Source organism: Cydia splendana, chromosome 6 (assembly GCF_910591565.1).
Source record: "Cydia splendana chromosome 6, ilCydSple1.2, whole genome shotgun sequence".
Classification (NCBI taxonomy): domain Eukaryota; kingdom Metazoa; phylum Arthropoda; class Insecta; order Lepidoptera; family Tortricidae; genus Cydia; species Cydia splendana.
Window position 1 is genome coordinate 13,652,369 of NC_085965.1, and position 110,681 is coordinate 13,763,049.

The 110,681-nt window shown below is 36.9% G+C and overlaps 1 protein-coding gene across 2 annotated transcripts; it reads right to left on the bottom strand.

The window, feature by feature from the left end:
* Positions 1 to 13,222: 13,222 nt before the first annotated feature.
* Positions 13,223 to 102,694, bottom strand: LOC134791637 (cell adhesion molecule Dscam2-like). Of its 2 annotated transcripts, none has more exons than XM_063762691.1 (34): positions 102,486 to 102,694; positions 91,703 to 91,913; positions 82,312 to 82,454; positions 58,862 to 59,020; positions 58,540 to 58,665; positions 57,903 to 58,008; positions 50,981 to 51,185; positions 50,567 to 50,786; positions 50,333 to 50,480; positions 49,874 to 50,040; positions 49,492 to 49,582; positions 49,237 to 49,415; positions 49,006 to 49,151; positions 48,785 to 48,920; positions 48,556 to 48,675; positions 48,258 to 48,443; positions 47,707 to 47,851; positions 47,281 to 47,438; positions 46,764 to 46,998; positions 46,241 to 46,380; positions 35,095 to 35,165; positions 34,562 to 34,808; positions 29,331 to 29,512; positions 27,637 to 27,760; positions 26,992 to 27,121; positions 26,504 to 26,688; positions 26,056 to 26,232; positions 25,735 to 25,964; positions 25,350 to 25,662; positions 25,016 to 25,244; positions 20,203 to 20,309; positions 14,294 to 14,431; positions 13,824 to 13,895; positions 13,223 to 13,370 (listed from the first exon to the last, which is right to left on the bottom strand). In XM_063762691.1, the coding sequence occupies exons 1-34, from the start codon at positions 102,490 to 102,492 to the stop codon at positions 13,345 to 13,347; spliced, it is 5,259 nt and encodes a 1,752-aa protein (XP_063618761.1). In that variant the 5' UTR covers positions 102,493 to 102,694; the 3' UTR covers positions 13,223 to 13,344. The 2 variants fall into 2 exon arrangements, with proteins under 2 accessions (XP_063618761.1, XP_063618760.1); XM_063762690.1 differs by having other exon boundaries at positions 13,812 to 13,895; positions 102,486 to 102,693.
* Positions 102,695 to 110,681: the final 7,987 nt, after the last annotated feature.

A 110,681-nucleotide genomic window follows, 5' to 3' on the forward strand; every position in this document is an offset into this window, starting at 1 on the left:
GGGTGTTTTAGTTAAAAGGGTGATAAAAGTTGTGTCTCAATTCAATATTTAAATAGCCAAGTATAGGATAACTCATGCTAGACCGGGCCGTGCATGGGCCGAGGCATCCGAAATGTTATTTTCTACGACGGCTGATCGGTGATCACGTGGTGCTTTCCATAGAAAACGAAGCTCCGGTCCGGCTCCGGCCCGGTCTACCGTGAGTCATCCTTATTGTGCCTTTTATGATCTGTAACGTACTCTTCTACGACATACCTATTCGATAAAAAGCGACAAATGGACGGCAAATTGATCGGGACTCGAGCGCGGACGACGTCGATCTAATTACCTCGGAGGCGAACGAAACACTTTTTACAGCAAAGATTCCATTGCGGAGCTGCCGGGAAATGTTGCTATCAGTTATACCGTAAAATGGGGTGAGTAGGGATTACGAGGACAGTTGGGTTATGAATGGGGTGAGGAGGGATGGTACGGGTGGGATAGTATTTTTAGACCAGAGTTATCACATTATTACGTAAATACTTTATTCTCTTGAGAAGTCAAGCTATTGTAATATTGTGTCAATTGTGGCAATTGTCCCATCTCAATTCCTATCCCCCCCTAACCCCGACTACGGGGTGAGCTGGGATTTCCTATTATTTTGTGTTTATCGTTGAATCTATGAAATGAAACGATGATTATCATTGAAAAACCATACAACCGGAACACTTTTCAAGTATATAAATCAACGTGCCACATATAAAATTAAACTTTTATTGAGGTTTGAACTTCGGATTGGTCCCAACGTGGTCCCATCACCCTATTTTACGGTACTTCTTTTTTGCAGACACTTTGTACGTAAGTGTCTTTAAGAGGAAAATATAATTTTCATTTTATTAAAATATATGAAACAGGGGATTCAACAATAAGGTAAGTAGAGTAATTAGAGTATGGATAGACTTTAATTCGACCATAATTTAGTCAGTCAACTTCTTTCTAAAACAAAAGTCATACAAAGTAATTAAATGTATTGGTGGTAGCAAACATGGCCCTCACAAAGTACCCAAAACGGCCCCTAAACTTTTAACTCGCTATGATACCTAGTAGCGTATGCTACATGCCAATCACAACTCACAAGTTACACTGGGTTATACATTTTTGACATTCAGGATCACGACCTCAAAATCACCCAGAATAACGCTTACTTAGTAGGTTAAATCCCGCTTTGCCGTTACCTATGAGGCTCATACCTATAGACATTCAACTTGGCTCAACAGCGCGTAGAAACTGCTATTCGTATTGTTCGCCGAGCACAGGTCAGCCTTCCCCGAACACCGAAGTTCGCAAATTTCGGGCATTTTTCTCTTTACAAACTTAGATTTTCGCGGTTATAGCCCGGGCATGAAAACTATTTTAGGCATTGAACTATTAGTATACTACTTATAGAACCGGCATAGAGAACCAGTATTATGTATTGAGTTGTTGCCTGCCGACAACAAACTATGAAAGCGGAGCGTGAATCTCGCGACCCAAACGCGTAAGCGCCATGAATTTCACGACACTTAGGACGTTTTGGTCGCGTGGTTCACGCCCTGCTCCCCTCGCCTACAAGTTAGGATTGCTACAATTTTAGGTATGGCTTCTCTATATGAAGTAATAATAATTACCTAAGCCTACTTAAGATGTCAATCGAAGAGTAAAAATGTATTATTTAGAATGACAGATGGGAAGAAAAGTCGGTAGGTACTTAGTCATATACATGCAATATTTAAGTTTTGATTGCACTGAATATCCAAATGCGAACTTCTGCTAGCGCTCGGTATGCGTTGAGAATAAATCTTTAGTTCTAGTCGTCCACGATGGCGACACCTCTGCGTGCAAGAACAGCTTAACTGTCAAGCATTTCTCACTAAGATTCTCCTATTTACGCGAGTAGGAATTACGGTGGAGTTTATTAACTCGATCACCGCCCGAGCTCGATACCAGTTCTTTAACTGCATCATTGCAACTTGAGACCGAGGCTATTTAATGACTTTATAACTAATTGACTCTTAAAAGCGTTTTGTAAGATAGTCCCTTTTCACATTCCTTGGTGGTTCATATTATCGAATTAGTTAACACTTGGGATTCTAATAGAGCTAAACAAATAAATATACATATTATTTTTAAACATAAGAGACAAATAATTATTTACTTATTAAAAACTTGCATTTCAACCATGTTTTTCACTAGAGTTGAAATAAAAATGAAATAATTGGAAAAAAATACGACTTCTCTTAGTCACTACACATTTATATGCACAACTCGGCAAAAATAGTTGTTGTCGCGTTCCACACCGCAATACGGGGTCATCAAATATGGAAGTGTTCGCGCGCCGCCAAATGCTCGCCCGCCGCGGGACTACATTTCAAAACTGTCTTCAGAACCATCCACAACATTAAAATTTAATAATCGCGGAAATTGACCGTTTTATCACTGTCCCATTTAATATGGCATGAAACTGAGGAGTTCCAAAATGCAATTTGTATTTTTTACATATTTTCGTTTTTAGTTTGCTAGCTGGTGTAGATTGGCGCTTTTTATTTATAATACCGAATGTTGTTTGTTAAATTGGAATTCTGAATTGTTTAGAATGTTCAAATTCATGATTTGTTTATGACAGATCTGGTTTACTAATATGTGGCCGAAAATTGTATGGCAAATTATCACTTCCCAAACTATTTTTCCCATAGTATCATTTGGCAAAACTATTAGATGGCAAACCAATGTTTCGCAAATATAACATGTCGCAAATGATTATTTACAATATTATTGTATGGCATAATATTTAGTTGGTCATGTTTCAAAATGTCTTTTATTGTTATGTCGAATGTATTGATAGGCATAAATTCTTTTTCGCCTAATATTGTGACCTACCTATCTCTGGGAGCAGTTGTTTTACGGGTCATAAAAAAAAATAACCGTAACCTACCTATCTCTGGGGGCAGTTTCGTTTTTAGGGTCATAAAAAAAAAATAACCCTAACCTACCTATCTCTGGGAGCAGCTTTGTTTTAGGGTTATAAAAAAATAACCCTAACCTACCTATCTCTGGGAGCAGTTTCGTTTTTAGGGTCATAAAAAAAATAACCATAACCTACCTATCTCTGGGAACAGTTTCGTTTTACGGGTCTTAAAAAAATGCTAAATATAATTGTGATCAAATAAAAAGTATGCAAAGCTTCAATTTGGGCAAACATTATTTAACAATAAATAGTTAGGTATAATAAAACATTTGCTTAGTGACTATTTTTCTAAATAAATCGTGGTAAAATGATCATTTGCTAAATAAAATTGTGATCAAATAAAAATTATGCTAAATAACAATATGCTAAGCATTGGTTTGCCAACTAAAAGTACTGCAATAAGTTGGTTGGGAAGTGAAATTAGGCGAAAAATATTTCGGCGAGATGGCAGTACACCGACAGATCTACCTACACATCATATTCCTAAAGAAGATAATATGTGTTTAATATTTACTCTTATACGGTTCAACGCTGTAACTGTATTTTCGACTTATAGGTAGGTACTATCGGTCAGGGTAATTAAATAGGTAATATTTAACTGAGCGTTAAACGTGACCCGTCGAAGCTACACGGGGAACGAGGCGCTATATAACCCCCAGGCTAATTAGAAAAGTCTATTAGCACGGTCTGGGCGCAGGTAAACTTTTCTCGTTAATGCATTTTCAGTGCAGTTCGAAGATACTCGTACAACTTTGTAGCTGATGCAAAATACACTCTGGCAAGGTATACCTATTATGACTTTTTTGACTTTTCTTCTTCTAATACAATATATTCAATATTATACCTTTATGTTACGCGGGAGTAAAAAGAGCCATTGTTTCGGTTTAGGCCATTTCTGGGAGACCAGATTATCATAATTTCAGTCAAATTAGTAAGTAAATAGGTATTTAGTTTTATAGACAAATGAAAGAAAAAGTAGGGGTCGAGTCGTATCAAAAAGTCAAAGAGCTGGTGCAAGATAGGGAAAGCTGGAAGATACTCCACCGACAAGAGTATTATCTCTTAAGTTAATGATGATGATAATTTGGTATGACGTTGTAAACGGGTTGGCAATTATCTTGTTCTTCCCGCTCCTAAAACCATAGGAATCGTTTGGTTTATATTTGACTTTTAAACATTAAAGAAAAGGATCATGCCGAATTTGGCCTACGATTCGATAAGCATGCTATATATACGATAAATTTAATCATATTTCTTACAATCTCATACATATATTAGATTCCAACGGACACTTCTTATTAAAGAAAATAAATTAAAGAGTAATTAAACCAAATCAACACATTCCACGCCATTACATAGAATCAATGACATTTCATAAATGGACGTCCAGAGCCAAACAAAAAAGTATGGCAGCAAAATACTTTTCTACGATGTTCCTGTTGATGCTAATAACTAGGGATTGCAATCCGGTCCGGCGGATCCGGTAATCCGGCAATCCGGCCGGATCCGGCACATCTTAGGAGCTACCGGATCCGGTTAAAATCACCGGATCCGGACCGGATCCGGGAAAACAGAAAAAAAGACCGCACACAGCACCGACTGTGCGTTTTAGGTGAAATAAAGGCGACGGATCGAAGAAAGAAGTTAAACAGAATAAAGAATGAATGAAAAAGTCAAGATTTAGTAAAATAAGAAGATATTTATTATTTAATATGACGATTATTGAGAACAGAGGAGAATTTCCTCTTCTTTCATGTTGGTGGCACAAATCGGCACGATGCGACAGTTACTATACGATACTTAGAAGTAAAAATTAAAGGAGGGATGTAGATGTTATGGAAGGCATTTGTAACGACCGGTCTGGCCTAGTGGGTAGTGACCATTCAGTGACACTGTCTATGAAGCCGATGGTCCCGGGTTTGAATCCCGGTAAGGTCATTTATTTGTGTAATGAACACAGATATTTGTTCCTGAGTCATGGGTGTTTTCTAATTATATAAGCATGTATTTATCAATATCCTATATGTATATATATCGTCGCCTAGTAGTACTACTTAGCTAGCTAGTACCCATAGTACAAGCTTTGCTTGGTTTGGGGCTACGAGTAGGTCGATCTGTATAAGATTGTCCCCAAATATTTATTCGTGAATTATTTACTTATTTGTGAAAGCAAGATAATATTGGAGCGCAATTCATATAATTTTGGTTTATTAGAATTGATGTCAGCGTTACAAATAATTCCATCAAAGAACAGTTACGCAAACTCGTCCTTTCAAGGAGTTCTCCAATTCCCATCCCATAGTTATCCCATTAACAAGGCTTTGGAATCTAATCAAATTTATAATTTTATTGTAAATGTAAATGTGAGCAGAAATTAATAAATGACTTAGATTTCAAGTTTTATTTTTAAATTGAGATTGACATTGTGACAATTTTTAATACATAGTTTTATTTTATTGTTAAAAAGTTATTTCTTATTAACTTTAAATTGTTGTTTTATGAATACATTTGTAAAAATACCCTTTGCTTCTCATATAACGTATAAAAGTAGTAAAATATGTCATATAATTAATTTTAATATCCTTATACCTAACCGGATCCGGTCCGGCCGGATCCGGCCGGACTGGGGCCAGAATCCGGCCAGATCCGGCCGGATTGAAAATCAGTCCGGTTTGCAATCCCTACTAATAACGCTCACTTCAAAGAAAAACATTCATACCACTAACGACATACTGTTTTAAGCACTAAGTATCAAAATTGCAAAAAGAACTGCGATACAGTAAAAACTTTTTATTCCAATGACTTTAATTGTAACACCCAAATGACTTACGTCAAAAGTGAATAGCGAACGAATATGGAACGAATAGAGTCGCTATGGATTTTGTTTTCATATTAATTATTACATATTTATTTGATAGTATTGTATGAAATATAGAAGAGCACCAATTTACAATTAGCTTTAACCGGCTTTAAATATAAAGATAAGAAAATATAAGAAGATATTTATTTGCAAAAATGTAGTGGTGTTTCCCCACTGAAGTCGTTTTTTACTTCTTTAAAATTGATTAACTTTTTAAATAAAACCTTATTTGATATCAGGGTATGAATAAACTTAAAAATACATTAAAATAAAGGGAAAAATAATATATCTTTCTTTTTTTATAAATTATCTATATGATAAACCTACAAAATAGGAATTCTAACTTCTTTGAAATAAATTAAGTTTATTATTTGAAGTTTATTATTAAGTGCCTTTTAGGCAAACATTTGTTTTTGAAACATTATTTTTTGGAATGAGTTACTTATCGAATTTATTATAACAATCCTGTGATTGTTACTATATTTCTTCTCTCTCTGGAATTGAAGTAAATATGATTAGGTACTTAAGTGATTGGTTTTACATTTTATGCTATAACAATTTTTACTATAATACAGCTCTAGCTGTTATAGTCTATTCCGGTTCGCATGCTATGTCTTATTAATTTAAGAAAGTCGTATTAAATATATTATTTTATTTAAAAAAATGTATTAACCTTATACCAACTCATTCGATTTTTGTTCCTTGACAGCCTTTAAACGCCCAATATCATCGATATGTTTACACTATTTACGGCACCTTATTTCCTTGTAATAAGGCATAATAATATTTAACATGGCCCGATACAAGGCAGAATTCCTAACCTCAAAATCGTAGAGAAATTCCGCTTTTATAATGTTCTGTGAAGTGTCCGTGAATTTCTAATAACTATCGGGACTTTCATTTCATGTTTGGAGCCTAACAATATACCACGCATGTTTAGCGAGTGTTAGGCCAAACTTGTATGGGAGCGGAACATCATCCTTTGTTATAATCTAAATCACCTATATCGCCCTTCTCTGCCTTAAACTATGTAATAAATATGATTTCACGAACCAATGCATTATTCTCGCCAGTACGTAAATATTAATTCGTAAAAAGCTGGGCTTCCGTAACCGCGATTTGAGGTGACATATTTCACTTCACTGCTCGCACTTTTTAGAGTTTCGTAGTCAGTATAACAAAAAACAAAAACTTAACAAATTGTGATTTTACAGTTATTAAAATACCGATCCAGCTTTGTAATCAACTCAGTATATGTGTGTGTTTGTGTTTGTGAGGTCTTTTTGTGTAATAATTAAACAAGGACCGTGCTGCAACATTGCATTGTGATGAAAACAATAATAAACACAACACAACATTAATTGGCCTACTCGACTCGGCATCGAGCATGTTTTAAGGACTTTTGCCGTACCTACAGCTGCTGCTATTTCGTAATTACCATGGCAATTATATTCCATCTTCCTAAATGTATGTATGTAGGTATGTACTTAGTGTTTCATACCTGGGATAACTCCTGGCATCTATACGAAAGTGATGTAGCAAAATATTTTATCGATAAAAAGTATATCGATGTTACTGTCAATGTTATTCGACATAAATAAATATTACTTATTTTCTCCTCATTTTTAAATAAGAAAATAAACAAATTAAAATGTGTGTGTAATAATACGTTTTTTTTTTTTTTTTTTTTTATTAAAATCATTTATTTACGTACAATATATATACAGTGGTACTACTAAACTAAATTAATAACTAGCTTAAATCTAAAATAGGCCCTTGAGGCATTGTACCAAGGATGCTGGCGGCATTTCCTCGCTGTATCGCAATGCTGATACGTTGTGCGAGGTAGCCGCCAGCTCTTCGGTCACCAGTTACGTCAACCAGACGCTTCGCGATTTCTGCGAACAACTTATGCGCGCTGGGACCCCATGGACCTAGAGTTTCAACTCCAAATGGTACAAAATGGTACTCTCTACCGAGGCTCTTATATTTGTTACGTTTTAGAACTTCGGCGCTTTCCGCCGCTCCGCCCGCTTTTACAGTAGTCCGTTGGAGGTGGGACGGTGCCAGTGTGTCTACGCAGGTAGCATCCCACACCAACATCCGTCCCAAGCTCCAAGGAACTAAGGACACTCCATCGGGCCTCTTGCCATCATCTCTGATAATGCCAGTCGGCTCAAGAAGAGCAGGCACATTGATGGTGGCAAGAGACCGACGGATTATGTCATTAAGCGACGCATGTCTCGAAAAACGGCCTGCACTTTTTTGACAAGATAATCCGTGGTGTCCCAGTCGGTCCACGTCCGTGCCACAAGAGCATAATATGTTTACTTTAAAATAGTTTTCATAATATACAATCAATATTTCTTCCATATTCGTCGGTATTAATGATTGCCGTGTAGATGCAAATATCTACTTTAAACTGCTAAACCATTTTAAAGTAATCGAGAATGTTCAATGAGCATGTATTAATTTAATTATATCGACATCTTTTTTATCGATATCAATTCCTAGAACTTGTGTCCCCGAGTTATCCCAAGTATGCATATTAGTAACTGCTTTTAATTAATTATACATCTAACAAAACTATGGCAAAGTACTCAAAAGTTTTTGACAGGACAATATTAGTTTGTGTGATTTTTTATGCCAAATAGGTACCTATTCTATTTTCGCTCCGTTTGCTATGTCCATTGTCCAGCCAAGCACAGTAAATAGAAACCAGAAAAAGATTTATTACCGGTTTGTTCAACGTATTGATTTAGGTAGGCACATGCGTTCCCGGCGGCTAATTTATTTAAACGATGTCGGGTGGTTTCGTATGTTTTAATGTCCACTCAATTTGATTGTTTTCCATTTGACCTAAATCCCTCGTAAAAAATTTGTGAGCTCTCGCCGAATCAATTTCGAATCAAATCCCAGGAGATTTTAAATAAATAAGCTTCGTGTGGAGTCGATATTCAAATATAATTTCGTTTATATGATGGTAATCGAGACAGGCTTTAGGGACGTGTTATCAAGTCGACCCAAAAGTTTTCGAGGTCTGCGGGCTCGGATAGCTCTTGCACGGGCTCCATCAGTCCGGATTTGCCGAATAAAATTTGCATACAAACGTGTTAGGCGCGGTAATACTGCGAGATAAGCTCCCAAGATTACAAGTAGATGCGGTTGTGAAAAAGTTTTAATTTGCTTTTAATATTTTTTTAATTTTCTTGGTATTACAGATTGTTAAATATTAGAATAGCGACTTGTCATTGGCAGACTGCTTTTCCCCAAAGATGCAGTAAGTAGGTACATATGTTGGTTTTTCCATGCCAGTAGAATTTTACGCATAGATTTGGCGGTATAAAAATCCTTACGAGTATTGTATATGACCGTGCTGTGAAATGTTTTAATGAAATTATTATTATCAATTGTTACATTCTATGAACTAGAGGACTTGAGTTTGCCGTTTATCACCGGTGACATAACTACCGATGGGTTGCCAATGTCACAATAAAATTAAAATACCGTTCTACAGAACTAGAATAAGAAACTTGCTTAACCTCTGAAGGACTCACTACTAATATTGACGTCATTCGTGGAACACTCATGCGAACCGTATTTATAAACTTTAGTCAGACGTGGCCAGTCAACTGTGAAACTGGCTACTTAGGAAGGGTCTCACTCGATTCGGCGGGATTCCACTAAGCTTCTGCAAATCGATTCTTACGGGTAAATGACCTGAAGATAACACGATAGCCAAGTGTCCCGTTAACTAACGCGTGTATCAAAATCCAAATAGGTACATATGTATTTAATAAGTGCCTTTTGACAAGTAATCCCGCGTTCCTTGAGGCACCATAATTATCATCGAAGGGATTTTACACAGAACTCCGGATTGAAAGTCGGCCCTCGTTGATGAGGTGGGCAAGTCATTTTCTAGGTATATTTGCCACATTTATTAAGCATAAATATGATATGTTCATTCCATAAAAAAGATACAGTATTTGAGACTTTCCTGTCAGCCATTGAACGCACAATTGAGCTGTCCTGCAGGCGTATTAATATGGATCGCATTATCCACATTTATCCGCGTGATAAAATAACTGTCAATTTTTAACTCGGCGGGATAGAAAGTGACGGACACCGTTTTATCACGCTGTCACGTAGACAAAAATTACCATTATATCCGTACTGGGCTCACTCCAAAGAGTATATAAGTATGGCTCACTCACGCTTGACTAATGTCAGCGACTAGTGTGGATTGGGGAGTTTGCATATATGTCAAATTCTTACGTAATAAAATATATAAAAATATCAAAATGTTAATAGGGTCTGGGCGGAAAGAGAAGAGTCGTAGAATGTATGGGCTCCCCGACATTTAACGACTCTTCTCTTTCCGCACATACCTACTCTATTTTATGCCATTAACCTATTAGGCATGCACCATCCCTTTTGATTAATACAAATTACCTGCCATATTTAGGTATCAGCGTTGTTTGAATTACTTTTTAAAAGGTTGGCAAAGTGTTGCGCGGAGTCTTTGATCTCGAATTTAAAGTCTATGAATATTCTTATGAGAGAAGAGATTCAAATTATGCTTACTTAAATAATATAACTTATATAATAATCATAGATAATAATACAAAAATAAAAATGTATACCTAATGGTTTTCACACTGATAAAAACGTTCATCCTACCCGCAGGTGCCTCGCCTATTGCGAAACCTAGTGTATGTGTGTAAGTAGGTTGGTAAGTTATGTTGTTGTATGGTTGTTGTATTTGTTTTTATAGTTATGTTCTCAGATGTACTATTTACACTCTAAAACTGAATAGGTAGAAGAAGGGTTAGACCAACACGTTCAAGGAAATAAATAGGTACCTACCTAACTAAATAAATAATGCATAGTGCATCCAGCACTGCTATATTTATAAGCAGAACTGGCTTTACACCTAACGAGATTCTCTTGGGACTTAAAAATATTTCCACCAGCATAAAAATATTATTTGGTCGCGTCCACGAATAATTCGCGTTGAAATAGAATTACGACCACAGCCAGCGCTGGGGTAAGCGATAAGCGAAAGTTAGTGTTACGAGTGTTACGACGGGCCCTTGCGGGTATTGCGAGCCGCGAGGGCGTCTAGAGATAGCTCCATAGTGTGTAAATTGTAGATTTTTAGAAACACCATCACCAAAAATCAGAGCTGCAATGGCATTTTTAGTGGGTTACTAAGTGTACAAAAGCGAAATGGTAATGCCAACTACGAGTAATGCTTAGAGAAAAAAACCGGGCAAGTGCGAGTCGGACTCGCGCACGAAGGGTTCCGTACCATAATGCAAAAAAAAAAAAGCAAAAAAAAAACGGTCACCCATCCAAGTACTGACCACTCCCGACGTTGCTTAACTTTGGTCAAAAATCACGTTTGTTGTATGGGAGCCCCATTTAAATCTTTATTTTATTCTGTTTTTAGTATTTGTTGTTATAGCGGCAACAGAAATACATCATCTGTGAAAATTTCAACTGTCTAGCTATCACGGTTCGTGAGATACAGCCTGGTGACAGACGGTCGGACGGACGGACGGACGGACGGACGGACGGACGGACGGACGGACGGACGGACAGCGAAGTCTTAGTAATAGGGTCCCGTTTTACCCTTTGGGTACGGAACCCTAAAAACAACAAGAAAAAACTAATCAACATCAGGCAACCTGTGCCTAGTCTTTTAATATTATTTCTTCGAATTCATCCTCGTTTTCTTTTCAATTTAGAAAAACTGACTATACTGTCTTCATCTGGGAAGTCTCCTCTAATATTCACGGCATTCATCGGTGTACTGCCATCTCGCCGAAATATTTTTCGCCTAATTTCACTTCCCAACCAACTTATTGCAGTACTTTTAGTTGGCAAACCAATGCTTAGCATATTATTATTTAGCATAATTTTTATTTGAACACAATTTTATTTAGCAGATGTTCATATTACCACGATTTATATAGAAAAATAGTTACTAAGCAAATGTTTTATTATACCTAACTATTTATTGTTAAATAACGTTTGCCCAAAATGAAATTTCGCATACGTTTTATTGGATCACAACTATATTCAGCATTTTTTTTATGACCCGTAAAACGAAACTGCTCCCAGAGATAGGTAGGTTATGGTTATTTTTTTTAAGACCCTAAAAACGAAATTGCTCCCAGAGATAGGTAGGTTATGGTTATTTTTTTTTATGACCCGTAAAACGAAACTGCTCCCAGAGATAGGTAGGTTAGGGTTATTTTTTTTTTGATGACCCTAAATACGAAACTGCTCCCAGAGATAGGTCGGTTAGGGTTATTTTTTTTGGTGACCCTAAAAACGAATCTGCTCCCAGAGATAGGTAGGTTAGGGTTATTTTTTTTTGATGTCCCTAAAAACGAATCTGCTCCCAGAGATAGGTAGGTTAGGGTTATTTTTTTTTATGACCCGTAAAACGAGACTGCTCCCAGAGATAGGTAGGTTAGGGTTATTTTTTTTTATGACCCTAAAAACGAAACTGCTCCCAGGGATAGGTAGGTTATTCACAATATTAGGCGAAAAATAATTTATGCCTATCAATACATTCGACATAACAATAAAAGACATTTTGAAAGATGACCAACTAAATATTTTGCCATACAATAATATTGTAAATAATCATTTGCGACATGTTATATATGCGAAACATTGGTCTGCCATCTGATAGTTTTGCCAAATGATACTATGGGAAAAATAGTTTGGGTAGTGATAATTTGCCATACAATTTTCGGCCACATATTAGTAAACCGCATTCATCACTGGGTGGCTCGGAACACGAATTTCGCGGAATGTTGGTTCTGCTCGTTGAAACATATTGGATTGGTTCCGGGAATTTCTGTGATTTAAATTTAATTTTGGCTTCTGAACCTAAGTACTTATAGATTTTTAAGTAAGAACGCACTTTACCTATTTTTACTACAATTAATTTCAATTATATGAATCGCCAACCATGCTCCTTTATAGGGTTTTGTACCCAAAGGGTAAAAACAGGACCCTATTACTAAGACTCCACTGTCCGGCTGTCTGTCTGTCACCAGGATGTATCTCATGAACTGTGATATCTAGACAGTTGAATTTCACAGATAATGTATTTCTGTTGCCGCTATAAGAACAAATACTAAAAAGTACGGAACCCCTCGGTGGGCCAGTCCAACTCGTACCCTCGCCCGGGTTTTTTTTTATACTAGATACCTCAACTCAAAGTAGCTCAGGCTTCAGACTCTGTTATATGCAAATTTAGACTATTAGATACTTACAAATTATAATATCTTAAAAACGCATTTGATCACAGTAATTGCTTTTTGCGTTGGCATGGGAGCGATGAAAGAAAAACTTCATAATATAAATAGACAATATTATTGTATAAATTTTTGTATACATATCAATATGTTAATCAAATTAACTAATTACACTGACTAGATATAATTTAACTAAACCTTTTGGCAGTTGTTGGCTTCGTTTCTCAACTTCCAGAATCTTGTGAACAACCTGTAAAATAACGCACCAAAGTCATTTTTTATTGGGCAGGTAGGTAAGCCTTGAGTGGGATTATAAAGGTTCTAGTCTACGTCAATTTACTGTCCATTTTAGGACAAGTAGGTCTCCCAATAAAACTGCTTAGTACCTCAAACTCAAGTACATATATTATTTATTACACCTTAATAGGGAAACACAACGCTTAAAATAATATTCATGTCACTGATCATGATAATGGGCTTGATTTTAATACAGATCGCGGCGCATGTCATATTCAATGACATTTTCATTATATTTGCTTGTAAATGGTAATTTTTATAGGTATCACACAGGAGTACAGGGAGCAATTAGCTGATATTAATTACCTACTCCCATTTTTTAAAATTATCTTAAGTACGAAATTATGCGATACAGGAAAGTTACCGCAGTAGAATATAGATAAATAATAATTACCATTATAATTACCATGATCGGGGCAGTAATGGCGGCGGCGTCGGCGCCGTCGCTGCACGTCGCACGCGTCTACGCATGTCTCTTCTGTTAACAAAACAATGGATTATTAATACTAATAATAATAATAATAATTAGTAGGTAGATAAAAACACTTTAAAAGGAAAATTCTGTTAGTATCTTAGTCATAGAATTGTCAGCTTACAATTCACGGTCAATAATACAATACATATTATTAGCTGTTCGCCTCAATCACTCCCTCATACCTACTTATTATTAAAGCAAGTTGGGTTTAGCCAGCCATATGGGCCGTATAACATCACAACTACAGTCGAAAGTTTTAATTTATGACCCATTTTGTACCTTGTCACAGTGACAATGGTATGAGGTCTCTAGCGATTTTCGAGGTACGAAATGGGCCATAAATTAATACTTTCGACCGTAGCAAGACAAATTAGCACCAACAAAACAAAAAAGTGTCGTACCGTCGCAGCACGGAGGGCGCGCGGGCGGCGCGGCGTCGTCATCGTGGCGGGCCAGCGCTCGCAGCTGCAGCGTGTATGCGCGCGAGTCGCTCGCCGCGGGGCCCGCGAACGTTGCGTACGGACTTATCTCGTACACATCTGTTTCATAAACAATAAGTAATGACTGACCTATTTCTAAATTGGCAGCATTGGAAGCTTGACTAGGTAGGTACTTATTTTGTTTATTGATTCAGAAAGATTGTGAAATTTGTGTTATTTACCTACTTATTAACATTTTAGATGATTATTTAATTTCAAATAACGTTTATTCTACAGTTTAAGTGACGGCATTTGTCAGAATCAGAATAAAGGGAGCAAACCAAAAAGTCCGGCTCCAGACCAGCGCCGCCCCAATTCATCTGTTCGCCATCAACTAGAGGCGACAACCATACTTGGTACGTAACGGAAGCGACTAACACCTCGAAGATACGGTGTGGGTACGGCTGGGTTTGGGTGACATCGTGCACGCGGCTAAATGACAGCGCGCCAATGAATACTGAGATTACTGAGCGAGTCGGGTTGAAGCGGTACCGGTCCGGTGCCGAGCTTTTAAGTGTGCTACAGCAGCCTTTAAGCGTCAATCTTTACCTACTGGCTCATATAATTTGAAAAAGGATTTTTAAAACCACCGCAAAGCACTAAGCAAAACGTGTAAATAAAGTCTGATAAGGTCAATTTTAAACAATTATTTCGAAACGATTCTGCTACGGTAATTCATTAAGCATTTAATCGCATGAAACGCTTTCGTAGAACTGTCCCGTTCACTGCCGGTTTATCTTCGCTGCGCCGACTACAATTTAATGTACAATAGTTAATTATGCTGCAACTATTAATTGCTTTTGGAGATGTTGTTTTCTGGCTTTGCTTGTAATGGTGAATGAATATTTGCGCACATCGCGTAGCATAATGTGTTCGTTACAGGGATCGGATACCGGTATTTTTTGTATGGGAACGAAAACGATATTTTTTCGTTCTTTGTTATTTATTTCATTTCTAATTGAGCAATCTAATAATACGAAGTCGTTACCTTAACACAACTGAGCCCTACATTTGGAGTATAAAATAATTCGAAATCTATGGTTCCCTAGTAGCATTTTCGTTGGGGCCTACGGTGCCAACGGTAGGGAAAACGTTGGGATGAGGTTCGTTCCGTAGCCAACATTAATTTTGTATTGGCCCACCATCGCATTTACCAACATTCGCTGTGGCACAGATGCCCAACAATGGGCCTTTGTGTATTTTGGTACCGTTGGCTAAACAACGATAATATTCGTTGGCCCAATGATGACATATATCGCATTTACCAACATTGGCAGTGGCAGTGATGCCCAACAATGGGCCTTTGTGTATTTTGCTACCGTTCGCTAAACAACGATAACATTCGTTGGCCCAATGGTGACGAATACCGCATTTACCAACATTGGCTGTGGCACGGATGCCCAACAATGGGCCTTTGTGTATTTTGGTAACGTTGGCTAGTCAAGGATATCATCCGATGGCCCAATGATGACAAATATCGCATTTACCAACATTGGCTGTGGCGCTGATACCCAACAATGGGCCTTTGTTTATTTTGGTAACGTTGGCTAATCGACGACATCATCCGATGGCCCAATGACGACAAATATCGCATTTACCAACATTGGCTGTAGCATTGATGCCCAACAATGGGCCTTTGTGTATTTTGGTAACGTTGGCTAGTCAAGGATATCATCCGATGGCCCAATTATGACAAAAATCGCATTTACCAACATTGGCTGTGGCACTGATGCCCAACAATGGGCCTTTGTTTATTTTGGTAACGTTGGCTAATCAACGATATCATCCGATGGCCCAATGACGACAAATATCACATTTACCAACATTGGCTGTAGCATTGATGCCCAACAACGGGCCTTTGTTTATTTTGGTAACGTTGGCTAATCAACGATATCATCCGATGGCCCAATGACGACAAATATCGCATTTACCAACATTGACTGTAGCATTGATGCCCAACAATGGGCCTTTGTGTATTTTGGTAACGTTGGCTAATCAACGATATCATCCGATGGCCCAATGATGACAAATATCGCATTTACCAACATTGATTGATTGATTGATGCCAAACAATGGGCCTTTGTTTATTTTGGTAACGTTGGCTAATCAACGATATCATACGATGGCCCAATGACGACAAATATCGCATTTACCAACATTGGCTGTAGTATTGAGGCCCAACAATGGGCCTTTGTGTATTTTGCTACCGTTCGGCAAACAACGATAACATTCGTTGGCCCAATGCTGACGAATACCGCATTTACCAACATTGGCTGTGGCACGGATGCCCAACAATGGGCCTTTGTGTATTTTGGTAACGTTGGCTAGTCAAAGATATCATCCGATGGCCCAATGATGACAAATATCGTATTTACCAACATTGGCTGTGGCACTGACGCCTAACAATGGGCCTTTGTGTATTTTGGTACCGGTGGCTAAACAACGATAACATTCGTTGGCCCAGTGAGCACAAATATCGCATTTACCAACATTGGCTGTGGTACTGATGCCCAACAATACCAGATGAGTTTGCTGGTGGCGTCACTAGATGGCGTTACTGTCTCCAAACATCGAAGTTATAGTTATTTTCTCGATTATTCCGGATATAATCATAATATTTTTTTAAAGTAACTTATAAATCTAATAGCTATAACTATAAAATTTATACATAAATTTTAAAAATTGTATTTTACCAACATTTTCTCAATTTAAATCTCAAAAAACATAAATCTCGCTTACGAAGTTTCGAAGTGCGGTTAGTATATATACAAATTAGAGTGTATAGTAAGTGTACTTGCTTCGGCAGTACATATACTAAAATTGGAACGATACAGAGAAGATTAACAACAACTGCTGCCTAGCCTAGGGCCTTCATGTGGATACAACCAATGCCTACCGTAGTGTAATTGTAATATTTATCAGCAAAGGCCCAACGTCGTATTACACAACCACTTACTTAACGTAGGGTAACTGTAGGACTCGTAAACAAAAGCCCATTACATAATTAGACTGTAGGCACACTATAAATTACACAACTATTTACCTACGGTAGTATTGTAAGAATCCTACACAAGGCCCAACGTTAAAGTTACAATGTTGGCCATTTGTGGGACAAGCTGTGTTGGGCCTTCAACCTGGTGCACGACTACCTACCGACCTACCTGACTTGCCGTTGGGTAATTGTTGAATTTGCAAACAGAACTAAACAGAAACACAACGAAAAAATTGCCCTTTTTTATTTTTTTTGCAGTTGGCCCTACAGCAAGCCATACGGCCAAATGTAACAATTAACCAACCATCAAACAAATGTGTATAGGCCCAACCACGGCCCAACCAAAACCACCACCGTTGAATAATTGTATGATTTATTTAAATCGGCCCAACGAAAAAAATACTCTAATGGCCCTCTGTTGGGAATCTTCGGGAGGGCCTTTGTCGAGGGCCCTCCAGCAAATCGTACGGCCAAATGTAACAATTAACCAACCATCTAACAAATGTGTATAGGCCCAACCACGGCCCAACCAAAACCACCACCGTTGAATAATTGTATGATTTATTTAAATAGGCCCAACGAAAAAATTACTCTTATGGCCCTCTGTAGGGAATCTTCGGGAGGGCCTTTGTCGAGGGCCCTCCAGCAAATCGTACGGCCAAATATAACGGTTGCCCAACTAATACGTAAACAAAGGCCCAACAAAATCCCTACAAGAAAATGCTATTAGGGTTATTTCGAAGTTTTTGCGAAAAACCGGTTCCGATACCTACCTGGTTCGTTAACCTTATTTATTATGTTATTAGATATTGTGATTATACATATGCAATAAAATGTTAATAGGTACTCTTAGAAATCACGAAAAAGACATCCATTATACCTACCTACATACATCGCCGTATGAACAATTTTTTCTCATAGTTGGCTTCATACTAAAAGTTTTTCCCTAAGTGATAATATCACGTCATCACAAAACAAAATAACCCCGTATAATACATTAAAAAAAAATAACACCTTTAGGTCCTGCCACAGATGAAAGTTGCAAATTTGATTGTCTTTAAAAATACCTGTGTCTATAAAAAAACTTGTAACTCGCACAAATATAAGATCTAGTGTGTATATGTTACCAAATAAAAGAGTGATGCATCTACACGAACATTTACAACAACTGAGCTGCCAGCCTAACAATATGGTACGTAAATAACCCCGAGAACAAGGTTGTTAAATGAACTCCCTTGATAAAACCTCAGATTTAGGGACAGTAATTAAAATCAAGGTCTTGTAGCCCTTCATTTGCGAAATAACCCCGTATAGGACTGAGACCCCATTCATAAAGCGAGCATGTTTATAACGCGAACGGGGACAGATCATAATTGATCCCTAGATACAGCATGTAGAAAAAGACGCCGGTTCACAAAGGTACCTACTTGTATAAATAACGCAAGCTATACTTTTTTATTTGTAACCTGTATTGAAATTCATTAGTGGTCGTTTGTTCATAAAACTGACGGACGTGATTTTCTCGTTAACATTAATTAGACTTCATTATATCTAACAACTTAAATTAAAAAAATATATAGAAATGTAATAGATACGGCAGAATCAATGTCAATGGCATTCTCTTAACCATAACATAACCTTAATAAAACATGCAGTCTGGGAAATCATCTAAGAGCTTAGAAAAACAATCAGAAATGAAAGCTAGAAATTTGGTAATAGATGCTATGAGTACTGTACCTACATCGGTGGGGGTCATAGTGGTGGCTAGCAAACAAGATTGATGGTATGCAAATTGTAGAGTTTGTGTTCTAAGTTCATTTTTATCCGACTACGACAATGCCGACAGAACGAGTAAATGATATAATTTTAGCATCATTGAATTTACTTGATTTTAAGAACATCTGTAAAACCATGCTTGATTAATGACCTTAGGAGGGGCGAGTTATTCAAATGTGATTAAGCGTATTGCTTGCTGTGTAAGAAAACAGCATATGAATTTTATGCTACCTAGTGAAGTGTCAAACTAAGAAGAACGTCTATCTCTATCTCTATCATTATTCGAGGGACTGTAGGGAAGCACGGTTGAAGTAGGCGCTGGTGATGATGTAAGTCAGATGAAGGGGGTCTAGTGAAAGGTAATCCAGGCTAACGGGTCAAACGAGGCTTAGGCGCCGAGCGTATGCTAGCTTATTTATTTAACGCTCACACGAACTTCGGCGTTTGCCAAAACTAAATTTACGTTCACGGCTAGATATATAGACACGAGAGCTTAGTGTTGCTGTATTTCACAGACCTAAGTTGAGGTTTAACTTTCGTGAGCGCTTACAAATTGAAATTAGGGACCATATATTTAACAGAAATAACGATTATATAATGAGGATGTATCAACTTTTTTTGTTGTTCTTATGTCCTGTTGTTCAAAGGACAATATTGGCACAATTAGAAGAAATGATGTATCGCATTCTGCTAACATGCTTAGATGGCTCATTAATCTCATTATGGACATTTAAAAAGTTGATTAAATACACGTGGAACGACTACTCAAACAGAAAGCAAAATTTAAATATTGTGTTGACTAGCGGAAAAATCATAACCAAATCTCAGGATTAATGGATGGATGCACCATCCATTAATCCTGAGATTAGTTTAGCGGTTCCACCGTATATGTTTAAAAACAAAAAATATATATAATAGAGGTTTATTTAAGTATGAAATAATCATTTGTTGGTTACGGCCGATACGATATGAAATTTCGTCAATAATTATGTCAGTGGGAAAGCAGAATGTGGACGTCTACATCTCTACCACTCTATGAACGAAAAAGGGCCTAAGGGTTCACCTGGTGGGTCAGGCGGTAATTTCGGCGTTTGGTGCGGGGGCGCTCGGTACGTGCCGCAAGTCGGCTTTTCGGCGCTCGCAGTCACTCGCGGTACGCCGCCGTCACTTCTGTACAGAAACAAATAATATTTACTGGGTTAAGTAAATGCAGAAATGTATGGAGAAGAATGCACTTTTGTCTCAGGCGATACCGCTTGGCAGGATTGTTCCTTAGGTCAAAGTAGTTTATTCAGTTTTGTGTATGTAAATTACACTACTATACCGGGTGTGGCCTGTAACACGAGCAAAGAATTAAAACATATATTGTACTCCTCAAACGGTGACACTTTTGTTCAACAACTTTTAAAAATTATGAAGTATTTAGACTCCCTATTTTTCATACAAAATAAATATTATCTTCAATGGACGCCATCGCCACGCCATATCATTGTGATTGACGTTGCTTGTCACGCCTTAAACATAACAAAATTCGCAATACATTGCGTCTTAGAATAAACTTTAAAGTGTATTAAAAACAAACCACAAGTTATTTTTAAAAGTCGCTGAACAAATGTTGGTCAGTATGAGGAGTACAGCCTACAGTTTAATTTTTTGCTCATGTTACAGGCCACACCCGGTATAATAGTTCTATTACTTAAGAGTATGCACATAATAGTCTGTTTAATAGAAGCACATAAAGTATTAAGTAACTAATTTAGACACACTAATTCAAATCTAATTTTATTTTAACATATGTTCTTCTGTTTATTTATTAATGGGTCTCTTACGTAAATCCTTCCTCACATTCCATTCCTTACTAACAGTTTACCATATTAAGATTAATTTTATTTTATTACTAATATTACTTTATTGAATTCAACTGTCAATGGTAAAAAAGTTTACCTTCATTATTCCATACCCTAAAAGTACCTACATAATATATGTAGAATAAACACACTGCCTGTGTTAAGTTTTCGTTAAACACAAACTTAATTTAAAAAAGCACGAGTTTTAAAAAGGGTAGGTACATATGAAAACTGTTCTTATTTGATAAAGTCGTTTTCTGTGTTCTTTTTATGAAGCTTCGAGACGGGCGAAAAGAATGAATGCAAAACTTTATATTTAATTATTTCTGTTTAACTTTAATTATAAACACACTTTTGTATGTATTTGCTGTTTAATTACATTTAAATAAACAAGTATATGTATAGTTTAGTTTATAAACTTCGATCTTTCATCCTGTACCTATGTAGGAGAAAGGTCGAGTATATTTTTATTTGTTCTTTTTTTTGGTATATGGCCAAATTTTAATCTAAGATCCTTAACTGTATACATATAGGTTTGTATTGTAGGAGATCATATCACCTTACTCCTTTGTAATAAGCCGAAAATGTAAACATATCTTTGACGTCGACTGTACTACAGATTTTGATATAGGTATAAAGCAATTAACTTTACTTTCATTTCAATTGTGATTCATTTCAATAGGAAGGGTTTATTTAAAATATATGTAGCTGTTTTTCACTTTCTATTAACAAATTGCGTTTCAACATACTAATACTAGTTTAACTACTAAGTACTACTAACTAACTATCTAATACTAGTTTCATAAATCGGAAATCTACCGATTACAGTGTAATTAACAGCACACTCGTTAATGTACTTAACTGGTTTACTATGAACAATTTGCTTCTTAATGCTAAGAAAACTAAATGCATTAGATTTTCTTTGCCGAATGTTAAACCAGTCGATACTAAGATACTTATGAATAATGAATACTTACAGACGGTAGATAAAGCACTGTTTCTTGGTTTAACATTGGATAAAAATCTCCAATGGAGTCCTCATATAAGAACACTAGCAAACAAATTAAGTTCGGCCGCTTACGCTTTGAGGAGAATTAGACAATTGACTAATGTTGAAACAGCTCGCCTTGTTTATTATAGTTATTTTCATAGTGTAATGTCATATGGTATTCTGGTTTGGGGCAAAGCAGCTGACATACAGACTATATTTGTCTTACAAAAGGGAGCCATTTGTTCTATATATAATTTAAGGGTGCGTGAATCATTAAGAGAACTTTTTAAAGAAGTTAATATTTTAACTGTAGCTTCCCAATACATATATGATAGTATTATTTATGTTGTTAAGAATCTAGACTCCTTCACTAAGAATTCTGATATCCATAACTATAACACTAGAAATAAAAACAAGCTTGCTATCAGAAAGTTTCGTGTTCGTAAAGTACAGAAGTCATTCGTTGGGCAATGCATTCATTTTTATAACAAGTTACCTGAGGATGCTTTAAGATTACCCTTTCCAGCTCTTAAGAATTACTTAAAAAAGTCATTGATGTTGAAGGCTTATTACAGAGTCGAGGACTACTTGACAGACAAACATGCATGGTCCAAACCAGAAACTGTAATAACGACAAGTAGCAATTAAATGCATTGTATTATGTGTAGAGTTAAAGGTGACTCAGCTCAGGTAAGAAAGCACATCAAATTGTATGAAAGCATCTTATAACAATCAGTCAGATTCATATAATATGTATTCTCATTTCTTTTATTGGTTTTATTTTCTTTTCCTTTTGTAAGAATTTGATATGTTTTCTGAAAGAGCTACGTATTTGTATAAAGTTATGTACTCACTGAGTATAATTGCATGAATTCTATAGAAATTTAAATTGTATTTTTCTTAATTACTCGTAATGCATGTTAATTATAAGATGTAATAATGTTTTGAAAATATGTGTCCCGCCGAGTTTGTTGCCGGTCCCATATTGGGATACCCTCCTCCAATTGAGGGGGGATTTAAATCTTCTCGGGGCAGAGGTGTACGGTTGGAGCCGGTAAAGGTTTATTTGACGTTCATAAGCGCATTGTAATATGCCTACTTGAATAAACTATTTTTATCTTATCTTATCTTAAATGTAGACTCATAGAGCACCATTTAATAATTACCACTAAAGTGTAATTCTATGGAACTTGCTAACTATGCAAACAAACCGCCATATTGAAATTGTCAAAGAATGATGAATTTACTAGTGACTTTTGTTTAGTTAGTTAGCAAGTTCCATAGAATGGCACTTTACGTCCTTATTATTATAAAAAGGCCACATCATTATGTAACTAGTATTAGTATTGAAGACACGTATAGTGTATTTTAAAAACCAAACTCTCTGGTACTTTATAGAGTGTGAAACATAAAAATAAGCAAGTAGAATCTCCTCCGCGTAGTGTTCGCACTCAACCATAAATTATTTGTGATAGCGACTCGTTCCTGTAGCTCGGTTAACTTCGCTATTTTTCCACTAGGGAAAATACATTTTACATCTTACTACCCTTACGTAAGAGAAAACGGATGGGTTTTATATGACGTTGAACCTTGTTGAATGTATTTGATGAGAAAACAAAGCCACATTCGTATTTTTATTTGGAGTCATATTTAGATTTGTATATGTGCATAGTATATTTTTTATCAATTATGCTACTTAATACGTAATTTTCATTGCTATTTTAATGAAACCGGGTTTTAGTAACAAACATCAGACATAACTATATGAGAAATCTACACGTATTTAGTGTCTAGTTAGAAATCGTTTGTCAGTTATATTTCGTATAATTTATTATTTTATTGTATAAAAAACATGTTAATCAGAGACCCAGAATAAGAGAGAATCAGAGAGGTATGAATATTTTATTTATTATTATTTACACGTTATGCCATAAAATTTATTGAAACCAATATGAAATGAGATTAGTAATTTTATTTTTCCTACCGTAAAACGGGGTGAGTAGGTTTCGCGGGGAGAGGTGGGTTGTGAATGGGGACAGAAGGTTTGAGAGGGGGGTGAGAAGGGATTTTAAGGCTACTGCTACAAAAATAATGTATTCCAATTTAAAATGGAGCTATAGTAATACGCATAATAAAAAAAAATCGATCCAACAATCCAAAAATATATAAAATTCCAAAATCACCTTTGTATGAAAACCCCTCTCGCCCCAAATACGAGGCACTACGGGGTGAGGTGGGTTTTCCTCTTTATCGTCAAAGTTATGAAATGGAAGTACCCAAAATAAAATAAAAACTAAAATACAAACGTCCGGAACACTTATTATATACACCATTCAGTTTTCATATGTAAAAATAAAATGTTATCGAGGTTTGAATTTCAGTTTTGACCCTACTCACACCATTTTACGGTACCTAATAAGTAAAACATTATTTATAAACTTACTTAGATATTTTTAAACTTTATCAGCAGACAATACAGGTACAACGGCATAATAAACTAGGCAGTTGCTGCCGCTACGCAATAAATTGCACCAAAGTCAAAGAACCCTCCTTTTCCGAGGAGCAAAATCACATTTTTCTCTCAAGTCGTACATTATCCAAAAATACGGCGGGATCCATAGCGGTGGCGTTATTACTTTAATATTTTCTGCTGGAGGACAGGCGATATTAAAACTCGTGTCATACGTCGTTAGCACGACAGACGTGAAAAGGGTCGATGGGTCTACGCTTAATTGTCGACAAAGAGGCCCCGTGTCAGCAACTCGTTCACAGATCACAGACCTAACGATCCGAGGTAGGTATTTGAATATTTTTTTATGTTTCAGCTCAACCTTAATTGCAGGCGAATGCATTTCAGGATTTGGCTGACTGAAGTCTTGAATTCTATTGCGCGCGGGTCGTAAGAACACTAAGAACGAATAATCTTTTTTTTTAACCAATTTAGCTAGCACCCTAAATGGTGCAACAATCGCGGAGCGTGATGCTACATACATGGTATCGAATAAACAAAAATATAGTTTCCTATTAAAATTACGAACCTTTTCCGTCTCAAAAGAATAGCTAAAATGGTCAATGCAGCCAGCGACAGGGCCGCACAGAGAGCTAATAATAAAGCGAGTTCTCCCGCCGTGGCCGGGAAGGGCGCGTCCACCTCCTCCGCGTAGCCGCCCTCGGCCGGAGTCGTGGTGAACTCGTATACTTCCCGCGTCCAGCCCGCTTCGTTTGACGCGCGAGCTGCCACGCGGTACCTCGATCCAGGCGTCAAACCTAAGATAATAAGCCAGTGTCATATACTAAAAGTATACATATATAAATTGCGTAAAATTAATATCATCTGTAGCTACATGACAAAATTCTTAATAAAGTACTTACCGCCCAGAATAACTTCGCCTCCAACAGGCACATCCCTCGCACCAGCAACGCCTGATCCAGCCCACTCCAACTTCAACGCCACGGGCCCGCATCCCCCGTCCGTCCAACTGCTTGTGTCGAATCGTGCGTGTGTGGAGTTCACTCTAATCCACCTCGAGTCAGGAGGTGCAACCGGTGGCCCTCCGGTGGTACGAACCGCTATCTCTGTACCGGGTGGTCCGCCTGCGGACCCATAAGCCCTGTAAGCTGAGCCACAGCGAAGGTTTGGTAACGTCACCGGACCAGGGCTGGCAGCTAATATCCTCCATTCTCCCTAAAATAAAGTGACAGTTTTCATTTACTCTGATATAAGTACAAGTCAAAAGACAAATTTAAGGTTAGCTACCTCAGGAGCAGCAAGCCGCCAGTGTAAAGAATAAGATTTAGGCAGGGCATGCCCAGGAGCTCTTGGAGCTGGTCGCATATCAAGCTCAAGTTCCCTTGATCGAGCTTCAAGCAATGCTAGAGCTGGAGGTGCCGGCGGCCGTAGGACTACAACTCTCCACGTAGCTGAGTCAGAACCGTGAGGGTTTTCGGCAACGCACGTGTAGTTATCGGCGTGAGATAGTTCCAAGCCTGGACAAAAAACTAATTACTAAGTACTCAATTTAACTTGGTAACGTATTCAATACTGTCGCTGCATTTGTGACGACTCTTTATATAATACCTCTAATAAGAAGAGCATCTCCATCCAGATGGAACGGCGATCGTGGGTGCAAAGGACTGCCGCCTCTTAGCCATCGTTTAATTGGTGGTGGGGTTCCTCCAACGACGCATTTTAGTGATAAGGATCCGCCGGCAGCTCCAACCGCTACATCGCCGAAGGAAGAAATCCGGGCAGGAGCTATAGAAGAAAAACATTGTTGTTGAGTCACGTTAAGTATGTGTTTACATCGCCTTAAATTTTTAATGTGACAAAAATCTGGAAGTAAAATAGTTTTAAAATTCAGGGTTCAGTCACTTTCGTAATTAATGTAAATAGCGTTAAGACTGGGGACTATCATTCACGTCACGTCACGTCGCTTAAAGACAGTGCCCTCATCTTTGCGGGCTTTTAGCCGGAGTAGAGGCTTCGGAAAGTATAATATTTGCTCACGGTGCAAGCGTGTACTTACCTAAGGCACTGGTCTGACAGGCGACGGTGGTGGAAGGCGGTCCTTCGCCTGCGCTGGTGGCAGCGCGGACCCATGCTTCATAGGTTCGACCGGCGCGGAGACCTCGGAGGGTTCTCATGCATTCTGTGTATACACCCTCGCCCTCGGTGCAGGCGTTCACTCTCGTGGCGTTTGGCTCTTGTGATCTGTAGAAAAGTATCCTAATATACTTGTGAGATCAGAAAATAGAATGATGGTTATTAATATTGTTGCAACTAAAAGTTTATATCGCTCGTTAACGATTACTTATTCGCTTAGTGTTAACCCAAATGTGTTAACACTAAGCGAATAAGTCCGAGTAACTAGGCTCTAAATTAAAATTTACATCCAGAGGCCCATGGTCCAAATGATATGACATATATTTTATTTAAATTACAGTTCATGCACTTAATTATACTAATATCGTGGAAGAAAAGAGCCCAGTCCATAATATCAGACGTTTTACTGACCCTGACAAATCCTTCACGTACAGTATGTACTGTGTCAGTCTTCCGTTGGGCTCTGGGGGTGGAAGCCAGGATGCCCTTAGTGACCGCTCGGCCAATGCTATCAGCTTCATGCCACCAGGAGCACTTGGTACTGAAACAATTTAATTTATTTAATTTTGCATCACCAGCTCCATTCCAAAACAATTGGAATTGAATGAAAGAGATTGACAGTAAAATTGGGATAGGTCTTATTTGCCATTCGTTTGTTTGCCTCTGCCAAACCTCTGCTAAAAATCTAGTCTATATAGGTCCCACTCTGATTACTCACTTGTTTCTTGCTTTTCAGTATATGCATATGTTTTTTATTATATCGCAGTCTAATTTTATATTTATTATTATTTTTGACAGTCTTTTTTTATTTTAGGTTTTGAATAGTCTAAGCAGGGCATCGCAGGTATTTGTATTCTTACAAATCTCTTTTTTCAGAATTATTGTTGTATTTTTCTGTTAATGTTAATAATGTCTCATTCTAAATTATCCGTTATTGAACAACATAAATAGTATGTTTAATTCTTTATAAAAGTTGTTGATATTCAATATCGAATCAGGGCCATAAGGAACAAGAAATCTTTTTTACATGACAGTAGTTAAGTGTCGATTAGTTACCATCTTCGTCTGTCCTGCACACTTGCGGCGCTGACAGGGGTCCGTCGCCCGCCGCGTTGTGTGCACGCACCCTTATCTCGTACTCGGCGTATGGTGTCAATCGGGATATTGTAGCTTCTTCACCCTTTATAACAAATAAAATCCTTGTATAAATAAGGTGGGAATAAGGTATTATTCGAAATTCTAACGCAATACCAGACTTTTACGGGACAGATTGATAGTTAGTGTAGAACTGAATCCTAGAAGCTAACTATCTGAAGGTCAATTTAAACTCAACAATCATTCGACCGCGCATCTCGCTCGTGTCAATAGGTACATGTACGGACAAGCACGAGCATCATTCAGATATCAAATGTAGATCAAATGTAGATACCTACGTAACGTTCGAATTGGCCTGCAGTGCAACGCATTCCATCAAATTTAGTTTCGTCTGATCGTAAGCGGGTTCGCGTGAACCAATAAGTATACTTAGTTAATTAACAGGCACTACATATTATAGTCGGCGCAACGTAAAACATAAGAACTAATACATAACTGTTAATTATTACAATATATAACAAGCTTTTATAATACATTAATATATGGGTCAAACACATTTTAGAAAAAGGTCACTTCTGTAGACATTACAATAAAAGGTAACGACTCGGCACTGGAAAAATATTTTCACCTCAGCAGCTCGAACAAGGGTACTTTGCTTCTTAAAAACAGTGAGCAAAATGCGATTTTGCTCACCGAGTCATTTTGTCTCACTCAGTGAGCAAAATGCGATTTTGCTCACTGATTGTGTCTCACTCAGTGAGCAAAATGCGATTTTGCTCACTGAGTGAGACAAAATGACATTCAAGTGACCTTTATAGTCATTTCAACATGCGGGGTCTAATACAAGTTCGATATACTTGGGTTCTATTATCTCTGTCCCTCTAGGTATGTTCTCACTGCTTAGGGTGAAAAATTTTGTGTACTACACGAGATCAAAGTTATTTACATCTCGTGCGCTTTTGAATCCCTTACTACGCTCAAGATTCTAAATTAGATTCACTCGCTACGCTCGTGAATCTATTATAGAATCTTTCGCTTGCACGGGACTCAAAATAAGCACTCGAAGAAATATCAAACTTTGATCTCTTGTTGTACAAATAACTATTCCCATCTGCAAGAGTGCAGCGTAAAAAATAGCCTTTGCGATGTCTACAGGACGCCAACGAGTTGCGCATACTATAAAATATGTATGACCCATATTTATGTAACAGGAAGTTAAGGCTATAAGTTAAACCGTAGGGTCTTAGCTTCATAAATATAAGGGTCAATTCATAACTGTCAAATATCATAACTGTCAAATATTGGTTCTTATGTTGCGCCGACTATCAAGAGATTTTCAAAGCAAACATAGATTAACTTTCCCTAAAGTTTCCGAAGACGTGAATGCTCTAATTGCTATAAGATATTAAACCTGGTAGAGTTGGAAAAGTTGGACAGTCGTTAGCCAGTAGTTAACCACACAAAACGACGAAGGCTAAAAACTTCTGCAAAGTATTCATTCGTTTTTTAACAAAATACCTAAGTTTCCGTATACTCACCTACAGGGAAGTGAGTGCTATCACAACCGGAGCACACTCCACACTAAAAGTATACGGTATTGAAGTTAAGGATAGAGATGGTTATAAAAAATAACAAGATATTATTGCAAACCTTACCTGAACTCGTAAATACGCGTCTTGAGTCGGCAGCAAAGGATCAGAATCATATCTTGTGAATTGCAGTGTGTAGTGGGTAATAATGCCACCTCTGGAATCTACTGCAGGCGGCCGCCACGCTGCCCGTAACGATGTCGGTCCACTTGATTTACAGCTCAGCCCTTCAGGACCTCCCGTCGGAGCTAAGTATTTAAACAAAAACTTTAATAAGTTGCATATATTATTGAAATATCCATCACTGGCTAATACTTAAACTTAATATACGACTTACAGCTAATACTAGTCATTTGCAATAGCTGTAGCTCGCAGTAGGTAAATATTTTTGTCAGTCTCTATGTGACTATGGTATTTGCAAAATTGCTAAAATATTGGGCACTGACTTTAACAAAATATGGTAAATGTCCCGCGAGTAGCGTGAGGCTTTCTTTAAATTTATAAACGCTTTAATATAGTGTAGTGAATCAGAGTAACATGATAACATACATGGATAGTAACGAAAGCCCAGAAAAAAAGACGGCGTTGTATTGATTTACCTTCTTCTTCTTCTTCCTGCCCTTAATCCCAACTTCATTTGGGGTCGGGCCTTCTTGTGCGTTTGCGCCAGGCCGGTCTGTCCTGGGTTGTCAACAATGGGATATTCTGAGTTTTTAGGTCCCTTTCGACAGTGTACCATCAAGTGGCGGGCGGTCTGCCTCTGCCTCTTGATCGCTGCTGTGACCGTGTTTTTCGATTTCAGCTACCCATCCGTCTAAAACTTTTTGGAGCTCTGATGCGTTTTCCTCCACCAGCACTATGTCGTCTGCATACAATGGGCTCAGAGTCGATCCCTGATGGACTCCTACTTCGACTTTAAACGGGTGGGTTATACCAGCGGTGCTACGGATCTGGGTGGTGACATCCTGATACATGTTTCGGATCAAGTCAATGTAAACTTCAGGTACTTTCTGCGATCGGAGCGACTGCCATACCAGCTTTCTCGGTACCCCATCGAATGCCTTTTCGAGGTCAATGAAGACCATATACAGATTTTCCTTATTTATATTATATTTGTCCATAAGTATTCTTAAAGTCTGTATAGCCTCTATGGTAGATCTTCCTGCAGTAAAGCCGAACTGGTTTTCTGTGGTTTTAACAACCGCTGTTATTCGTGCTCCAATTACTCTTTCCCACAGCTTTAGGGTGTGCGATGTTAACTTTATACACCTGTAGTTGTTACAATTAGCGACGTCGCCTTTATTTTTGTATATGGGACAAAGATAGCTCCTGCGCCAAGAGTGTGGTATTTGTCGCTGTATTAAAATCCTATTGAAGAGATCTGTGAGCCAGGGTAGGGAATCCTCTCCCAATATTTTCCAGATGTCAGCCGGCACGTTATCAGGTCGAACGGATTTGTGGTACTTCATTTGGCGTAACGCGAGTTTTATTTCTGTTGGTGATATACAGTGTATATGTCCCTCAGAAGGTGGTAGCTCTGGTAGTGGCTCACTAGCATACTCTTCATTAAGGAGTGTTCCATAATATTGTTTCCATCTACGGTTTATTGATGCGTTTTCTGTCAGTAATCTACCTTGATCGTCTTTTATATATTTATTGCACTTGATATCCAGTGATGATTTGTGACGTTGTTTAGCAATTTTGGATATGGTAGTTTCATCCGGGGCGCTTTCCAATTTCTCATAGAACTTTTGGTTAGACATTGCTCTTGTTTGCGCGACTGCAGCTTTTGTTATGGTTTTCAACTTTTTGTAACCCTCTCGGTCTTCCTCTAGTTCAGATTTTTGCCATAGTTTAAACGCGTCGCGCTTAGCATTGATTAATTCTTTGATATCGCTATTCCACCATGTAGTGTCTTTTGCCATAGCAAGGCGGCCTTTAGATACGCCTAATATCTTTCTTGCGTTTTCCTGGCAATACGTTTCGAAATCTGTCCACTTTTCGTCCGCTGGCTTTTCTTTGTCATCAATATCTTGGTTTAAATAGGTTTTTATGCGGTCGATGAAATGGTTACTTACCCTTGGCACTGTGTATGTTCTTCCATTTTATTCGCTCGGTTTTGTCTACGTGGGTCCTAACCGGTTTTGGAAGTTGCATGACTGCTACTAATAGTCTGTGCTGCGCTGTTAGAGCTTCCCCTAGAATGACTTTGCAATCGCGGTACCATTTTAGCATCGATTTTGGGGAAATCATGTAATCAATTTGTGTACTAGTTATGTATTGATTTACCATAGAACACAAAATATTTAATAACACACCTTAGGTATTATTAGTCACACAAATACAGCTTTGCATTTCTTACAGATTTTCACTGCCCAGAACGCGGTTGCCACTTAAGAAGCTTCCGCTCGAACGGACTCGACAATAGATTTTTTGTACAGTCGACGCCAAAAATATGTTTACATTGAAAAATTTACGGTGTAGACTCACTTGTTTTAAGTAGTGTCCGACCGAAACATGTTTTTTTGCCGAAACCGAAACCGAAACCGAATGTTCGGCTTTGGCTCTAGTTTCGGCCGAAACCGAAACCGAAACCGAAACTTTTGTGGACTTGTAAAAACCGTTGAAAAAATGTCATAAAACCGCTTTTACACACATATTATGGAGCTGTCAACAGCTATTTTTTAAGAAAAATTACTAGAGTTAGACCAAGATAATTCTGCAACGATTTTGATGACACACGCAGTGCAAGTGTTATTTTAAACGTCAAAACTTCTATGAAATTATGACGTATAATAACATTTGTACTAGTTGCACTGCGTATGCTATCAAAATCATTGCAGAATTTTCTTGGTCTAACTCTATTCATTCACCAGTCAAGCTAATATGTATATACAGGGTCAACCAAAAAACCAAACAAAACGCGAGCGCAGCGAGCGCGAAATTTTTTGTTAACAATATCGCAAGGCCGGGTACCGATCTTCACCTGGGCCTTGCCCCAGTGAGGCGAACTTTCATGCGAAGTCACAGCCATGCTTCAGGCTTCAGGATAAGTAGCTGAGCACAGACTCCAACCAATGTCCATTGTATTAAAAAGCGAGACCGCAGGCCGAGCATGGCGCAGCGAGGCCAAAGGCTAAGCTGAAGTAGAAGACATGTGGAACACAAACCAATGGTAAATTGAGGTAAAAAGTGAGGCTAAGGTCGAGCATTCGTATGAAAAGCTGTACTGGGGACACTTTTAAGGGAATTTTCTTCGTTTTAATTAATCGTCAGCTATTCAGCCTCGCAAAATATTAACTATTGAGAAAATCAACTTTGCGACACTAGTTGAGCGTAGCCTTTAGCCTCGCTTAAAATTTGACATTAGAGGCAGATAGGAAAATGACTAAATAAGTGAGTGAATAAGAGCGAAAAAGACATCGTTCGACTCGGGCCGAGCTGATACTCGGCCAACGGGTACTTGCGACAGTGCTATCTCATTCACTCCGATACAATTAGACAGTGTGCGCGTTATAGGTATTGACAGCCTCTTAAGACTGCGTCGTCCGTCCAGTGGCGCCCTCATTAGTGGAATTGTGTTTTATAATAAACTAATTAATTTCTGTACATATACATGAATCAGTATATGTAAGTATTAGATAATATTGTTGTCCTACTTATTCCCCAACTTTTGCTCTTTGTCCGAAGTACCATTTTGTAAGTTTCGGCCCGGCCGAAAGGTTCGGCCATTTTTGGCCGAAACCGAAACTACAGCCGAAACTGGCCGAAACCGAAACCGAAACCGAACCTTCGGTCGGACACTAGTTTTAAGTCACTCACAAGTCACTAGTTAAAACAAGTGAGTCTAAACCGTAAAATTATTCACTGTTGTTAGTATGTCTCACAACAGTTTAAATTCGAATATGTTTACACTTTTGCACCTTACTCCCTTGTAATAAGGCGAAAAATGTTAACTTATTTTTGACGTCGACTAAACCATAGCGATCGTTGGTACTATGATTGTATAAAATATATTTGTACTTGAAACTCTTAATTCTCGTGGTCCAGACAGCGGTAAATTTGCTAACAAAAGTCGCAATCTGTATTCCTAATGAATAAATGTTAAATTAGTTTTTCATACAATTTAGTTTACAAGAAGCAATTTAACAATGGAAAACGAAGGGACTGTCGTTGATTAATAATTTAGATTTTACATTACATTGTTTTAACATCTGTGTCGATCGGTAAAGAAAATTGAAATTGTTTGTCAAAATTTACAAAGTATCTTACCTACTTTCCCAGTCTCGTTTAATATTGTCTTCCGTAATATTTTCACTTTGATGTTCTTCTTCATTGCGCAAACAATATTGTCCACTTAGAACTTATTTAACTTTATTATCAAAAAGTTAGTGTACGCGCTGACGAGAGCAATGCTATCTCTACAACTTTACAACTCTCGAACCGTATTTTCGGTGGCTTAGAATATCGACAATTCCTTTTGAGCTTCAAAAATGCTAACAAAGTCAGCTTTCCAAGTGCCATCAATTTGTGCTGAACCGTTTGACCTATATAGGGGCCACGGTCCAATTAAACCATTTTGCATTTTGATGTGAAAATTTACGATGGCCGCTTCCTGTCGATAGCGCAATGCGGATTTATTCACGAGTGCAATGACAAAAGTTGAAAACAAAACTTGAAAAGCGAAGCGGTTATGCCTCGCCGCTGTTAAAATAGTGTAATTTGGATTCTATAAATTGACTGCGCAATTTTGTAACAAGAGACTTTTCGTTCTTAATCGAGCTTAACCAAATGTTAGGTATTCATTGTAGATATCACCTTAAATACACCGTACCTACTCGAAGAATCTTTGTGTACGCGTTACTAAAAATCATAATTTGTACTAGGTATTTTATAAATTACATTACAGGTATTTATTAAAGATCTATGGTAGAATTAATATTAGAAGTATTAGAACAAATCAAATTATTTTCAGAAAATATTTTAATTTGTTTTTATTTCAAGTAGAGACACTTATAATTAATAAAATTATAAACTGAAATAGATGTCATATATTTATTTCAGTCTATGGTAGTATTGCCATATACCTAAAGCGTATGAAAAGGGGTGATGGATGTAAGACAGATATTGTTACAATTTAATACGAAGAAGTCCGTTATTAGCGCCAAAATAAATATGTATCAAAACCATAGTCGGTAGGTAATCATAAACATCAAGTAAAGAATATACTAGTAATAGATAATAGAGTAAGAAGAGAAAAAAATAGGGACTAATATTTAAAGAAGTATTATACTTACGCGATTCTAACGTATGTCGATAGTGCGGTGGCGATACAGGCCCAGTGCCTGCCGCATTATAGGCCCTCACTGTGACCCCATAACGAGTAGCGGCCTTCAGTCCTCGCAGAGTCGTACTAGTTGCGTCCGCGCTCGCGCCGCTTTCGGAACCCGGGCTGTCATTCAACGTTCCTTTGCCTTCTTCGGAAACCCACCAGCGGATCGTGTAGCCCAGTAGCGTGCCATGCCACGATTCTCTAGGTGGCGGCTGGTAACAAAAAGTACTACTTATAAAGCAGCGTAGCCCCTGAGAGACTTTTGTTAGTAAATATGGAGAGGCCAAAGTGAACAAAAAGCTATAAGGACACTGCGTTAAAAAATGACACCATCTATAACATACTTTTTATTTTTCGTTTGTATACAGAAATGGAGGAGGTTAGTAATATCACTCTCAGTTGCTTTCAGCCACTGAGAGTTCTAGTAACAATTTGAAAACGCGAGCCACTAAGAGCTTTTGTAATACCTGTAAATACAGGTACGATTGTGAAGATTACCTGCCAAGTGATGTGGAGTTCCCTCGCCCGGAGTGCCCGCACGGTGATCTCTCGTGGCGCGCCGCCGGGAGCTAAACAATCAACAAAACACCCGAGTCATGTTAATGCTTTAAATACGCTTTCAGGTCGTTAGGTACATATTATATTACTTACGTACATACAAGGGTATTTTAACTAAGAGAATTCCGGGAATGTTAATTTATATTAGACATGTTAGAGGCTAATCATGCACATTATGTTTACGCACGTGTATTAATGTTATTATATAATTTAGACATGAATTCTAAGGTATTTATAGCTAGCTACAGTACAGCTTGACGAAAACTACCTAGGTTACGTCAGGCGTAATGTAAACTAAGTAGTTAATAATCCAACATAAATGTTGTCGTTACTTTTAACTGAAAACCAACCAATGCAAAATACACTTTTCACATCACCTAATCAGAAAATGGATTTTCCTTCCCTGCTAGGAGGGATCAAAGTGGCACTTTTCTGTTCAACGACATTTCATTGCCAGTATAAAATATTAATATAATTAACTATGAACATCGTATATACAGCCTGGCAAAAAAGAGTAGAAATTAAAAAGTGGCAACACTGTAGTGTCAGCGCTAACTTTTTTTTTATTTTCCTCATAGTTGATGTGAAACGCAGTATGTGCCACACGGTATCAAAATTATTTCGTCTTGGGCGTTAACACTTAAATCCCTCATTACGCTCAGCGGGCTTAGCAAGGTTGTACGACAAGGTAGTTATCACGCAATAGGTGTGGATAAAACGGCCGTTATCGTCGGTTTTATCATCCATACTATGGTTGCAGACGATATATGGAGTTATCCACATTTGACAGCGGTAGATGATAGAAGACAATTTGCATAACATGGTCGTTGGATAAGATGTGGATAATTTGACAGATTGTCCCATTTTGACAGTTCAACTTAGTTAATTTTAACTACGTGCTTCTTAGATGACGATAAGCCTTGTCGTGAAAGCAAAAGTAGTGAATAATCATATTTTAAGGTATAAATTACAGGTAAATATCAGTTTTTCTATGATTATATTGAGAGTTATTAGTTACAATGTTCCGCTGTATATAATATTGTCAATATTTTCTTCGCAGGGAAGTCAAATTTTATTATTCCTACTCGCGGCTGCTGTTGAAGAAAAATATCGTAAACAGCTTTAAGAAACACTTGCAGCCCATTTGATATGACGGACGAAGAGTTTCGGCATATTTACATGGTGCGTAAGGAGTGTGCAGTGCATTTACTTATGTGCCGAATTTAACGCCGTGCTTCAAAACGGTGATGGGTTACCTACCAAAACATCTCAAAGGTAAAGCTATAAAATTGCAGTGTTTCTTATAAAGTTAATATGTATTCTATGCATAGACCCTATTATATTTGAAATCATTGATTCTATGTAAAACAGACGTCTTAATGACAATGCTACTAAACTCTTCAATACTAGGTACCGGCCTCATTATTATATGTAAAAGTTAGTATGTTAAGATATCTGTTGTACAATCTCTTACTTATGCTACTAACCTACTAACAGAGGTTACTTAAGCTACTATTTACTTCAACATTCATATCCTAACCTCCAGGGGGAAAATCTACTTGACAAAATTAGATTTACAGTACCGGTCAATAACATATCACCTTTGTGTGTTTTTGTATGAACTTGTAGTAGGTTAGTTTGTAGATTTCATATTTTACTAGTCATTTTATATAAATATGCATGTTTTTCCAGAGATGAGACCTAGCTAGATTGATTTTTCGCCCCCGAAAACCCCCATATAGCAAATTTCATCGAAATCGTTGGAGCCGTTTCCGATATCCCCGAAATATATATACATATAAATAAATAAATATACAAGAATTGCTCGTTTAAAGGTATAATATATTATGAATACTGAAATACTGTGAACTACAATAAGAGACTCAGCATATTACTAAAAAAGCTCTTTAAAAATAATGAAGTTGACCATGCATACATTAAAACAAAAAACCTCTATGAAAAAATCATTACATAGACCAATTTTTCTCATCACTGGACAAGGAATACTACTAAACTACCTAAAGCTGTGGAAGTCACTCACAAATATAAAAAAAAGTTATACCGTAAAAGCATGGAGGTGATATATTATTGGCCGGTACTGTAATTAGGTACTTATTTGTTTTAGGTTCTAACAGTATACACCACACCAGCAGCACACCTACACCAGCAGCAGCAGCAGCTGCTGGTGTGTAACAGTTACACCTGCTAGCTGATGGCAATTAACTACCAACGTGGGACTAGTCAAGATCATGGCTTGTCCATTGGAGCACTACTGACTGGATTGGCCACACTACTGTAAGCCTGAACCTCGAGCAGTTTGTAGATGCTGTAAACAGAAGGTAAGTTCTTTTGAGCACTGAATTAAGTATTAGACATAAAAAACTGTGACTTTCCACAAGGACTGTCTTAGTAACTTTTCCTTTTTTGAATAAGTATGAGTGCGGCTGTATTATGCATTGAGATATGTACCTACCCATTGTTTGATAGTTATGTATGATAAGTTATCTCTGGGATATATAATCTGGGAATGCAATACTTATTAGGTTTAACTAAGGCACCTAGTTCTAATGTGCTGCCTTGTTTAATGGATATTATTCCTGGCGATTGTTTAGTATATATCTTGAGTGCACTAGACTGCACTCATGTGAAAATACTTACTCCATCGCTGCCACATGAACCTACTTTTACTTATTTCCTTCTTTTTCTTCCAGAAAACTTCTCGTGGATCAAGGGAAAAATTAGAGAAGACGCTCCTAAAAAAACTTCCTAAGCATGCAAGCATGCACAAAACCGGCTCTTAATAAGCTTAATAAATACATATTTCGCCTATTACTATGTTTTACTATCACACAAATACCTACCTAATTTACCTATATTTCTATACAAGTAGAGACTAGTAAACATTCAAGACGGATAATCTTCACACAGAACACCATTCCCGGGCATGCTTCAATGTAGGTGTCACTTATTCTTATTTTTCATTTTAGCCTTATGCGTACAAAATTTGTGATATTATAGCTTCTAAATGTAAAATCCGACTCATATGCAGTATAGTACAATGAAAGCATAGGTAATAAAAACATTTTAGGCACGTTCTTACTTAAGAGGAAAGGGAGATGGCCGCTTCCGCTTCTCCATACAAACGTAGTCCTCATTTTCCTCTCTGGATATTGACATTATGGAAAATATTTTTACATAATTTAATGTATATTAACCATATAGCTATGCCCCTACGTTCGAATTTTTGATTATTGTAAAAATTAGGAGCGGAAGACAGATTACATACAAATTTTTAAATGCTTCTAACTCTTATAATAATTAAAAATTAAAAAAAAAGAACAAACGTAGGGGCATGGCTGTAGTTGATGTTGATATGATATACAACAAATTGTATCAAAATATTTAATGTTATTATCCAGAGAGAAAAATGTGGACTACGTTTGTATGAAAAGACGCGTCTTAACGACGCGTCTAGTGAGTCTGGCGGTGAAAAGGTCAAATAAGAATATTCCTAAATGCTCTATTATGCTAATAAGTCTACTTTAGTGACTATAACTGCGGTCAGACTCAATACGCCAATAACTAATGTTGAATATTAAAAACTATGTTAAATTCCATTTAGGTAGATACAAGAATGACAATTCTCGTCACTTGTGGTGTTGTCAAGTCTTTTTTGTTTACTAAACTCTATAGATAAGTTAACAATTTCGGCTCTGTGCTAGAGAGAATATTATAAATGGGTAAATAAAACAACTATTGCCAAAAAATTAAACAAAGTTTATTTACACATTAAATGTAGGTGTACAAACAAATCATTGGCTGCCGTACCCGGTGTGAAAGTGCCCATCATGCCAGCAGCTTTATCGCTGGATTACTATGAAGTATGAACAGCTTTTGTACCAGGAACGTCATATGGCGCCCGGGGCAGGCACCAAATTTGCGCCTCTCCCCTCTCCGAAACGAAATGGGACCAACCCCTAAGTCGCGAAAAAAAATTTGGCTGTTTCATACATTTTGGCTGGTCCAATTTCTATGGGAGGGTAAACTATTTTTTTCGCGATTTCGAGGTTGGTCCCGTAGCAAAAGTTACTCAGTATAATCCCAAAACCTCCCTGGCAACGGGAATGTAGTTATTTTTTAGCCATCCTGTATAGTGTATAGGAAGCCTCAGTAGTCCACATATCGATGAATGTCGTCGATAGACAACATGTCACAGATATGCAGCAGCAGCTATTGAAGCAGGTTCCGTCAACTACGGCTCATATGCGCCTGCCGGACAAAGGGCTAGCGATCCACTTGCATAATAGGTAGTCTATTGGACAGTCCATAAGATGGTAACATCGACAGGAGACCCCTAACGTAAGACGCGCTAACACTGGACACAACACAACTCTGAAGCACTTGGCCCGCTCGCCTTATAAAACGAAAGCATAGCAACTCCCGCCGAATATCCCTCTGCTTGATAGAAGTTTCTGGCATAGAGTATTCACACTACGGGATGGTGGGCGGTAGGGCGCTACCGTCGTCTTTCAAGGTCGAGTTCGATGCAAAAAGAGTTCCTAAAAGATCGTCTTTCTCTTTTGCGCTGTGGGCCAGATTACCATCCGCATTTCACACTTCACAGTGGTGGTAAATACGACTGACAAAAGTTTCCCTGCTGCCTTTGGCAAGGCGGAGAGGTAGTCTTTAGCCCATTTTGGCGCCCCCCCTTGGACGGCGCCCGAGGCACGTGCCCCCAACCCCCCCCCCCCCCCCAACCCCCCCAGTTTCGCCACTGAGCGGGGGCCCTTACCATTCTGTCTGATTCGACGGCCTAACTTACGTTGTAAAACGCTTAATGATAATACTAATGAACTGAAAAGGTTGTTTGTTGTTTTATTTGTGGATAGGTATGACACATATATATATTTTTGGAATGGTCTTCTCACTAGCTTTTATTTGATATCCATATTATTGTATTATTGCTATTTCATAACTGCTCATCTATAAGTTTCGTTTCCAATATAAATAGAATGCTTAACGGCGCAGAAAAGATCAACATTCCTCTCAGACCTCCAACAAAAAGGGGCCAAACTGAAAACCACCGCTGGACGCCAGTCTAGCACATGCTGAGCTTGGTACCCACGGCCAACATGTCTTGCTAAATGTAATTACCTATGTATAGAGTAGACAATAAGTTAGTACTTAACCTAGAATAACTTAGTACATACTTAACATAGAATTTATATGTAGGTATATGGTTTGTATTCCTAATATTTTTTCTACCATCAACTTATCATGTTTTGGCAATGGAGCATTCCATGCAATTGTCTACCGTTTGTCCCGTAGAAATGCAGATTTTCTGGAGATTTGCAGGTATAAGAGTTTCCTTTTCTATGACAAATGGTCAAACTTGCACGGACAATTAATCGCTTGCTTTAAATGGCGAAAAAAAAAGTCGCAACACAGGAAATAAAATGCGTTTGTACGGGACAGCTCGTGGAATGCTCCAATAAAGTGATTTCATTTCATATCATAAACTGATGAGGGCATTCAGAGTGTAGCCTTGAGGTTGCCAAGCCAAGCAACCAAGTCAGGTGTCACGGTCTTCAGGTCCTCAACAGGCCCAGGAGTGGAGGAGGAGTGGAGTGGGCAGCGTTGGAAGATATGCTAAGTGGTCTGCATTCTGCATTCGCAAAGTGGGAAAGCCGTCTATCTCCATTTGTGTGGCTGAATTGCAGCGGCCATGTCCGGTTCTCAGGCGGCACCAGATTTTCCGAGGAAGGTCAAACCCTTTTGGTTTTTTAGTTGGGTCAGATATACAGCAACTCCGAGCTGCCGAAGCTGACCATTCCGCTATCCACCTATCCGAAATATTAAAGCTGCTCAGGCTCCCAGCTGTAGCACAGGGTCGGCGGGCAGTCGGGCGGCAGAATTCCTCGTGGACAGGCATTGTGGGGTTATTCGTGATATTCTCAGCCTCCCTCTTCAACGCCTTGAGTCGTCGGATGTGAGGAGGGGCAATGTGACTCAATGCCGGCAGCCAGTGGCGGTTGTAGATCGGATAGTGCCTGAGATGCATCGCATGGTCTCGTTGAGCTTAACGTCCAATCTATGGGTATGTGCACTTTCAAGCCTCCAATATGTTATGACTGAAACAGAAACAAATTATATTAGATGAGGTCAGGCGCAGGCTAGTACTTACAGCGGTTCATTGGCAAATTATGTGAAATTAATGTCACTTTTAGAAAGCTCTCGTTTTTAAGCCAGGGGGATTTTTTTGTTACAGTTGTCCAAATTATCGATTGAAAATAAATTGAATTTTGTTCTAGTAATTATTTATCCGTTATTAAAGTTGTATTATGTATCAAGTGTAGTTCTGTACCACTTGCGTCATAAAAACAAACCAACGAACACCTTATTTATCAAAATGTATCTCAGATATTCTATGCTAGGGTAATATACGACACAAACATACCCACACACATACATAGGCTGCTAAAATCATTCCCATAGTCAGGTATAGGTACAATAGACCACTTTACCAAACACAAAAAAAATATTCCAGCTGCCAGCAGTAAAGAAACCAGCTTCTACTCCCAAGCCCTAACAATATAAATAAGTTTTTGGCAAAAATATAATTTTTGGTACAAGCTTTTATCGCTGACTGTACTTTTCTTTCAACAGGCAACTTATACTCCATGAGTCCATTCTAACAACACCAAGCACAATTAGTTTGCGTTGTTTTATCACAGTGTTCCCATGGCCACCTCATGTCTCCATCATCAGATCAGCTCCATGTCATCATAATATTGCAATTGTCATCCGATTTACATATTGTTATGTATGCAAAATTTCAGCTCAATCGGAAATCGGGAAGTGGGTCAAACTTAGCTGTCAAATGTATATGGCCAGCTTTAGTGCTAACATAACTGTTCCTAGTATTCCTATATTACCTACATGTTATAAGTAAGAATATTGTACGAGTAGGTATTATATTATTTTATAATCTTAGTAGAATAGGTACTAATACAATTTATTTGTATTGAATAAGGCCGGCGCCCCACTGCTGCGCACGCTACATCCACGGCCCACGTTTTAATACAAACCGTGGGCAAGCCCACGAAATTTTGTATAAGAACGTGGGTCGTGTACATAGCGTGCGCAGCAGTGGGGCGCCGGCCTAACTCTTGCAGGGAATTTGTAAGTTACTTGTGGGTATGGCTACTTTATTTATTTAATTTATAAACTTTATTGCACAAAAATATAGAATTACGTAAAAATGGCGAACTTAATGCCAAAAGGCATTATCTATCACCTACTAGTCAACCATAGAAACAAATATGTGACGTTCCACGGCAAAAGGTACCTTATGGCGGCTGGCGCTTACGTCGCATAGCGCCGCAATAATATTGGAGCGGCGTTAATAGTTAATAGCGTAAGCGCCAACCGCCATAAGGTACCTTTACCCGTGGGACGTCACATATAAACACTAAAGGTTGGTGCAAAAACCAATCAAAAAGCAAATGCAGTAGGTATATCTTAGATATACATACTAACATAAACATACATATATGTTATAAAAATAAATGTACTAATATGTATATGGGATGATAGACACTAGACGAGACATTTAGCAGATAACTACCGAGCATGACTACTCAAAAAACAAATTTTCTTGGGGCTTGTCTTACAGATAGAGGGAGTGCATTCCATAGATAGGTTGCCTGAACGGCAAAACAATCATACATAAAACGGTTATGAAGAGGAAGGACTTAAAGTTTAAGTGAGCGGGACATCCGGAACGGGCATAAAAACTAAATACTTATTAATAATATTTTATCTTTATGTCTTAGATTTATGGCATAAAGTGTGTCTTTTTCTTTTTCAATAAACTTTTATTCTTGCTACAAAACCAGCTTCTAGAATATACAAACAGAGTAAAAAAATATATAAGTTTTTAAAGTGAGGTCTACGGGTTTCAAAGATTTTAATATTTGTTAGAACCCTTAAGTATGCACTTTTTATGCAGTGTGAATAAATGTATGCATAGGTAGTGTTGTAGTGTAAATTTACACATCATTATTGCCAAATCAACTTCCTGTAATTATAGTAGTGATAGAACAGGTTTTTAACAAACTTTTGTCACTTAGTAGAACATAATAGATAGAATGAGAAGAAATAGATATTAAGTGTCAATAATATTAAAAGGCACCAGAAACTTTTCATGATTTTAGTTTAAGAAAGGTGTACTTACATCTTCAATCCTTTCTTCTAGATCTTAGAACTTGTGTGCACTGTGCAGCATTGCATTTTGTATCTCTGGGTTCCGAGAGGCTCATGAATCTCCCTGTAGGTGTAGGCGAACAGGGGATGCTGAGTTATATATTTGGCTAGCATTTTCTTGTGCGCCGAAGCATCGACTGAAATTAAACATATTCATGACAAAACCAGTTAATGATCAAACGAACTATAACTTTTTCTATAAATAAATTAGAGAAACTTACATTTTGGGTGGCATTTCCTTTAGTTTACACAGCAAATCAGTATTTTTCTTCGACTTGGTTTGTATTTTCACTAAATTCACTGAATCATGCGCGTACGCGATGCTTGTCAATGTCAAGTGAATTGTCAGTAGAAAAAACACGATTATCCGTGCATGTTATAATGTAAGTCAATTTGTATAAAGCTGTCACTCATTTAAACATTTTTCAATTTGGAAGTGTAGTAATAAAACTAACTATTCGTTTTCAAACATCTTCCGACACACGTCCGACATTTTAATAAAGCCAGGCATTAAATGGATTTTTCATAAACTCTAGGCATAGACAATCGTGGTCACTTACGAATGATAGTGGATAACTTTATACGATATCGACGTGGTATTCTTATCGTAGCCCGTAACCATGTTCAGCAAAACGATAAAAATACGACTATCGTTAAAAGACGACAGTAGATTCCACGCGCAATATGATATAACCTTGCTAAGCCCGCAGGATTCTACTCTAGAATCCCTCACTATTCTATTGTAGAATCCATCGCTTTATTCAGGATTCAATGTACGCTCTTGACGGAAATATATCATTTTGATCCCTTGTAACACAAACTACTATTTCATCTGCAGAAATCCGGACTGGAAATGACATGTATCAACCAACTTTGTATAACTTTGTACGGACTACACCTCATTGGTACAGCTTTGCATTGGTATGCAGCATCCTAAAATATGTTTTATAACCGGGGATAGTCACAAAGGTCCTGTGATTTCAACCAAAATAGCTAAGGAAGGGAACACTCATGAAAAATATCATATAACTTCGCGAGCGTTGCATCTCGAAAGGGCGAACGGATGCGACGTTATGATATTTTTCGTGAGTGTTCCCTTCCTTAGCTATTTTGGTAGAAATCACAGGACCCTTGTGACCATCCCTGGTTATACGTGGCCCCCAAAGTGAATACATTTTATATTTTATTTTGAGAACTATATTCATCAAAATCGGCTTAGTATTTTAGTTTATTTTCAGGCAAAAAAAGCGCCTGTTCATGAATTTAAAAGCTGTGACGCGTTCGCCATTCATTCAAAGAAGAGCTTTTCCCCAAATTATTATAAACTTAGCGCTTTTTAGTGATTAAAGAATGTACATTTAACAAAATGCCGTGTCAAAATAATGCTTCAAGTTTACGAGCCCGTAATACAACGTGTAGCACATAAAATGGCTTAACGATTATGGTCGGTATTAACACCGGACGACCCCGTATAGTCCATTATTTTATTATAGACGTCATGACCTCGTTAAGGGGTGTAGATCATGTGTAACATAGCTGTATCTTGTAACTTATGTTTTAAGATTTAATTAGTTGTTTGTTTTCCTGTGACTTGCAGCTTCCAGTATCCCGATTAGGATGTTACAAATTGTCATGGTTTTGATCTTATTTTGATACGACCTTGAAAATTGCTCATGTTCATTAGTATGTAAAGTGTCATTCTATGGAACTTGCTAACTATGTAAACAAAAGTCACTAGTATTTCATCATTCAGAGACAATTTCAATAAGGCGGTTTGTTTACATGCGAAATTAAGTGAATGTGTTGTGTAGGATGCGTCCTAGGTCAAGGTCGTATCAAAACTATTTCAAATCTTTCCGGTGGCGAATGCACTAGTCTCAAAACGCACTATTAGTCAATACACTCTAATTTCGAAAGCCCCTCTTCTCATAACAAACTAGGCCCAAAATACCATATTTCCAAAAAGGCTCATTTTCGATTTACACGAGAACCATTGAGAACTAGTCCCAAAATACACCTTTCCCAAAATACCCCAAATTGTGTTCACCTGTGCGTGGCGTAATACTTTATTCTCTATGAGGGATCTTCACTCTTCAGTATAATGTTCAGTAGAGGATTCCTGCTCCGTCTTCGCATTCTTCAAAAGCTTCGATACGTCGTCTCGTACCTCTGACTCTTATGGAGATAGCTCTTATCACAGAAATTTGGACTTTAAGCCAGAAAATTATTTGTGAATATGCCTTTCCCCATTTATCATTCAATTTTGATGCTGTGTTCTTTAAGAAACTATTGTATTCAGTCCCTAGGGCTCCGTCGCATGAATTGACTAGTGGTGTAAAAGAGGCTCTTAAGTCCTCTGTTGCTATTTCAAAACCATAACAAGTTATTAGATATGAATCGTTATCTTTACTATTTAATCTGATAAAGGGATGATAATATATTTCGAATAAGTTTTTATACATATTTTCCTCCTGTAGAATCTGCTGTTTGACGTATTTTACCGTAAAATGTATCATTACTCATTATGAATACAATCGTCCAAACTGCGGGAGGCATATTTATGTAATCAGGTCATCAAAATCAGTTGCAATTGGGACCATACCTACTTATATTTTTATAGGTATGAGTAAAAACGATTGACATACGATCTTACCTATTGTACGAGTAAGTAGTATGAATATAAGTTGGTACCTAATATGTCCTTATTATAAGGACTAGGAAGTCTAACGTCGTGCATGTAAAGACATTGGCAAGTGTTTAGGAAAAGCGATTTACAATGTTAAATCGAGGCAATCGAGGTAGGACGGTCTCTGTCACTGACCTTCCTCTCTCGTAGTAAAGTGCAGCGGGGAGGTGTACGCGGACGCGCCGACGTCGTTGAAGGCGGCGAGTCGGAGCGCGTATCGGGTGTCCGGCGAGAGCCCCGAAACGGACGCGCCGGCACGCCCCGGCCCTTCCGACCTGCCACACGTTATCTCAAGGCAAATACATTAAATGAAAAAAAAAACATGCCAAAGTGTTGGACTTTTCTGACCAATACCGTTTTTGTTGATATTAACACAACTGAATCAGTAGCATATTAGTTTTGAAATGGTAATTTGACTTGCATGGAATTATCTTCAAGTGGTTTGCAGTTTGTGGCATTTTCGTTTCTTTACATTTGATCACAAAATTGTATGTAAAAGATTGCAAAATTTGAACAAAAATTGTGTCAACTTTTAATAAGCAACCTGTGATTAAAAATTTATACTTAAAAAAAAAAATAAACGAATGTGACGAAGAATATCCATGAAAACTAAATTAACACCCAACTCAAAACAACACGCTGATTACAGAAAACTTACGAGACGTGAAGTAAGTCTGAATTTGCCAAAGTCAGGTTAAGTACTTCGGGCGAGTCCCAGTTTTCAAGTAACCCGGTCAGGGGCGTATCCAATGACACAGTCAAGTCTCGGTTTAGCGCCCTGTACTGCAGCGAGTAGTGTGACACAAGGGCTCCGCGGGCTATCCTCCAGGTCACTCGCGCTCTTCGGGACCACACTTCTGATATCCGAACCTCTTCAGGTATATTCGGACGTTCTGCAATGAAAACGCAACTCTAAATATTTTACTGTAAATTTAAGCTTGCTTGAGGATACATAATCATAAATTTCTTTAAATCTTCAAATGAGTCACCACAGCAAAACGAGAATTGATTACACGCCAAATTATACCTCCCTCTCTTAATCGATAAAATAGTCTTGATTAGCATGTTATCAATCTGTAAAGGTACACCAATCAATAAAAGATTCTACCTATAACAAGTTTACAAAAGGTTTTTCTTTAGTAACCAAAAGAAGATAGTTTTTTTAGTAAAATTACCTTTAACATACAATCGATACACCAACTCATCATTGCCGTAGAGGTTCCTAGCAAGACAGCGATATTCTCCTGCGTGCTCGGGGCCGGCGTGGGTTATTGTTATCTCTGATATCTTCCCTCCATTACCAGTGTCTCTGGTTTCGATGCCACCGGCGCCGCTGCGAGTTGACATGACATTATAAAAGGTTATCATAACATTATCTGTTAAGTGAAATACGAGCACAGTCCTTTGAGCATTGAATAAGAAAAGGTCGTCTAATGTTATGTATTTTATATTGAAAAGGGAACCATCAAATATGGATCAATCAGTCGGTGTAGGAAAACTTTAAAAACCTATAGCAAAAAAAAAGCTTTTTTGTAACGGATTGATATTATTAATTGTACAATTAAGAAAAAATACGTGATACACAACTTCTCAAAACTTACTGTAATGCCAAAGGCCTGGAGTCATGCGTCCAATGCACGTGTATCTCGGGTTCTCCGCTAACAACACACAGCAGTCTCGCTGTTGAACCTCTGACCACCCATCGAGTTGCTCCGCCGCTGCCGCCTCTGTTAAGTTTTGGCGGTTCTAAAAATTATATCAATTGAAATGCTGTTGGTTTTAACAATGATTGAAGATCATATTAGCAGTTTATTATACATAGTAAATTTTCTAAAACAAGGATAATTTTGAATTTGAGACAATAAGTTGTTGCAAAAATATCTGAGACCACATTTTAAACGACAAAAATTTCTACATTTGGGTTTGCCGCATCAACCCCAACGCCCTTCACACACCGAAACGACCTAACAAAATGAAAGCTAAATGATATGAAATCATGAACCTTACACTTATGGGATGGCTGCAACAGCAGCAGCCCATTTATCTACAAAGAGTTTAATTGATAGACATAACCATACAGTCATCCCTCTTGATCCGTAGCAGCCTCCATCGGTCTTGCTTGCTTGCCAACCCAAGTAATAAGTCAACTAACCTCTGACGTCCAAGTAGAAAGTGTGGTGTATAGAAGCGTGCAGCGCGCGCGCCACGCACCGGTACCAGCCCTCGTGATCTGGAGTGGCAGCCTTAAGCCACACGGTCCCGTCGGACAGGATGGATCCTCCGTCAGCGTCGTTAGTCTCCGACTGACCGAACAGTACATGACGCCAGTTTTCACCATCTGCGACGAAATGCATTTAAAAATGACGTAATTTGATTTTTCATCTAAATTATTTTCATAACATAACATTACTACATAATACTAGTAATATGATTCAAGTTGTGTGTCGTACCCAAAGAGTATTCCCACGAGACTCTGGGCGCCGGTTGTCCTTTTGCAGAACAAGGCAATAAGAGAGAAGCTCCAGCTGACACTGAGGTGTTCTGTGCTCGCCACACCCACATTGGCGACTCTGTGCAATAAAACTGTTCATTATATATGTTATGTTATTAATTTCAAAACTACTTTCTTTGATTATTTCATAATGCACTATGTTGTTAAAACTACTTAATCAAAACTACCTTTTACATTAAGGGACGAAGTGTGACTAACAGCTCCAAACTCATTTGAAGCCTTACACGTGTAATCTCCACTATGGGCCGATGTGAGTTCCTGAATAATTAATATAGAAAAAAAATCCATGTTCTTTTGTTCCACCTAAAAATTCAATGGAAATTAGTCAAATTGTCGGAGTAAATTACGTACTTACTAACTAAAGCTTTCCTATAAATAGCATACCTACCTTTAATAGTGAAGGAATGGGTAAGTTGTCTTTGTGCCATGTAAATTGAATAGGTTTGTCTCCAGAAATTAAACTACATGTTGCTTGCGTACTACCACCAACTTCTAGCTCTTCAGGAAATTGAAAAGGTGCAATTTTAGGCGGTTCTGTAAATTAAGAAAGGCTTATATTATATATTATTCATGCAAAATAAAATACAGTACTTTAGTACTAAAAAATTCCAGGACTTACTATGAACCTCAACCCTTACAGTTCTTCTGGCTAGTTCCCCACTTTCAGCACGCACTTCGCAAGTATAGCTTCCTGCCGTGCTACTTCGAACAGAAGACAGTTTTAGCATTCCTTTCTCATCGTTTGAATCCATAGCAACTTCAACTATGGAACCATCTTCACGTCGCCAAACCACTTCTCTAAAAATAAATTTACCATTAAATTTACATTAATGTTTTGGCTATTACTCAACGTTAATAAAGATCTACTACTCACTTTATTGGATAACCAGAATACGGACAATGTAAAACCACATCCGTATCAGCTTTAACATGTATGGACGATAAATATCTAATATTTGGAGGACCTGAAAAGACATCGATTGCATATAATATTAGGTAATTATTTAGGTTATTGTAGGTACCTATTTAACCTTTTAAACGCCAAACGGCGCATCCATTTGCCGTGCCACTGACGCCACGGGGGTAAAATTTAGTTTTGTGAATAAATAATGCCAACCTAAAAGTGGGGTGTTTTTCAGTAGATTTTCATCAAAAAACGATCGACGTCAAATGCCGTCTTTGGCGTCGTTGTCACGATTTTGCGTAGACGTCAATTGCCGTCTGTGGCGTTCAAAAGGTTAAAAGTTAATTCGTACCAAATACATTCAGTCTTGCGTGATGAGCTTGTGAACCACGGGAGTTGGTTGCGTTACACCCATATCTGCCACCTTCATCGGCAGTTCGTATGGTCACACTCAGAGTTGATACAATATTCCCTTCTTCACCACCAGAAACACTTTCGGCTCTTGTATTTACACTATATCTAAAACATAAAAATATCACACAAAAAGTAAATAGCAAAGAAAGATAGATAAGATCTTGTGAGTATCAAAAAAATCACCTAACGATATACAAGTAGGTAAAAGTATTAGTAGTATTTAAGTATTTATATATTATATATATCGTTGTCTGAGTACCCACAACACAAGCCTTCTTGAGCTTACCGTGGGGCTTAGTCAATTTGTGTAAGAAATGTCCTATAATATTTATATTTAAAAGTCAATTAATTATAGAAATCGTGATACTTTAAATAATATAAAAACGTGAATTCTTACTTGTCTGGGGCCGATGGAAGGGGTCTATCATCTAATGTCCATAGTATTCGAGGTGGAGGAATACCAGTAGCCGCGCATCTTAATGCTACGCTTTGACCAATTCTAGTAACCGCTTCGCTGAATGTAGACACCAACCTTGGCGGTCTATCTAAAACCCAACCAATGAATTTCCACAAATTATAAATCTTTTCTAAGTTATATTATGGTGATAATTAAAAAAATATGAAAGGTTACCAGCAATTATTAGTTCAGCTCCTGCCACGGCAGAATCGGAATGATCGTGAGCAGTACATTGGTATAATCCTGCGTGATGAGAGTGAACTGGGCCAAGGGTTAGTCGAGATTGAGGGGCATGGAGAGGTCTCGCTTCGTGTTGCCAACTTAGAGTAACTCCACCACCCCGTCCACCAGTTACAGAACAGTTTAAGTGTCCGCTACCGCCTGTCCCTAACATCTGTAATATTTTGATACAGTTGGGTCTAGAATTCTAATGAAATACAATATATTAAGTTTTAGTCCAACAGAAAAAACTGGGAAGCATTATAAAAAGGACGGGGACTATTAAGCTTTCAAACAGTAATGACACTAGAGTATCCATTGAAAGTGACATTACATTTATTTATAAGATGAATAATACAGATATCTTACCAAAGGGTTAGGAGATACAGTCACAATCAGGGGATCATAAACGACGAGCCGGATCAGAATCCTAGGAGCCAAATCCGTCCCAGGGAAGCAGGCGTACCGCGAGGCGTGATGAGCGCGCGCGTTCGGCAGCACCAACGAGCCGCCCCGCACCATCCCCTCCCCTGCCACCGCCGACCACGAGCCCCCCGCGTCCTGCCGCTGCCAACTGACGAATTAATTTTGCTGTACTACGGGCAACGGCAGAGAACTAAAAGGTTTTGCTGTACAACGCATAGGAAAACCATTACGATGACCATAAACATTAAAATGTAAGAGTAGATATTAATTACTGTTAAAGCCGACAACATTTTTTAACTGTGTTTACTTAAAACATTATTTATAGATTTATTTTATTGGTAATTTGAAGGCAATATAATATACTGTACATATTTGCATTAACAGGATTCGAACCCAAGATAGATTAGAAAGTATAATCACTATCGACAATGCCACGTCATCGTGCTTACATTCATCATCTGCATCTTTAATCTTCAGATCTTTATTGCTGATCATGAAACCCTTTTTTACTCCCGCAAACAACGAACGTACCTTTATTCATTTATAACCTATATTGTGTTCCATTACTACATTCAACCATCAACCTGAATATGACCCATATCCTATACTTATATTGAATTTGTAGATGTGCAACTAGGTAACAAATCAAATTATTTTTGAAGTGAAAACTTCTTTAGCGGCGCTGTGCACTTTTTGTGATGGGGAAAAATGTTAAACTCGTAACAGGTGTCACGTGACCGTAAGACGTAAGACGGACACGTGACCTGATCGAAAAACTGTTACAATGTCATTGAGTTTTTCTTTATTGATTTAAATGCCATCTAGTGAGATTCCCTCTAACTGGTACTAATATAACTCGAGTACTAACAGTGATGTGCTTAGGGGTTACAAGTAATATGACGAAATAACGCTAGATGGCGTTAACCTCAATTATACATAGTGCTGCAGACATTTTGCACTAGTCATTGAGTTTTCACTTTTGTCGGCACTCCCGGAGTGCAACCCGTTGTTTTTTTTTTTTTTTTTTTATTAAATAATTTCGAGTTGTGTTTATAAGTAGTTGCACTAACTATGTACATATAAATTATAAACTGGAATTGATAACATATACCTACTATATATGTATTTGTAGTTTGTGATTGAGCGAATATCAGACAATCCCGAACTGACATTGTGTTGTAACCGCCAATTAAGTACCAGTGTCTTGTACTAACAGGATCGTTGTAGGGTGACTGGAGAGGGTTAGAAGTGATAGGCTCGGTGTCTAGTATAATAATTCCATAATAATAGCATTTATTCTATTACCTTATGCGTATATATACATGTATTTTATCGCTGATACAAGCAATATGCATTATGTCGCAGCAATCCATGAAGTTACCGTTAAACACTAAATGTAGTTGTTTACTACATTACACCTCCCCCGAAAGTCCGTTTCCCCCCCGGGGTGGCAGGAGAAAAAAAAAATGCATGTTACTTGCTTACATTTGTTAAAAAAAAAAAATTATGAAGTTATTTGATCTGATTGTCTTTTAGACAGGTAAAATAATTAAAAAAATTGATTCGTGGTTCAAACTTTTTGCTCTTTCTAGTGTCACTGTGAAAGGTAATGTATTAGAGATATGATAATATTGTTTTCATGGATCCTCCCATCACTGGAATTATTCTTAAACACATACAAGAAAATAATATAAAACTTTAACGGCTTTACTTGCTCTACTCTTTCTATAATACTTGTCATCTTATATCTATTGTCCATCTCATATTTTTCTCCTTATGTTGGCATGCTGCCTAACTGTCAAAACTATCGCCTTTCCCGCTCTTTTTCTAATAAACTGTACATATGTCATGTGTTGTCTGTGATGTCCATAACAATAAATGTTTTTGTTTTAGGTTCCCAGCACAATTCCTATCACCAAATCAAAATTATTCACCGAACATTCTTATCGTGCGTAGTACGTCTTAAAACGTCGTCATTGGCAAAATCCCTCCTGCCAATACACACAAGAGGGGAAAGCCATAAAAAAAAAAATATATATTGTTTTAAGAAGATTTTATTTGGAAAGAAGTATACTTGTCTAATGTTTGCACGTTTTAATGTTACAATGTTACTTTGATGCTTGGTTTTGTATTTTCATTCCGTTTTGGTATGCCTCAACGATAGCTATAATATAATGTTTTAACTAATGCCGGTCGGAGTCCAATGCTCCTAAACAATAAAATGTGGGCATGGTCACCCTACAAGTGTGGGTATGGTCACCCTACAATACCTTGTGCTACGCCTCTGTGCGTACACAAATTCATGGGAATCGTTCCCTAGGGCATGGTCACCCTTAAAAAAAAACACGGCATATCAGGCCTATCCTTTAGGGATATCCTGTACCTAGGCACATCTACATTAAGACAAAAAGGGTCTCCTACATCTTTCACGGAGGAATACGGTTGTTCTCACCATGATCAAGTATGAAGGACTTGTGCTCTAGCTGTATGAGGTCACATAACTTTGATGTGCCTCCACGTTTGCAGAAACTATTTAAGACCTCGTCTCCAAATTGTTGATTTTATCTAACAAAAAGGACTAGTTACGCAACGCTAACCTATCTGTATTCAACGATTATTAAGTGCTATACCGTTCCTAAGTGTATTTTTGGTGAAATAGTTATTTTAATTATTGTTTCCAAGCTTAATGAAATTACGTATTTATTTAGTTATTTCATATTCAATCACTGGGTAGCTAATCCAATAATTTCATAGAACATAACTTTTCATCGATAAGTTAATTGTAATAAAAAATTTGTTGCTAAGGAAATTTCTAAATGTGAGTATCATATTTCATTCAATGATTAAATAAATAATGTTAATTCGCGGCGAAGTCACGCGACCTAGTTAAATTTGGCTGCTATTTAACTGATCACCAGATTTAATAAAATTTAATACCAAAAAAATCTATTTTACCACCCTAAAATCATGAATGATCACCAAAATTATAACACCATTTTAATGTGAAATGATTACCAATTTTATTACATTTTACTATCCTTTTAAAGGAAATGACACCAAAATAATCATTATTAACCCAAAAATAGACAATGATTACCAAATTTCAATCCCCATTTTAATGTGAAATGATAACCAAATTTTTACATCTTGCTATCCTATTAAAGAAAATGACACCAAAATAATCATTGTAAACCCAAAAATAGTAAATGACCACCAAAATTAGAACTCCATTTTAATGTAAAATGATAACCAAATTTTTAAATCTTGCTATCCTATTAAAGCAAATGGCTCCAAAATAATCATTGTAAACGCAAAAATAGTAAATGATCACAAAATTGTAACCACATTTTAATTAAAAATGTGCAATCATTTAATATATCGTTATCCTATTAAATTAATTAATCCACTTCGTCACCTTTTTCTAGTAACATTTTATTTCTGTAACAGTCGCAGTTCTAACCTAACCTAACCCACTTTTCTAGTAGCATTTTGTTTCTATAAGGGTCGCAGTTCAAACCTAACCTAACCCACTTTTCTAGTAGCATTTCTTTTCTGCAAGGGTCGCAGTTCAAACCTAACCTAACCCACTTTTCTAGTAGCATTTCGTTTCTGTATGGGTCGCAGTTCAAACCTAACCTAACCCACTTTTCTAGTAGCATTTCTTTTCTGTAAGGGTCGCAGTTCAAACCTAACCTAACCCACTTTTCTAGTAGCGTTTCGTATCTGTATGGGTAGCAGTTGAAACTTAACCTAACCTACTTTTCTAGTACCATTTCGTTTCTGTAAGGGTCGCAGTGCTAACCTAACCTAACCCACTTAACTGATAGCAGTTTAACTTACTTTTCTAGTAGCATAACGAAATGCTACTAGAAAAGTAGATTAGGTTAGGTAGGTATGCGGTGCGGGCTACGGGGGGTTGAGCGGGAGGGGCTAGTAATTTTGGCATCAGTTTACTTTATTTGGTAATATGTATAAATTTCTTGGTAATCATAGTGGTTTATTTAGGTGAAAATATCGCATTAATTTGGTCTTCAAGATTTGGTGATCATTAATGATTTTTGGTGATCATTCAATATATTTGGTATTTGAATACAATTTGAAGTGCAGTCGTAATTAAAGTGGTGGTACTTTTGTATTATTAGGCCTTATTTTTTTGGTGTTCAGTAATTTTTTTTGGTAAGCATGATTTTTTTATTTAGGGTACCAAAGTATTTTTTGGTGGTCATTATATTTGTAGCCGTTAAATTTCAGCTGACGCGCGCGGTCGAACGGTGGCGCGTGCGACGGATATTGTGAAATTTATTGCGATGGACTACATTCGACACTGCAAAAATGAATGTAATCGGCTGAGAGTTTAATTATATACTTTTTTAAGTAATGAAAACGAGTTGTTATATTTTATGCATTTTACGTGTGACACTAGAATTACGCATGTTATCCGTATTTAGTCAGCGATATCCTAAGAAAAAGAGAAAAAAAAATAACATGATTTACCTCTACATTTTGATAATTAACAAACAAAAAAAACTACTATTAACCGTTACAGCTGCGTTACCGTCCGTCGCCATCCTCTTCCTCGTCCTCGAGGTGGGCTCCTTTCGTGCCGTTGCGGGATGTAGTGGGGCCGGAGTGGCTGGTACCTTGGTGGCAGCGGTTCTACGACTGCTACTGGTCTTGCGGTGGTCCCTGGTGGCTGCGACGGGCACTGTGGCTGCGATCGTGGCTGTGCTGGAGAATTGGCCAATATGCCATTACAATTGGGCAATGGGCATTGCGGCTGTGGTTGTGGTTGCGATGGGTGTTGCGGGGCATCGGGCGGCGTCGTCGCGCTTGGTGTTGGCGGTGGTGCCGGTGACGTGTCGGTTGTCTCCGTTACTCTACATGATCTGTCTGGGGCCATGGGAATGTTCACGGTGAAGGTGGCATTTAGCGTCACCTCCACTTTCCTGCTTCCATCATTATTCACAGTCACCCTTATCGACTGTTGGTACTGCACGGGGCAGGTCATCGTGATGTCGTCGCCCTCGACCGTGATGTTTATTTGTTTCGTGGCCATTTTTCTTCGTAATTGCTCTTAACAGGATAACAGGATAGAGTAGTTATGTATATGGTTTCGGTTTCTTGATTCTTGATTTCACTGAAGATTCTTCACTGGTACGCGTTGGGCAGGGTCGCCATGTACTAACAGGATCGTTGTAGGGTGACTGGAGAGGGTTAGAAGTGATAGGCTCGGTGTCTAGTATAATAATTCCATAATAATAGCATTTATTCTATTACCTTATGCGTATATATACATGTATTTTATCGCTGATACAAGCAATATGCATTATGTCGCAGCAATCCATGAAGTTACCGTTAAACACTAAATGTAGTTGTTTACTACATTACAGTCTGAGGAAAACGCAATTAGCATCAAATCGAGCGAAAATGATATTCATGCCATGTAATAGGTATACATATAGTATGCTAATCACGGTTTGTGCTATATTGGTTCTATTATGCTAGTTATATAGTATGCGAGATTTGACATAATTGACTTGGTTATGTGGTTCAAATTTCACGGATTTACTTGGCTAGCTCTTCGAAGAACAACTTACAGCCACCCCGAGTCTTACATTGGAGGTATCGAATGTAATTGAAGAATACAGTGTCGAATGGAAATCTGAACTCTAATTGCCCAAAGAGAGCCAATTTGAAGCATTAAATACTCTGGCTTAAAATTATAAGTCAATAGACTTGTTCTGGAAATCGACCTAACAGAGCCTACTTTTTAGGGTTCCGTACCCAAAGGGTAAAACGGGACCCTATTACTAAGACTTCGCTGTCCGTCCGTCCGTCCGTCCGTCTGTCACCAGGCTGTATCTCACGAACCGTGATAGCTTGACAGTTGAAATTTTCACAGATGATGTGAAAATTTCACTTCCTTCGTGCGCGAGTCCGACTCGCACTTGCCCGGTTTTTCATCGCATAATTTGAATTAGTTAGAACTCGACTAAAGAAAGATAGGTACAAAATAAATAAAAAATATATGAGTTATGATTTTGCTGGATTATTCTGATGAATGTTATTAATATTAAAAAGCCAAAGAGAAAATAAATAGCTTCATTTTAATTGGCAACGTCTGAGAGAGACCCAATTCAATAACAGATTCAGTACCAAGCTACTGCGCAAGCAATAAAAGTTTTGTTCAAAAACACATAATTATTTTACAGTTTACATTATAAATGGAAAATACGAGATCGATTTCATTTTTGTCATAGGCAGATAATGTTCAAATAGTTTTTTGGCTGAGAAAGCAATACCCGATCTCTTTTCTACAATGTAAGCTTTTAACTTAACTTAAAACATTTTTTTTAACTGTCAACTAATCAAGGTTTTGCATGGTACTAACAATAATATGGATAGTAAACATCTGAAATAAATAATATACATTCATTCTTTCAAAAGCCAATGACAACTAAACGACCTACATTTCGTTTTATAAGTATCTATTCTTCCTCACGTTATCCCGGCATTTTTGCCACGGCTCATGGGAGCCTGGGGTCCGCTTTGACAACTAATCCCATGATTTGACGTAGGCACTAGTTTTTACGAAAGCAACTGCCATCTGACCTTCCATTCCAGAGGGGAAACTAGTTCTTGTTCCATCACTCACTCACTCATTGGTACGAGCCGGGGTTTGAACCCGCGACCTCCGGATTGAAAGTCGCACGCTCTTACCGCTAGGCCACCAGCGCTTAATAAGTATCCATATATATTCAAAATTAGTATTATATCTTACACAAGCACTTCTCAACTTGGTAGCATTTTGCCGAATGAACTGTTTTATATAACTTTCGCAAATAAAACTAGATATAGGTATTACCTAATGGTGTGCCCACTCATGTGCCTGATAATGCAAGGCAAGATAGCTGTCTCGCCGGCTCGTGTCTCTATAGAGGTCAGTTCGATGTGCTCCAGCCAACTGCTATCTGTTAACACAATACGTACCAAATTATTATTGTTTCACTTTAACCTTTTAGAAAAGTGCTAAATTCAAGTTCCAGTTCAAATATACTTTATTCATGTAGGCCTAGCAACAAGCACTTATGAATGGTAAGTTGGTATTACATATATATTATTTTAAGCTAATTATCACAGCAATTTATTGATTTTAATATTATTCCATAATATTAACATTATATTGGATTATTATACAGATCAAATTGAATACTAAGAATTTTACAAAAAGATCATCAAATCAATTTTTTTTATACAAAATAAAATCTAAATGTCAAAAATACATACATTGGAATATCCATTTCCTCATCATTAATCAAATATAACTAATAAATAATGAACCATTACGAATCACAATTAATCCCACGTTGTTTAATCATTCTTGTATATAGTAATAATAATAAGCTTTAGAAATAAGGATAATACGCTTTAGAAATAAGGATGTAACGAGGGTCAACTGTTGGTCAGTTTGTATTTAACTTAAAAGAAAATAAAATACAAACCATCCGTGGTCAATTTGAGCGAAGGGCTCGCAGTGTCCAGGGCGACGCAAGAATATTCAGCTTGTAAATCTGCTTGCGTTAAATCGAGACCAAGTAGCACCCCAGCCCCGGATATCCAACGGGAGTCTGCAACAAAGAGACATATATACCTATACCTACATTTTGCAGAAATATTTGAAGCATGCGTCAATCTTATTCAATGTCAAGGTTAAATTTTTGATTTAAACTACGAGGTGGTAGGCTTTCCAACGCGCACGGTCCCAATATCATTTCGTCTTTCAGTAAATATGATGAAGGTTATACAGGTTGTAGAGAACCTTACCAGGTCCAAGGTACCCAGGGGTGAGAGGCAAGCCATCCTGGAGCCAGGAGATCTCGACGAGGCCAAGCTGAGGAGACACTTCGCAGCGCAGCACCACGGAGCCGCCAACCTTGGCTGGAGTCAGCTGCCGAGCGGTGTGGGCCAGCACATTGTCCTCCACTAAACAAAACAAAGGTTATCTTGTTAATGGAACATTCCATCGCATTTCAGTTGGTAGCTACTAATGCTAATTTTATGGTGATCTTTTACTCAACTTTAAAGAGATCGATGAGTTACCTCAAAAATTAAAAAAATGGGTATTTTTAGAAGCAAGTTTCATATTTTTAGCGTGCGTTCATTTGAAAGTGCTTTTTAGACTCATTCGTTCGTTTCTATAGAGCGAAAGTCAAAAAAACAGGATTCCAATCGATGAAATCACTACATAGAGTAAAAAATATTCAAGATTGCTAATTAATTACATTTTTGGTGGTGTACCCTTGTTTTGCCGACAAACTTTTCATCGAATATTATTTCATCGACAACGATTCATCGAAACGTTAGTACTAGTAATTTTGTTTGGCATTATTTTGTTTCATATACTATTTATTTCAATTTTTCTTACTGCGTAGAAATACTATTCAACGAATATTACTTGATCGCTAATTCGTTTCAAATTATTGTAATTGGCACAACTACTAAACATTGCAATTCATTTCTTGGACGTATTACTTTAAGACATGTTTATATGTCGTACTACACATTTATACATTTTTCTGTTGTAAGAATTTTAGATTTAGGTTAGGTTAGAACTGCGACCCCACACAGAAACGAACGGCTATCAAAGTCGGTTTAGGTTAGGTTAGAACTGCGACCCCACACAGAAACGAACGGCTATCAAAATCGGTTTAGGTTAGGTTAGAACTGCGACCCCACACAGAAACGAACGGCTTTCAAAGTAGGTTTAGGTTAGGTTAGAACTGCGACCCCACATAGAAACGAACGGCTTTTAAAGTAGGTTTAGGTTAGGTTAGAATTGCGACCCCACACAGAAACAAACTGCTTTCAAAGTAGGTTTAGGTTAGGTTAGAACTGCAACCCCACATAGAAACAAACGGCTTTCAAAGTAGGTTTCGGTTAGGTTAGAACTGCGAACCCACACAGAAACAAACGGCATTCAAAGCAGGTTTAGGTTAGGTTAGAATTGCGACCCCACACAGAAACGAACGGCTTTCAAAGTAGGTTTAGGTTAGGTTAGAACTGCAACCCCACACAGAAACAAACGGCTTTCAAAGTAGGTTTAGGTTAGGTTAGAACTGCGACCCCACACAGAAACGAACGGCTTTCAAAGTAGGTTTAGGTTAGGTTAGAACTGCGACCCTACACATAAATGAACGGCTTAAATTATTGTTACCAACCTATTTATAATTTGGCAAAATGAAAATGTCAGCCTTGTTAAATTATATCTTCAAAATTAGAGCGCAAACTTAAAATTGCCGCTTTCTCAAAATTATGTATGTCCAGATAAACAATTTTATATCTTAAACTCCCACATAGCTATAATCGCGCAGAGTGAGCCGACTGACGTGACTGCTTTTAGTTTCGATTACGAAATATTACAAATTGAAATAATTTTACGCGTAATAAATTTTATTAAATACAATCCAAAATGAAATAAGAAAACCCGTAAGGAAATACCACGATATAAACTATATACAAAATAACTCAAGTACTAATTAAAAGTCCCCCATTTAAATTTACTAGTGTCGATTCTTCGACGGAATAACTTGTCGATGAAATGAAAATACTTGAAACGTTGTCTTCGATATAACATTCGATGAAATGTTTGTCGGCAATTCAAGGGTAAACCATTTTTGGTAACCGATCTTGAAAAACGGTAGGTACGATTTCTCAAATACTCCCCTCTCTGAACCTATGGCACCTTAAGAAGATGGAAAAAGCTTAGAAATCTTTGGCATTACTGAGTCATCAAGTCCAAGGAGATGCTATTTTTACACGACTGCCCAAACAAAAAGAGTGTATTGCTTGAAGCGTTCATGTTTGTATGTATATATTTTAAAAAATATATTATCATGTTCTTTCCACGAAGTAGGTAAATACCTCAATTACTTTAAGTGCAGATCGGTAAAATGCAAAGTTATTTTTATGTTTTCCGTTAAAGATTTTATGTGAATGGCATCCTATTATTCAGTTACGACATCGCCTTTGTACAAGCAGTACCGAGTCGCGTTCATTTTAGTAATTGGTAACTGGAGACTTCTTTTATTGCTCGCTAAGAGAAATAAGAGGCGAAAAATAAAAGAATAACAGGCGTAAACAGGTATTCCAATATGATTGACCTTCCTGAAGGCTAATATAATTCGAGTCGTAATAAATATTCTTGTTTTAAGGTGGTTTTCATTTCTACTTATTGATATTTTCACTGTCTGAAACACACAGACTGAGATATTGCGTGCTTTGCTTCTTATAAAACTACATTTAGTATTATGATACAATGGACATGAATATACAATATTTTATCATGTACGTATTCACATATTATATTAAGACCAAATTAATTTCGTAACTAAATCCTGCCTTTCAGTGCTCGTGATACAGGTTCTCGCACGATTCGAGACTTATAAAACTAATTACTCGCAGTGTATCTTGTACATGCACAAATCTATTGATTTTAGCAAAATGACTTACGTCAAAATGATGTTCCCCATGACAGTTCATCTCTCTCTTTATCTCTTTTAGTTGTTTTACACGGCTGCCTAAAAAATAAGTGTATTGTTTTAAACGTATTCTTGTTAAATCAAAGTCACATTTTTAAATAAATTAATGTGCTATATTTAGAAAAAATATCTACAATCATTTTACGTGACATCTACGTACTCTATCCAATAATGTGCACTCATAGGGACCATCATTCGACGCGAGAGGTATAATGAGTATTAATCGGGGTCCCTTTGTTTTAAATAAATTTTTAAGTCATAATGGTCTAAGAGCTACGGAAATAGGTTTGCAATTTATAGAGCAACGAAATCCCTCTAGTTAGTGTGCCATACTATCATTATTATCCCGGCGCCTGGCAGCTGTTCAGCGGTGTGTGTGACAGTGGTTGGGCAACAAAGGGGTTGTAAAAACAATTGAAGGTCTGCAATTTATAGGGGACCGAAAACGGGACCTTATAGTATGTAGGTGAGGTGAGGTATGAGGTCCCGTTTTCACCCTTTGGGTAACGAAACACGATAAAATTTGACCCAGTAAATGATATGACTCGTGCATCTTGGATGTCACCTGCATGGCACTACTTTTCCTCCAATTATAACGCCTGGCAATGTTAACAGGTTTCTAAAAGGAAAATATATTTTTTAATTAGGTTATTCCTTAAAATGAGTAAATTAAAGCGAAGCCATTAAGTAGTCTAAAAAGCCCAGGTGTAGTGGGATTATTCGGTATTATCTAATACTCCCCAGCGTGTAAACTTTTTTACCTAGTGCCTATGGGCCATATGGGCCCGATTCGGATTTTGAAATAGACATCTATTAGATATCTTTTAGACATCACCAAGATACGATAACGATATGTTTAAGATCTAACCTGTCAAATTTGACATTTGCGCGATTCTGGAGATAATCTTGAACGATTTCCACAGGATATGACTTAGAGATCCAATTCACATCTAATAGATATCTTACTCTATCTAACGTTAAATTTACATTGGTTGCCCGAATTGCGCTGCAAAAGAGAACTAGTTGATATCTAAACTATAACGTATCTAGTTGATCTAGTACGTGTCGTCTCTTGTCAATATCTTGAAGTTCGAATACGGCAGTATGTCACTACATCATGAGAACCAAAATTTTAATAAATGGCAAGAACACCAATACACTTTAGGTACTTATATCATTAGGTATGGTTTTTAAACAAATTATTTGAATATTTTATGTTACGTAGGTACCTACATGTTTACGATATGTTCAATCGTGTCTGTAAGTTAAAATAGCCTTTATAAATCAAGCCATAAATTTACATATTACATTTAAATAAATCACGTGTCAGTGTGCAAATGTATGCACGTACGCTTGAACAACATTGTAGGTAACTATAGCGATATGAAAATTATAATTATTCATTATATTATAATTACATATATATTGAGATTTTTTATATGATTAATACGGGTCTCTATTGTTTCCCAAAAAGTTTTAGTCATAATTTATTGTTTGTCCGCATTTTCGTTAGTCATAATTTGTTTGGTTCAGAAACGCGTCGTAGAAACAAACTTTTCAGGATTGCCATAAAACAAACCTAACCTAACCTATAGGATAACCTTACAAAAATCCTGAAGAGTTAACGGTTTCAGTTTTAGCCGTTTTAGGACTAATGATAATATGACAAACAATACATTATAGACGGAAATAAGTTTGCAATTTATAGAGCAACGAAATCCCTCTAGTTAGTGTATAGTTAGGGTATAATTCGAATTTAAGAGAAAATATTATATACAGGGTGGAAAGGCACGACGATCCTTTCCGGAAATGGGAGATAGTTTAGCCTAAGCTCTATATTTTCTCCATAGAAACTATATTCATATGGGCAACCGTTTCTAAATTATGGCCTTTTAAACATCCATGCAAAAAACTACTTTGTTCTAACCCTAACAGGTGACAGGGTCAATGAACTTACTTGTAAACAATCAGTATACGACAGGAAATTATGCTAATTTGTTGCCATCTAACCATTTTTAGTCTGCTTACAACACGGTAAGAATCGTTGCAGGATTTTCGCTTTCTTAGTGGTTCCACTTGTTCAATACTTGAATGAAGTAGTTATGTTATTCCTTAATATTAAATTAATAATACTAACCACAACATTGTTTACAACGACAGTTCAAATGGTGACATTGACAACCACTCAAAAGTACGCAATCGTCTTATAAATATCTCTGGTTTCCTTGACTGATAAAAAGGTTTTAGTTTCTTAACACGTTTCACAAAATTATTTTCGAATAATTGGAAACTATCTAAAATAATAAAAAATTACACCAAATGAACTTGCAAAAATGAAATACTAAGAATAAATACTTCTTCAATACCAAACTAACAAACCTTTTTGCGTGGTAGGAAATAGACAAGACGTCTGATGTTTGAAATTAAATTTTCATTGAACTTTACTTATTTAATGTCATATTCTTCAAATAAAAATGCCGTTGTTTGATTCTCATGGCTATTTAAATTTGTGGGGCTGTGTAAAAGATATGGTGTACCAAACGGAATGTGAAACTGCGGACGAAATGAGACAAAGGCTAATTGGTGCTTTCTGCGGAGGACAATCTGCGGAGGAAAAATGACGAAGAGCATACACTATCGCATGTGCATCGACATACTCGGGCACGGGCTGCGGCGGCTTTGTAAGACACGGAGGTACATTTGAACACCGTATGTGAAGAGAAGATAGTGTTAAATATTGGCAAAAATTAATTATCTAAGAAAGTAATACAATTGTTTGTAATATTTTTGCATTCATTTGATTTATTTGACATTTATGCGTCATTCATACATCATTGCGATTCTGTCAACGATCGGAAAAAAGTGTAAAGTCCTGAGTTTTCCCGACGGAGATCTTTAATCTATAGCCGTGATGTGCACATGCTATAGGGTTGTCACCACAGTTAAAAAGTAGTAAATTTGCTATTTTTAATTTTTTACTCAATTAACGATTCTTACCATTACCAATCGTCTCTGTATCACTTAAACGACCTAATACATCCGGGAAGGATCGTCGTGCCTTTCCACCCTGTATAGTTGTCTCTCGTTGTTAGCATTTTTACATCCTTTTATTATTTTTTGTCGATATTAAAAATCTGGCAAAGCTTTACCGAGCATAGAGGACCGTTTCAATATCAATTTTCATTTTAAAATGCGTCGATGGTATTTTGAGTCATGCTTTCAAAGTAGTTTTACGAGTAACAGCGACGGACGAGCAGCAATGAGCGAAGTATTCGTATGAACATGTTTCTTTCAAAGTAGTTTTACGACTAACAGCGACGGACGAGCAGCAATAAGCGAAGTATTCGTATGAACATGTTTATTTCAAAGTAGTTTTACGACTAACAGCGACGGACGAGCAGCAATAAGCGAAGTATTCGTATGAACATGTTTCTTTCAAAGTAGTTTTACGAGTAACAGCGACGGACGAGCAGCAATAAGCGAAGTATTCGTATGAACATGTTTCTTTCAAAGTAGTTTTACGAGTAACAGCGACAGACGAGCAGCAATAAGCGAAGTATTCGTATGAACATGTTTCTTTCAAAGTAGTTTTACGACTAAAAGCGACGGACGAGCAGCATTAAGCGAAGTATTCGTATGAACATGTTTCTTTCAAAGTAGTTTTACGACTAACAGCGACGGACGAGCAGCAATAAGCGAAGTATTCGTATGAACATGTTTCTTTCAAAGTAGTTTTACGACTAACAGCGACGGACGAGCAGCAATAAGCGAAGTATTCGTATGAACATGTTTCTTTCAAAGTAGTTTTACGAGTAACAGCGACGGACGAGCAGCAATAAGCGAAGTATTCGTATGAACATGTTTCTTTCAAAGTAGTTTTACGAGTAACAGCGACGGACGAGCAGCAATAAGCGAAGTATTCGTATGAACATGTTTCTTTCAAAGTAGTTTTACGACTAACAGCGACGGACGAGCAGCAATAAGCGAAGTATTCGTATGAACATGTTTCTCTTAAAGTTACCTTGGCCCAGCAGTGGGACACACACATAGGCTAATTAAAAAAACCGGCCAAGTGCGAGTCGGACTCGCGTTTCTAGGGTTCCGTACATAAGTCACGCTTGACTGCACATTCCTAATAGGTTTTCCTGTTAAGTATCTACAGGCAAAGAACTATTTTGTGTGTTTTTTTCATAATTTTAGACCCAGTAGTTTCGGAGATAAAGGGGGGAATGGTAATTTTTTGGCTATTTTCTTAAATAACTTTGAACCTATGTATTTTAAGATTATAAAAAAAACATGTGCATCTTTGGGTCACTAATTTACATATGTGTACCAAATTTCAACTTAATTGGTTCAGTAGTTTCCGAGAAAATAGGCTGTGACAGACGGACAGACAGACAGACGCACAAGTGATCCTATAAGGGTTCCGTTTTTTACTTTTGAGGTACGGAACCCTAAAAATACCACCTCGTATTGCTAATTACTACTTAATATTATTAAGAAATGAACCAAGTGCTAAAAGGGAATGTTGCCGGTCCCATATTGGGATACACTCCTCCCATTGAGGGGGGAACTAAATCTTCTCGAGGCAGAGGTTTAGGGTTGGAGCCGGTGTAGCTTTAATTTGACGTTCATAAGCGCATTGTAATAACCGTAATTGAATAATAAATTATCTTTATCATTATCTTTATGAATATAAAGTGTAACTAGTAACATTATTAGTCTTATTTTTTTAGGGTTCCGTATAGGGTTACCAGATGACAGGAACTTTCCTGACATGTCAGGAATGGGGACGGAACACGAAAATGCCAGGAATTTTTTGAATTGATAATTTTGTTTAAAAAGTACCTTTTTATTAACTTAAATTAATCCAAAAACAAACATCCACTCAACTTATCAATAACTTCGTAATTATTAATTAACAAATCATTACTGAAGCATATATGTATACATACATATAGATCATGGTATAATAATATACTCCGCCTGGTACTCTATTCCGAGATTCGCGTATGACCTAACTGACACGGGCCTACGTCATCATGCTGTTTACAGGTTCTCAAACTTTAAAATGTGGGAGAATTTTAACCAACGGTGAAAATTATTTTAACGGCATTAATTTTAAGTTATTCATGTAGAAACATAGTAAAATAAAACATATCTAATGTATTAAATTAAACTTTATTTATCTATACAAGACAAACGTTTAAAAAACTAATTCACAGTTACACATTAATTACCAAGCTTACGACGTGAAAAGTTTGGAAAACACTGCGACTGCTGACACTGAGCGAGAAGGAAATAACAATTAACACGCGTTCGACAAGGATGACGGTCAGGGCATGAAGTTATCTAGATCCGAATTGTCAAATGTGACAGCGCTATCCTGTGTTGCCAGTAATGTAAACAGAATTACCCGAACGTCTGAAATTTCTTTCGTGAATCGGAAGATATTGCTAACGAATAATAAAAAATGACGTGTTATTGTAAAATTTAAGATAAAATACATTATAAATGAAAATTATAAAATTATAAAGAAATATTTTAACTTAGCTATAATGTACCCATGTAACATGTTATGTTGAAATAAAGTGGCAATGTTATTGTGACGTAGGCACGTGTCACTCTGGGAATAGAAGACCATGTTTTATTAGACCATGATATAGATGTTTTAGAAATCGAAATCATGTCCGTCCGTCCCCCCCCCGTCGTCAAAAATACCAATGTCAGGAAAAATATTCGGAAATCAGGAATTTTGTCAGGAAATTCTAAATTTGTATCTGGTAACCCTAGTTCCGTACCCAAAGGGTAAAACGGGACCCTATTACTAAGACTCCGCTGTCCGTCCGTCCGTCCGTCCGTCTGTCACCAGACTTGTATCTCGTGATCTGTGATAGCTAGACAGCTGAAATTTTCACAGATGATGAATTTCTGTTGCCGCTATAACAACAAATACTAAAAACAGAATAAAATAAAGATTTAAGTGGGGCTCCCATACAACAAACGTGATTTTTGACCGAAGTTAAGCAACGTCGGGCGGGGTCAGTACTTGGATGGGTGACCGTTTTTATAGATAATGGTACGGAACCCTTCGTGTGCGAGTCCGACTCGCACTTGCCCGGTTTTTTATTAAGTATCTACCTAGCAGTTTAAACGAGACTTATTGATGTCTACTTTATTGTAAGCTGCTATTATTCGCGAGAATACAATATTATTAAGTATATCATACCTAATCTGTTGGCTTCATGGTCGCGCTTTTATATCGTGTTAAGTATCGTCGTGGTAGCAAATATGTTAAGGGGCCCACTGATTAACAGTCCGCCAGACAGTATCGGCCTGTCAGTTGTTTGGAACTGTAAAAATTTTGTTCTAACTGACAGGCCGATACCGTCCGGCGGACTGTTAATCAGTGGGCCCCTTTAGTGCAGAGTGACGCATGATACGATAAGTGAAAGAAGTGCCACCACCATCCGTACGAGGTATTTTGGACATGCATGCTGCTTAATTATGGTTAAATACTATAAATTATTTTTCGTTTCCAAATGTAAACAATACAGGCTCGAGTTTGAACGCTTTCTGACTTTTCACAATTACTGCGATTATAAAAGGAAAATGGAAAAGTTTTTTATTAACCCTCACCCTTCTTTTGTGTTTATTTAAATTCAGAATATTCTAATCAGCTTTATAGATTAACTCAAATTATTGCTATTTTCTTTGTAATTATAATTTAATGATATTGACCGTGACCCGTGACATTGATATTGGATAGTTTTCATTATTATTACGATAATTGCAAAAAAAATAAGAAAGTGGGTAATGTTGTACAATTCAATATTTCATATCGATTATAATGTTACTCTTTTCATAGTTAAAAATTAATAGGTTATTTGTGAAAGAGACAATAATGTGTAATATGTTACTATCTGCCCAATTCGAACTTTAAAATACTTACGTCAAATATTACGGCTAGATACGATATGGATTAGATATGTCAGTGTCGAAAGTGACGTTTTTGTTTGATAACCGGGCAAGTGCGAGTCGGACTCGCGCACGAAGGGTTCCGTACCATAATGCAAAAAACGGCAAAAAAAAACGGTCACCCATCCAAGTACTGACCCCGCCCGACGTTGCTTAGCTTCGGTCAAAAATCACGTTTGTTGTATGGGAGCCCCACTTAAATCTTTATTTTATTCTGTTTTTAGTATTTGTTGTTATAGCGGCAACAGAAATACATCATCTGTGAAAATTCCAACTGTCTAGCTATCACGGTTCGTGAGATACAGCCTGGTGACAGACGGACGGACGGACGGACGGACAGCGGAGTCTTAGTAATAGGGTCCCGTTTTACCCTTTGGGTACGGAACCCTAAAAAAACCTCACATTTGACACTGACATATCGAATCCATATCGTATCTAGCCGTATTATTTGAGGCATCCTAAAGTTCGTATTGGGCCGTAATCTCATCATTAAAATCCGAACATCCTGACCCAAATACCTACCCTAGTTTTACAGGATCGTCATTAGATGTAGAATACAACGGCGAGGGCTCGAGTGTCGCCTCGCAGTCGATAGCTAGTCGTTAACGAGCATCCTCAACACTGAGTTGCAAGTTACAACACTAAAGTAGTTATACAGGGTGGAAAGATAAGTCGAGTCGGGCCCTGGAGGGAAACTACCTTAAATCCTTAAGCTGGCTCATTTTACTTAAAGGAGAAATTCCTTTATTTTTAAAAAGAAACAAAACTGCATTCGAAGTATTTTTCTTTTTTTCTTCAATTTGGCTTGTCTAAAAAAATCTTGAGTACTAAATATTAGTTTTTATGGATATTTTGTACGGCAGACGAGTGTAAGACCTAATGTTTCTTAGAGAAATGTTAACATTAACTGTATCGACTAGTAGAATAAAATTGCGAGTTTTTATTTTTTGGAATTTTTAGTCGGTTCGAGTCCCGGGCGAGGCAAGCGAGTTTTAGAAAATCTTTGAATGCAGTTTTGTTTCTTTTTAAAAATAAAGGTAGTTTCCCTCCAGGGCCCGACTTATCTTTCCACCCTGTATACCATCTTACTCGTTGTATTATAACCTACATTTCAACCATACATATTTGCAAAGAAAATACTGGTGACTAGGTTTATAGGACAAGTGATTACATATTTATAACGCTATGTCGCTTCATTTTATTATGTTTGTCTATTTTCAATTACGATAAATAATTCATTTCTAAATAAGCTACCATTTTAGTTTTATATCTATTTGTAACAACTATACCTTTTCGTTTTTAACAAGAACTGTTTTAGAAATCTTTCATAGAGTACTCAATACTGCCTACAAATTAGAGACAAACAATGTAGATAATAATTGTATTATCGTGAATTTCTTTCGAAGAACGTCACTTCATTCCCTTTTATTGGTATCCCGTATACTAAACGAGTTCAAGGCCATTGTTTTCGTCGGTTACCAAATAACACCTCTGTTGAACCATCATAAGCCTGAGCTCGAGGTCCGTAATAACTATACTTACTAAAAGATCAAGATCAAGACTTCAAGTGACAGGCGTGGAGCATTCCGCTTAGTAAGCATTTGTAATGATTGCATTAGCAAGCCAAAACTTCCCCAACCACCTATGCCTCACGAATTCGGCTACAATTTCTACATGTTCCTCAATCGGCTCTAACTTGCGCTCGACTTACTGATTTCATTTACCATATTTTAATATTTCTTGCTACAAGAGAGACTACAAAGGAATCGAAAAGCAACAAATGGGAATACAGCGGTAGCTTATTCTCATTCAAATGACTTCTGATCTGAAGAAAGTGTCTGGCACTTTGATGTTGTAATTTACCTTTAAACAAGTATGATCAATTGAATTGTAAACTTTGTTATGTCAGATTATTAATTTTGTTCATTTATATGTTATGACACACATCCACCGCACAACAAGACGAGCCAGGCAATTTAGGTCTGGCTAATGGCTGGAGTAATGACGAAAGACGAAACGAAAATAAAAATTCACGAATTTTTTTTTTACATAACGAGATAAAATGCCTGTAGAAAAAGTAGAGTACAATTTGGAAATAGGCCTCGCCTACGTAAAACTCCAAGGTGATTAGGAGGTGGAAACTTAGATTAGAGCGTAAACAGCTTCTTCGCTTACTTTTATTACCCCACCTAATGTTGTAAATGCGAAAGTTATGTTATCACTTTCTGAGCCAACTTTATGAAAAAGCACTTAACAAATAATAAATGTTATACTACGAGTATAATTATAGCAACCTTTTTGAAGATTGAACGTCTTAACTTGTTTTGATACTTATTTTGCCTTGCTACGAGTAACAGTGCATATCTAATCGAGTTTGGATTGTTCAGAGGAGGGGTAAAGCCAGGAAATTAAATATGCGACAAAATATATGATATTAACTGTACCTTTTACTCGTATCTCTATAATTCTAAAAATGTACTTCTGTTTAAAAAAAATCTCATTAGATACCTCTGCTATATCACCAATATATCACTAACTAATTTATACTAAAATTATACTGCTATGATATGCAGGGTATCGATATACATGTTTTCGTGATTTTTTTCTATCGAGCCAACTTTAACCGTTTGACATTTCGGTTGGAATCTGCCCTTACAAATATAGTCTAGTTTCCGTATGAATTTTTCCATTAAATTTATTTGCCCCTGATAACGTGTAAAAATTCAATATAAAAACTACAGTTTTACGTTAGCCGCCTCTAATAGCCCTTCTTAATATAAGGACCAAAGAATATAATACTCACTAGGAGAAGAACGGTAACTCCATACAAAAAAATGTCCCCAACCGTTTATACGTTTATACTAGTGGCGCCGTCTTTGTGTACCAATGGAACTAAAGTTGACAACCGGTTTAGCCTGGCGGGTATTGGTAGGTAGTAATTCTGTTGATAAACATATTTGTTATCTTCATATCACGAAATATATGCAAGATGCAAATATTACCCCTTGTTTGTGGTATTATCAATTGATTTAAATAAAAGGCATGTTTATGTTTATAACATTATATATATTATTTATTAAAAAATGTTTTACATATAAAAATATACACTGAAAACTGGCAACTGGCAACTTAATAAAAAAATAGACATTAATAAAGCGCATTCACAAAGTTTTCAGTACCTTTTATGCAAATAACATTAGGCATGCCTACCTATTACACTTTACACACAGATACACTACACTTTACATACGGCATTTTACACAGATTTCCAACTTGTATTCATACATTTCTTCACGGTTAATTAATACGCTTTCCAGATGCGTTATGACTCGGTTCCTTCTGAACCCACTAAAGTTGTAAATTTCACTCTGGCTGCTTCAACAGCCGTTGCTCCGCATTTAGCACATTTTCTATGTGCATTGCTGTAATCCATGTAGGTACAGACTTACAGTCTTAAGTGGTACGTAGCGGTACACGTTGTATGTATTATTTAAAGAGTTAATAAATAAAATTTTCGTTATGAACTTTAACCACAGCAGTTGGACAGAGTCATTGACAAATATATTTTTTATTATGGTGGGTAGACGTACCTACCCTCCATATATTTTATGAACATTGATAAAGACAGTTGGAAGCAAAGAATATAATACTCACTAGGAGAAGAACGGTAACTCCATACAAAAAAATGTCCCCAACCGTTTATACGTTTATACTAGTGGCGCCGTCTTTGTGTACCAATGGAACTAAAGCTGACAACCGGTTTAGCCTGGCGGGTATTGGTAGGTAGTAATTCTGTTGATAAACATATTTGTTATCTTCATATCACGAAATATATGCAAGATGCAAATATTACCCCTTGTTTGTGGTATTATCAATTGATTTAAATAAAAGGCATGTTTATGTTTATAACATTATATATATTATTTATTAAAAAATGTTTTACATATAAAAATATACACTGAAAACTGGCAACTGGCAACTTAATAAAAAAATAGACATTAATAAAGCGCATTCACAAAGTTTTCAGTACCTTTTATACAAATAACATTAGGCATGCCTACCTATTACACTTTACACACAGATACACTACACTTTACATACGGCATTTTACACAGATTTCCAACTTGTATTCATACATTTCTTCACGGTTAATTAATACGCTTTCCAGATGCGTTATGACTCGGTTCCTTCTGAACCCACTAAAGTTGTAAATTTCACTCTGGCTGCTTCAACAGCCGTTGCTCCGCATTTAGCACATTTTCTATGTGCATTGTTGTAATCCATGTAGGTACAGACTTACAGTCTTAAGTGGTACGTAGCGGTACACGTTGTATGTATTATTTAAAGAGTTAATAAATAAAATTTTCGTTATGAACTTTAACCACAGCAGTTGGACAGAGTCATTGACAAATATATTTTTTATTATGGTGGGTAGACGTACCTACCCTCCATATATTTTATGAACATTGATAAAGACAGTTGGAAGCAAATATTCATTATAAAACTTAATCGCATGTAATTAAGTTTTAAGCGTTTTAAGTCCCGTTTTATGATTCATATTGTATAAAATTCGTGATAATTTAAATCAGAGTTGGGAGCAATGTTGCTGTAGAAAAATGTTTTTATTTTTATTACTCGCAACTTTTTCCCGGAGGCCAACGCACACATAGAAGATTAAGGCGCACACATGCGCAATTATTTGGGGACATAACTTTCTTAGGAAGTGAACAGGCCTTGGTTGGAAGCAAATATTCATTATAAAACTTAATCGCATGTAATTAAGTTTTAAGCGTTTTAAGTCCCGTTTTATGATTAATATTGTATAAAATTCGTGATAATTTAAATCAGAGTTGAGAGCAATGTTGCTGTAGAAAAATGTTTTTATTTTTATTACTCGCAACTTTTTCCCGGAGGCCAACGCACACATAGAAGATTAAGGCGCACACATGCGCAATTATTTGGGGACATAACTTTCTTAGGAAGTGAACAGGCCTTGATAAGGACCCTACAGGATGGCGAATAAAATTAATAATAGACTCAAAAATTGGGAAAAATTCACAATTTTCCTTAGTACTGGGTGCTTTATTCATGTCTGTTCTTAAAAATGCCAAATATCTACGCATGATCTGGTGGTCTATTCAAATAGTTATTTCTTGTTGAACCAGACATTTCTGGTTGAAGAAATGTCACTGGTGACAGCTGACAAATCATATCCATAACCGTTCGCTGACAAAAAATTATTACCTCAATTGGACCTCCATAGAGCAACATGGATTTAGTAATACACTAGCGCCCCGCCCCGGCTTCGCACGGTTTAACAAGTTATACGCCTAAACCTTCCTCAAGAATCACTCTATTGATAGGTGAAAACCGCATGAAAATCCGTTCAGTAGTTTTTGAGTTTATCGCGAACGTACAAACACACAAACAGACAGACGCGGCGGGGGACTTTGTATTATAACTATTATAAGGTGTAGTGTACCTATTCGAAAAATAAAGAAAAAGTTTTATTTCAAATATTTACTTACCTCTGTTGATTAAAGACCTACGTATTTTCCTCTAGTATAGAGCAACCATTTGGTACATGTTATAAAAAATAAGCAACAATTTTTAATTACTTGAAACAAGATAATTTAAGATTCTATTTTCTTTTATTCTTAATAACTGCAATAACTTGCAAAAAAACGGCAAACAGCCGTTTTGTATAGTTTTCTTTAAACGTTACAAAATATGGTTCAATAATGGTCTGAAATATGTTCACATTCCGAATACACGATATTTTGTGTGTTTCTGCCAAAACTGTAGTTTGTATGATAATTAGATTTAAGTTTACACTGGATTGATTGTCATGAATGTCATGATCCACATTCTATGCATTTGGAATAACATCCATTTAGTTCGCTAAAATAATTCATCCACTATTTGAAATGATACACATATTTATTTACCTACTAAAAAAAATTACCTCGGGTGAGCCTTGGGCTGGCTCATTCCTAGGTCAACGAATAGGCATGCAGCGGGGTAATGTAGCCAGCCTCATGGGCACCCTTCCGCAGGGCACAGGCTTAGGGGACCTTTCATATGTGGGTATTTTTTCTATTGTTGTTTAATTTTTAAGTAGGTTTATTTTAATGTTAGTTTAGTTTTGTAGGTAGTTTTAATTTTAGGTTACTATTTATTATTTAATAAATATTTTTAATTGGATTAAACGAACCATATGGAATATTAATTCATCTCAGACGAATCAGCAGGCAAAATGTTTCGTCATGAACATTATTGCTTCCTCAACGTTCGCAAATGGAAGCCGCAGAATAAAAGAGACTTAAAAAATTACAATATCTGTCCCAGGAGGGCATCTTCATTTTAACAATAAAGCCATTTTCAATAAAGAACGCCGGCTCCGCTGTAACGAAGTTCTTTGCAAGATGAAGGAATAATGTCGCTCAATCTTTAATTAAAACTTTTAGCTGCTGTGTAAAAAGTAATTGGACTGAATATAGAATCCCATAAATTATAAATATCTTCTTAATGAAACTGTCGTTGCGTTATAGATACTTTTTTCGTATAGTCACTACACCTTATAAAACAAAGACCCCCGCCGCGTCTGTCTGTTTGTGTGTTTGTATGTTTGTTCGCGATAAACTCAAAAACTGCTGAACAGATTTTCATGCAGTTTTCACGTATCAATAGTGATATTTGAGGAAGGTTTAGGTGTATAAATTGTTAACCCGTGCGAAGCCGGGCCGGGTCGCTGGTTAATATATATTAGGTAAGTAATAAATAACGAAAGTAATATTTATTATTTGTTTGTTGGCTATTATTAAGCATATTATATTGTCTTTTTACGGCCATTAAATATAATGAATATAATTATTGTGGCTGTATTCATTTTACACGCTTTAAAAAACACGCGGCGTACTTCATCTTAGCATCACGAGTGGAGCTCGTGATCGGCTGAGGTCTGAGTGCGGCATTGGATTATAACGTCGGCGTGCAAAGTGTTAATTTAAAGATTTAATGGAGCGATTTTCGTACATAACCGTGGAACCATTAAAATCGTGTCATGTCCAATTGTCCAAGGTTCGATACCTATAAAGTACTGCTACACAATTAGGTATATAATTTTTTACTAAACACGCGACTTGTAGGTCCAGTCCAAAATAAATATAGGTAGATATCTTTCTTGTGTGCGAATAAAAAAAATAACCAAAAAAACACATTTATTTATCTCTTTAAATAGGTAATCATGTTTTCTTCTACCACTCAAATAAACAAATTACCAAGTTTTACTCATTATGTTTCCATTAAGTTATTATTATTAACTTCCAAGTCTTGCCTTATTAATAAATATTGGATGGGTATTTAATAACGTAAAAATTTGTAAAATGACTTGTTAGAAATCTCTTTGACATCCTTGTAACTTTGGCAAAAGTTTCGTTATTATGTTAATGTTATGTACTTACTCTTTAAAATATTCATTTCGTGGCCTTATTTTTTCCGCGATTCGCGAGCGAGCGAACAAAGACAAGTTACCTTATTGCGAACTGGCTCTAATGTCATTTGATCCCTTAATTAAAAGTTTTCCGCGTAAAAAACTCGCGCAGCCGTGGGCTGTTTTCATTTTATTCCATATTTCCTCGCTGTGTAACGGAAAGTTAATTGGTCCAACTCGACTCGAAGTTGTAATTTGTTTTGCCCTCTCCTCGTCCGTCTGTTTATTACGCAAGTCTGTTGTTTACAGTTTCCATAATTTTCCATTACGTATAATCTCCTACGTCGAACTGGCGTTTTTTAATATCTCAAAATAAAGGAATGTGGGTGGAATTTGCATATTTTTTCCTTTATGCGCAAATCTTTGTTTCTAATGTAATTTGCGTATTATGACTTTGCTATTCCTCGTTACTGATTAAACAAATATATTTTTTGAATAAGGTACTCAGGAGTTGAAGAGATATATCGTGAACCAATGCAAGGCTTATTTCGCCTTTTTGATCATGGTGTCGCCAATATTGCGCTTCGTCTTTTATAGGTAGGTACAAATTATTAAGGACCACATTACATGAAGAAATTAAAATGATACTGATAATGAAATGTAGAACTTTTCTAAGTAAACAAACTGGTAGGTTTACTCAAATTCATAACGTCACGATTCACGTTTATGACATAAACACGAACTTTAATTAAGTATAAGTAGGTAGTTGTTAGCACGAGCCACTGACCTAAGTTAATTAACTTCGTTCAAATTGTATCTTTTGTAGTAGAGTGGTTTGGTTTCATTTGTCAGTATTACGAAGATTATTAGAGTCAGACCAAGAATAGTCTGCAGCGGATTTGATAGCCCACGCAGTGAAAGTGTTATTTTAAACGTCAAACTTCTATGAAATTATGACGCTTAATGACACTTGCACTGCGTGGGCTATCAAATCCGCTGCAGACTTTTTTTGGTCCGACTCTACAACTCTGTATCTTACTGTGTGTATGTTTGCTAATTAAGTCGAAATTAAAAAAAATATCGTTGTCGGTTTTATTTGTAAATTGTAACACAATTTTTTTTATCTTAAGATAAAATAAATCGGTATAAAGTAGACAAATATTGGAAAGGTCTTTAATTTCAGTTTTTATTACAAAGTATTTTGTTAAGTATTATACCTAATTAATGTTAACTTAATTAGATCGTCTTAAGTTATTTAAATCAAATCAGGTTAATTTGTTTTCATGCTTTTGATGTTATTAGTTTGAAGCTAAACTAAGCCGTTTCCGGTGCGATCGTTGATTAGTACAAACGTCATAATGAGCTCTCCGCAAATATGTGCAATAAACTGTGTAAAAATGCAATAAATCTGTAAACTGTGCAAGTGAAACGAAAAACTAAACTATACAGTGTGAACAGAGTGATACAAACTGAAAGGATTTTAACCAGAACAAGTAAATAGTGCAAAATAACGTCGTCTCATTATAACCTAAAAACCAAAAACTGACATACCAGCAGTGCTACCAACCCACGAGAACAAAGTATTCGTCCGTTCTGTGCGTTCCGATATACACAAAATTTTAATTGAGGGTTGCCATACCTACCGTAAAATTACTACCAATTTATAACAGTGTTGTCACATAAAAAATAATAAGTCGACATGGAAGATAAAAATATTGAATTGCTATTTTCGAAGATTGAAAAACAAATGGAAAAGCAAACAGAAACCCTCACAAACTCTATAACAAATGCAATATTAACCGAAATGGAGAGCAAACTGAAACCACTTGTAGAAGACAACGTCTACTTAAAGAATGAAGTGACAAAATTAAATGAAAAGGTCAAACGTCTGGAAAATGGAAAAAAGGAGAACAATTTGATATTTCACGGGTTCATGGAGTCCGAGGAAAATAAGGATATGGTAGAAATAGTAGCCAAAACTCTAAGCGACTCCGGCATTGAATGTTATAAACAAGATATCAATAAAGCATTTAGACTAGGTAAAACAAAGGGCTCTGGTGGACGTCCTATTCTAGTGAGTATGCTAAATGCATGGAAGAGGAATGAAATATTGCGAAATAAGAAAAAGCTACCAAAAGATGTTTTCGTAACAGAAGACTTCAGCAAAGAAGTTTTAGAAAAGAGGAGGGAAATTATTCCTCAGCTAAAAGAAGAACGAAAAAAGGGAAAAATAGCATTTCTAAAATATGATAAGCTAGTGGTAAAAGGCGAAGCTAGCATTGCGCGGGACAAAAGGAAACGGGAACAATCCGCTTCGCCGAACACATCTACCAACTCTGATAATGCTCGGCAGAAAATAAACAAAATAAACGCCTTCGAACTAATGTACCAGAACCGAACTCCTTCAACATCGACACCAGATACGAACAAAGCATAGCAATCAACACACATCGGAAGCCAGAAGAACAAACCAAATCACCAAAGAAAAAATACAAACGAAGCAAACAGATCAAATATACTTTCTCCAAGCCGGCCGGTCACCGTGGAGAAGTTAGACCAAAACCCCCCAACAAATAAGTCAACTGGAAATGAGACTATATGAAGCAAAGAAACACAACACCTGTATATAACAAGTATCAACGTTAGAACCTTGTTATCAGACAGCAGAATAGAAGAATCGAGACACGCTACAAAATCAATAAAATGGGACATAATAGGTATTTGCGAAACGAGAAGAGAACATGAGAAAATAGAAGAGTATACTGATTTTATATTATACCATACAGCTGGTTTAAAGGGCAGAAACGGTGTCGGGTTCTTAATAAAAAAACACCTAAAGAACAAGATACTCAGCCTAAAAAGCTTCTCCAATCGCGTGGCGATGTTGGAATTACAAACTTCAGAAAACTCTACCTGGTCAATTATCCAATGCTATGCGCCTACAGAAGCATACACAAGAGACGAAACAGAACTATTCTACGAAACGGTTCAAACTGCTATAAGTTATACAAAATCGAAGAACACTATCATACTGGGCGATTTCAACGCCAGAATAGGAAAAGCTCAAAGAGGCGAAGACAAACATATAGGAAAATACGCTCACGGGAAAAGAAACCCAAACGGTCAAAAACTGTTAGATTTCGCCCTAGAAAATTATCTTGTTTTCGTTAATAGTATGTTTAAATGCAAACCGCAAAAAAAGTGGACATGGCGTTCTCCAAATGGGAAGCACCTCAACGAAATTGACTATATAATAACAAACCAACCAAAACGTATCCAAGGTTTCGACATAATCAAAAACCTAAACTTCAATACTGACCACAGAATGATCAGGTGCAAACTATCACTAGATGAAAAATCTATTAGAAGAAAAATAACGTCCAACAGCTACAGTAGAAACCTACCGCTTATCTCTAAAGAAACTGCCGAATACTGGGAGAGTCAATTTATAAATTCAATAAAATCATCCACAGAAGTACAAGAACAATATGACAAAATTGAAAACGAGCTGAAAGAAGTTATCAACCAGTTACCGAAACAGAGGAAAAAAGAACATGATTATATTAGTAAAGAAACAAAAGAACTTTTAGACCAAAGAAAAGTACTATATAAAACAAAAAGAACAAAAGAAGTAAAGTCAAGAATAACAAAAATTAGCAAACAAATTAACAGAAACATAACAAATAACAAGAAGCAAATGAGGCAAAGAATATTCGAAAATTTCATAAGTAAAACAGGGGCTCTACGTAAAGCTTACAAGGAATTGAGTGAGAAGTCAGAGTGGACAGGGACGGTGAAAAATAAACAGGGGTTCAAGAAAACCGGACGACTGGACATCATAAATGAAGCGACTATGTTTTACAAGGACCTCTATTCTTTTGAAAGGAACGCTTCTCAAATGAAACCAAGGAAATCCCATTACGACAACGATACCGAGCCCCCGGAAATTCTTATTTCGGAGATAGAACATGCAATAAAAAGTCAAAAAAATGGAAAGGCTCCAGGGCAAGACAACGTCACAAATGAATTGTTAAAATCCCTCTCTACTTCACTACTGAGACCTCTACAAATAATTTTCAATAATATTCTAAGATCAGAGAAGACACCGGAACAGTGGTCAAGATCGACAATAATACTATTGCATAAAAAAGGAGACAGAAGCGAGCTTGGAAATTATAGACCAATTAGTCTCATGACAAATATATATAAGGTGTTTTCGAAAATTATACTTAACAGGATAACAAATACGTTGGACGAATGTCAACCGCGCGAACAAGCGGGGTTCCGCAAAAAATTTTCGACCGTAGATAATATACAAGTTATCACCCAATTAATAGAAAAGGCAAAAGAATTCAGGATACCTTTGTACATGTGCTTCATAGATTACACGAAAGCCTTCGATTCACTTCATTTCGAAGCCATATGGGAATCATTAGCGCAACAAGGAGTGAACCAAAAATACATTAACATAATATCAGATATATATACAAAGTGTAACGCCAAAGTAAGATTAGAGCGGGAAGGAGAAGAATTCCCTATACAAAAAGGAGTGAGACAGGGAGACCCGTTGTCCCCAAAAATCTTTTCAGCTGTGTTAGAATCAATCTTTAGATGTCTAGATTGGGAAGCGAAGGGTATAAAAGTCGACGGCGAACTACTAAGTCACCTACGTTTCGCGGACGACATTGTTGTATTTGCACACAGCCCATCAGCTCTGGAAAATATGGTCACTGAGCTAGCAATGGAGTGCAAAAAAGTTGGATTAGCAATGAATAAATCTAAGACAAAGATTTTAACAAATAGAAAACCGGAAGATGTTATTATAGAAAATGAAAAAATTTAATATGTGAAAGAGTATATTTACCTCGGTCAAACAGTGTCGTTCGAAGATAGCACAGAAAAAGAAATACAAAGACGAATATCTACATCTTGCAGAAAATATTGGGGACATAAGGAAATTATGAAAAACGGCTCTATTAATATTGGTATAAAGAAAAAGGTACTCAATATGGCAATACTACCGTGCTTAACATACGGTTGTCAAACATGGTCTTTGAAAAAGATAGACGAAGAAAAGATTGATGTTTGCCAACGAAAAATGGAAAGGAGCATGCTCGGACTAAAACTATCAGACAGAGTAAGAAATGAAAAAATAAGGAGAGTTACCAAAGTAGAGGATGCGAAGAAAAAAGCTCGGCGGCTTAAGTGGCAATGGGCAGGCCACATATGTAGAATGGAGGATAATAGGTGGACCAAACGGCTGACAGAATGGTTTCCGTATGATGGCAGTAGAAATAAAGGACATCCAAGAAAAAGGTGGAGGGATATATTTAACGAAACAGTTGGCGACAACTGGATGCAAAAGGCCCGTGATAGATATATGTGGAGATGCATGGGGGAGGCCTACGCCACAGAGGCGACTACTATTATAAATAATTGTTAAAGTTTAGCTTAAGTTTAGTTTAATTGAATAATATGTATAAGTAATTAAAACTGTAAGGATAAAGTAACTAAATACTAGATTGTAAGTCAAGTTATTGTAAGGTAATACATAGTAGAAATAAAGGCTATTTTTATTTTTTATTTATTTTTATTTAAACTAAGCCGTTTGAACGTTTCCATTTATTTGTTTTAAAGATTTTTTAATTTTTGAGTTTTTTTTGTAAATTTTATATTTATTAAAAGAAAATCGAAGTGCTACTTTGACACTAGAGGGTTACGTTGCTACCTACTCTACCTAGGTACTTATATTAATTGACTCACGCTTCAAAGTAATTAAAAATAAGTCAGTACCCGTTAAAATCAAGTAAAATCAAGAAAAAACAGGGTAGCGTCGTTATATTAAAATACTTAATTTCAAATACGAAGTATTTATATCTAGTCCCAAAACGAAGTCTGTCTGGTACGGGGCTGGAAAGTGTTATTAGTGATCTTCGTCGTAAAAATCATTTGAGAAAATTCATACTATACGGTGCTTCCGCTGCCCTCGTCCGTTGCGCGATGAACAAGTTTACTAGCATGATTGTAAAGTGTCACCGCTGTAACAGCACGGGGCGGGACAGCGTCTGGCCGGCGCGGTTGATGGCGGCACGCAGTATGGGTCGGCGCTGCCGCTGTCCTCTTTACTGACCGTTGCACGCTGAACAGGTTTAAAAGCATGATTGTAAAGTGTCACCTGATTGCAGCAGCACGGTGCGAGACAGCGTCGCGTCGGCGTGGCTGGCGGCGCGGCAAGCAGTATGGCGCCGGCGCTGCCGCTGTCCTCGTCTATTGACCGTTGAACGCTGAACAGGTTATTTAGCGCACTATGATTGTTAAAATGTCACCTGGTTGCAGTAGCACGGTGCGGGACAGCGTCGCGCCGGCGCGGTTAGCGGCTCGACACCGCAGCATGGCGCTGGCGCCGCCGCTGCCGGCGTCAAGCGACCGCCGTGCACCGAGCACCAAACGACCGTCGCTCAGCACGTGTCTGGAGACAAATGTTTAGTAGTAGTAGTAGTAGTAGTAAAATACTTTATTGTACAAAAAGAAACATAAAACATGAAAGAACACAAATTATACTGATAATTATACTGTTTATATTGATTATACTGATAAAATGTTGATTCTTTAACCCCAGTAGCTCGCGGCTGGCTAGTGGTTGATTATTTCAAAGAAAGTGTAAATTATGAATTGTTTAAAAATTATCCCTCAGATAGCTCAAAGATATGTCACCCGAGAGATCTAGATATCTAGAGAGGACTGGCTATCTTTGGAGGAGGCCTTCACCTGCAGAGGGGCTCTTGCAGATTAAAATTGTATTAAAATTGTATCAAATAATACCAACATTTAAATAAAAAATAAATTTTAAATCACTAATAACTCTATTACTAACAAAATGAATTACTAACTTATTAGATTTAACTTTTTTTGTTTTTAAATTTTTGTAATCTGCAACGAAATAAAAGGCTTTTTATTTTTATTTTATTTTATTTTATATATGTCACCCGAAGAAGTAATTCCATTTAGTTTAGTACTACTTATATAAGTTATATGGTTTATATATTCTAATTAAGGAAACTGTAGGTCTATAAGTCTGATTACCCTTCATTGTAATAATTTATTACTAATTATAAGTGACTGTTTGTGTCTAAATAAAGAACTAAAATAAAACATAATCAAAATTTGTACATAGGTATATTATTTAACAACCCTTTCTCTAAGGATTATAATATCTATACCCTGATAGCGCTTATTCAGAGGCAGGATATAAACCGTATTTGAAATTCACCGTTCTGTTCCATTTGGAGGCTTTCATCGCCCACGTATATTAGGCACTTACATATATGTAAGTATATACATATAATATACTGTATTAGAATGAGGACGTCTTTTGTGTTGTTGTCACGAAACATCGATCAGAAATCAGTCTAAGAGCAAACATACATTAAATCGTTTATATTATGGCAGTCAAACTGCTAACTTAAAGCTCAATTTGAACGTGCTCTTACACCGTATCCGGCTAGCAACACTTCGGCGTCAGTCGTCTACATATAAAGGGTATAGCTACATTCCGTCACACGTGTGATTATTCAATTTTTTCTCATGGCGCGGCGTGACAGGTTATCTACACATTCGCGATACTCAATCATTGCCAATTTTCCGGCGACATTCGCATTACATTCAAGCTTATGTACATATTTACATAGAAACCTAATTTTCTGCTCCAATGTTTTGCAATTTGACAACGCGTGATAGCGAAACGTCGCGAATGTCCCTAAATGTAACTTGTATTACATTTCGATATGTCGGTGTTTGACAGCGTAAGCGATTTGAGCAACGAAAATTACATTTCTAATGGATGATATAAGACGTAGAAATATCTAAGCCTATATTTTCCGTTTTCTTGTGATTTTTATAATGCCACATTTAATATATAGTAATAATAGCATTGTAATTGCCAGATAATGTGTTGATATAGTATAGGCATCTACACCTATATACACATAAATAATCTGAATATACAATATGAACAAACTAATTACGTAGTGATTCAAAATGGCACAAAAAAAAACAAAATATTAATGTCCAACAAGTGTAACACACTGCCCGCGAACGTTAACCATATATAACACAAGATAAACTTTCTAACTAACACTACATCGAGAGCAGGTAATATTTTCTCAAGTATTAATTCGACCCGCCATCACCGACATCTTAATCAGAAGTTTAGACATCACGTGACCGGCCTAACTTAGTTTGTTGTCTTTACGTGTTCTAGGTAAATAAATCCTAGCTAACTTCCCGCGAAGGTGTCAAAAGTTACCCTTAACTCGATCTCCAGTCAACACGGCTATGTTACGAATGCCGAGTGACAACGCTTGAACGGTATATTATGTGACTAACTTTATGGTAAATACGAAGGAAAACGACCTGTATTCAAATGGCTTAAAGTCTCTTAGGAATGCCAACGTCGGTGGGGATAGTTGAATGGGATATGTGGCAAAGTTTTTCGCTATTGTATAAGGATGTGACCTTTATTAGCTTCTGTTAGAGTTTATGCAGACTGCAAATATCGCGTGGTATTGGGAAGTTAAGTTGGTCCTTGCTATTTTGTATGCAGAAACTTGGCGGAACGACAGGGCGCCATATATAGAAGCAGAGTATAGGCATATTTTATTTTTGTAATCATTTAAAGACTTGTCGACTAACCTTACTCCATTAGCTAAATTGCTCCTTTCATCTGTTTATAAAGTCAACTTTCACTTGTTTTTTAAGTAATCTCATCAAAATCCTATTACTTTGTGACATATAAGGTCCACAAAGTAAAAAAAAGTAGATTTCGGGTGGGTTGATTATTGTTACGTGCAGAATTACATCCGATTCATGTACTTAAGTTGTCTAGAAGTTGGTTTTATAATTTTAAATTTAGTAGTTTAGCAATCAATCTCTCTAACGTTGTATAATCTATACGTGCGAAACCGTGAACCTCTCATGATTATACAATGAGAGCAAAATCTCTTTAGGGACAACCATTGTTTGAATTTACTACGCCTTCGGGTTCGCCAAGGGAAGGTTTCGCAAGGCCTACTTTCCCTGTTTACCATACACAGTTAAGGAGAAGCTGTTTGCTAAAAAAATATCATTTAAATGTTTACATACAAAGGACAAAATGTATACAAACATTGCCAATTCATTTAGGGTTCGGTTTAGCAGCTTGCAGTTTGTAAACATCGTATCCAGTGCGGGGTTTTAATTTCATTTTAACGAGCAATTTCGTCCGCAGGGGATCATTTCGGGAGCCGAAATTTTAAACCTCGTATATTTAGTCCCTTTCACACATCAGAAGCGAAAAATCCGTGCGAAAGAGACGTCAACGTCGGTTTTCGTATTTCTAACTACCTATTACGTGTTCTTGTCGACATGTTCCTGCTATAAATAATGGCTACGCATAATCTGAAATCAATATTCATACTCGGCGCCGCATTTTACGGCCGTTTTGGTTTTAGTAAGTGATTTTTCATTTGTTTTTATCAATTCGTAAATTTAATTTAACTGCGTGAGTGTTTTGTGGCCCAGTGGCCAATGTACATGGAAATAGCACATAGTTTTTTTTTTAATGATGGGTGTTGATGGTGAAGGTTGTGGCATATTCCTTTTAGTATCACCTTATTATTCGCGATTGAGGGAGCGAGACTTTTAACTCATATTGGAACTTGTAGTAAGCACTTAATATTATTATTAAAATAATAAATTTTCTTATAAAAAAACTTAATATTACCTCATACTCACAACCTAAATACTTATTATAAACGTATTACAAATTTTATTTTAAAGGGGAAAATAGTTATTTGTATAACAAGAGATCAAAGTTTGATATTTCTTGATCTTGAGCGTAGTAAAGGGACTCAAATAATATATAAGGGAATATATATATAAGGGACTAAATAACTTTGATCTCGTGTAGTACACACAATTTTTCACCTGAGCAGTGAGAACATACCTATTAGACAACTTGAAAACTGTAATCCTTCTTCGTCACTTAATACCTATGCACTCATGTTTTCTTAAGATATACTAACAATTAAGTTTAATTACCGCAATCGAACACAAAAACAAAACGTAAGAATACATTTCAGTAAAATAATATGGAAACAACGAACATCAACTGACATTTCAATTGGCAACTTTTTTTTTGTAAAATAAGCTTCGTAAGATACGGTCCGAATTGCGGATTACGTATCCGTAATTCGGACCGTATCTTACGAACCTTTTTATGGTTTATAATAGACCCCCGAAAAACAAATAGACGCTATTTGAGTCGCTTAACTTCAAACTCCGGTAAATCCATCTGTCAGATTATGCGATTTTGGTATTAGGAAAAGGTAATAGGGTAGATATTTGCTGAGAGGGTCGAATGGATTTACCCGAGTTTGAAGTTATGCGACACATTTGTCAACTATAGTAGAAAGTCTTAAAAGTAGAATAATTAATTTTGCTTGATAATCTGTGTATTTTTTGGGTTCATTATTTTAATTGTACAATAAAATACATAAAATATTGTGTTTTTATCAGTTTTTATCAAATCTGAAACTTTTTATTTATTAATTAATTATTAAGAATTCATACTCGTACGTGGTTTGGAACGATGCGATCTGACGTTTTTCGGGGGTCTATTATAAACCATCAATATACCGTTGAATGTCGTTTGAACTTTTTTTTGTCTATTTGTTTTTGCTAACAGTGTGAAAGGGACAGAGATAATAGAACCCAAGTATTTCGAACTTGTATTAGACCCCGCATGTTGAAATGACATTTGACTATAAAGGTGACTTGAATGTCATTTTGTCTCACTCAGTGAGCAAAGTTGTATTTTGCTCACTGTTTTTAAGAAGCAAAATACCCTTGTTCTCTGCTTGATAAAAATTGGTTTAAAACGTATTTTTAAATAAATAAAATATAACAAATTAAAATAAGAATAATTTGACTGAAAATATAATACGATACAACGTATACAAAAAATATGATACTTCTAAGTATCATTATAACCACATTTATAAAAAGCGTTCAACCCAAACTACTGACAATAAAGCATAACTTGAGAACGCGCAACACGTTCTAAGGGGGAAAAGGACATTAAAGCACGAATTCTGCCATTCAATTCAATACGCCATTGTTACTTTTGCTGCGAACGGCGAAATGGCGAAAGTTTCTTCTCGGCACCAACCGTAAGAACTCGAAGGCAAAGTTTCGTAGTTCTATCTATTAGTAACTCCGACAGGGACTAATTTATTAGATCCTTTTTCATTAACCTTCTATTGGCCGTATGAGTAGACCCGAGGTCGAAAGTTTGATTGAATTACAACGTAGTTTAACGAAAATAGTTTAGGGCTCGTTCGTTTTTACGATTTCAATACGCAGTTTACGAACTACGATTTTTGTAGGACGTGATTACGTTTGAAAATTCGTTTTTAAATCGACTCAATTACCAAAAAAACGAAAATACAGAGTGCTAGCTTGATGCCGCCGAAAAAAAGGGCCAAGTGCGAGCCGGACTCGCGCACAAAGGGTTACGTACCGTTACGCAAAAAACGGCAATAAAATCACGTTTGTTGTACGGGAGCCCCACTGAAATATTTCTTATATTCTGTTTTTAGTACTTGTTGTTATAGCGGCAACAGAAATACATCATCTGTGAAAATTACAACTGCCTAGCTATCACGGTTCATGAGATACAGCCTGGCGACAGACAAACGGACGGACGGACAGACGGATAGACGGAGTCTTAATAATAGGGTCCCGTTTTTATCCTTTGAGTACGGAAACCTAAAAACATGTGTTACCTGTTTTAACCTATGACATCAACTAAGCTACCTATCACTATCCAATAACACTCAATTCAAACGAAAAGTAAAAAGCTTGTCATACGTTTTTTACTTACCTACCTGAGCGTTTTCCAAAAAAAGTGTACATTTCATTCATGTCTTCAAAATATTGACCTCTTGGGCTAATTTTACTCAGAATCATTTGTACATTCACGCCTCATACATGAAAAAATGTGTCCCAAAATTTTGTAAGAATAAATTTTTTTTCCAGTGCGTCACGTTCATACAAATAAAAAAAAATTTCATACAAGAATGTGACGATCTGGAAAGGAAATCTTTGGACACATTTTTTCATGTACGACGCATGAATGTACAAATGATTCTGAGTAAAATAAGCTCAAGAAGTCAATATTTTGAAGACATGAATGAATTGTACATTTTTTTTGGAAAACGCTCACCTACTACTTAAATTATGTATTTTCATTTGGCAATACATAAGCACAATATAAGTAGGTACCTACATTTGTAAATAATAATAATTTAAAACCTTTTACTTATATATGGACCTTACTACGGTCTAGCATTATTGCCCATGTGAGCAAAAGTTATTTGACTGATTAGTTAATATGTATGTAGTAAGTACCTACCTACATATAAAAATATGGACGCACCGAAGTAAACATATTTTCCATGCTATCGTCGCTTTTAATTTCCTCACTAAATAACAGGCGTATTCTAATTTTAATAACAAGCCACGAATTAGATCTGGATCAGATCCATGATCCAGATCTAGTTCGTAGCTTAGTATTAAAATACGCATGTAATTTCCACGTAGCCATTAAACCGTAATAGGTATCACCAACCCAGTAATAATAAGTCCCCATCAAAGTTAAACGATATAGTTGAAACGCGTCGGCGCCTAACTTGGGAACTCTATTCCCTAACTTCACCAATTTATGGCTCTGACTACGAAATTAGCCCATAAAATGATCAGGACTACATCATTCCGAGTTATATATGTATATATTAGGTACGAACAAGTTTAGTAGCGCTATTAATTCAATAATTACATAAAATGGCTTTGATGCTTTTGGAACACATCTTTAAATACCAAAGTAACCAGGTCGCAAAAAAAAACATTTTAATTTAAATATTATCTTATGTATATATTACTAAGGTATGCCTTAATACCATGTATCGTAATCCCATTACTAACGCTCCTATAAAATTACCCATTATAAGTAAGGCGGGTGTCCAACGGCTATCAGTGTGAAGCATGAACGATGATGGTCGATGACTCACGTTAGACCGGGCCGTGGCCGGGCCGGAGCTTCCGGAGCTTCGTTTTCTATGAAAAGCACCACGTGATCACAGATCAGCCGTCATAGAAAATGACATGTCGGAAGCCCGGCCCGGGCACGGCCCGGTCTAGCGTGAGTTATCCTAGAGTTAGACAAAAAGTTTGCACTTTAGTTGGTACCCGTTATATTATATACTCTGTTCACGTTAAAGGAAAAAAGTGAAAAGCCACGAGTTAAGACATTTTGTCACAAGACAGAATATTGTAACCGAAACAGCTGCCGCGAACTTTTCCAAGTCTAACGACCAAGCCTGGAGTGGCTTCCCGACAAGTTTTGTAATTTTTAATAAGGCCTGGTATTACAGTGAGCCGACGACACAACATAACTTTGAGAGGAACAACTTTGATCGCAGTCTGTTATGGTGTATTTTTATCTTCGTGTTCCTATATAAGACACAGTTACTTACCTATATAAAACGCAGACGCACATAAAACCTTTGCAAATTGTGTGTGCCAGTGAACTGATATGTTAAAAGTGTACGTAATATAATAATAATAATAGGACCTGCTTCAATGGCACCTACATATGATACTACATGTTTTTAACCTGCAATTAAAAAAAAAAAATTGGCAAGGGCAGACCGTGAAATCCTAAACAATGGGACACAACTATAAAGTTGAGACAAAATATCCTTTGAATTAGAAGTAGCTAGTAGGTAGTCTAACTACCAGTCAAACTCGTCTTTGCTGTCAGCCCCGGAGGCAAAACTAGTCCCAACAACAGACATTGCTTTCATCCCAAATAAAATTTAGACCTTTCTCATGTCATATAATTCAACGACAGCCGGCGATGCGTACCCTTATCGAGTAAATCAGGGAAAAGGAAAAAATATTAAGATATTTGATGCTGATGTTGATGTATATTATGTACATAAGTATTGTAGGTACCTATAGGTAATAAGGACCAACCGATGTTTCTCTAAATAAAAAGGAAATCGACCCGGCACGGTTACCTACAATAATACCGTATGCAACATAACACAAATACATATATATGCGAAGTGAAAGAGTGAATCACTGTTGATTTATTTTTACGTAAATTACGTAACAACAAGAAAGGCGCTTTGTTATTATGTTTATTTCTGTGCCAGTATAAGATATTCAAAATACAGTTCGGTAGTTATTCATCAATTATTAACATCGTCTTTCCCTTCCTGTCTAACATATCCACGACGCAATTTTGAACTTTTACCTAAGTATATTCAACTTCCGTATCGCGTTTCCCATAAAATATTGGTAAAGTTCGAAGACGCACACTTAATGATATGTCGATACGTCGTCGGTAAACTCCCTCACTAGTTACCTACTGAAATTATCTTAAAGATCGATCGAGAGATGAGACCACAGTTCCTAAGTTGTATACAAGGAAAACTTGTTGGTAAACTAGGAACAAGTTGATATTTTAAGTCCCCGACGGTTCATAATTATCTAGCAAGTTTCAGGGAGATTTTCCTTGTGATTAGGTACTTTTAAAGGGTTCATCTTGTTCAGAGTCATTTGGGGTGTTTTTATTCACTTAGTAAAATTGTATAAAAATCTTTGCGCTCACGTAAATCGTATATCTTAGTGTCTTCATACAATACTCATAGAAATATGTTTCTTCTATTACAAGCTTTTATTTAGTTTCACTTGACCGTTGTCTGTCTGTCTGTAATCAAATCTTGCAAGTTAAATTTGATTCACTTCCCGGTTTCCGATAGAGCTGAAATTTTGCATGCATGTATAAATCGGATGACAATGCAATATTATGGTACCATCGAGCTGATCTGATGATGGAGACAGGAGGTGGCCATAGGAACTCTGTTATGAAACAACGCAACCTAATTGTGTTAGGGGTTTTTAGAATTGTCTCGATGAGTATTAGTTGTTTGTCGTAAGAAAAGTACAGTCCGCTGACTGTACGCTATGCTTTTATCGCTATAAAAGCTTGTACCAAAAATGATTTTTTTACCAAAAACTTATTTAGATTACGTACAAGGCACATGTCTAATATTCATTTTAAGACAATCCTCTTTAGTATCATGATTCATTGTCGTGGCTTGCTGTGTACCTACTCAAAAATCCAACGAATAATGGGGAACCAATGACAGTTACAATTAAAATTTTTAAGATGACTGAATCGTAGGTAAAGTTAAATTTGGAAAACTTAAAATGTTCCTCAAATTTGATACTACCTACTCGTAAAGTACATAATTAATTAAAGTGACATTTTTATTTAAAAGCGCGCTGGCGGAGTAAAGTGGAAGTAAAAGGATTTTATATAACATGTCCGAGGCAAAAAGGCGTACTTCTAATGCCTGATGGTAAGCGGTTACGGTTTTAAGTTATAATACTTACCTATACAGTTACACTATTAAAAATAATATAATTTTGTAGGACCACATAATAAGACCGTACACGATTGCAACCCACTGCCATCACAGGGTCACATCTCAGCCCTATGATGGATGGATGAAGCACTTAATTTGTATAAAAATGACAGCAGCTTTATTATGATTTGTTTCTCTGCTAGTAACTATACTTATTGTGATATCTGAAGAAATCATTTGTTACCTTAATCCCGGTAACGTGGTCAACAGTTGTCCCTCAGCGGTGACCCAATGGACGTCCGGCGTAGGGTGTCCGGCGGCGCGGCAAGCGGCGTGCGCGCCACGAGTGGCCGGCCATAGGATGCGCGACGGCGGCTCGACCACGAAATGTGGACGCTTGTCGCTCGTCGCTTGAACCGTTGCCAGAGTCACCAGAATCCATGGAATTGCGAATCCTAAAGACATAATTTTATGGCTGTATTTATTACTTTATTAACAAATTATAGGTGTACCTAATGAACAAAACAAGAAAAAAAAACTGATAGTTGCTAAATGCACTACTAAGTAGGTTGTATCTAATTATAAGTAATATCTGAAACGGTTCGCCAGATTTACAAGAATGTCTAAAAAGTTGTGAAAGATTTTTTTATTAGATATCTGCACGAGTAGGTAATTCTATCCCACATTTTCCACAATTACTTTATTTCTGTTTGAAAATGTACAGGTGACATGAATGGAAATTTATTTAGGTAGGTATATAACTAAGCCTCGTTATTAAATTCAGAAAGCGTACCAGGTAGGTTCGTTATATTTTCTGGTAAATGATGAAACATTCTTCCAAAATCTAATTTATTTTCATTTAAAATGTGTTGGTTAAACAAAGATTTTCACCCCAATATAGGTATTGGATGTTTTATTGGTCCTAGGGAAGGCGACAATCTACATAAAAATCTTACACTATTATTGATGTTCGGGAAGTTTTTAAAACTTTTCACATAAAACAAAGCTTCACGACCGATTCGAAAAACAAGACTACCTTCTTGATTTATTAACCAAGCTACAGCGCACTATCATTTAGGACTAAAATGTAGCAAGAGTGTAGGCTACATGTGTTAATACATCTTTATTTCTTTGAACATTACACTCGCTACTCCTGTAAAATAGCTGCTTGCCACGGAACTAAGAGATGGATAGTGTCTTGTTTATGCTGTAACGTTGTGGAATTGCAGGCCAAGCTTCCGCCAAACCAACCATTACTTTAAAGATAGCTCACATGGGCTTATAAAATGTAGAAGCACTGAATGTATCAACACAATAGTGTAGAAGTGTATGGCACTAGCCATGGATGGTACCTATTTATCATAACCATTTGTTAACGGTAGCTATTTATGGACTCTTGTTATATCAAAGGATATTTTTAGATATTTGCTACAAATATTTATTTATAGATACAGTTAGGTAGCTGCCGAGACGTCTGACTCCGCCTGCTTATAAGCGATTTAAATTGTGTTTTATAGCAACGATCCTACCATCAAAAATGTGTTTTTAATACCCAGATTTTATTTAGACGCCTCACGTAAATGTCCCAGAGTGATATTAAAACTTCAATTTTTATTTCCTTGATTTGATTTTGATTTGATATGACTTGGAGTGTATTACTTGGAAATACGGACACGATACACTGAGAGTAATATCACAGAATAACTAATAGTACTACCGTACAGAAAATTCACTCCTTCACAAAAGTCAGATCTAGGTATAAAATTATACCTATACTCGCCGCCTGCAACAAAATTGAAACTTATAACCGCGCACGAACGGCGAATATTCTTTGCGCGAGCGCCACGTGACACGACTATCGTGCGAGCCGAGCGGCCTGCACTGCCATACGCCTGCCCTGCCCGGGAGGTGCGCCGGCCAAATGTACCTAAACTGCGTAGTGACACCCCCCTGGTAATATGATAATGATAATATCAAATTAATAAAAAAGATAAGATTATTAAAGCTCAAATGACTGGCCTAGTAGGACTATATGTCGTATCCTTAATGCTGGCCAAATGACTGACCTAGTAGTATTATATGTCGTATCCTTAATGCTGGCCAAATGACTGCCCTTAGTAGGACTATATGTCGTATCCTTAATGCTGGCCACCAAATATTATACTCTCAAATACTAGGTCGTTAATTGTATAACTTCGTTATTAGGGTTCCGTACCCAAAGGGTAAAAACGGGACCCTATTACTAAGACTCCTGTAGCTAGTTTACACATAGAGAACAATGGAAGGGACTCGAGGAGGCTTTTACCCAATAGGGATCAGTGAAATTAATTAATAAATAATAAAACAACACATAAAAGAAACTAAAATTATATTCTACCAAAAAAGACTACATTGTAAATTGTACAAAATTTCGCTGAAATAAATAAAGCTGTAATAATATAAGAAATTACTAAGACTCCACTGTCCGTCTGTCCGTCTGTCTGTCACCGGGCTGTATCTCATGAACCGTGATAGCTAGGCAGTTGAAACTTTCACAGATGATGTATTTTCCTTGCCGCTATAACAACAAATACTAAAAAGTACGGTACCCTCGGTGGGCGAGTCCGATTCGCACTTGTCCGGTTTTTTATTATTTAAATATTATAATGTTTTCTGGAATTTAAAATGTAATAATAAAACTCAAGTGAATTGCCGTATCGCTGCAATATCGCTCACTAACCGGCCGTCAGGCTCTAAGGGTAGTAAATAATGAGTCCACGCGACATACGCCGGCGATTCTGATTTATGTTATGGACTGCCATAACACTATATCTTTAAAATGCCGATTTTGAAGCAAATTTTAAAGCTGGCCGTTCTAGTCCGTTATTGAACGGGTTTTATTATATGTAGTTCACGTAAGAGCTCAAGTTAATATGCCGTTATTATTATTAACGTTATTATTTTCAAATTGTATTATTTTATCGGGCTGTGTATGTAATATGTGGGTATGTATCTGTGTATGTAATGTGGTCAGTGAAGCTTCAAACCGATTCTTGTAAATTTTAGGGAATGAAGTGCTAGTTAGGTAATCGATTCGTTCTTATGACATGTAATACTTAATCGTAGTCGGGTTAAAGTTTTCAAACGTGTTGTTCCGAAGATTATAAAGACGAAACGGTCGAAAATGGGACCTCGAGATGGAAGTTCGAGTGTTACACTGCCTGTTACAATTTAACAAATTATTAATTATTACTTATGATTTTGAATTTTGAAGACCGTCTGGACGTTTTCCAGGTAGGTAGCACTGGAAAGACGAAGTGCTAAAAGACCTTAGTGAATTTGGCTAGACAGAAACGGCTTTGGACAGACAAGCATAGCGGTCTTTGGAGTCGGAGGCCAAGGCCACTTCGGCTCGTAGCGCCACAGCAGTAAGTAATTTGATAAGACCTTAACGACAAAAGGTCGTATAAAAACCATAACGGACTCTTAAACAAAATCGGCCTCACGGACATTTCCATTCAATACAGCGAATTTAAAGTAATAAATCAACGACTTTAATTCGTAACGCCGAAGGCCTGTAGAAATAAACGAAACTGCGAACAGAAATTTTAAATTCCTGCGCATAAAAGTTGCAAAAAGTTGCACTGTAAAAGTACATATGTACGTACATAAAAGCCGCTGGTTTTTCGTATACCTACAATTTTTAGTACAAGAGGCGTTGAAAATGTACCAGATTACATTCATTTTCATCAACTTTTTTAAATGTGAGTGCTTTTTGCAGTTATTTTTAATTAACAACTACTTACTAACTACTACTAATATAGGAACAGTCAATTTAGACTGTTCCTTTGAGTATATTATTATGTTCTCCCAGTTATATTGCGATAGCATTATTGTATGGTTAAGGTTAGTTTAATGCTCTAACTATTAGCCTAAAGCCAAGGACTTGGAGGATATTATAAAGCACCTATAACACGCATACTTAATTTATTTTTCTTGTTACTTGTGGACTTTAATGTCTGGGGCACAATTCCACAATGTTTTTTTACAACTTGTGACATTAACGCTATATGTCGAAGTATCTCACATGTCAACTATTAATAGCTAAATGACTTTTGCGTAACACATTGTTAATCCATAGTCCTGTGAAAAAGTATGTTTATAATGGAAATAATAACACAATAATCTTATTATTATCCATATTAAACACAATACTTTAAAAGCTGCCTCATGTAAACACATCCACTTATATTTATCCAATCGAATTCCTTGTTGTTTCATTATCCCCCAACTTATAATATTTCTTCTCGATTAAGAAAGTAAACCAACGAGGGGTGGTCACGCCATTGGATAATTAATCATTTCTCAACGAAACACTGTAATAATGTAAAAACAAAGTTAAAGGTACATAAAGAGTAAGTTTTCTCGCAGAACGTCGCTGTTCGTTCGTTCGTTCTTAACTATGCACGTACTACAATCTGGGTTCGTTTTGTGATTAAAATGATTTCAAGCGTCATTGCAATTGTTCCTGACCAGACCAAGACACTGAAATAAAATTTTCTATTCAGCGTTTTAACGCCACATTTTAGGATACTCTTGGAATTAATCTTGAAAAATATTGTGTCGTAGTAAGTAGGTACTTAACTGATCATAGCGATGGTGAGCCGAACGTGTTATAAGTTTAAATAGAGATAAAACAATTTATATTGTTTTAAAAGGTGGATGGTATGCTACTTCTTTAATTATGGCAATGATTAACTCAAACTTTTTTGATTTTGCCTGAGTCAGAGTTTATTAGGGTTGTTATTCCGATCGCTTACCAAACGTTTGCCTAAAGGGGCCCACAGATTACCAGTTCGCCGGACGATATCAGCCTGTCAGTTGTTCAGAACTGTCACCTTTTGCGTTTAACCAGGCGTGGCTAACTCCGCGATTTCGTCGCTTTGCACAACAGGTAGCTACAAGTACATCCGTTCCACACCAATTTTGGTGGCTAGCCATAAGCCGTCGCATGTCGCCACCTAGCGGCCATATCTGTCCTGATCGTAACAGACGCGTTTTGTTAGAGAGTGAGTCTTCTGTACCTTTATTTTTAACTGACAGGCTTTATACTCGTATCGTCCGGTGAACTGGTAATCTGTGGGGCCCTTTAAGCAAACCGGTCTACATATTAGCTCTTGGTATACAACATAACGTGCTCGGAAACTACACTTATAGGCTATGTGGCTATAAGTGATAGCGTACCTGGCGATAAATATTGCACATACGGTTTTTGGTAAGTACATATTAGAATAAAATATTACCTATATATTACCGGGTATTGCATATTGTATTTAAAAGTACCTACATTATTAGCTTGCGGCGAACGCTCTCCTGCGCTGCAAGCAATTAGGCTAAATGATATCATTTCAATCACTATCACCTAGTTCGGGTTAATCAAAACCTTTGGCAGGTAGGTATCAGGTATCTTAAGATTATGTTCGTTCGTACACTGGTTCGTCCGAAAATCCGTCTCGCTCGCGCTACAAATGAGTTCTTGAGTAGCACTAATGAGTACATTAGGGCAAGGTTCGGAAATGCCCACGTCAGTTAATTAGCGACGGGTGTTACTTGATGAGATGATGAGTTGCAATTTCATTTAGTTGGTTAATATTGCTTTTACACAATGTTTCATAAAATGACAGGAGAGTAAAGTCACGACCACATCGCATAATACGTGGTCATGATGAGCAAGGTCTAATCCAGTCGGTATACATGAGCTAGCCGCCCATTATTATTATTAGACGGAGCCTGTCATGTCCCAACGCTGGGCAAAGGCCTCCCCCAATTTCTCCACTGATCTCTATCCAGTCTCGTGTTGTGTCTGGTCACTCCTTCAAGAAGGAGTCCAGTTCATCCCGCCATCGCCGGCGTGGTCTGCCAGATCCCCAATTCGAGTTTTCGGGCTCCCACTCCGTAGTGATTTTGCCCCACAACTCTTTCGGCATTCGGCAGACGTGACCAGCCCAGTCCCATTACAGCTTATGTCCACCCATCTGACCTTTAAATAAATAGAGCCGACAGTTTAAGTCCTAACGATCACTAGGATCGAAATTCGTAGACATTCTATCCTTTTAAGAACCTTAATGGTCATAGTAATCTGTCTTCTGATATTTCTTAGTTTTCTTACACGATTATGCTTTAAAATGTAATTAAACCACTATCATCCAATATAAAATATTTGAAAATACAGAGGAAACTCACCACAAAATTTTGTATATGCTAATTAGAAACTGGTAATGCAGTAGGTACTAATTTAACCACCATTTAATTTAGTATAAATTATATTTAGTAACATAATAATATAAAATGTAAGTATTTTATTTGAAAATAGGTATAGCAAGTACCTAAGTACCTATAATAGGAACTTGTAAAGAATAGGTAAGATAAAAAAAAACTCATAAACTTGTTACCTATAAACTTTTTTCCTGTCTTAATATGCCGACGAAAGTACTTAATCGATTCTTTTTTATGTTCCAAGAACATTTAATACTTACAATATCTATATCATTTACATGAGTGAATATGAAGTCATAAATATTCATATTCGTACATATACCGACTAATGAAGGCTGATTCTGATTTACCAATTTCCTATGGTTTTGAACTTATGATTCGGTCAAGTTGTGTTCTAATGTATGATATGAGTAAGACAAACAAATTATAGCCAGCATTCAATGAATGTAGTTATGATACCTTTGGGTATGGTGCTTTACGCACACTAGTGTCTCATCCCCTCCCCCTGACGCAATCCCCCCTTTTAGCATGAAATATCTCCCGGTTGACGGTTTTTTTTTAATTTTTGAGAAAAATTTTAGAGTTTCTCAAAAATTAAAAAAAAAACCATCCACCGGGAGATATTTCATGCTAAAAGGGGGGATTGCGTCAGGGGGAGGGGATGAGACACTAGTGTGTGTAAAGCACCATACCCAAAGGTATCATACTACACGAATAACCTAACCTATAGAATATAGAATAACCTTGCAAGCTTATTCTCCGTATAATCTTATTCTTTCAGTACTATCACGTACTATGTTATATTGAACTTCAACAAGTTTTTCAGCGGTTAAATTTTGTCGAAGTTCATCTAGCCATAACATGAATATGGTGCGTCATATCAAAAAAATTAATATAACCTTTTTTGTTAAGAATTTAATAGGGATTATTTCTTTTATTGACAGTTTTTCCCTATATTGTATACTTTCCCCAAAAAATAAAAAAAACTGTCAACAGGGACATATTTCATGCTAAAAGGAGGGGTTGCGTCAGGGGGAGGGGATGGGACACTAGTGTGCGTAAAGCACCATACCCAAAGGTATCATACTACATTCATTGAATGCTGGCTATAATTTGTTTTTCAGAAAACACAATTTGACCGAATCATTATTACATTACGTTACGACATTGACTCGACTCACAGTGCATCTCACGCCTACCAACAAGTGAGAGCAAGATGTCTAATGATCCGACTTCCAGTGCTTTACGCTCGCTCAATCAGCATGAACTGTGGTCGAAGTCATGTCAAAACAAGATCAAACTCGCAACAAAGTGGCAATCAGAATCGGCCACTTGGAGTACTTTCGACGAACAGTTGAGAGATAACAAACCGGAGCAAACATGCCTGAAACAACACTTTTGGCTGGAGTGGTTGGTTGAGACTTTGCTGTTTTCGTTAGCCTCATTATATACACATAAGGCGTGCCAGGGTCTATAAATAGTCAACTTATACGCCACCGCAGAGCTTCAGCTCTTTCTTTGATATTGAGTAAATTTAAATTACATAAATTTCCGTTTTCATACCAAAACGACCCTCATACCTCTTGCAGTACATTGCAGTTGAATTATGTTTGTAACATTAATAAATTGATATTGCGCATTTGCATAATTTCCTCTCTTCTGCACGTTATTTTAACAATACAAGCTTGTAACTAGAAGCACTAGCTGATCTACTTAACATAAATAATGATTGACCTAGCTGATCGATCTATAATATTTTCATAAACTTTAAAACCTCAATTATTAATATTATTATGTACAAATGTTAATTAAAATAAATACATGTAAGTAACTATAATGTATGCATTCAGTAAATTAATTTTAAATAAAAACAAAACATTTTCACGAGAAATCCGAAACAACAAACAAAAAACTTAACAGAGTCAAGTTTCGTAGTGGGCCATTAATCAGAAAAAGTGATTCGCTGAAACCAAAGAGAATGGAATGCGTATAGAGAATTACTGTCGGTAAATTTTGTAGTCGCGAAGGTTATGCTGCCATCTGTTGACGCAGTATTGAAACTAAAGATGAAAATGTATAAAAATATCAATTAAACATATATATTTACATATAGACAAATGATTTTTATTAGTTTTGGATCACCATGTGCTTTGATCCGTGTTTTTTTACATTTGATGTGCGTTAGAATTGTTAAATATCAAGGGAGTGGCGCCATCTATTAGAGAGTAACTTTGTCTTGATTTCCGAGGCACGGGGTTCCTTTTGACTTTGCTTGTCTTATGGGAATCACATCTCTTTTCTAAAACTACTCAAGATTGGTACTCGAGTTTAAAGGAAATAAATAACAAAGATCTTATATCGAAGTGCGTCTAACGCGTCAAATGCGTCAAACGCGTTTCGTTAATGTCTTTTATGGTTATAAATACCCCCACGCCAAGCTGGGAACGGATTATTCTATTTTTGTCCGTCGGATTGTCACGATCTCTGGCTCGCCCGTAGACGTTAAAACAAAGGTGTTATTTTGACGATTGGATGTTTGACTTTACGTAGCTACTATGCTGCTTTTTGTCAGACTGTTCAATTGTTAGTTCAGTATAAATACTTACGTGTGTTTTGGTGTTTTAGAGCCAGATTAGTGTCTGATTGCACGGTCAATCAACCGGAAACGCCTAACCTAGCAGTGATAAGCAGGCTTTTCCGGGAATCCAGTAGAGTGTTAGGTCCAGGTCGCGAGAGGGGCCTGACGTCAACCTTTTTACCTACACAGGTGACGATTATACCTCTTACGTTCTCTTCAAGGTCTGACAGAGGGATGTGAGGATCTCACGTGTGGATCATTAAGAGTAATCTTTACTCACTGAAATCTGTTGGTAATTGAAGAAGCGTGGTCTTGTTATATATATATTTATATATTCACATTTTATATTTGGAATAGGGCGCCTTATTCGTCAGTACCCTTGGCTACGGCCTACACTGCGGAGGGAGGCAATCACACAGACACTATATAGGGTTTGCAATACCTCGGTTTTGTCGGCCGAACGTTTACAGCTTAAATAAGGGTCCCTCTCACACACACTCCTCCCTGTAAAGATAGAGGTTCGCCTCTAGATTTACACATTAGAATAGGGACATAGGGGTTGAGTTAGGGTAGAGTCATTATTTGGGTGTTAGGGTTATTTATTATTTATTTCTTTATTATTATTTATTCTCTCACATATATTTTGGTTACACACAGTGTTAAAATCATTAGAGTGTTAACTGTTTTAAAATACAGAATAAAATTAAAGTCTAGTTTCAGTAGCATATGGATGGGTTACTAAGGCTCGAATATTAAGTATGATTTAAAGGTAATACATTTTTATATTGGGTGAGATAGGGGAACAAAGTTATTTGAGGACATACTAAATAATTTTGTTATAGGGAGCTAGTGACAGGCGAAGCAGTTCACTAGTGACAATTTGAGTTTTTCTATATCGGAGTAACTAAGGGTATTAAATCATGTTTAATAGACGATTGCTTCAGTATTCCATACATTTATAGTAAGAATATTCAGATGAGTTTCTTGGCGTTTCTTCTTGTCTGAAAATAGATTCCGAAACGCAGATAAAAGTAAATATTACATAGTGCTTAGGAATACCTATTAAAAACAAAACAAAATAAAATAGGTATTATTTAGTTTAGAGACCCGTCTTCATCCGAGGCGTGACAGTAGATAAAGTATGTTTGTACGTATTAATATTTGCATCATTTACATATAAATATTTTCCTTTAGCTAGCTAGGTTAGTGAAGGGATATAAAAGGAAAATTATGTTTAAATTACAAACAACAAGGGCTTATACTACTGTTCACGGTAACTGGTCACGGTAGGGCTCGGTAGGAGATAAATTCAAATAAAATATAATTTATTATTTATTTTTCATACGATAGTGTTATAATATGGAAATATAGTAGCAATATTTACAATTACATAGGGTATCTTAGGGGTAATATTTTAAATCCAAATCTAATCAGTCTGCACATAAAAGACGATGGGTACTAAGGTTCACAACGTATTAATTTCACTAGACGATCACATGGCCAAATTTATCTATTTTTATTTATTTATAATCAATTCTGGATGAGTTTTATTAAAGTAGATTAGCTAGTAGAGGGTTAAGGTACAAGCTTAATGTCTGTTGGGGCCAATTTATCATGTAAATTAAAATGATCAACATCAGAAAATGTTGGTATGCAAATTTTTTTTAACCAATTAAACTGAAAAACTACTGAAATGCATTCACTCTTATCTTAATCAGGGAAACTACTGAATGCATTTTGCTCGTGCAGTGCCAGTGTGTTTATTTTTATTGGTGTTTATTTAGATGCTTTAAGGTGTGTAAAAATGTTATAAGAGTTCCGTTAATAATACCAAATATAAAAACAATACACCGTTATTTGAACACCATAAAAGCGATTTGTTACGTAAGTATCATTATTTTATAATTATGTACAAAGTTTTTTTTATGCGTATCTATACAAATATAATAAATCGTTAACATTTAAATAAACCTAAAAGAACATTATTAAGCTACGCTCGTAGCGCTACGTCGTAGCTTATAGCATAGTTTTTCCGGTATGCAGCGGAAATGGTTCACCGCGGCACAAAGACAATATGTCATGTTACTCATGTTTACCAGTGAATAGCTTAAATAACATTTTAACTAAACAAGTAACTTAATATAAAGTAGGTACTTATAAAAGGTTATTATTTACGTAAAAATTCAAAACAAACCTTTCATCCTTGCGCAACACAATCTGTCACAATTTACGACATTCTATCATAATCCATCAGTCCGTCACTGCACAGTTCCATGTCGAATTTGAAAACATACTCGTAGTCGATGTGTGTCGAAAGTTTTCCCTCCAACCGGCGGGCAGGCACGCGCGGTGCTGGCGCGGCGGACGGTCGCGGACTGGCGGCGGGCGGCTGTTCCCGCCCATACTCTGATAGCCTATTGTTATCGGTAAACTTCACTTACAGGCCTATTCGGATTTCGAGATAATCACAAGATCTAGAGACGATTTAGAGATCAACTAGATCTACATTAGATATCGACTAGATATGACTTGGATATCTAAGTCATAACTTGTCGAAATCGTTCAAGAGGACCTCCAGAATCGCGGAAACGTCAAATTTGATATATCTATCTTACAAATATCTTTAAATTATCCATATCGTAACTTGTTGAAGTCTAGTAGAAATCTAATTCATTTTCCGAATCGAGCCGTTAGGATTTAAAGCTATATTTAGTAGAAGCTTTTAAAATCAACAAAACTCATCTCTAAGCCGTAGTCACTTTACAAGTGTGACTTTGAAGTGTCGATATGACATTAATTTTACGTCTATCTTCATAGGTATGTAGAATACCAAATTGTAGGCGTTAACACACCGACACTTACTTCATAGTTAGATCTGGTGAAGCATATAAAGTTTCTACGTAGTTACGCTCATATTAATAGAAGCCTAAGAGTTTTTGAAAAATATTGAGAAGCTACATAAATATTTACCGTCAAAGGCAGAATAAAAACTAAAGGAAATTGGAAGACTATTTTTAGCTATGTAAACATCCCGAATTACGTCTTTGATAAGTATTACGATAAAATACTTTACTTTAAAAGAATTTTGCCCTTTTGTTTCCTATTTTCCAGGTTATAATTGTTAAGAAAAATTATTCCTATTTGGAAATTTTTATTGATTTGCGGTGAGTCTGAAGTTGGCGTTTTAATTGGTCCATTTTTTATTAGAAAATGTGACCACAATCTCACCTGACGGTAAGTGCCGATGCGGTCTAGGATGGATCAATGCTTACCTAAAAGATGTCTATAATGTCTATTCACTCTCGATTTAAAAAGATCCAAGTTATACTGGACTGGGAATAAATTTGCAGGAAGTGAATTCCACTCCTTAGCCGTTCACATGATAAAGCTGGATGCATAGCGATAGTACGAATCAGTGGCAGATATTTTTGCAGTTTTTGAACGCTCATAAATGTTATAATAAATATTACTGGTAGAAAATGTCTTAAGGCATATCATATCCATCACGCATAATAACCTTAATTAACCCTATGTTAAATAAACCTGTTCACACGAGTACTTTTGCACTTTATCCCATGTAATAAGCGTTATTAATTTAATACGTTTTGCTAAATTTAACGCATTACACTCTGGGGCCTATTTCTCGTACGTTACAAGTCTTGTAATACAAGTGTGTATCTATGGTAACGCTTGTATTTCAATATTTTTAACAAGTTTCCGTTTCACGTAAATGTATAATTGTTACAAGAGCGTGGATAAAAGAGTTTTCACAAGTGTTGTTGTTTCACAAGTTGACAAACACTAGTAGATATTATATACTAAAATAGTAATTTCGTTTCTCAAAAGCTGTACTTTATACTTGTAGCTTGTGACTTATCACGAAATAATGAGGAGTCTCTATAAACTGCTAATATGCGTTTTTAGTAAAAATCGATTAATACATAAATGAAGATATTGCATTTTTAAGATCTCAAACGTGTAAGTTTTGAATGCACTTCGTTAAAATCAGTAATGTTATTTAAATTTAGTTTTTATTCTCCAAAAAAAAAACAGTAAACTCATTCCTATGAAATTATTATAATTGGGAAAGAACCAGTAAATGACCAATAACATAATAATTTTGTAACGAATTCACCCGTATTATAAAAAAAACTGACCCACCCTGAAGCTTGTAAACATTCATAGAGTGACAGACGAAACTGAGTTTGATTTTACACTTGTAATTGATAATTTTGAGAAACGCTTTTCATTACTACTTGTATTATTATACGCTTGTATATTCCGAAAACACAAGTCAGCCATTTTATTTTCCTCTTATTAAGATTATGATATGATTATGATGCATAACAGTGACATTGACATTAAGATAACATTTATAATGGCCATTGCATTTCCTTTTTGCATAGTAAACAAACCTATTTTCTAACTTTAGACAACCGCCTTGTAGCACTTGTAGTAATCATTCCTACGAGAAACAGAATTAAAACACACTTGTACAATGAAATTTTAAATGTAAGCTTGTAGACTTGTGAACTTGTAACGTACGAGAAATAGGCCCCTGGTCTCATTTACATTTAACATTGTAGGTACGAGTACAAACAGCAACACTCCTAACTGTACATCACCTCCCTCCACCTCTCACCATTACCTTATTACATAAGGCATAAGGTCCACCGATGTACAGTTAACAGTGTGGGCGATGGTACGCACTCTGTGGTTTGATTTTATCCCGTATTTTGAATTTCGGGCCTGGGGGCCTAGCCAAGATGAAAATCGTGGATAGGAAACGCCAATCGAAACTTAAATACCTAATCTACAGGCCTGCGCTAACCGGCAGAGCGCAGCGCAGAACACTTTAAAATTATCAATGTATATTCTTCCATATTTCAATTACATTCAGGTATAAATTTAAATGCTTTGAGACCGATCTCGGAGCATCACGGAGGATTGTTACTCCGCGGCATCGAGGAGCACGTTAGAGGATACCGCGGCGGTAGGCGCCGGCATGCCGCGGCATGCCGCGGTATGCGCCGTGGCCTCCCGAGTGCGCCGGGGTAGCGCCGGGACGACAGAGGAGAACTCGTGCACACTAGTCACTAAAAACTCGAAATCCAATACTTTATATTGATCAAACCTCTCATGTCCGCTTTTCATCGCAAAGAAAAATGATAACACATTTTCCGATCATTAGCCTATAGAGTTCTGTGAATAAAGAATTAATAATAATATGGATATACCCGAACACGTTATCATTTGAATACGGGCCAGCCATTAGCGGAATTAACGTTTCCTCTCCATTCGTCCAGAATGTAATCGCATCTTCCAATGAATTGAATAAAAGGAAATCAATAATTTGGCAAAGATAATCGGAGGTCGTAAATAAAGATTCACGTTGGAAATGTGCGTTGAAAACGTTCGGATACCTTTTATCTAGGTACTTGCGTATTGGTATAATGAATTAGGTTTATATTTTCGTCACTTGTTCAGTGTAGTACCTATCACAGAATAAGGACGAGTAATAGTATTTCATTAAGAGTTCATTAAAAACATCCGCGGCATAAATTACCTCACTGCGCGACGGCAGATTAACTGCAGATTGAAAGAATCTAAGTATTATTAACAACGCAATCACGAAAAGCTCAAAATTCCGTTGTATTGGACCATGTAACAAGCAGTTGTTCATAATTTCAGTATAAAATGGCTGTTTCTGGTACTACGTTGCCATGGTTACCTCAAAATATTTTCATCTGGTTAGTGATTACCCTAACACAATCAAGGCCAAGAACCCGACTGTCGGGTACACTGTTCGTAGCGACTACGCGCTCATTCACATTCGGCAAAACCGTGGCTACGAGCTCCGAGCGTAACCCGTAGCACTTAGTGGCAATGAATGTGCTAAGGAACACACACATTGATGTGTGTACAAACAGCACCACTCTTAACTGTCCATCCGTGGACCTTAGGCTTTTGTAATAAGGTTTACGAACTGTCAGTTAACAGTATGGACGATGGTACAATTGGTACATACATACAGGAGTCATGAGCAAATAGACACTACTTATAAAGCGATTAATGTAGTACGCGTATGGCGTGACCGCTCTATGGTAATATTTTCTACGTGCTACCGAATATTAGATCAGCGTTAAGACCATTAAGACAGTCATCTTCATCATTCACACTAAGTTTTTGTACATTTAAGATGCAATAGGTAAAGAGCCAAGAGGAGAAAGCACAGTATATTATTTTATTTGCGCCTGAGCATGACCATTTATTGGCCAATATTCGATATCACGTTAAGTATTTAAAAAAGTGCCCTCAGTTACAATTTAATTACGCGTGTATTATTTTATAAGTGTAACAGTACCCAGCAATTTATCCTGATCACAAATAATTTGTTTTCCGAAAACATTGTCTCATCGCAACAAAGAAGTAAGTGCCTACTTTGCAATAAAGCTGGTAATCTTTTGTAAGTCCGTTAATTTATGCGCCGGAACGAGGGTGATAAGAGTAATCAGTGCTGTTGTATTCATCTTCTACTGAGTAAACATGAGAACTTTGCTCCAGCGAACCAGCAGATTTATGAGTAATTTGGGATTGGCCACCGACAACCACAGTCTATAAAACTATACCCATTCGACAAAGCCGTCTACACAGGGCAATCGTGCGAGGTGCGAGGGGCGAGGGCTGGATCGAGCGCACCCGAGCTGCATACATCGCCATTGCTCGATAGGTACTACTTACAGGGCTAGCGTGTCTTATTTGAAATGCACTCATGAATGGCATAAAACTAACACCGGTTCTAACCCTATTTATACAACGGACCCGAAAACAGTATACTTAAGTACATCTAATGGTTGACACGCTTAACTATCACCGCCTTTATTTGTTTGAAGATTGATATACTGGTTAGATTGAGGCCAACAGTTGCCCACGCTCAACTTTCGTTTGGAATTCAACTGCATCTGTGGGCCCCTCGTCCGGAGCGGGATCTTTTATCGCGCGACAAATCGCTCGATAAGGGCAGCTCATGGCTAACGCGTATTTAAGGGATCTTTAGCATTATTGTGTAATGTTTTGTTTATATATAACTTTAACTAACGCTTATCGGCACTGTATACTAAAATATCCAAAAGAGATTTTTCTCTTGCCGGCGCTGGCTTAAACTTTAGCGACTGTCTGGCTAGAGATTAACTCCTTGAATTTTAAATTCAATCTAATCTATTAGACTTTAGAGACAAGGCTACTATCTACTTCAAGGTCTTAATTTTACTAAACTAGAACAAGTACCAACCTAGTTGATTTTTGAACAACATCTACCTACTTTATTTTAGTTTGTTGAAGATTATGTCATCTTCAACTACCAGCAAGCAATAGGTATCATATTTTTTTCACCATCGTACAGTGGTGGTTCATTAGTAAATATGGTGACGTCGACACTGTGTGCGATTATCTCTATCAATAGTTAGGTACGGTACACCGGGTAGACGTCCCACTAAAAGCGCTGAAATACAAAACAATCGTTAATATATTTTTACTAAATGTCAAAGTGGATTTATCTTTATGGTAACACACTGGTTGTTAAATATAACATTAACATTACATATTAACATTGTGTGACACTGGACAACATAATAAAACACTATCAATACTATCATATTATCCCTGTCACACGATGTTATTGATAACATTTTATAACAGCCAGTGTGGGACCATCATTAATCAGCACTGATACTTGCTAACCATTTTTCTAATTTCTTGTGTGGCAGTTTCGAGATTTTCAGATCGTATATTTCGTATTATTCTATGCGACTAATGACTATAAAATCGTTTATTTAGAATTTTATGTTGAACTTTAAAAGAAAGATAATTGAACTCTCTTATTTATGCAAAACTCCCAGATGCTTGTAAGATGTTTCCGCATGGGGTATTGCGTCTTAATACATATATATCTTGAAGGACAAATATCAAATGGCTCACAAGAATCTCAGGCCTTATCTTTGCTTGTGTTAGTTTCCCTGATATTTCTGAACAGCCACTCAAGCAACTATAAAAAGTAAATAACAATAGCTTAGCTTCCAGTACAGCACCGCCACACGTTAATTTGAACGCCACGCCAACTAGCGAGGCGTCGTCAGCATTGCGTTGCGGTCAATAATTGAGTTTAGTGGTTCGATATCGCTAGGTACGAACTATAGGGATACTGACAGATAAATGCTACTACGCAAAAGTAGCTACACGGGGAAGGTGTTCAAAATCACTTCATCATACCCTTATAGTTGTGAGAATAAATAAGTGAAGATCATTTTTAACACCTTACAACACTTACTTACTTCTGGGACAGGAGCCCCTATTGACAATAATAACGTCGACATCGATTTAATAATGATAATGAATGAATGACTTTCAAACGGACATCTTTGAAAAACAAAGGAATTTGATTTGACCACATTTCTGGCATCAGCCGTGATGATGTTTTATTGAGTGTGTGATTAAAAGCCGCAAACAATTGAACCCTAATATTGGAATTTGTAAAGTTTTTACATTTAATATTCATATATATAATTAAACATATTGTTTTCCTTAATTGTAGTTTACATGAAAAGCAGCATTAACATGTGTACGATTAAAAACGATTAAAATTTTGGATTCAGACCCATCTCGCTTCGCTTGGTTTGATTCCCAATGTAGCAATTAAGTTTCTGTGAATACCTAGGTACCTACTAGTACAATCAATCTTGCTGTATATTCATTGCGGAGGTCAATTTACTTCTAATGTTTTGTGACGCTGATGAAATGATCAGTCATGTTGTGTTAGCAAACTTAAATCGGGTATTTTCAGTTCGAGAAACAGTTTTGGCGCCATTCATTTATTACGTAAGACGATTTTGGGGTGGAGGGGAGTCGAACATATCTTATTTTTTCTTAAAAGGGGGAGGGTGGGAGTTTTCATAGTTCTTACGTAAGATCACAAAGATGCCATTTTTTTTTATTTCTATAAAATTATGACGAGCTCAAGTACCTTTGTAGTTTGTACAGATACAAATAAACTGTACTGCTCTCCCAAGTGCTCATCATGACGAGTCGGATGTCCAAAACAGCGCGTGTCTTAGGTCTATAGGCACACGCTGTTTTGGTCATGCAACTCGTCTTGATGAGTACTTAGGAAAGTAGTACCAAAGATAGAGCTGGTGCTGAACCTTGGCTGTACCTAGTGGAACTCAGGTTTGGTGCAACACAGGCACACGCTGTTTCAGTCAATCGACACGTCTTGATGAGCACTTAGAAGAACAGTACCCAAGATAGAGCTGATGCTGAACCTTGGCTGTACCTAGTGGAACTCAGGTTTGATGCAACATAGACGCACGCTGTTTTGCACATCCGACTCGTCATGATGAGCACTTGCGAGAGCAGTACCCAAGATAGAGCTGATGCTGAACCCCGGCAGTACCTAGTGGAACTCAGGTTTGTTGCAACATAGACACGCTGTTTTAGTCATCCGACTCGTCTTGATGAGCACTTAGGAGAGTAGTACCCAAGATAAAGCTGATGCTGAACCCTGGCTGTATCTGGGTCAAACAGATCACTGTGTTATGTCTTTCCTGTAGACATACACAAGAGTTAAGGGCTATAAAGGTTAATTTTCTTATTTAACCCTTATCCACGTGAAAAGGTCCTTCTTTTATTTAGAGAACTATGATAAAATCATTGCTTACACGCCCACAAGCTGTTAACTATTGCCCACAGGAGAGAAAAATGTGCTGTTCGCGATAACACACTAGTTTTCTCTCCCGTGGGCAATAGTTAACAGCTTGTGGGCATGTAAGTAATGATTTTATCATAGTTCTTTAAATAAAAGGAGGACCTTTTCACGTGGATAAGGGTTAAATAAGAAAATTAACCTTTATAGCCCTTAACTCTTGTGTATGTCTACAGGAAAGACATAACACAGTGATCTGTTTGACCCATCTATTGGAACTCAGGTTTGGTGCAACATAGGCACACGCTGGTTTGGTCATCCGACTCGTCTTGATGAGTACTTAGGAAAGTAGTACCCAAGATAGAGCTGGTGCTGAACCTTGGCTGAACCTAGTGGAACTCAGGTTTGATGCAACATAGACACACGCTGTTATGGACATCCAACTCGTCATGATGAGCACTTGGGAGAGCAATACCCAAGATAGAGCAGTACGTAAAAATAAATTCGACATTGGCTCGCTGACCCAACATTATGTAGGAAAGCCAGTTGGCTTCCTTACAAAAAGTACTGGGCGACCATGTAGGATGTAATAAGCGCTTATGAAATTGTATATTACGTGTGGATGATATTGACAATTTGATTTTCTCATCTGGACACGTTTTTAATGTACAAAGTAACAGCAGTAACAAACAG

Excerpts from the sequence above, each read along its gene's own strand:
- LOC134791637 (XM_063762690.1), bottom strand. Across the intron at positions 48,921-49,005 it reads CCATTCCTTCACTATTAAAG|GTGGAACAAAAGAACATGGA; the intron begins GTAGGTATGCTA and ends TTGAATTTTTAG. Across the intron at positions 46,381-46,763 it reads TCAGACTTACTTCACGTCTC|GTCGGAAGGGCCGGGGCGTG; the intron begins GTAAGTTTTCTG and ends AACGTGTGGCAG.